At 41.5% G+C, this 122,521-nt stretch overlaps 2 protein-coding genes across 5 annotated transcripts; one reads left to right on the forward strand and one right to left on the reverse strand.

Moving 5' to 3' along the window:
• Window positions 1–57,045: 57,045 nt before the first annotated feature.
• On the reverse strand, window positions 57,046–100,538 carry LOC102236679 (fibulin-1-like). Of its 3 annotated transcripts, none has more exons than XM_023326115.1 (17): window positions 100,150–100,538; window positions 91,161–91,269; window positions 89,179–89,329; window positions 86,655–86,814; window positions 84,819–84,872; window positions 84,641–84,727; window positions 84,391–84,528; window positions 84,140–84,277; window positions 83,066–83,209; window positions 82,857–82,982; window positions 82,647–82,772; window positions 81,912–82,031; window positions 81,667–81,798; window positions 81,436–81,559; window positions 74,020–74,165; window positions 72,101–72,241; window positions 57,046–57,620 (listed from the first exon to the last, which is right to left on the reverse strand). In XM_023326115.1, exons 1-17 carry the CDS (start codon window positions 100,202–100,204, stop codon window positions 57,481–57,483), a joined length of 2,091 nt encoding a protein of 696 aa, XP_023181883.1. In that variant the 5' UTR covers window positions 100,205–100,538; the 3' UTR covers window positions 57,046–57,480. The 3 variants fall into 3 exon arrangements, with proteins under 3 accessions (XP_023181883.1, XP_005810276.1, XP_023181903.1); XM_005810219.3 differs by having other exon boundaries at window positions 89,179–89,308; window positions 100,150–100,534; XM_023326135.1 differs by lacking the exons at window positions 57,046–57,620; window positions 72,101–72,241; window positions 74,020–74,165 and adding an exon at window positions 79,853–80,657 and having other exon boundaries at window positions 100,150–100,530.
• Window positions 93,653–119,470, forward strand: LOC102235761 (3-oxo-5-beta-steroid 4-dehydrogenase-like). 2 transcript variants are annotated; one of them, XM_023326147.1, is made up of 11 exons: window positions 93,653–93,759; window positions 108,871–108,951; window positions 115,708–115,847; window positions 115,952–116,119; window positions 116,275–116,391; window positions 116,585–116,662; window positions 117,697–117,819; window positions 118,073–118,182; window positions 118,276–118,441; window positions 119,177–119,259; window positions 119,352–119,470. In XM_023326147.1, exons 3-11 carry the CDS (start codon window positions 115,755–115,757, stop codon window positions 119,392–119,394), a joined length of 981 nt encoding a protein of 326 aa, XP_023181915.1. In that variant the 5' UTR covers window positions 93,653–93,759; window positions 108,871–108,951; window positions 115,708–115,754; the 3' UTR covers window positions 119,395–119,470. The 2 variants fall into 2 exon arrangements, with proteins under 2 accessions (XP_023181915.1, XP_005810272.1); XM_005810215.2 differs by lacking the exon at window positions 108,871–108,951 and having other exon boundaries at window positions 93,657–93,759.
• The last annotated feature ends 3,051 nt before the right edge of the window (window positions 119,471–122,521 follow it).

Consider the following 122,521-nt stretch of genomic DNA (forward strand, 5'->3'; position numbering starts at 1 on the left):
TAGCAATGAAGATTACAGGGTTCGCACATGAGCGCCAAACCGAAGCCGGTTTACTACGCTTTGTTGGTTCACTTTTTGTTTTGTGAAACGTCACAGTATTGAAGGGACAGCATGTGTTTTTCAGGCAAAAAGTGAATTCTTTTTGCATAATTAAGTAACTATGTTAACTTCAGTTTTTGTAAAAAGGCTACACATTTGAAATCTGACCTAAAAATAAATTTTGCTTCACAACTTAACGCCTTGAAATTGGGTCTCTGTCTCTTTAAAATCTCTTGGCTCTTTCTGAAACTCCTTCAGGAAGTCATCACATCATCACTCCTCTACGTTACAGCAAATCATTGGGCTTAATGATTGCCATTTACTGTTCTGAGTTTACTTTTAAAAGGAACAATCTAACTTTATTCCAAGTGTTAGAGAAAAACTAAACAATCAGACCACATGAATCCGTGTTTACAGTTGAAAAAAAAAAGACAAATAAGCAGAAGAAAGTGCTGCCTGTTCTTCTGCTTTCAAAAATGAATATTTCTGACTTCTTGGTAGAACTAAACTTCCAAGTTAGAGGTAGTTATTTTATTTCACATTTCTGGATTTCTAAAGAAAGAAAGTGACGTAGCATGCTTGAACAAGCAGTTCTAAAGTTAGGTTGCTTCAAATGCATTTTCCGAAAATATTCAATACCTTGCAAATGTATTCATTCCCCTTGAAATTTTTGGCATTTTTTCCCCCAGTTGTAACCATTTTTTAAATGTTTCTGCTTAGATTTGACTTGACAGATCGATACAAACTAACGCAGACGTTCTTTCGGTCTAGACTTGTATTATCATCATTACACATTAACATTACCTCTCAGCAACTTCCCCCCCCCCCAACGGTTTTCCTGTGTTTTACTCCATCCATCTTCCTCTCAACTCTGACCACAAAAAGAATCATCACTGTCACCTTCATGTTTCGCAGAGTGAATGGTGTGTTTAAAGTGTTCGTTCTTTCCTGACATGCAGCGTTTGAGTGCTGCAAAAAAGTTCAGTTTCACCTCCAGCTGACCTCGGCCCGTTCACGTACGTCTGCTGGTTGCCCATCATTCCTTCTGGCAAACTGGAAAGGTTTACATCTGATTCACTTTCAACAATCTTGTCACTCTGTCACGAAGGTCGGATATGTAGCGTGCGCGACTAATAACTGTTCTTAGCCGTTCTTGTAGCTTTGCTCCTTTCATTTTCAGAGGATGGGTTATACAGTTTTGCATCCCGGTCTACTCCAGGACATTATTTCTGTGTTCCCTCATCTGTCTACAATCAACCTCTGAGGCCTTCTTAGAACAGGCTTTGTTATACTAATATTAATTTACAAAAGGTGCCAGAGCAAAAGGGCTGAATACATTAGCATACCACAGTTTCCCCAATTCCTATTTAGAAAGAAAATCAAAAATAAAACCACTTTACAAGTTTCCACTTCTTTGTGTCAATCCTTCACAAAAATGGTAACATATGTTGGATGGATGTTCACATTAAAGCAGAGGGTTTGAACTGTGACTGAAAAGTAACTTTTTTGGCAGATTACATCTACGCCTGACCACTGGGTGCAGATCGACATTTTCAACGTTGCGCACAGAGAACATCGTGGAGTTCGCCGAATCAATCAATACAAGAAACATTTCAGCTAAGAGTATGATCACAAAATGTGGATTATCTGTTCAGCTTGTTGAATATTACACAGAATAAAAATAAAATGCAATTAAGCGTCATTATTATCATTTTTAAAAAACTGATGGGTAAAAATAAGATTTTTTTTTGACACCATTTGTCGAGATGAGGGAACGCCAAAAAAACAAAAAAAGAAAGAAGATCTTGTGCGTTCTCCGAATTTCAAGATGCATGAATTGTTTTGCAAGTCACCCAAATCATTTTTTGTAAATAAAAATAGAATAATGTGTTTCCAGCAGGTAAAAAGAAAGAATATTAAACCAACCGCATTTCCTATATACTCCTCTTTGCTCACTGATTTAAACAATAAAACTTAAAGGATAACAGTTGATAATTCAATTTTAAACATGTATAATATTTAATACATTTAATTTGAATTACGCACATATTTTTTCCCCGCCCCCAACTTTCTTTCAGTTTAAACAACAACCAAAAAAAAAAAAAAACTCTTTATAAAAGAGGCTAAGAAACGTGAAAGCTGTGCACAAACACAAACCCTAGTGGTTTAGAGCGGCCGGGTAATGAGAACGGGTTCGGAGCCAGACGAGGGTTGGGGTTGGTGTATTCCTGCACAATGGGCCATGAGAGGTTCCTTGTTCCTCTCCTCCAGCCCTGAAAAGGACCACATGAGTCCTCCCTGCCCCAGCAGAACACTTTTCTTTCCCATCGCTTCCACACAGCTGTTTCTTGGTCGTGTTGTGTCATTATTTGGCCTCATTTGCAGCCCCCCTGCCTGAGAGGAGCTTGGTTTTCACTAAGTTGCTGTGGTAGCTTGCTCTCATTTGGTTTTAAAATATGTTGCATGTTAGTTATTTGATGGTTTGGCTGGTAGCAAGTGTTGGTTAAACTTATTTGGGCTCTCAGAGAGGGGGAGGAAGACCTACAATGAGACTGAGCACAAGGACATTACTCAAAAAAGGTCTTTTTTTCCCCCCTTCTTCCCTCTGTTAAGCCCTGCTGTCTCAACATTGCATGAATGGTTTTTCTTTAACCATAATAATATTATATTTCTGGCACAAAATATCCTAAAGAAATATTTCCTAATTCTGAAAAGGGGGAACATAATCTGTGATCGGATATCAAATGAAACCAACGTGGCATGTTTTTGTGTGCAGGGGGAAAACTCAGCTCTGCAATTTTGGGAAAGCAACGAGATGCCTCAGACTCTCTGATTTGAGAAGAGCGAGTCTCCTCTTCACCACAGCAAATCTGACGTTTTTCTGGGGATGGCGGGGGTTGCTTTCAGTAAACAGGTGCGCCACCACAAGCCTTGCTGAGAAAGTCTAACCGGCTATCAGTCCGAATCCGCTTGGAGACGCCGTGGACTCAGCAAGATGCGGTGTATCATGAAAAGCAGCGGCCGGGGGGGCAAACTCTGTCCTTTTTTGTTTTGTTTTTCCCCAGATGAGCTAAAGGAGAGAGAGCTGTTTGTGGTGAATGTGGTGAGCAGGGAGGCCTGCCGCTTTTGGCAGCCAGGCGCGTTGTAGGCAGTCAGGTGTTATTCCAACTGCAGCTGCAGATTTAGGTGTCTAACTGAATGCCTGCCGAACATTTTGTGACGAGCATTTACTCCACTGTAAAACTCTGTCCAGTGAGTTATTCGTGATGGTATTATACTTTATATAAAATAACAAGTGTAAATCAGTTCAATTTTTTTATATGATAAAAAATTGTCACGTGCTGCTTAAGTTTTTATTTGGACCCTGCTTTGCTGGCGTGATATATTACCTCATGAGTGGTTTTAAAATTAACTAATTACTAAGCTTTTCAATTATATTGACGTATTCAAACTCATTACGTAATATGTCATTTCTAAAAAAGTCTATAATCAGTTTTGAAGTGTATTTTTAATTTTTCCTCAGGCCTTATCTGCATACCTCATGAACTGGAACCGGGACTTAAATGATTATATTGTATCTGTAATCAATAATTCACCTATAAATCATAACACTTAACAAGTGATCAAATGACAAAAAGCCTAACATGAACACACAAATGCAAGTCTACTTAAACAGGGAAATACTCTGTGATTGGTGGTACAGATTTTCAGTATCTGGCCAAATATTTTTACTTCATCAAGTGTATCTAGGGTCGTCTTTCTCACATCGGTAAATCGAAGGTTTTTTGTGTATATTTTGGATTCTAAATGCCTGACTGAAGTCTGAGGGACTCAAACAGTCGCCTGATATCTGATGGGATCTGTTGGCAGAAAACGACAGAACATGAGTACTATGAATGATTTCATAGCACCTTCTTTTAAAAATCTGGATATTTTATGATCCCCAAAGAGTTTGACACAATCCATTAGACTGAACCATGACACAACGCTACAAGTCAATTATATTAAATCTAAAGGCCTGCCTAAACTTTTGTTGCGTCGCTGAAAATCTGATGCTGAAGTTGGAAATGGGTTTGTTGGCCCAATAGGTCACGAGATCTGGGTCCCCAGGGACCCCTCCGGTACACGGTCAGTTGTTAACCACGGCGTTGCTTGTGCTGACACTGAGTGCAGCGACGGGTCAAACGGCCACTCGGAGGAATTCGGCGTCGGGCATTCCAGCGCCTCCCCGCAGCTTTGCATCGTGAAAGGGCTCGAGAGAAAAAGGTCGAACAATGTGATGAGGAATCCGGGAGGGAGTTTGCCTCCTCTCACTCCCACCTCCGGAGATATGAGTTAAACATGCGGAATGTTAATCTGTCAATGTGTGGTCACGGTGCCTTCTTTCTAAGCAGTTGTGATTTGAATCACGAGGCCCCCCGCCGTTGTGCCGGGGACCCTCGCTGTCCGTCAGGGGCGATTAAAGGTAACCGACCCTGACACCGTGATGACCATGAGAGACATCCCTCGCCCGCCAAACAAAGCCACATGTCACACGCGGCCATCTTGTTCTCTCCCAGCCGGACTCTGGAATGTAGTTCATCCCCTCGACCTCCACAGGAAGGCCATTCGACAAATTCAGGTTGAGAGGCTATTGAATTTTAACCCTTCGGGGCCGACGGATGCAAAGCAGCTCTCAGCATGTGAAGCTGTGTAGAACGAATGCATGTTAGCGCCCTTTATACGCCCTTCAATGGTCTGCATTCGGTTAAACAGGAACTCTAAAGGCTGTCTCGGTAAACTTGTCTCCAAAGTGAGATGGCGAAACAGCGGGGAAGACATATGTGATCATCAACTCAGGGCCTTTTTTTGGCAATCCGAACAATGCCCTGTCAAACGCAACCCGGGGTTTTAAAACTGACAAGAGACGGTAAAATATTTCAAAACAGCTCGAAAGGGGCGTAGGCGGACTCCCCATATCGGACGTGTACAATAACCTTTGCATGTTTCTCGGCTGAAGGAAGAGAAGAATGCGTTTTTAAGCCTCACTGCGCCGCTATACATCTATGCCATGTTGGAAAAACATTTGCACCATAGTTCTGGTTTGTGGCTGGCTATTGTACAGGGAGTGGTTTTCTACTTATGAAGTGATTCTGTTACAGCTGTCCCCTCAAACTATCCCCTTCCCCACCTCTGCACACACTTACTTACTTCAATTTAACCACATCGGCTTAACTATCTGAAACACAGTTCTCCGTAAACATATCCAAATCAGTTCCCACAGTAGACCATTAAAGCTAAAGCGTGCGGCCAGAATAAGTTGCTTTAAAATGTCCAAGGTGAACATCTGCACTGTGAGTCTGTTATGTCTCAATGCAGGCCCGAGAAGTTGCCGCTGTAAAGGAATGGCCATGGTTTGAAAAAATCAAATCAAATCAATTTTTTTGTCTTGCAGTCCTCAGTTTGAAGTATTTCTCATTTGATGCCAGAGTTGCTTCAGCTGTAATGTGCTGCTCACTGCCGGTCGACAGGCTGCAACCAGGGCGCCAACATTTTGCTTACAAGAAAGACAAATTTGGACTCATTTTTATCAGAAAACACATGAACGGTCCGTGTGCAGGAACTTACTGAATGTCAACTATTGCTCTTCACCGCAACTAATAGGTGTACTTGTGTGAAGCAACTATTTTGTAAGCTGTAGTTAACAGGTATTGTGCCACTGTGCGCTAAGTTAGACCCTAACTCCTCAGACCAGTGGGAGGTTATCACCTACACAGACAACTGAATATGTTCATATGTTTATACAACACTATAGTTCCCCACTAAGGTAGTTTTCCCCTTGCAGACTTCCCTTTTCCTGTTTTTCTTTTACTTTGCCACATCTAAATCAAAATCAAACAAATTTTAACATCAAAGATTACATCACAAGGTTTCAAATTATTATTTCATTTTTTTGAGGTAAGAAAGTCCAAGCCAACCTGGTCCACTGTGACGAGTGATTTTTGCATTCGGTTTCACCTGCCCCATCTGTAGCATCAAGAAGTCTCAGACATCAGGAAGTAGGCTTGAAGACTCTGAAGAAGGAACATGAGAAATAAAGTCTAATCTGCAAAGGTTTGCAGAGGAACTTCTAACTTCCCCTCCAACATTATTCCAGGAGTACATCAACGACTCACTCAGGAGGTCACAAAAAATGTAGCTAAGGTCTTCAATCGCCTCAGGTAAGGCCAAGGTTGATGACTCAACAAAGTCACCAAACCACTGCTGAGCCAAATGAACATAAAAAAAGAATAATATATGAACAATAACAGTCATGGGGTAACCATGATGACGGATGAATGACTTACTCTGTCAAACCAGAGGAGAAGGCCTTCACAGCTCTATGTGAAGACTGGAGTGTCCCATAATGCTCGGCCTGGGGGTGTTTGTGTTTGTTACATCAGGTTTAAGAAGTGAACAAAAGTAGGTGCTTGCAACCAGATGATTTGTCTCATGTTTGTTTCAATCTACAGTACAGACCAAAAGTTTGGACACACAGTTTGGTCTGTACTGTATTTCGATATTGGTAAATATTATACATACCATGGATTATTTGAAATTTGCAACTGAGAATGAAAACTAATCAACGATGGTCTCTTCTATAGGGGGAGCTTCCTGTATAAAGCGAGGATGGTGCAGGGTGTGTCTGGGCAGGAACAGAACACTGTTCTCCATATTTTGCTATAAGTTTAGTTTTATTGCTTTCTAGACATTGGGAGGTTGATATTTTTTTTTGTCCTTTGCAGATTTTCTTCGACTGCTGCAATTTCCCCCCCCCCTTTTACAACCATTTGCACAAAGTACTTTTGCTATAGCTGGGAAGAGAAAAAAGTCCAGGAGGACTTGACAGAACTTGCCATGTGTGTTGCTCTCTAGCAGAAAATCCTAAAGGAGAAAGTTTGTGCATCAGTTCATCAGTGGCTCACGTGGACTTTGGTTATGATGCAGGATTACGACTGGAAGAACTTAACTCTAGGTCTGTCTAACTGTGCAAAAACAAGTGAAAGGTTCTGGAGCGTCACAGTCCTGGTTTGGTGTGACTTCAGTAGCAGTTGGACAAGAAACATTCATGTTTTGGGTGAAAAGTATTGTATTAAGTTTGTCCTACTTTACAAATCTCTCACTAGCCTACGCCTGCTGCTGTGTGAAGCATAAACCAATACTGGTCTCCATGTTTCCATCTTTCTACCCTTCTCTCTGGGAAAAAAAAAAACTAAACAACTTTACTTTCTTCTAACACTTAGCTGTCTGTCTAGTTTGGGGCGAAACAAATCTTGAACAGATTATTGTATTTACTCTCTTTGGCGAGGCTCTGAATTGACTTGGGAGGTAGTTGCGGCTCTTGTGGCCATGTGTTTATTGTTTATGATTTGTATTCATGCCTAATTAATGCCGTGCTGAAGAGAGCAGTCACTGACTCTGGCAAACGACCGTCTGGTCTCACGCAACGAGGGGATGATTTCCTCCCCACATTCATGGCCTCGGAGAGGAGCGAAGAGCTTCCACTGGCTAAAGTCTTTGGGCACGAGTACAGAGACTAATAATGCTCTAAAAAAAAAAACAGTGTCAGTCTTTGTCCCAGCTCATTTCTTTTGGAAACCTTTGTTTTGTTTTCTCTGTGAGCTGAACAGCAAATATTGTCCCCCCCCCTAATCATAATCAGTAAGGAAATTTCTCTCGGATAAAGACTTGTAATCCATGTGCAGATGAGTCACGCGGGTCGCTCCGGGGTCTTCATGATCCCCCAAAGTACAACTACGCCGTCCAACAAATCTCAGTCGCAGGGTTATTGTTTATAAAAGACCTGCTTCCTGACAAATGGTGTGTGACCAAATTGATAATAATGCAAGTTGCCTTCCTTGAGAACTGGCAATCTTTGTACAGTTGGAAGGTGAAAATGTATAGCGACTGACGCTTTGGATCGATGCCCCACGCTCTCATTTGCATCTCACCAAAGTGTCCATGTTAAAAACGTTTGCTTTGGAATCGCACGCTTGGAAAAATAAATGTTGGCGGTGAAAGGATGGAAATTCTATTGTATTTACCAAATTAAACTTGCTTTGTTTCCCTCTGAAGAGAAAGCCAGCTTTGAATGGAGTTGATCCTTTGTGTTCTTGCTGTGGATGAGATCCGGTTGATCTGGAACGCTGCTGCTGACGTTCTGACTAAAACCAGGAATGTAGAGCGCATCGACCCAGTTGTAAAATCCCTACACTGGCTCCCTGTATTTCTTACATGAGCAGAATATTGACGAAGTTTAGCAGGTAGCAAAGGATTCAAAAAGTGAGATTCAGACATCAAAGGACACTCCTGCCCAGAATCAAAATAGTAAAATTATTTACTTGTCCTGATCAGGATAGGCAGGGTGGGAAGGACTTGAGTTTTTAGGGACATGGAGAGACTTTGGAGTCATTAAAAATTTTTTAAAAAAACGACAAACCCTCATGTACACAAACTCAAATCTAGAAAACCATTTTGTACTTCCCAATGTCTCTAATATGTATGTGTCATTCTCATGAGGGTAGAAGGCTGAACTTAAAGGGGCAGGTAAATGTAAAATCGACTTTTTTGAGGTTTACATCACGCTATGTTACTCCCTCATCAAAGATTCTTTCATGAGAATTCCTTTAATCTCCCTCGGCAACCGTTCAGCTGTGCAAAACACCTGGGTGGACCTAGCCCCGCCTTCGAGGATGAATCTCCTCTGCAGAGCTCCATTTTTCAAGCTTCTGCGTTACAGAGCAGCCCTCCCACTCTCCTTCTCCACTCAGCTCCTTCAGACTAGCCACCAGCAATTAGCACATGCCTGGTGTAACTGCTGAGCTCATTACAGGAACTACTTTCTCAGTGTCACGCTGGTAATATTGTTGAAGGGTTAATGTGATGATTTGCAGGAGGCCGAGTTTCAGAGAGAACAGGAATTTTTAAAGAGACAGAGGTCCAATTTTACGGTGTTAAATTAGTCACGTTTGATACATACAGCGTATTTTGCAACAACCAACAACTGTAGGTAACATAATTACTTGATTATGCTATAAAATTTCACCATATGTGCCTGGAAAACACATAATACCGCCCCTTTAGGAGACTGGAATAGATCATGTGGCTCCACACAGACAAGGCTCCAGAGTAAGATTTAACTAGGACATCTTCTAGCTGCGAGGCAACAGTGCTAACTACTGTTCTGTCATTTCCATTCAACTTGAAATGTATTCTCACTGACTTGATGTACCTGCCAAAAAATGTACCCCAGCACAGTGGTTGGGTCTCTCCTCTCAGCCCTAATCTCCGAGCCAGCCTCTTCACCCTCTTTTCCGCCACCTTCCCTTCTCACCCTCCCCCACCCTCCACCCCCAGGCAGCTGAAAAGGTGTCATTGATGAGAACGCTGTGAGTGGGTGAGAGGTGCTCGGGCCTCATGGGCTCTTGTAGCAGCTCGGCTGAAAAGCTCCCATTTAAACAGACACACCTGTTAACAAACACCAACAATGGACTGCATGGCTGCCAGTTCGGTGCACTCCACAGGCTGACCCCACTCCCACCCTTCGCCCCCCTCCATACCCTCCCACCCTGTCGGAAATTAAAGGCTCGCTGTTTACTCATCCTGGCTCACAAGGCACAGACTACACAGAGCAGCTCAGTTTGCTCCGTCTACTTTTGTGCAGTGATGCTGCAGCGAAAGGGAGCGACGGGTGGCTGCACCTGCAAATCTACGTCATCTGTTAAAAGTTGAACGTCAAAAAGGGAACTGGTTATCTCAGATACTAACCTTAAAACATTCACAGACAAACTGTGTACATGTATTCATGTTAGCCATCGCAATACAGAAAAAAACCACTAGGTTTCCCCGCAAGCAATTCCCTGCGACTGTCCGACCAAGATAGGCCCAATGTCTGTTTTGTTTGTACCTGCAGGAATTTGACGGCAATGTTATGAGTAAGACAGGAAGTGAAAGTTAAATACATCCACATTGGGGGGGACATATTTCCCTTACAAAAATAGTAGTGTCCTTACCCAATGCTATTGGGTAAATACTCAGAAGCACAGAAAAAAAATGAAAGAGTGAAACGGTGGCTTCAGCTGTGCATTATTCTTTTTGCCACTGGCAACCAGTTATTACGTCGTAATATTGATCGACCTTTCTTACAAAACAACAAACACTGATGTTGCTTATTTTTAAAAAAAAAACAAAACAAAACAAAACAGGAAACGTTCAACATTGCTTACACAACGGGTTTGTTTCTCCCCCTATAGCTAGTCAGAAATAAAGCCAACCGTGAACCGTAATGATTAGCACGTAGCCAAATCTTACTGACGAGAACCGTTTGTGGGGTGAACATCTTCAGACATTAAGCCACCAGCTGCTAATCGCGACCGTTCGCAGTGGGGCTGCACTTCCCAACGGGTCTGACCATCGCTTTTGTGCTCACTCTGGGAGGGTGCAACCATTCATCTCCACGGGACAGATAATAGCCTCACTGGCCTGCTCGCCCTCCATCCTCTGCCACGGCTCCATCCTCCCATAAAATCCCTCACAATAATTGTGTTCCCTGGAAGCCAGTGGGAGAAGAGGAGCTAAAAAGCAAAGGGAGGAGGGAAAAGAAAGACCCCTATAGTGGGGAGTCTACATTCATCCTACGTGTATGCACTGCAAACAACAACAGTCGAGGAAGAAAGAGCCGTGATGGTCAAAAGCGGTGAAGGACTGGCCCGCAAGTCCCCAATTCAGCCGGACCTGGCTTCTTTAATAACTGACTGAATTCACAATTAAACCCTGCTTGCTGGCGATATGAGTCTTCTTGGAGACTCAGTTGGCGTCAGCGGGAGAAAGGGCCACTGTTGAGTCCCATAGATTAAAGCGGGGAAAGGGAATCGAAAGCAACTTTTACAATGCAGCAATCAGCGTGTTTTCTCTCTGAAAGGCCCTCCACTCCAATTTAGAAAACACGGGTCGTTGTCTCCTCTTTGCTCCTTACAAAACCGCTCAGTGAGCCACTTTGTTATATGGATTAATCCTATGCGTCCTGGTTCTGAGTGTGGATGTGAAGAATTCAGGGCAACACTTGGGAGAGTAGCTACGTACATGAAGTTTTCTATTGCCTTTTTTTAAATATTGGAAATTGTTGTGTTGTACAGTTGATGAAATTGTTTGAGATGGACAGAAATGATGTTTTTGACAACTGTTTCCATGAGAACCGAAACTGAACTTTTAATAGTTTATGATTCAAAAGCTTCTAGAGAACTACATGAAGTTAGGGAGAAACAATCAATAGGGTCTCAACGGGGGTGTCATGGTTAAGGCCCCAGAAATTCAATGACTCAATTCCCGGGCCACGACATGTTACCTTGGTTAAAGTGAAGCATTTACAGGTTGATCATTTGGTGCAGAAGCATCTCAGGATGCTGGCATGTAACTTTTGTTCTCCAAGCGGACTATTTTCTAAACGTCTCAAATTTGTTTTACATTTTTTCTCACTAGTCTCCCTTATAGGTTCTGGGTGACTGAAGTAGTAAAGTTTGTTCAAAACAAGATTTATGCCCGTTTCGAAAATTTTGGCCAATACCGCTAGACTGTGGTTTAAATATTTAGCAAGTTGCTTCTACTTTCCTTTTGCTGCCTCCCACTTAACACACGCATGTTTGGGTAATAAGCTGCTCTGATTTATCCCATGTGTCTGTCTCTGCCCTGCAATGGATCAGCGATCTGTCTAGCGTGTGTGTGTGTGTGTGTGTGTGTGTGTGTGTGTGTGTGTGTGTGTGTGTGGGCAGGACTCTTAATTAAATAGCAACATACCAAGAAGCATGGAAGATGGGTAGATGGATGAAAATAAGGATTGAGTAGTAATTTCTTTTTACAAGCAAAAAAGAAAACCAATCACAAAGCATGCTGTACTCCAGGATAAATAATAGATCTTGTGGGAATTTGTCTGGAATTTTATCACAAGATGAAACAGTGCTAAGTTTAAGAAATTATTCATGTTCGAGTTCTCGTGTTAAAGTTGTTATATATATATATATACAGTATATATATATATACACACACAACAACAATATATATATATATATATATATATATATATATATATATATATATATATATATATATATATATATATATATATATATACAGGCACAAAGTCATGCATTATTGTCAACATTATCTTGATGGTGTTGTTGAAGCTTTAAATTATATTTAATGAATTTTACGTTTTTAATTATTTCAAGTCCTGCATAGTGTTTCCATGGTTACATGTGGCCAAAATCCTAAGTAGAAACATCAGACATCAGGGTATTAGTGTTTAAGTGCATTGTTTTTCTTTCATACTTAAATACTTAAAGTAAATTTAATTCAGCCGAGTGATGATTTAGGACACCAAGTATTAAAGACAAAGATGTAGATGCTAAGGCTGGTTAGCATGGCAACCAATGATAACGATAAACAGTTTTCTGTAACGGTGAGGTTGATTGACAGCGCTAAGTCCCTCCTCCTGGCTCTGATTGGTTGTTTTTGGTTGGGACGAGTCAGGAGCGGTGCATTTCTTCAGACGGCAACAGTCAATAAATTCTGACTCATAAGATGCTGTAATGACTAATATGTAAAAAACATACTTGAAAAAAAAGAAGTTACATACTGAGCCTTTAGATTTCACTATTTATTCTATTTGAGTGACAATCTTATCTTGACCAATATAGCTCCAAAATCTGAGAGCGGAGAGGAGTGAGTGATCCGCCTGCAGTCTTTACCTCCATCCCGTTCAATGTGGGGTCAAACTGGGCATGCTGGTTACAGAGTGGCCGACGCAACCTCGTTACAGTGCCTATAAAAAGTCCTCAAATAATGACTGACTTGTAAAAGCAACAAAAGGATGAAACAGCAAGCAGGGGTTGAACACTTTTAGGCACCGCAGCTGACATGCAACATGCTGTTTGATGATGTGTGACCAGGCAGGTGAGCAGCATGAGGAAGAGGCTTCAGGCTTCGTCCACGGACTTTGTTTCTTTTTCCTTCACGCACACACTACTACGTTACTCCTGTTTTGGCAAATTTTGTGCAGTTTTACCCCACAAAACAACTCAAAAATAAAATTTTCTTAAGTTTCCAAAGGGAAATGAGCAAGCTGTCGATCAACCAAAACACTACCTTACTTTTTACGCTAAGTTTAATAAAACATATCTCTTTTTCAAAAGTACATTCACTCATTAGGTGGCATGAAATCAAACAGATATTTTGATGCTAGCAACGCTTTTACACCAGTCTGCATGCCATTACGTCAGCTGCACCTGCAGCACTGATCATGTTTGACTGTAAAAGACTACAAATAAAAAAATTAAAAATGACTGTTGTTCACGCCTAAAGTCAAGAATAGATATAAGGACACAAACATGGGGTGTTGGCGGAATTGTGGATCAATGAACGCAGATCATTCTCACATATTCTGGTACTGTCCTAAAATTGTTCAATTTTGGAAAAATGTACATGAAACTGTGAAGAAGATTCTGGGATATGATTTTCCTATGAATAGTGTGGTACTACTGTATATCTTTGCAATTTCAACAATATCAAAGCAAGTGTAAAAGACAGGTATCTGGTTAAGACATTGTTAATAGCTAGCAAGAAAGCTATTACGAGGAAATGGGGAAAGGCAGACCCTCCTTGTCAAGAACAATGGACTGGAATAATAGAAGAAATCTACATAATGGAAAAACTGACACATCGTTCGAGACTTCAACAAACACAAATGGAAGAAAAGTGGATGAAATGGACAGCATTCAAGACCAAAGACAGCGACAAAAATAAGGAACAGGCAAACTAGACGGGTCAAAGGTCAAATAGAGGAATAGCTCCCAAGCTAAAGTTTTATGTTATGTTGAATGTGAAGTGTTCATGTACATTGTGTATGTAAACAAAAGTGAAAAGTACTAATAAAAAGTTAAATGATAAAAAAAAATAGAAAAATGGCTGTTGTACCATAACCCTCGCCTGTCACCAAAAAAAAACATCCAGCAAATTCTACTGGCTTTGTCGTTTGCAGCCAGCACACTGTCTTAGTGTCCAACTCCTGCGGGAAAATTAAAGTTCGGCATACTTCTTCTCCATGTTTGCTTCAGTTTATATAAACTAAACTAAACCAAAGAGAACTGGCTAAGTCAGACAAATATGAACACGCGAACGGAGTCGGCCTTTTTCGGGGGCGCGTCACGCTGCTTCAGCGGGAACGTCTCCCATCGCCCTTTCCTTAAAACTATTTCAGATGAAATTCTGGCTGGTAAGGAACGAAAAATGTTGGGGGGGAAAAGCAACGTTTCTGGGGCAGCTTATTCCAATCTTATTTAGGGACGCTTATGATTGTAGCTGAAGGTGAAGCCGGTGCATTGCTGTTGTTGTGGGAACATGTGGTGAATGCTGATGCACTCCTCAGACTAAGCACTGGCAAAGCTGAGGCCTCTGATTGATATTCTGTGGCAGCACTTGTTAGCATGCACCATCTAGTCTCTAATCTCCTAAAAATGGCAATAAAAAGGGGAACATACACACACGCAAACACACACCGGCCTTCCACTCTTGTCCTTGGCCTAAAGTGCTGAAGGGAGATTAGATTCCCCATTACTCCCTGTCTTGGTGGGCTATGGGCAAGATGAAAAATAGCCTTGTGGTCCTAATCCCGAAGACACTCCACACGCTCATATTGTTCTCCAAGGGTGCACTTCTTCTGGCTTCCCATGCTACCATGGCGACACGCTGCCATGGCGACAGGTAGTTGTAAAGCCATTAGCGGACCTGTCGTGAGATTTCCAGCCCGGATGCGCAAATCAGGAATCCGGCGTGTGCACTTTAAAAAGCCCCACGCTTTGACAAACACCCGGCCCCTCCCTCGCGCTCGCTATGTTTTATGATGATTGTGGCGATTGCTCCTCTCTTAGCACGAGACGAAAACACGCGCGCTTTGGTGCAAGAGACAACGCAGCAAGGTGAGGCAAAAAGAAAGAAAGAAAGAAAGAAAGAAAGAAAGAAAGAAAGAAAGAAAGAAAGAAAGAAAGAAAGAAAGAAAGAAAAAATCCCCCTCTATACGGGATTTCAATGATGAGTGGTGCTAGAAGCCCGGCTTACAGCCAGGAGACCATTACTAATTCCCCCGCGGCTCTTGGAGTGAAGGTTGTGTGTGCCAGAGGAACGCAAGTACCACTGATCATTCATGTGTGTGTGCCTATCGGGGTGTGCGTCCCAGCTCTTGAATTTGTGCCTTCCCATGACCCCTATTCCAGCTTAAAAAAAAAAAGGGGGGGGGGTTAGCCACAACAGCTAGTTAAACAGTAACAAAGCAGGAGTGGAGGCTCCAAACCCCTGGTTGTTGAATAAAATGTAAGATTTTAATTCAAAATCTTTAAAAAGCTCAAATCGTAAGGTAAGGTAAGTTTATTTATGTAGCACAAGGCAACAAGGCAATTCAAAGTGCTTTACACGAGCTAGAGGAAATACAAAATTTAAAAAAACAGCAAGAGGAAATTAAAGGTATAGAACTACATATTGGTTCCCCATGTTTTTTATGGCTTTTATTTGAGAGTGCTATGACAGGAAAGTGGGTAATGACAGAGAGGGAAGACATGCGGCAAGGGTCACCAGGCCGGGAATCGAACCTGCGACGGCCGCGTCAAGGACTAAGCCCGCCTTAAGTAGTTCTGTTCTTAACCCCTGCACCGCCACAGAAAACCTCCATGCTCCCCATGTTTACTAGTATGGGATTTCTCTGGATTCATGACTTGATCATGTCCTGAATGTCGATCTAAGGTAATGAGTAGTTTCTCCAGACGAGTTTCTCTGGGTTTTAAGTTTGTTCTAATTCCTAAAGTATATAAACTAAATGTTCCTGTAGTCGCATGACAAAACAAATCTGAAAGTTTTATATCAAGTTAATTCAACTAACAACCTTCCTTTACTACGTCTGTTCTGTTAACAGCGAGCATAAACTATATAGCTGTGGCATTTATTGTCCAAATTACGGGCTTCTTTTGATTAGTTGTTTTTCTTTTTGTGTTTTTTTTTCTCACTGTTGAAGAAACCAATCCTAAAAATAAAGGTTCTGATAATGGTTTTGTTTACCAATCACAGGCTGGCTGCGGGCCTCCGGATCCCTGCGACTTAACAAAACCCAGAGTGGAAAAACGCGCCTCCGCTGTGTTTCCACGAATAAACGCCCTCCAAGCCGCCACACTGCAAGCCGCCCCATCGTGGATATCCGCACGACAGCCTTCGGTGTCTTCGGAGAAACCACAAGAAGACGAATGAACGCCCACGCTCGTAGGCGAGGGGGAAGCGTGGAGGAAAGTGCATCGGCCTCGGCTCGGTCGAGTTCAGAGTTCAGCGACGGGCAGCTCTGTGGTTCCGTTTGGCATTTTGGCTCTAATTCACAGCATGCTGTGTCGTAACAGTTGAAAGGCTTCGCTGCTCCTTTTTTAAAAAAAATGTTTTTTTATTTTAAGCTCAAGTTTTTCTTTAACCAAACACAGCCTGCCCATTCAAATCATCTGTCCCTGATTAGCGTGCCTTGTTTTAATCACGTTCTTATAAAATTAAGATCATGCGGTCAGGATTTCTTTTGTGCCGCTTTATTTTTCTGAAATTTGCCATCTTCTTCTGGCGAAGCAAATCTCCCTTCTCAGAAGGGATAATGTTGTTTTCCGCTCGCCAAGAGAATAACATTTACTTATTTACTAATCATACATTCAAAACAAAACGCAGGGTGCGTGTTGAGCTCGGCCACAGGAATGACAAAAAAGAGATTAATTTGCCCAACATCATAAAACAGCGCCCTGTGTGAAGCCAAAGCAGAGGCAAACTCAAGTAAAATAGCATCCAAGTCTCTCCTTATTTACGATTTTTGTTTTTCCATCACTTGTTTTCAGAAACATAACCCGCTCCTCTGTGCATGGATCATCTCTGTACTGTATGCTGAAAGAAAATACCGGCTGCATTTCCATTGACCGTAAAATGACGCAGATTATTACGAAAATAAATTCACTTAATGGAAACGCACCTATTTGGAAAAATATGAAAGTTTTTCGACAAAAGGTTTTTGAGCTAGGATGAGGTGTTTTTTTAAAATTATTATTATTATTATTATTTTGGCCGTATCAAAATGAGTGTGTTTCGCAAAAATGCACTGGAAACACTTTTTTCGCATCACACAAGTCGTGCGATCAACAACTGGATGTTACTGCTGGCGGAGACGACGAAGAAGACGATGAGTTGGGAGGACGAAGGCGCGGCGTGTTTTCTGGTGACTTTTCTGCGTGAACAAACCTATTTTAACTGTGTTTCTTATTTAATGGAAACACAGCAAATTGACAAATTGAAATTTATTTCGACATTTTTACGCACATTTTGTAACGGAGACGCAGCTAGACACCGTGCGCGTTATTTACGTCTGACTCACGCTGCCAAAGCAATCCGACACATTTCACCTCTGGGCTAGGCTGCAATCTATTGCCGCTGGTTTGCTCTGCAAAGTTAAACATTTTCGACAAGTTACTCGCTCGTGCCGCGATCCTGGGGCGCTTTACTTCGCGGGCCGCCGACTTTCGGTGAGGGCGCGGCTGCTCCTGCCGCACCACCACTCGCCTGTGTCTAATTGCCTCACTGCTTGTGAGGACCAGAAGGACTCTCCGTCAAAGCCTGAATGCCAACACTGGCTGCAGTAATCAAACTTTCTTTGTGTGACGTCTTCTGTGACTCCTCATTATTTACCTTGTGCTGCTTTGTGACCTAGAATCGTCTACCTGGGGCTTACAGGCAAATGTATTACCTACTTGGATAAATTGCAGTATTCTATAACTCAAATTCAAACAGAATATACATAAATATAAAAACTTTAATTCAGATGTATACAACTCAGGTACATCGGAACCGATCAGTATACTGGGGCAAAGGTCCATATTTTCTGTCACTCTTTTCAGAAAGTGAAACTTGTATATAATATGGATTCATTAGACATAGAGTGAAGAATTTCTTGTCATTATGATGATCACCAATGCCTGATAAACTGTTAATATTGGGAAAGATGCATGTATTGGAAACTCATGGAGTCACACCCACTATGTACAGACAAATCATACACACAGGCGACAAATATGTTTAAAAAAACAACAACAAAAAACACAGAACTGGACTGTTGCTCACTGGTCCACCTCTGACCAGTGGACCAAACTATAATCCTTTCAGATGATAGTTAAATTTACAGTTCGCTTGCAAACGGAGGTCGCAGCCTGTGTACCTGCACGTGTTGCAGACAAACGTACAATCACATCCAGCGTCACAGTCCCACGAGAAGAGAGCATGCCAATACTCCTTAGCGGACGTGTTGAGGGAGAAGTATGCCGTGACTGCAGGCGAGCCTCCTCCTCGTCCACAGCGAGCGGACGCGCCTGGCTGCCGTCGCCGTTGTCCTGGAGGCTGGCTGAAAGCTGGGAGAGTTACATTCAGCGCTGGAGAAAAGCCAGAAGAGAATATGCAAACAAAATACTGTTCATCTCGCCCTGCGTTAGTGGGTTACAGTCTTGGGTCTGTTTAGTTGGACAATTATCAAAATCTTGATTGAAATGAATATTCCAACAGGGAGTCTTAAGTCATGTAGAGTCTGTTAGTCATGCAGACTCTGGGAATTGTTTCAGCTACGTCCAGATGCAATCCAGTCAGGCAGCCGGTTGGGGTCCCTATTCATGGATTTTTTTTTAAAAAGCTGATCAGTATTGGAGTCTCTGAAAATCTGTTCTTGATGGTCTGTTGTTGGTCTATATCTCGACATATAGAACAGCAGACTATGATTGGATCTATCACGCCAGCAGCTATAGTTCTCTCGAACCCCCAACCCTTAAATTTCCTCAACACAAACTGCGAAGCACTAAACCCTTTACTGTCGGCCGTGATCCACCAGGCCACTACTCTTCTCAGATCAGATCTCAGACGTTCTCTCATGTGCTTAATACTAACAAGGCCATCGTTCTTACCATTCGTGTCGACGCTGAAAGCGACAGCCTAAATGTTAGACTTAATTAGCTTTCCTCAGAGAATCCACAGACCTACACGCTCCTGTCGTCACCCTTCGGCTCTTGTGTTGTGTCAACACAATGGCGTGAACTCAAAGTGAACGCTTGTGCTACTTTTAATGGAGCACTGATCTGTATCAGACAATTATGTAACAACTTTTAAAGAATCTGTTGCATTTCTTTTTTTTAAATTTCATTAGTGTCGCTGAAAAACACAGAGGGCAGAAATGTAATCGACAGCTCCGTCACAAATTGACGGTCCTGGTCTTAGTGTCACTTCCATGTGACACTATGACTTTAGACAAAATAGCACCCTTAAAAAGAAGGTAATTAGGAGGTTGGCTCCTACTTTATAGCACAACACTAGGAGATCGGAGAGAAAATGTCACTTCACACATCAAGAGGAGCTCTGCGTAATCTGGAAACAAAAAGCCCACTTGTATAAAAAGATTTTGTCACACTAGAATAGCATATTTTTTTCATTAATAGAGGAGAAAAAGAATAATCCCAGGTTTCTTTTGAGTACAGTCGCCAAACTTTCTAAGACTCATAGCTCATTTCCCCCAGCGCTTGCCAGTAGTGACTTGATGGGATTCTTTATGAAACAAAAATGAACTTGAACGGATTTAGCTACATTAGTCCAAGCTAGGTCTCTGGCAGAAACCACACAGTCTTCAGCTTCTAGATACAAAGATGCCTAGCAGCTCACAATTATACGAACACACGCGACACACACAGCACACAGGAAGGCAGCGATTTTTAGGAATACTGCCTTCCTAAAAAAAAAATGGCCTAAATAATCTTTTGCCAAAAGTGATTTTTTTTATTATTTATTTGAAGATTTTCAGACAAGTTGGGGTTTCGTTTTATCATTTGCGTCCTTCTAATTTCTGTGTTGTGATATTTTATTTTTTAAATAATTTTTTTAGGTTTTCACTACAAACACATAATCTTTAGAGTCAAACCATTACCAGGTCTTTAGCAGGAATCCTTTCAAAATGGAACGCGCATCGGTTTTTCTTCTTACATTATCTAGACTATTCTTTTTCCTTTTTCCTTTTTTTTGTTACCTCAGGGCTTTCACCTTTTACTTGGGGATTTCCTGATTGCAACAACCCAAGACTCACACACGCACGCATCTCCCAGCCAACCAAAGTAGGAGTCAGGAACATCAAAGCTTCGGTCGGGACAAGATGATCAGAGCTGCTGTGAGCCGCCATGAGCCGCAGTTTACTTCAAGGCTGCTGTTGTGCTTTGCTCTGACCTCAGGGGTCATTTGTCACCAACCTTAATGCATCCGCTCCGCGTGAGTGTTGACGGTTAAAAAAGGCCTTGGGGGCTGGAAGTTAACCAGCGGCGGGGCCAGCCACGGCAGCACCTGCACAGAGCTCACGAAGAGCCGATGGCAGGTGCGGCAGGTGTTTACCCCCCTTTTATCAGGCCTTAATGACTCAAAGACTATAATGGGACGCTTAATATCACCTTCTTTTTTTTTTTTGGGTGCTTAAATAATTCTACAGAAACATTCGTGTTGAGACGGGCGGCGAGAGAAACAGTGACGAAAGCAGAACACATAAAAAGCCAAGAAAAACAAGAGGGTTTATTAAACACGCCAGTCGCCTTGTGAGATCAAAAGCGGCATGTCTTTAAAAAAAAAACAAGTTTTATTGTCCCAGACTACATGTGCGCTGTCTTATTTATTTCGCTCTATGTCATATTCGCAGCTTCAATCTATGCAGATGATGCCTTTGATTTTTCATTGCGTAAGCAGACGGCTGCTGAGAAATGTTGTTCCCTTCATTTTTTTGGTTTTATTTATCTTTTTTATTATTATTGAAGGGAAAATAAAACCCCTCATTTCACTTTGTGACAAAGTCATGTCTGAGCCACTGCTTCCCTCTCTGCTGAGGTGAAAGTCATTGTCCAGAGACCGTATGGCAGAATATTGCTTTTTCTCGTACTGGTAACAAGCTGGAGAGTGTTTCTTGGATGTCTGGGTCTCCCCCTGGAATTCCTTACCCCAGTAAAGGTTAAGGGTTATGTGGACGGATGAATCCTTTTGCTATCAAACGCAGGCGTCGCCCAAAGTCGAGGTCTAAACTCCACCATCACGTCCATCTAAATATGCAAAAAAAAAAAAAAACCCGACCTTTTTAGAGAGTTGCGAAAGTATGCAAAACAATGCCATCCCAGTAATGCTCGCGCACATCACAAAGCAACCACAGATTATAGACCACTTCTTCTGTAATTGCTACTGGCCAGACCTAGGGCATAATCTTGCAATTTCCTCTAGAACACGCACAGCATGCAAATACACATAGGCACCCAATTCCACGCCGATCCCCACGTTCTTTGATAACTCGGCACGCAGGGTGCTGCAAAAGGGTTTGGAAGGTCAGCTGTGGTAATTAATTGCTCTTAAAAGCTTTCTTGGAACTCGTTCTTCAGTCGACGGTGGCTTTTTACAGATTGTCAAGCTTGTACTTGACAGTGACGGAGCAGGCAGCGCGTGGGAGCAGTGGAAGAGATCCAAGGCAGGATATATCTATTCCCACCAGACGAACAATATTTGAAACGTCCTGTTTGTCTTTAGGAAACAGGAAATGATCCAGTCAATCTGACCTGTCACAGTCGTCATCCTTGATTTCATTTATAAAGACCCTTCAAGTAACGTCTCTTTAGGCGTCTTACTGGTTCTAACATGCTGCTTCACATGTCAAATAGTTGCTCATTTTTTAAATAAAAATAACTCAACTTAATAAATGGGAGTAAAACAAAACTTGTTCCGTACCAAACCTGATTTATTATTTGAGTTTAGGAGTTTTTTTGTGCCTGGATAAAACAAAGGTCTAGGTCTCTAGGAAGTAAGTGGCTGAGCAATTTAAATAAAAATAAAAAAATCGGCTACACTTTAATTGAAGTGGTGTGACTGACATGACACTGTAATAAACATGACATAGCACCTGTCACGAACATGAAAGGAGTCTTTACGAATGCTTTTCGACTGTTGTCATGAAGTGTCATTCGGTAAATAATGACACTTTTAATGCAAAGTTGCACTAAAAGTCACATTAGAATTCCATTAAAAGTGTCAAATTTGCATCATTTGGTCAATAATGACCCTTTTAATGCAAAGTTTTATTAAAATTTGCATAAATAGTGCCAACCTTGCCTTAAAAGTGTCATTTTTTACTGAATGACGCTTTGTGACAACAGTCGTAAGCATTCGTAAAGACTCCCTTCATGTTCATGACAGGTGCTATGTCGTGTTTATTACAGTGTCGTGTCAGTCTTATGCACACGCCGTCAAAGAAAGTTGTTACCAAAAAAATCCACACAGAAAAGCTTGGCCTGCTGATTAGGGTCACTTTAACAGATTGTAGAAAAGTCTTCAAACATACAAACCTTCTTCTGAAAATGAATGCAAAGTGATTGCAGCTCAAAATAACTAATAAGTTTCGATTTTTTTTACCCCCAACTGTGAGTTTGAATTTCACAAATAACTAAGATTTTCTACCGTACAACTCCTTTTTTGTTTGTAAGTTTTTTTTTTCCAAAAGTGCTTGACAAAGTTTTGGATAGAGCGGCGGCGGTTTCTCTGGCTGTGAAGCTTCACCGTGTCCAAGCCAATAGCCAGGCTAAGTTCAGAGTTAGTTTCTAAAGGACATTTCTTCCTAGTAGGCAGGTTGAGTAAAACCTTTCCTGCGCCGTTTTGCATAATGAGGATGTGACCGACCGGAGGAGAGCAGCAGAGCTCTGCTTATCGGATTAAGTAAGTGATCGCTGACATCCGAAGATATTGTAAGATGTTACAAAAGATCCTCCAAAACTGAAAACGCTTTTTTTTTTTGCCTATGAAACTTTGTGCTCTCAAACGAGAGCTGCAGTTGTCTCGGTGGTCTCAGAGGCATCTGTTGCCACTGTGGCTTAAGCATCGTTGTATCATTGAGCTGTTCCTTTTTAATTCGTGTGCTCAATGGGAGAAAAGGTGTTTGGAGGCTTCCTGGGCTTGTTTACTTTTACAATCTCACCCACTTTCATTGCCATGACGATCCGTTTGGAAAGTAAAAGTTCCCTCTCCGTCCTTTTTTTTTTTTTTTTTTTTTGTGGCGCCAAATGCGTGGAAAAGTAACAAAAGGAAAAATAACAAAGACCGGATGAGGCTTATTTAGGCCATCTTAAATTTTGCCAAAATAGAAACATTTTACGGCTCGAAAAAAAAAAGATATTTACTCTTTAGACATGAAGAAACCGAGGGGCGACTCAACACTTTTCCACAGTGCTTAAGGTTCGACAGATAAAGGATTAGCTATTACCGTGAGTGTTCCTGCTCCAAAAACAAACACATTTTATGTGGGTTCATTTCCTTGTGGCCATGGCAACTGAACATATGCCTTCGTCCTCTTTGGCGTCACACACCTTTCTGCACCACTGTGGAACGCCTGCACACAAATAGACTCGCAGTGTAACACAAGTCAACCAGGCATTGTTTTGTCTCCCACAAGCTTGTACAAGAAACAAGTCTGAGCTAAAATATCAGATTTTTCAGAAGTTCAGCCTATGCCCTGTATTTAGCAAACGGGCAAGCGGTGAAGTCGGTGTGAAGTTTTGGTGCGTTTGTGCGACGCTTTCTCGCTCTACGTCAGTACACAACACTACGTGTCATTGTGTTTCAACAACTGAGAAAAAGCAAACGCTCCATATCGAGAAGAAGAGCAAACACGGCCTATCAGAGTTGCAGTCAGGCGCACTTTCTGTTTTCCATGATCCTCAAGGTCGATTCCAAACGGTCAGGCATTGCAAACCTCCCGCGTGACAGCATGAACAGCACACATTGGGAAAGGTATCCCTCTACACCAGGAACCTCAGACTGAAATAATATGCGAGATACACCATTGACAAATATGATCTCTGTAAAAGAGTAACTAGCAAAGGACGGGATAAGATCTCATGGCACGTTTTTTTTAAATTGCCCGTGTATCTTTTCTTCTAGGTGAAGTCGGGCTCGCAAAGAACTGTTTAGTTGCTGTCAGCGTGTGACTTTCCCTGTTATAGTACGTGTAACGAATCTTTCCCTCGACGCTATGCGGTTGTAATTGTTTCTATGTAATTGCCATGTGATTCCAGACCTTTGTTTAAAAACCTTTTGGGTTCAAAGCATGTGCTGCTTGACTGTCGGTCACCGATTGGCTAGAGCAGGGGTCTCAAACTCCAGTCCTCGAGGGCCGCAGTCCTGCAACCTTTAGATGAGCCTCTGCTGCATCACCTGAACAGAATAATTAGGTCATTAAGGCTCTGGAGAACTGATCTACACAAGGAGGAGGTCATTAAGTCATTTCATTCCAGTGTTTTGTACCTGTGGCACATCTAAAAACTGTAGGTCTGCGGCCCTCGAGGACTGGAGTTTGAGACCCCTGGGCTAGAGAGTGCAGTCACTGGTCGCGTCCCACCGTCTCCTGTAATCCAGAATATTTTTGTGTTTATCATTCACAACCGTTTCTCGCGCTCTCTCTCTCTCTCTTTTTGTGAGTCCGATAATGTTGTGTCTTTGTGTTACGTACAGATCACTTTACGCCAGGGTTTCTTAATTCCGGTCCTCAGGCCCCCCTGCCCTGCATGTCTTAGGTGTTTCCCTTCTGCCACACACCTGGATTGAATCTTTGGGTGATTAACAGGATTCTGCAGCACTTGGTGGCTGCAGAAGATGTCATGCAATCATTTGAATCAGCTGTTCTGGTATAGAGGCACATCTAAAACATGCAGAGCAGGGGGGCCTGAGGACTGGAATTGAGAAGCGCTGCTTTACGCTAACTTCCGTACTCCTGGGTCTCCCTGTTGTATGACGCCTGCATCCACCAGAGACGTTACGCAGCTGCATTAGAAATCCACTTGAGCTGTGTTGAGTAGAGATGAGCCAAATCGACAGGCACTAGTGGAACGTTATTGGTTTCAGGTGTGAAACAGATTTAAGCTTGAAACCAAAGTGTATCTACTAAGACTCTTGTTTTCAGGTTTAAGGTAAGGTAAGGTCATTCTATTTATGAAGCACAGTTTCAGCAACAAAGCAATTCAAAGTGCTTTGCTATGCATCCAGTTAACTGGTCAGCTGTTAGCTGATTCCTTTGTCAGGATGTAGCGACCCAGTCTCCTTCACTCCTCACCAAAGTGGGGAATAAGCCCCCCGGTGTCTTAAAAGTTTTAAATTATTTACTTGACAGCATTCTGGGTACTGGTTTGAAAAACTAGTCAGGGTGTGACGGACAAGAGACAACACTCTGTAAGAGTACCACAACAAGCTAATCGTTAGCTGTTAATGATTGATCGCTACTCCAGAGTGTTAAAGGGCTATTTCACAGTTTATGCTGCGATATGACTGCAGTCTAACTTCTCTAGTTTAAACTCTAATTAGTTGCACTGATCAAACCCTGAACTGGCTTGTTTGAAACGGAACAAAGATTCCTAAAATCAAAATCTTCACTTCACTTTCTAAAATGAAAACAGATCATTTGAATTATTTTCTGGCGTCAGGATGGACGGCTTGAGATCTAGACCAGTAAAAGAACTTCAGTACCTGGATTAAAACCGAACTGAATTATTGCACAAATTCTTTAAAGCACAGATTGAGGCGCATGCGCACAAATCGGAGGGGATTCTTAGCAAACATTGCTCTGCTTCCAACGAACTCTGTATTGTTCATCGTCTCATGTATCGTCCCGGTGTTACTAGCTTTTAATCTGCCTTGTACTCCTTCTTTGGGTTCCTGTCACGTCACTCCCTTCTCATCTGGCTTGATTCCCAGTATTGCCGAGGGCCTTTTGAGGAGGGGGTTTGCCAACTTACATAACTAGTCAACAGCATACAAAGTCAGACGCCGCTGTCTTATGAAAAGAGTTGTTTACATATGTTTATATTGTGCACATTTTTCATTGGGTCCTGGCCCGAGTGGAGGGAGTTTGAGTAGCAAAGGATAGGAGGAGAAAATGCGGTGAGAGATTAATAGATGGATTGGTGAGGCGTCTGTAGGGAAGTGAGTGCTATGCCGGTCTATGGTGGGAAAAAAATGGGTTCATTTTACATAAAGTGTACTAATTGTTGTGATGTCACTGCTATAAAAGCATCACAGAGACAGGAGAAGTTGCTTCCCCCCCCCCCCATCACTTGTTCGCCTTTTGCGAGAGTTTCATTCACATGTGCAAATCTTGGGTTTGCTGGACAAATAGAAATATTTCAACATTTGAAGAAGAAGAAGAAGAAGAAGAAGCTTAGAAGGAGATAACGGCAGACATTGTTGTGTGCAATCCCAGCACAAAAAGAATCGCGGAAAAGAATCTCACTCAGCGGGTCAGGCACTTCTCTGCTTAACAATTTTCTTTTAATACCAGCACAGTGACAAATAGGCCATAATATATGGCTCAGTTTTATGAGCTTTGAAAGCCTGACAAACCAGTCGTATTATCTATAAATGAGCTTTATTAGAAGGGTTTTTTGTGGGTTTTTAAAAAAATTTTTTTTTTGCTTTAACATGTGTTCTAGGGTTTTTATTGGGTGTTTCATAAAACTTCAGACAAACAAAAATGTCTGCTTGATAGATGAATTAATCGGCAAGCTTCAAACGCTTTATTTGCGAGAGTTTACATAATGCTGTCTTGCACGCTCTTTGTTGTATGGTGTGGGTTTTTTTTTTTTTGTTTGTTGTTGTCTTTTTTTGGGGGGGGGGGGGCATAAATAAATAGTCAGAGGAATGACAAGTCATCTGCAAAAGTAACATTTGACATTTTGGCGTCTTGGACTGTCATTTCTTTATCCCCCTCTCTCCAGACCCCTTTCTTCTAAAGATTATACTTAATGTGAGATATTCGAGGATTGTCAGAACGTAACAAACGCCTCTGAGAGAAGCGCACAACACTGACCCCTAGTGTTCGACCGAAACAACTCTCAAACTCACGCCTCGGAGGCGACACACGGACACTTCCTTGCAAGACGGTGCCTGCAAGTGATGCTTTGCGGAGCGAGAAGATTCATGTAGGTATGCAAAACACTAACAAAAGAAAGAAAGAAAAAAAAGAAGCAACACTTCACTGTATGTTTGTTTTTCCCACGCTGAATTGTGAAAACAGAAGGGAGGCTTCAACCAAAATATAAATTAGGCAAAGAGGTGTGCGATGCTGATTCAATTAAATTTGACATTGTACCCAAAACCACACAAAGACAAATAAACATTCCAGCGTATGTCTTCTTACACACACACACACACACACATGGAAAGGCAGATAAACAGCAGACTGAGCCTCTTAAAGCTGGAGGGCTGAGAGTGATAATTATGCGTGTAAATTCCAGGGCCCCTCAGAGCCGCTCTGCTGACTGCTGTTGAGAGCTGCGTCCTCCTGGTCCTGCTGGTAACGCTCACCCACATCCAACCAGCTGCCTGTCACTGCTGCTCCCGGTCCGTGTCAGACGCCTTCACTGCATCACTGGAATTTTTGGCAAAAGCTTCAATGTCTTGTTACGCTCCAAAAACAAACAGAGCTACAACAACAAAAAAATTTCTTATTTCTATGATCTAAAGACGAGGAGAAGCAATAAATGAATTGGGGTGCAACAAAAATATTCAGCAAAATGACACGAGGCGAAACTTTACCACTGTTTATGGGAACGTTAAGAATAACCAAATGTTTTTTTTCTAAACCTTTTTTTTTGTTTCATTGAATTTGACATTTTTTTTTTTTTTTTTTAAATCTGTTCTGTGTGGAAAACCCAAGTTCAGATTTAAAGGGGCAGTATTTTGTAAAATCAACTCTTTTGAGCTTTACGTCATGCTATGCTATTCCTTCATGCTTCATCAAAAAACATACCTGGAGTGTTGCTTTGATTCTCCCGCGCATGTCTGAGAAATCCTTGAATCTCCCGGGGCAACCATTCAGCTCCTTCAGACTAGCCAGCAGCAATTAGAAAACACCCGGTGGATCTGCACCTCTGCTGAGCTCATTAAGGAAACGCTGGTAAAAACATTGTTAAAAGGTTAACAGAGGAGCCATGTTCAGGACTTCCTGAAGGCGGAGTTTCAGAAACAGCAGAAGTTTCTTAAAGAAACAGACGCCCAATTTTAAGGGGTTAAATAACAAAGTCAAATTTCTTTTAGACATACAGTATGTCATATATGTATAATTAACAAGTGAAAGTCTCATAGTTACTTGATTATGGTATAAAATGGCACATGTGGCTGGAAAATACATAATTTTGGCCCTTGAAGGAAAAACCAAGCTCAGATATATTTGGTCAAATAATTTTCGATTTTGTAGGAGAGGTGATCTAAGGAAGTCCAGACTCATTAAAAAAAATGTGCAGCAGACATTTACATTTGCATCAACAGGAAGGCCTAAAATATATATGAACTTGGCTGATCCTAATGGCTTAGTGTTAGACAGATAGTGTATTGCCTCAGGACTTTCAAACAACTTTGTACTGTAAATTGTCTGTCAATGTTTATTTTGTTTTCCTATTGAGAGCCCAACGTTCAAAATTCACAGAAGCCAAGAAAAACCATGTTTTCCAAGCCTGAAGGTTACTTCTTTTTTTTATTTTTTAAATTGCATACATTTATTGAGGTTCTCTGAGCAAATACATTCACATTTTGCTAGTCGTATATATAGCACATACAGAGAAGTCCCGTATTTTCTCTTTCTTTTTTGCCTCATAACATGAACAGTTTGAACAGAACAGCCAAACACACAGCAAGTCACGCTATAACCAACATGCTTAAGAAAAAATCAACAAACATACAAAAAGACCCCAACCCGAGTCAAGAACAACATCCTTTGTTCTTTCAAAATAAGAGTCTTTATATTAAACATAGATCCAGGCTCTCAAGTTTTTTTTCTTTACCAGATTATCCTGAAAACAATGTGTTCTAAACAGAAACAACGAAGGCGGCATGGAGACAAAACCGATAGCTACACAAATGTGGGACCACACTGAGAAAACGCAAACAGGCAGATATACAATATGAAAACTCCAAAGAAAAGAACCAAGCTGATATTTAATCTACTTTGACCTACTTTTTTTTTTTTTTTTAACCAAATCATGAGAAAGTACAAACATTTCCTCCTGCTGACTCCTCAGATTAAGTCCAAGAGCTGAAATCGTCTTCCATTTTAAAATCTGCAGCGCTCTGATAGGCTGCAGAGCCATGTGGTCATTTCAGCTGGAGGACTTCCTGGGAGGGAGGCTGTGAGGTCGGGCACAGAGCATCCCCTGCGCAGTCACATACGTCAGTGTACACCTACAGAGATGAGGTGACTTGGAATGACCAAACTGACCTCTTCCTTTCGTGATCAACACACGAAACTTTCCATGAGGTCAACGCGACCACAGACACCACAGAGAGAGGTTTCTCTTCCTTCACTTTCTCCCATGGTAATTACGGCGGCGTGTTTTCCCCCCTCTCCTGAATGTTTTTCGCTGGTAGGCATGGTGGTGGTTTGATGTCTGGGGTGCAATGAGCCACGACTGCTGTGAACACATTCCTTTCCGTACCTGATAGATGAATGTTTGGCATGTAGATAGAGTGAGTGCAAACGAACCTTACCCAGGCCACGCTGCCGCCGCCGCCGCTTTGTGCCCCACTTAGCCGGAGGGAAAATGGTCCGTGACAAATATAAGCCTGAGTCCACATCTGCATCTTAAAGCCGGATGTCTGGGATGCTAAAGAGAGAGGAGCACGATTTATTGAATACAGCTCATGTCTGGCTTGGCAGATGGCAATCACATAATGCAGCGTTTTTAGCATCGCAGTCGCAAGCAGGAATCAGCTGGTTCAGACCGAGATGTGACTATGTGGCACAGAGGAGAGAAAATGCAGAGCTCCGCGGGGAAACGGCCTGTGGCCGACTTGGTCTCCGTGAGGCTGTCGGCGAAACAGGCATTCGACAAAAGGCAGCAAAGTAAAGGAGGGCGGGTGGCAGCGAGGGTAACGGGGGTCCGATTTCTGTTGCATCACCTGGGGCTGACAGGCGGTGTGGCAGACGTATCTGTCTGTGGCCTCTGGAGGCATTTGTCTGGACATGCAGCGAGTCAGACTTTCTGTTTGCCTCAATGTGAGCCCTTTCCCTTTCATCCGCCGCATGATGGCCGCATGAAGGCCGCTTGCAGGGGAGCTTCCACCTGTCATGTCAGGCTGGCAATGTGCTGCCCCTACATCTTGAGGTGGAACCAGGACAGTGAATTTAGCATTTACACTCTAGCTAATCTCTTTGGGAGAAACCTAGGTGCAATGGCTGTAAAATTACGAATTTCTACGAGTTGTTGCTCACACCTTGTTTGTCTCTTGCATGACATAATACGTCAGCATAGGCGGGCGCAGAAAGGTGTTTAAAATAGTTAGTTACCGGTACACTGTATAGTACAGAGGTATTCCTTCAACCATGACTCCTCACATATGACTGCTTTGTTTAGAGTCAAAGACATGAACAGTGATTTGTCTTCATTTTTAGAAATGCATGTATTTTTATGTCAAGGCTGGCACTGCCCAATATTTTTGAGATTCTGAGATGACTTAATAGAATGAGCAAAAGTGTGAATATTTTTAATCAATGCTTTTCCTTACATGTGTATTTTTATATTGATTTTCAACCTACAATGTAACACAGATATAGTCATTCTTATTAGGTTATTAAATAATCAATCTGAACACAGTTTTCATCGAAATATTTGTATTTTTATTGTGGATCTTGTGAATCTGGGTTTTCCTTAGCTCTTAATTATGGAGGGTGGATCCTGCCAAAATTGCCGATGAATATATAATTAAATAAATGGCTTTATAAAGTAGTTGTTGTTGTGCAAAAGCTGCATCCAGAAAAAAATAACGTTCCCAACATCTTTTAATTATACAGTGTGACATACATTAATATGTGCTTAGTACGTTCTAGACGTCCAGTTGGAGAGAAGCTAATGTTGAAACCCCGCCCACCAAGTCATCCTCCCCTCTTCTTCTACTTTTCCAGTTTAACTCTTACAAAATGTCAAAACAAAAACGAATAAAACATGAGGAAAAGAAAAAAAGGAAATCGGTAAATAAATGGATGGAGGAGAAAAAAGGTGGGGAGAAAATGCAACAAAGAAATATTAGAGAAGAGAGTAATTCAACATTTAAGAAAAAAACTACTGAAAAAAAACTAGTAAATGAGGAAAAAATGAAGCAAATTAATAAAAAAGATTAACAAATATAAATCTATCACCTTGTGTAAACAAATAAGACAAAAAGTTCTTTTTTTTATTACTTTTTGGATGCAATATTTGACACTAATTACGCTATCAAGCCATTAATTTATTTCCGTATTCATTACGGATTTTTGGCAGGCTCTGTCCTCCACAGTTTCTGTGTTCCACCTTGTACAACAACATTCTGTCTGTTTGTACCAAATGAGTCACGTTTGGAAACAAAAAGCTGCCTCGCCGAACATTTTGTTCAGAGAAATTATTGTCGCTGTCAAGAGAGACGGATGCAGCAGTGACTGGAAAACATTTGGCGAGCGGCTTTAGGGAGATGAAATCTAGTGTGGTATGTTGCTGTTGTTGTTCTTACTTTTTATTTTTCTAGAAGCTCTCTGTGTTAATCATGCCGTTTCGGTCGTGCTCTGTTAAGAAAGCTCGACTAATCATTTCGAACATTTTGAAACCACAGAATTTCCAATTATATACGGAATTGATTTTAATGAAGTACAGAACATGATACGGGTGTTGCCATCCGTTCTCAGACGCAGGTCAGTATGTTGGCAGAGGGAAACAGGAGAAGGCTTGCGAATATAACGTCACTGTCGGACAACATCCCCCACAGGACTGTTACAGCACTGGAGAAGTCTTTCAGCGACAGGCTTTTGTATCCTCAGTGCACAAAAGGAGCAATTTCTTTGGTAGTTCCTCCTGGCAGCTGTTAGACTGTATAACCACCACCGGCTCCCACAAAATGCAACAGATTCTTGTAAATAGGCTTTTTTTTTTTGCACAAATTTTAAAGTTAAGCTGAAATTTCCCTACCCAGTGAGGAAAAAAAGTATTATTCCAGTCTAATATAAACTCCTCAGTAGGACACAGCTAGTGTTGGCTCATGTTTAGTAACGTTGCCAAACCTAAAAAAATGACTTTTTAGTTATTACACGTTATACAGTTAATGTGACCCTTGCAAAATCTCCAAGATTTTAGAAACGAAGCATCATAGCCTGTTTGTATGTTTTGGGTTTTCTTGACTAATCCCTGATAAATATCATGTTAGGAAGTGCCGTGTTTAATGTCCCTCGCATATTTACTATAACATCATATAATTAGGAGAGCCGGTTCACCTCTTCCCTGTTATCGTGTTTCTCTGTTTGGTGTTACTACAGAAGAATCACAAAAACAAGGGAGAAACTGTAATTACCTAAACCCAAATAAAACAGAACTATCTTAAAAATGTCAAAGTAGCAAAATAATGTGGGACTAAATAAAAATAAAAAAAATAGAAAGAAGAATTGTGATTTAGTGTAGGATGAAAAATGTATACCTGAAGCAAGTCAACAGTCTCTCTTCTCCAATTGCCTTCTGTGACTGCTTGGCAGAGGCCTCTGTGACCCAAACAAGAGTAAGTTCAACATTAACCAATAAAGACAACATCCTCAACCAGTTAGGAAGCCCCATCAGTGGGACACAAACTCAGATTAGATGCTCATCCCCTCTGAAGAGGGCCCCCTGGCACATCGCCCTGGCCTCCAAATCTAAACCAGCAGTGCTCTCGCGACAGAATCCATAGGGATGACAAGCTACAAAGCAGAGGCAGTGGTTGTTTCCTTCATCCAAAATCGTCTCTTCTTCATAGACACAAAACATGTCATAAAACGTAACGGTCGCCAACAGTTTCAATTTGCCAGATCTTCAGCCAATTAAGATTAATGTAGGCATGTCCTGTAAGAATACTGACGATAGCACTGGATTTATGCTGGAGGAATGCGATCAGAAGAGCTAAACTGATTACAAATGCTAATCGGCACAACGAGACCAATGACGGTAAGAGAGAGTTGCTGCGTTGCTCTTTAGTAAATGTCTGGGAAACGGCACTTGGCTCGTCTCGGCGGTTCTACTTATCGGTCAAAGGGAGAATGAAGCCTACAAGCTGCTGGGGCGGCGGTGTGTTCCTGCCAGCGAGACATGGAGTGAGCGAGTGAATTAAGGCATGGGAGTAAGAGATTTACAGATAAAGCTCACAGAAAGGCAGTGTAATCACTGCTGTTCGCTGAGGTCCGGGGGCAGCCACATACACTCATTATCTGAGAAAGAATAACCCGGGCAAACAGAGCGTGCAACACAGCTAAATAAATCCCAAGGAAAGATGTCATCGAACTTTGACATGACGCTTTGGGAAGACGAAGGGGAGGGGGGGCTGCAAGAGCGGAAATCTTAACGCTCAATCTGACAGATTTATTGGGATTAATCTTGTTTGAGTTGTGGGGTGAAACCTCCAGAGTGGGATCACTAACTCGAGTTCTGCAGCACTTTTGCTATTGCTTCCTCTCATGCTAAACCTTTCTCACTCTGCCTGGATATGTGAAGGATTTTCAAATGTAAACAGCAGGATACATCCTCTGCTAATTGCACAGACACAACAAATACCAGAGACAGTAAATAATAGAGTGCTGAAAGGAATGTTCTGGATCAGAAGGGACAGTCAATCAAACATAAAACCACCCTCTGACAGATAGGAACGTCTTGGGAGACAATGCCGGTAGTCAGTAGTAGGACTAATCTGATGCTTTGCTGCATCACTTAGAAATTTGTCGATGACTAAAGTGGTTCATGTATAAATCAATGGCTTAAAACGTAGGGAAGTACACAATAGCCCCCTGGCAGGGAACGGGAGCCATTCACAAAAGAGCTCATGCGGAATGCTGGAGCTTGGGCAAGTTCACACAAATACTCAAAGAATGAGTCAGCGTCCAGGAAAGGCCAGGGCCCAGTGGAGATAGCTGCTAACCTGAGCGTGAAGCGGAAACCCAAACCAAAGGTGACCACTGGGCAGGCCACCAGAGCGCAGCAGCCAAATGCATCAGATACTAACCCGCAAAACGCATGAGAAGCCAGGAGAGAAAGCAAAGACAGAGCAGCTGTAACCTACTGTTGAAATGCCTTACCACACAAAGAATTTCAGAGGGGATTTGGTGAAAGTGAGACTACATAAAGGGCATATGAAAAGATTTATCGGAAGAGGTGATTTTTCTTGTCGAAAAACTTGTATCTGATAGCTACACATGAATGAAAATTGTGCATATTTACCATATCTTTTTTACTTCTTTTGATCAGAAAAACAATGTTGAATCTTGTATTAATACATGGTGCTTTGGTTACTGCAACAAATGAATCTGCAGACTAGTTTGTTAGGTACACATATGTCTTTGCCTGTTGAAACAACCAGGGACTTGACCAATCACATGATATCGATTTAATGTCTTTAGGCATCTAGATTAAGTGAAGATGCCTTGATGGAGTTTCAAACTGAGCACCAGACAGGGGAAGAAAGGGATCTAAATGACTTTGAATGTGGTTGTTGGCACCAGACGGGCTAGTCTGAAAACTACAGAAACGTTTGATCTGCTGGAGTTTTTAGCAAACTCTAAGGTTTATAGAGGTCAAGCCAAAATAGAAAAGAATGGACTTGATAGGTTGTTAATGACACCTGGTGAAAAATGTATGTGCCCTCTTGTCATTAAGACAGGCACACAACCAAACACCAGGGCTGGTTTTTGAGAGGGACAGGCACATGGCCCTCCTTCATTCCTGCCGATTGCCCATGCTGATTGAGAGGGCCTGGAGGTGTTGCCATGACTGAGACACTCTGGTGGTGTCACAGGGATGGGTGTGGTGTTGCTGTGTAGGGACTCGGACCACTTAATGGTAAGACCCCAAAGCCTCACACTACATTCACCCATTCTCATGCTACTGGATTCTACAGCTGCGCTGGGGGAGTCAAATGGAGACGCCACCGGGTCCAACAGCAGGCAAGGCAGTTGAAGTGTCTTACACAACACCAGAAGTGGACGGAGCAGAGATTTGAACTGGGAACCTAGCAATTACGGGACGAACTCCTACCACTGTCGTCACCGTCGTTGATAGTGTGGTGGGTTACAGACTTTGTGCTGGCAGATTTTTTTCCTGCAGATGCGTCAAGCCTTGCAGTGGGCTGGAGGAACATGGTCTGGTGGAAATCCCTTCCTCTTGCCATCCCTCAGGCTAGCTCACCAGGTGAGATGGTCATGTGCCCTCCCTTGGAGAGTTACGTCCACCAGGTGATGGGCGGTCTTGCTACCTGGGGATTTGTACTACATTATGGTGGAATGCAGGTCTGGCATTACTAAGGGCATGCTGGGTCAAGTGGCTCTGTGCTCTCTGTGGCTCTTTGGCCTGTCTTTCCTCTTTGTCGGGTATGAAGCTATGCTGAGAGAGTTCCTGGTGTCTGCAGGCAACAGCTGCATGGGGCTGCTATTGCCTTCACAACGATGCTACCTGCACTTTGGTTTCTGTGGGCAACTGTATCTTGAAGTCTTATGCACCTCTCACCATTCTATCAACTCCAACTAGGTAGCAAAGTTATGCAAACACACATGCACCACACAAACAAACTTAGTTGTGTTCACATGTTCGTCCACACATCAATACAAATAATCCTAATGGCTTAAGGTCAAACAAGCACTGGTTCCTTTCCCATCAGTGTGGTCAGTCTAATTTGATACAGCCTTGATTTATTAGAGTGAATGACACAATAAGGAAATTATTTCGAGATATTCATAGAATCTGGCAAGACAAAAGTAGGTAACTACCTTTTTCACACAGTGTGCCGAGACAGGACATGCAAAATATGGGGGAGGACTGCATTTCATGCCAATTGTACCTTTAGAAACAAATTTACAATTCAGGCACCGGATGTAACATCATATTTTTAGGCAAATTCCCACAAGCAGACAAAGGCAGAGTGTCTACTTAAACCACGGTAATTCATTTTGGCAGCAAAACAATATCAGTGTGGTTACTTCACAAACAAGTGGAAAATACAGTTGTGGGATTCCCCCATATTTTTGTTTGTGGAATTGCCTGTTTGTCCTCTATATGGCACATCCGCTGCCATCAGTGGAACAACACACCACAGGGTCTTGACCTCATGTTGCGGGTTTCCTCAATGAATAAGTCACGCATATTTGAAGACAAAAAAAGAGAGAAAAATACACATTTCACACAAACACGGATGCCTCTGATATGCATCTTCCACCAGTGGGTTTTGTGAAACGCTTCCAAAAGTTGTTAGAAGTTGAATGTTAGACTTGGGAATGATCCCTAAACACAATCGAAGATGCAAAAAGCCCTGTCACGTACGGAAGAGACCCGTCAGAATATAATGCAGTAAACAGGAAATATGGGCGTAAGAAAATGCACTCTGCCGTTTCAGCTCCGCTCCGTCCTCAGCGCAGCAGCTATTTTTGGAAAGACTGTGAAAACAGTCAGACTGTGAAAACAGTTATTGCTCCTGGTTTTGGGGGGAAAATGTTATTTTATTATACAGTCAAATAAATGACAAGTCCAATGAGTGACAAAAGACACGAATCTGGATATTAGGGAGTTCAGCAAAGACCAACGCGGAAGAAGGGAGCCAGTTTTCCACTTTATTGTCTCTGGCTGCCTAGTGGAGACGCTGGCATTGTCAAAGGCCATGGTGGGCAGAGGGTTTTCTTTTTTTTTTGTGCAAGACCTGGCAGTCTGCCAGCCTTTAGGATTTCTCTCATTTTCTCCGCTTGTGTCTCATTGATGGCCGCATGCAGATAATGAATAGGCGACTCTTTTCTATTAAAATAATACCCTCATTAAGTGGGGCTAACGTCAGCATTGTTGAGCCAGAAAGTGTTTCATCCATCCAGACAGCTCACGGAGTTCGGGGCTGAAGGCTGGAATTTCAATTGTGTCATGGGAATCAGGTAATTAACCCCATCAAGCAGGCCGCTGCATTATAGACGACGAGCGAGTCGAAAGAAAAGGGCTTCGAAAATGTTGCCATAAATTAATCCCGGACTAACCGTGGCTTTTGATAATTTTCCTTTGTCGTCATGAACAACAAAGGGTGGACGACAAAGAGGAGGGGACTTGAAAGAGGAGGCTAACGGAGAGAATCAAAAAGGGGGTTAGCGGCCGCGCTGTGAAGTTTCCTAAAGAAGAGATGCATCCTTTTCAGTCTCAGGGGGATTAGGCATATTCTCCGAGTGACAAAACACCTTATTAACCTCGGCCTGACCTCTGAGGATTGACCTTTGGCTTGTGACCCCAACACAGCAATGCTTTTTACTCCTGTTGGGATTCATCCGCCTGAACCTTTTCAAGGCGGCCAATGACTGTCTGAATGTCAGTGATGGGTTCATGAATGAGCTGCGTCTGAAAGGTGAGTCTTAGTAGGGGATGAACAGGAATAACCGACTCCTATGGCGGAGAGCCGGGTCTTTATTTTGATGGTCATATCACGCAAAGGCAGACTTGGATTATACCATTATGCTAAGGAAAAGGAGAAGATGCTTTGAAGACGACGAGTGCAGTGTGAAAGGACAACTGAAAAACTGATTTTTTAAAAATGAAGTTAATTTAATGACATTTTAAGACCATATGAAAATTAGAGATTGCTTTTGCTGGTGTGACTATGCGAATAAAAATTACTTAACTACAGTATATAAAATATGAAAAGTAACCTAATAAGGACTTACTTTAACCACCTGCATTTAGCTTTCAATAACGTGAAAAGCATGTACATACACAGAATAAAGACAATAAATATGTATACATACATATGTGTGTGTGTACTTGTTTAGCTGCCCTGTTTTGGATCATTTTGGCCAATGGACCAATGGGTTTTATCCAACAAGGCTAAACTTTGACCTACATCAAACTGACTGACTGAGATGACATAGGAAGATAAAGGAAAGGTGATAAATTTGTTCCTCAAATATGTATCACCCAACCATAAGGTGAGATTCCTGAATTGGATCCCACCGTATTAGGAAACCTAATATGGTGGAGCCCTTGTTTAGGATTGGGTTGGTAAGGTGTAAATTAGATTTTGATTAAGGAATAAGCCAGTAATGGTGTGTGTTAGTATAGAGTACCTGGAAAGGACTTATTAAAGCCTAAGCTTCAGTTTCATCATTTTAAACCATTCCAAAAGTTTTCTGAAACCTTGGATATGTTTCAGTGATGTTGGAGATGTAATCTGTTAGGAAGTTTGATTCCATAGTTAATAACACCTGAGCATTTGCTATAACAAATATAGAAAAAATAAGGAACTTTGATTGTGAAACCACTTTATTAGCACACAACTATTCATAATTGCTGAACCAGATTAAGTACAATACACATTTTGTAATAATATGAAGATCCATTTGGAAACTTTTGGAAGTGGTCCAAAAGCGACAGATCTTTGAAAAGATTCGATCGTCCAGTCACTGCTTGGTGCATATGGACGTGACGATGGGACAGACAAAAGTTGAGAGTTTAGTTAGGGATACAGCACCTTTGGTAATCCATTCCCGTCTTTTATACATTTACATGTACAAAAACAAGTAGAGTGGGAGGCAATGGCAGGCCTACATGAAGTTTTTAAGGAGAGGTCAGAGAAACAAAGACTCTTATCAAATCCACTGGTAATTCCACTGAAGGATCTTTCCAAGAGCTCCAAGAAAGTAAGCTGGACGGTAGAAGAGTGCATGTGTCTGTGCAAGTGCGTCTGCGTCTGACCGTGCGCACAGAGGGGGTGACACGGGGAGGCAGGGCCTGTCAGGACGCTTCGAGCTCAAACACCTAAACTCTGACCAAAGGAATTCCAGTGATCTCCTCGGACTCTGGCCACCAAAAAGGGGCCGGCCACTTTTCCCACCAGTGACCTCTCCATCCATAATATGTTTTTTGGAAGCCGTCATCGCCCATGGTTTTTATTAAAAACCTTCCTGATATTTACATGGCCTGCTGAGGCGCTCTCGACACAAAGTCGGCTTGGTTCAAAAATGAAATTCTCCTCTCCTTGAATAAACACGTCTTCCTCCCCTGAAAAGTTGCTTCACCACAAAGGCATTCGGCGCAGGAGCTCGCTCGAAACACTTGTGGCCAAAAATAAAAGTCAGCAGAGTGTAAATTATTTCAGTTTCATTTCTACATTCTGACAGACGTCTTTATTCGTCCCCCTCCTTCCACCCTCCACTCTTTTTCTCTCCACCTTTTTTTTACCTGCTACTTCTCCCGGTGCGCCTTCAACGCTTTGGTTCCTGCGGTATTCAACCTGAGGGAAATGGGGCATCGGAGTGATGACAAGGAGCAAGAATCACGGAGAATGCGAAGACGGCGCTGAATCTGTCCTAGCACAACCTGCGCCCATTTGAAGCGGGCCTCTTTCAACTCTCGAAACCAGGATCACGGAGAGAAAACACATTAGGAAAGTAGGCAGAAGGCTGAGAGACAAAAGGCAAATGATTTATTATAGCTTTCAGCAGAAATACCAGCAGAGGAGCGCGGACCCTCAGGTGCTTTTCTGGCAGGGGTATAGAAGAGGGTAAGAGCCTCGGTGCTGAGAGACGCGCAGGAATGAGGAGCCTGGGAGTCTTTGGCAGCAGGTAAGAGAGGATCATGTAGGTAGCTCTCTCTCTCTCTCCCCTGCAGCTGGAGATTTCACACCAGGCAGTGAACGGTGAAGGGCGGTAGGAAAACATTTTTCGCCGCAGGAAAATTGTTTTCTTAAACGGCACGCATTCGTGACCTCCAGGCTTGTCGTTGTTGGTCTTGCCGGCTGTCACTGATTACCATCTTGGAAGATATAGGAAGACCTCAGCACCTGTGGGGACGAGCCGAGGAATGTTTCGCAAATGAAGTGTTTCCACGATTAAAGGAAGCGCGTCAGCGACTAAAACCGTGTTTTGGATTATGTTTTGGAAATGACCAATTCAAGAAAAAAAAACTAACAAAAAGGCAAAATATTAAAGAAAAATGTATTCTAGGTTTGAATAAGATGCTGAGTGTGGTCTGATCAATTCATAAAGCATGAGGGTTGTACAGATCCAATCCCAAGTATTGAACTGAGCCAGAATCAGGGAATTAAATACTACTGCAGTAGATGATTTTAAAAAATGTACTTATGATAACCTGGTGTTGTCTTGCTTTCAATTAGTTTGTTGATATGTGGCCAATTTTAAACTGTCAGAGCCATTACATTCCAGAAACGTATGGGAGCAAAAATAATAAAGAAAAAAAAAATTTTAAAAAACTTACAAAACGAGTTAATGATGAGCTCTACATAAAACTAAAAAAACTAAGCATTTCTCTACCTGCTTCTTGGAGAAATTTTTTTTCATGAAGCCTTTTTTTGATATACTGCACTTGTTTTCATGTCTTGCTTCTTCTGGGTAAAAACAAAAAAAACAAAACCACGGCTACAGCAAGATTTTCTACATCAACCGCGTGTTGATTCATACCCATCATGGGGACAATTAGCCACTCCTTCACTCCTTTTTTTCTGACATCTTTACTCGCAAGTAGTTTTTCAAACACAACCGCACAGCACACATGGGGTTCGGCCTTCGCGAGGGTCGGAAAGAGTCGGGAGAAGTTGCAAAATATTAGCATATTTCCAAAGGAAAAAATGACGAAACTATAAATGACGAAACTATACCATGAAGAATAAAAAAAAATGTTAAGAAATCTTGCTGAAGTAAAAAAAATAAAAATAAAACTGAATGAAAAATGTGACTAATTGTACTACAGCTAGTACTACAAAACTTTGTTTTATTTGTTAGAAAAAAAACTGGATAAGTCTCATTTGGTCTACCCTTTCTGCTACGATTAGCATTTTTTGACGTTTTGTTGCGCTGATTTGCATCAAATCTTTTCTCCACATTTTTCATGTTTGTTGCAGCTAGAACAATGCCTCTGCCAGTTTGGAAAATGACATCAGCTCTTGTACTGCGGCTAATCGCTGCCAAGTATAGTTGCCCACAGTCCTCGGTATCGGTCAGGTCGGCTAAACAAAGTGGGGTTTTTGTTTGGGTTTTGCTGTAGTGCCACAGATGCCAAGTTACTCATTTGTGATGTCTGTAGCTGTCTCTGTGTATTTTCTCAATGTAAATCCTGGAGGGGGAGAGGCTCCAAAGGCTACTGTGATGAAAATAAACAAGATTATGATTGCTCGCAGTGCGCTGTGCTGCGGCGAGCCAGCCAGGAGATCCCCCCGCTCATTCACGAGACGGTGAAGCGGCAGCATCCATTCCATTCATTTTTACAAACACCTCGCCAAGCACCGAGTCCCGTCGTAGTGCTAAAAGCTCATTGCTGGCAACTGGAAGGAAAAGCAAATATTTTAACTTGAATTTAAAAATACTTTTCCACCTCACAAAGAGGACCACACACATTTACACGCAGACACGCTCACGCCAACACATATGCATGCATGCATGATGAACCCGCCTCCATCCCTCCCTCATGCACTCTCCCTTTTGCTCCGTCTTTCTCACACTTTCTCTCCGTTTTGTCTCCCTCTCTCAAACACACTCACGCATGTTTCTGTTTTTCTTCAAAGCCACATCCTGGATATCCTCCTTCAGGGGAGAGGATTTACACTGCGGTTGTCCTTCAGGTAAACCGTAAGAGCCTTGCCATGAAGCCCTTACGCCACACAACGCCCCGACTTTCAGCTTAGCTACACAGTCAACCTGGTCAGACTGGGGAAGAATGGAGAAGTGGCTTGTCTTCTTTTGGGTCCTACAGGTGTTGAAGAAATTCCAGAGCTGAATCTATAGTCCGGAGAGTGATTCCTCTCTGATTTGAAAAACATGCCGTCAGAGAGAACCGGAAAAAGCGAGAGGAAGCACAACAGCTGTCTCGCCTTCATTGGTATTTTTGTTCTGGATGTTTCCTGGTATTGCTTCACCACAGATCCACAGAGGAGGCTTCAAGGGGGCTTGAAGAGAGCACCCAAGGCCAACCCGCTGGAGGAGACTTGACAGAAGTGCTGCACATGTTCCTGACTACCAACACTCAGCTACCATCGGTAGTGGCCTTTTTATTGCACAAGTTGAAATTATGAAAATCAACTTGCTTCATGGAAACATGGCAATTTTGACAAAACGCCTTTTTTTAAATTAAAAAAAAAAAATCACCAATTAGTGCAGCAAACATGCTAACAGAGTGACAAAACAGCAAAGAGGGGTATTGATCTACAAAATAATTAAACAGATAATGGAACAAATGACAGCAATAAAAATAAAATAACCAAACTGACAAAAGAAACAAGGACACATTCGAAACAAAAATGAAGTGAAAAACATAATCAGTGTCACAACAAAACCATCCACACATTTATCTGTTCTAAGCATCTATTCAGTGATTGGATGGGGTCAAAGGTCACCTGGTGACATCGTAATGTAGAGCTGTGTGTCATCTGCATAGTTATGGTAGCTAATATTATTTCCTGTTATAACCTGAGCTAGTGGGAGCATATAAATATTGAATAAGAGGGGTCCTAGGATTGAACCTGGGCGTACCCCACATGTGACCTTTGACCTCTTTGATGAGACCAATTACACAGTAGGGGAGCTGTGTGACATGTTGCATTTAAGGCGAGTGCAAATAGGTATTCTGCAGACGGGTACACACAGCAATCTAAGATTAGGTGTTGATTGAGTTAGAAAAAAAAGCTTGGCTAATTGTAGGGGCTCTAAAAGTTCACTCATACTGTGCAAAATCATTTACATTTTTTTGTGTGTGTGGTTTATCCACAATGGAAATTTCAAATTCAATTTTTTTTTTTGTTAGTGAGCAAACTTGGGAAGAGAGCAGGGCTCAAATAATAAACTCAAAACTACATTCTTCTAAGATTTTACACTTGTATAAATGTCAAAATCAGCCGGAGCTTCTTTCCTCACTACAATGTTATGGCAAGTGTTATAAAATCCTCCTTCTTTGGTATTAAGGGATACTGTGGGTTGCCAGAACCAGCAACGGAGTAGAATTACAGCAAAGATGCTCGGTTGTGATGTTTTTATTGCCGTGAAGTGCTCGTGTAAATGTCACTTCCCTCTTTTTGTGTGTCGTTCCCTTTCTGTCATTATTCAAAATCTCACCACAAGGCGACGGGGTGTTTATACAATGGACGATGCTGAGCCAAGCCATATATCACCTTATCTACAAAATACCAACCCTTGCCAGGGTAAACCAATTGCTGTTGTCCGTCAACTTCCCATGAAGCGTGGAATCATCGGCCAAATTTTGCGAGATTTGTGGCCTGGGCCACATTTCATTTTGGCCTTTGCGTGTGTCACAGATCTGCCCAGTGTCCTGATGACTGAGCAGTGGGCCAAGAACTGGACCCAAACGCAAAGCTTCCTGAGGTCAGAGGAGTGAAGTCTACTGTACTGGCTCTCTCAAATAAAACTGGTTTGTTTTTCTTTAAAAAAAAAAAAAAGAAAAGAAGAAAAAACAGTTGAGGTTTTTGGGTTTCAATCGATCACCCTCGTACCACACCACCTCAAAGACTCTCCGTTTGCACAATGGAAGCTTTATGGCTCACAGGTTTTGACCTTTTAGAGATTTTACAATAACCTGTTTTACTGAGAATGGAGCTCTGGCTTGGGTTAGTTGAACGTGAATAAAATGGTGTTAATCTTAGCCGTATTCCTACATCTTAAAATAAATAAAGTTTGAGTAGCTTTTAAAGCTGTGCAAACAACTTTGTGACCAAATGAATTAAAATCTTTCTCTTTGTTAAATGCAGACCAAACGTTTGAACGAACTTCAAGTTTCTGAACACATACAATGTTGATTCTGTGGATTTGGGGATTTTATTTACTGCATGGTCAGACTTTGACTTCACCGTTATGCACACTTTTCTTCTACTTACCTTTATGTTGATGTCGCCAGAAAGTTACGAAATAAATACCAGCTAAAGAAAAGTAGAGTTAATCTCAGTTTCAATGAAAAAAACAAAAAAGCAATAGATTAGCTCTGTTTCCTGGTTTGAATACCGGCGAGTGAGCCTTCTGCAAGGAGTTTGCATGATCTCTATAGGTTTTCTCTAAGTACTCCAACTTCCTCTCACAGACCAAAAACATGACTGTTTGGTTAATTGATTACTTGTGTGCGCAAATTGTAGATTTGGTAAAAAATGAGAGGGAAGTCACTGGCAACATAGAGGAAAAATCCTGTTATCCCTGAGGGAGTTTAAAGGGAAATAGAACTGAACGTATCTGCAGTTCATTCAGGCTCAAAGATGGCAAAAAGACAAGAGTTTGAGGAGATAACAGGATGGAGTGGTTCTGTTTTTTTTTAATTTCATCTAGAGTTTCTGTTTTATTAAAACTGGGCCACTCACCATCTGTTTTAAGATTCCAAAATGTGGGATGTCACATGACACAGTGGTAGAGCAGGCATTCGCGTAAATGTAAAGATTTACACAGAAACATAAAGCTGGAAGCCTAAATAGTCCATCTAGACTGGTTTATCAGCAAAAAAAAGAGTTGATTTGGGGGTGAGGTTTGCTTCAAGCAGCAGAGGTCAGAAAATAAAAATGGGCTGTGTGTTAGAAAATAGATGCTCTGATGTCATATGTAGACAAAATACTGAGGTGTAAATGTGTTCCGTTAACCTGGGGAAAGCCTGAATCCGAAAATAGTGAAAGCTCTTTGGGTGTAATGGTCAGCAGTGGTCAGTAATGGCCAGTGGTTTGGAGAGATCTGCGCCTTGTTACGCAGCTCTTCCTGTCCACACACATGGTGTATAATAAAAACTTCCTCAACAGATTGGAAAACCACTCCACTCTCAACAAGTCTTGGGTTGCTCCGTATCCCGTCTCTCATCTAATTCTTTCTTTTGCTCCTTTCTCCTCTCTCTCCCTTTTCCCTCTTCATACTGACCTTCCCTGGTCTTTATATTTCAGGGTTTGAGGCTACAACTGAAACAAAAGCAAAATTATGGGTCTGGTTTGGCTTGAGGAGCGCGCAGTGACCCCGGCATGTGGTTTTCGTAGGCCAGACCAGAGAGAGGTGAGGTGGGGAGAAGAATTTGTTTGAATCTAGCTGTGTATTTGGAGGAAAAAAACCTAACCACTGCTAATTTGAATTTGTCACTAGGAGGAGGGGTTGATCTAAACTTACAGCTATGGAGTGAAGTCCACAGTCTGCCCGACGCGCCACCGCGTTTCCTTTGTTTTTGTATGAAGACGTACTGTATGTCTAAAGAGAACCAAACATCAAAGGTTATTTCATAAATACATGTTAGATCCGCTTTATTCCATAACTCGTGATGTGTTCAATCAACCAATCAAGTTTATTTGTGAAGCACATTTCAGTGTAAACACGTCATCTCTTGACCTGTCTCATCCATCTACGGGTGAAACCGTGAAGAACACAACAGATATTGCAGTTTCAGAAGATGTTTGTGTCTAAATTAGCATTTGAACAGACAATATTGAGTTAAACTGCAAACATTACTTTAAAAATATACCATGCAAGGTACAATTAGCGAACAAATTAACCATTTGTCTGTGGCCTCTGCTAGTAGCACCTAGTAAGTTCTCTGGAGAAAATAAATGCACTTGATTTATATTATGACAACCACGAAGAAGGCGGTTTTGCCTCAGATATCAGTGATTCCTTGGTTAGAAAGTCCTCTAGGCATTCAAAGCCTTCATGGATAGACAAATATAAACCCAGATAAAATGGAAAATTAATTAACCTGTTTATTTTTATTAATGAGGTCCATCTGAAAATATGTTATGAGTTTATGGGGTAGAAGTTCATAAGTTTCTTACTTCTTCCTACTCTTTTTCAAGCAAGTCAAGATTACCGTGGTACCAAAATATGTCTTTGCATTCCTTGTTCTTGTGCATGACTTTATATTCTACTGCCAAAGTGAAGAGTTGTGAATTTGTGTAAGGTTCTGTTGGAAAGATGAAGAAACTATTAATCGAAGGTTATATGTATCCAAAACTATATATTCGGAACATTTTATGTTAAAAAAAAGTACACCTTTAATGCATTTCTTAAAAAAACAAAACAAAAACAATGAATAGAACCATTTTTGCTCTATTCATCCATACCTTTCAGCGAACGCCGGTGCATTCAGTTGATAGCTTGTTCAGTACAGATTTAAAAACCAAGCAGAGTGATGTATTTTTGAGATGTTATGCAGATGGATTCACCTACAGTAAGACAGCAGCTCACAGTTTTAGCCTGTGTGAGATTTTCCTCCTGTGGGCCTTCATCGTACTGTGTGGTCCTAAACCCTATTTAGATCTAGTGGGTGACCACTGTACAATTAGGTGCACCATGTTTCACAGTAGCAGCAGAAAGTGGAATTTCTGTCAATGGCGCAGCAGAGCTTCTGGTGTTTATGGCTCACGTCCTCATTGTACCGTCCATGTAGAAATATGATTTGCTGCACAAGAAAGTCTAATGGTGCACGGGCAATGGATGATGTTTGCGTAGTATGCAAAAAAATTTTTTTACATTGTCTTGAATTAAATGATAAATAAAGTAGAGAAACGACATACAATTCTTTTTAAGGGAAACAACTAGTTTAAGGTCTGACCTCTTGCTGAAATGGCTGTTTATGTTTCGCCAGCAGAAAAACAAAGTTGGACTGTCCAGGGAGGATTTCATCAAACCTCAGGGTCCGTGTCAGCACAATGTAACAGTCTCTGAATATTCCGATTGTGGAGAGAAGAACTGCCAACTACTCTGAATGCTCCAGTCATTCAGTGATTGCTGATCGATGACAGCTTTGGACATTCCCAAAGACAGACCAGGCTGTTTTGAATTCTAGGGGTATGTGCAAAATGAGGCCGGATGGTCCGGCAAGAATGGAGCGAAATCACATTATGGTTTTATTTCCTCACTCCAAATGGTGCCATGCGTCATTCGAATGGTGGAAAGGAGACTCGAACCGTCCATGTGTAAAGGAAGACCTTACAACCATGACGCTCGTGAGAGAACCCAGCGAAAAGCCACAGGTTTTAAAGCATTGCTAAAGATGAAGAAATCCCCTAAAGAGCGATCTGTCCAGCCATGCTACCACTTGATGACTGGTATTGGTGAAAGGTTTAGTGACAAATCCTTGTGTGAAATGTTGTTACTTCATCACCTTGCAGCCCAATTGTACACATGAGATTTAGCCGTAGTAGCTGCCATTGCTGCTCAGCCACAACACAACTTTTCACAATCCACACTGCATTTAAACTAAAGCTTATTTTCTTTGTAAAAAGTCAAATGTCGCCACACAGATAGTCAGTTAAAAATTAAATGCTGCGTCTGGAAATATTTTATTTAGCAAAACACAATTTATTTATTTTTCACAAAATATCATAACACACAATGCTGACTTAGCAAAGAACCAGGCAGAGCTGAAATATATATATAAAAAATATATTAATATTGGATACAACAACACAGAAATAAATGTTTTCATTTAGTCTCATTCCCATATGCCTGCAAATACGTACAGAATCAGCCCATCTCAGCTCGGTTGTTACTTGTTTACATTTCTTGCATTTCAGGGTCCTTTATAGATATCAGTCAGTTTTGTCCATTTAATCCGTCCTCCGTCAATCCCAAAATCAATACTACTTTCAAAAAATTGTCTAACACTTTCATTATTGTCTCTTAATTTCACACTTAATCTCACATCATTTCATATCTTTTGGGAAAACCCTGAAGATATACTTGTGCCACTGAGTTGTGTTTGGAGTTTTGGTATTACATCTTAAAGGAGATTTTAATTTATAAAGAAATACAACAATCATTCGTAATGCTTTTCAAATATTGTCAATCACTGAAAACTACAGATACAAAAATGTCATCTATAATATTTATTCAGTGTTATTTTAGATGGCTCTGACCAAAACAACTGAAATAGTATGATTTAAAATTTCATTGCAGTTCTGAAATGTTTACTTTAAAAGCCTTGGTATATTTTGACCAGTTTAATTAGACAGACTGGAGTTGCATATCTTCTGGATATCTATAGACCTTTTGATCTTCAGTTCAAAAAACTAAACTAGGCCGAAGCTAAAACCGAAACTAAGCTAAGTTTACAATGCATGACTAAGGTTGTAACAGCAACAGTAAGATGTACACCTGTCAACCATTGGTCAGGGAGGCAAACAGCACATTGCATGTGTTGGTGGATCAGTTATTGCTGGACAGGTCTGTAACTTATGGGCTATAAATGTGACACAATTATTGTTGCTGACTCTACGTACTTCCTGGTAGTGGAGTGGACTGAAATCTTTTTCCAGGAGGTAAGAGAGAGAGAGAAGCGTGTGTGTATGCGTGGGTGTGTGTGTGAAAGGTTATACATGATGTGACAGGTCAATCTCCACCAGTTGATGGTCGATGGAGAGTGAGCACAACATTCCCTCCTGAAATCACATCTTTTATCAACACTTGGAGATAAATAGCTGGTTCTACACCAGACCTGCTGCACCTCCATTCTGTATGCAGCAAATAGTGACGTGGTTGAAGCTGGGGACCAACGGCTACGGTTGTAGTTTAAGGCTTTGCATTAAACAGGTGTCATTAAAGTTTAAACGTTTGTAAAAATCAGCGCCCACAGTGGGAGTGATTATCTATTACAACCTATACAACATGGACACCAAGCAGATAATAGCTAAGGCCCCTTGCTGTGTGGTCCGTAAGCCTCATTTAAAGGCAAATAACACTTTTAAGACACTTTTTAAAATATTCTTCCTGTGGAAAAAAAAATTAAAAAAGCAAACCCTCTGTGAATTGAAACTCTTTAGCTTGCTGTGTATGTGCTGGAGCATTCCTTGCTCTAGTTCTCCAACTTATCTGAAATAAGCAGTCAATATTTTGGATATCATTTGAGGGTTTGGACCAAAGAGTCCTATTCAAATAAAACAGACAAAGAAATTGCTTTCGCATTGTTCCCATTATTGAATAAGTTGCTTTAACCATAGAACAATAGAGCCTGGTATTACCGTGACATTTTCTGGGCTGATATACTTTGTTCCCATTGTCGTGTCTCAAAGGAGATGGCAAAAATTGCTCCCTCATCTTGTGTATTTCCCCCGGCACTGAATGGGTCTGCTCTTAATTGTGGTAAAGGCCGAACATCGGCAAGAATCATTTCATCACACAGACGCACCAGAAAACAGCTGCAGCAGTTTCTGCAAGCTGCCTCTTCTCCGGGAAATGGCCACAAGCTGCAAACTCCCCCTTCACAAAAAAAAAAAAAAAACAAGAAACTATGTCATCACCCTGGATTTCGCGAAATACCAGAAAGTCTGAGTTTTATTATAAAAATCATCTATGAGCGCAAACAAATGTGAAGCACAAACAGGGCTATTAATTGAAAAGGCAGATGGTCCTTCTGCGGGCTGGACAGCAACGAGCCAGCACTGTGGAAAACAAAGCATCCGCGGTGACCACGACCCTCCATTTCTGTCGCTCCGACTGGGAGACTGGTTCTGGGCTTGGAAGCCACAAAACTCAAACAGAAATCACCATTGTTGCCTCAGCAAGACACACAGACAGGCTAATTCATAGGAATGAGTTGTATTAGGTTTCTGCAGGGGGAATGTTGTTTATCCACGTCACCATCACTGTTGTGTTTGTCTGTGATAGATGTGGAAATAAAACCACATCCAGCCTGGCCCACAATCTGCAACGCAAAAATATATTGAACCTATCCACATCGCATATTAAAGACAAATCGTTCGCCCGTCTGTAGCTTGAGTGGGTACACCTGGTGAATAAAATGTTCGATTACGTTTTTTTTGTTGTTGTTTTTTTTCAGTGGGGGGTTACTCAGAAGAATCTTTTGCTTTAAAGACGACTTCCCTCCAAGACTAAGAAACTGGATCCTGTGTTTAATCGTTTGCCTGTTGCAGGGCTCTGAATGAGTGGTTTTCATTCCGTCGGGCTGTAACCGATTGTCCCAGTGACCACAACAAAGGACCAAAAAACAGAAGGAGGGTGAGGGGAGAGAGAACAAACCCAGGCTCAGAAATGAACCGGAGGGTCTTGAGACCAATGACTCAGTGGCTTCCAGAGTCTTCTCCCTTCTGGCTTAACTGCAGTTTTTGCTCTAAGCTCGTCTGTACCCTGAAACATCTGCTTTAGCCTCACCGCACAACAAGTCGTGGCCGGGTGATAGATGTAAAGCATCATCATACTAATAGGATATGCTGTCTCTGAACCGATTTGGCTTTCTAAGTGCTCTACCAATATATGTAGGAATAGAGACAAGTTTATCTGTTTAGTTCTTGTCGGAATAAGAGTAAAAAGAAAAAAACATGAAGAAACGTGACGTGGCTGACTATGGAAATAACATCCAGAGGATATCAACACTGAGCACAATTATTAGACAAGAGAGTATTTTGACCATAATATAATTTTTAGGCATGTTTTCTAACTCCAAACTGGACAAACTTGAACTCTGAAAAGTCAAAAATAACAAAGTCTGTCAGATGGATGCAGCACTCTTGAAATTAAGTTATCAGGGCGTGATCACAGAATCGTCAAACATTTTGTTGCAAATAGTCAGAGTCATATGAAACATCTGTGGGGGAAAAAAACACACACATTGATTGTCAAGGATTTGAGGAGAATCAAGCGTGAAGCCACCAGTTCTATCATAAGTGCGACACACCTAAAGGTACAAGATGTTCAGAACTCTAGAGACTTGGTCAAGGTAGGAAGGATGATAACTGATGCGTCTACAATGGGCCAAGAACAATTGAAAGACAGATTTTTCAAAGGTTTTATGGATGAAACTAGAATGAACACCAGGTGGATGGGCCCATGGGTGGGTCAGGAACAGGCGCAGAGATCCACTTTGAGTCAGATGCTAGCAGGTGCGCTATCGGTATGGGCTGGCATTGTTAAAGATGGGCTCAAACTTACTGCCAGTTTTTAGAAGACACTTTCTTCAATCAGTAGTCCAGAAAAAAACGCATCTGTTTGAAAGATGCAAATTCCCCACTTCACGACGATCCCACTTCACGTGCATTCAAGCATTCCTCTGGCACCTGACTAGCCAGTAAAGAGCTAAAGGTCAAAAACTTATGACATGCCTCCCTTTCTCACCTGTTTATTGAAAAGTAGTATGCTATAGTTGTCTTTTTTTGAAGATTTTTTTCAGCACAAGAGGCCTTTATTTAAAAATTGTCTGACAGGAACGGGGCAGAGTAGGAGAAGATTTAAGGGAAAGGAACGGACGATGGGATTTGAACTTCCCAAGTCTGTAGCCTCGCCACATGACTGCCCCGAGTTCTACTTGATAATTCTCACTTAAACAGATGAAAATAAAAAAGTGAGATGGGGAAAAATTTGGTTTTTTTTTTTACTTTGCTGTGTGATAATTTTGCATTACCATACTTGCTCAGTAATAATGCTCACATATATAGAGATTAACTGTCATGATGTTGGTTGCTGAAGGCCCCAAATGCAGAAAAGCAGAGGCAGCAGCTGAGTTCTTTGATGATTTAATGTAGAATGGTAGAAATGACGATGGGCACTTACAAAAAATACAAAATCCAAGGTAGCAACAAAAATAAATCCAAAATAACATCAAACCAGGAGACAAATGGAGACAACAGGGAAGCACAGAGGACTGAGGTAAATGAACATGAGGATCTGAAAATACTGGGAGGTAGAGAGCTAGACAAATCCAGGGCTGTTTCTATTGAGTTTTGTGAAATGCACACATTTTTTATTGAAAAGCGAAAGTTTTTTCAAAATCGCAGTGTTTCCTTTAACATGACATATTTATTTTCATAATTCCATTTAGTGCAGTTACAAGATCAATGGAAACACAGCTATTGTTAGTCCTAGAACTTTCTTTAACAGTAAATACGGTGTTATTTCTTTTCTTTCTCGTCAATTCATAGCTGAAGGAGGATGAGGTTCTCTTCTAGCTACTCTTTAGAGCAGAAATCCCACCAGAGCAGCCTTATTTTGATGACTGGATGCATGTGGTAATGCAATTATACCGGATTACTTGTCGTCTTGTACTTGATTTGACGTGATCGTCTGAAAAACACAACCTTACAGATGAACCACTTACCAAGAGGTCACAACGTTGTCATCGGTTCTACGAGGAAAGATGTCCGTGAGGTTGAGACTATTTTAGGCGGCCATCGCACTGTGGTTAGACGTGGTCAGACTTCTTTCCTTTCCATGGCCGTGATAGTCATCCACGTAAGCGGCGCGAACGTCACAGCGTGTTTCAGGACTGCTTGGAACAACAGAGAGAGACTCCACAATGAATTTTCATGAGAGGAGCCTTAGTCTATATTCCCTGATGTGATTGATCCTCTATATACCTTGGCCGCTGTTTGAGTTCAGCAGCGGTTGTTAAATCGTTGCGTTCCGTAAGTTATGGAAGGACACACTTGTACTCGTTGTGTTTTCCTCTAGGTCACGGTTGAAGTGCTTTTCTAATTGGTGGGCTGTCCATCTCACTAAACTTCAGCAGACCTAATTGATTTAAGTAGCCAATAATATCAGTTTTATATTACAAGGAGGACAATGAAATACACAGTAGCGGAGCCACTCATTCAGGAAGCTATTTCGGGCGAAGGTCTCAGCTGACTGGTCTGCGGCGCTCACATCAGCTTCTTGCTTTGTCTGAGTGCAATCCAACGCTTAACAAGGCTGAAGTCAGGAATCAGCTCCATGGAGAATTTACGTAAAAATGACTTGCATTTGTTTCAGGAAGCTTAGATGTTACTGCAAAACATAACTGCTGCAGCAGTAAAGGGATGATTTTCCCCTCTGAGGTAAAAATATTGACTTGTGACTGCCTTTGTAACACAGGCTGGGCATGATTCAGAGACTATTGTTGAAGCTCCTCTAGCCCTGTGGTTTTGTGCTGTATGTGTCTGCCATCTATTGGACTTTTTAAAACATCACTGGACATTTCTATGTGTCACAACATATCAATAAGGAACGTTTATGCCTTTTGGTCCATTTGCGATTCGTAAACAATTTGTAATTCAGCTCTAAGGTTAAAATAATCCCTTTTGTCCTAATGAGCATGAAATGCTCTTAATCACGACGAGAGAAGAGCAAAACCAGAGTGAGCTGCCGGTGCCCATTGGACAGAAACTGCATATGGCAATGAGGAGCAGCGGTTTGTGAAATGGAGGAAAAAAAATAAATATTCCCAAACGTATTATAAGAACTCACTTATATCCTATAACATGTGTTGCGGTGGGAGCCAGCGATGAACGCCAGGAAAAAAGGAGGAGTGGGTGAGTGTAGGAGTCGGCCGAGCACGTGCCTCCCCGAGGTCCTCCGGGCTCTGTCTGGGCTCAGCCGCTCCAAAAGCTCCGGGGCCAGCCTGCCGTCAGCCCCCCAGGACTCCGTCCGCCGTGACCCAGACACCGCCGCGACCGCTCGTACCGAGAGGCCTGACCGCCGTTACGCCGCAGCCGAGAGAGCAAACAAACAAAGTGAGACTCACGGGTCAGCTTCCCTCGCCGTCACGTCGACGCAGGAAGCCCACTCGGTTTAGTCATAGCCGAGGCCTGCAGCGCGCGCGCGCGGCTCCGTCTTGGCTTATTGGATGGAGAATCTGGCAGAAGACATTTGCTCATTTGTCCCCACACATGTACATGGTTTGCTAACGCTGCTCGGGGACCGCTGCCCCAGTCTTTCTGACTCTGGAGCCAGAAGGACCTTTTTTTTTTTTTTTTTAAACTGGGTAATGTCCTCCCACACAGTCTGACTGTGTGACTTTTTATTGTTCATATTTAGCTCTCTACGTTTCTCCTCTGGGTTCCTGCGGATTTGCTTTAACTGTACATTCAAGCAAATAAAAAAAGATCCAGCGTAAGCCTTATTTTAAACCTCAAACTGAAAGAATTTCTTTAAATGTGACTGACGTAGTGGTTAAAAATGAACTACTAATAGTGTTTCATTATTTTTCTTTATGTTTGTGTACAGATGTAACAAGCCTGTCATGATTATACAACTATGTGCTTAATTTACTCCTTTGTGGTATTAAGCTCACCATAATTATCGTTTTCTTTCTTCTTGCTCTTATGATGCATGGCTAAATTGATTATTTTTTGCTCTCTTAAAAAGAATGCGACCATCTAAGGCATCCAGTATTTATTGATATTTAGGTTTTTGGGTGCAGGAGTTAAGACAAACATGCAAACACCGAAGAACACAACTTTTTTTCTTCTTCTCTCTTTTCATGCCAACCACTGGTTTGAACTGCTGCCCTGTGTTTTTTCTGAAAATAGGTTATCCCCCTTACTGTGAGGGTTTATAATCCATCACAGTGCGTGTATTGAGATGATGATGTATTAGTTCTCTCCTTATTTGTCTTTGAAGCATCTGGAGCTTTGACCATGCCCGTCCACAGCGATGATTGCAGTAGTCAGGCCATTACTAACATGTTCCCAGCTCATTTACCGTCTCATCTCCCCCCCCCCATGGCTTATGGAAAGAAACGATCTGGTTCACCAGCCATGCCTGAGGTCTCATTTTTACTGCCACTCCTTTAAATACTTATCGAAACCTGGCCTTCTTTTCTTTTTGAAAATCTTAACAGAAATGTCCCCGCTCACCAAATCGCCCGAGGGCATTCAGAGGACCAACATAATATCTTATCCGTCTCTTGACAGATATCGTCGGGCGCAAACACAAACGCAGCGTTTTCTAGATGTCACCATGGAAACCAAAATTCCACTGAGCACCACGGACAAAAGTCAAACGGTCAAGTTAGCTTGATTCATATATCTCTGTTTGTTCGCTAATATTGACATGTCTGAACTTTCAAAATTAGGTTGGCTGTCATGAGTGTGGTCAGGGCCCTTTCCAAAAAGGAATTATGGTTTTGTGATTGTGGTCCGCCACATGCAGTTTTTAGGCCTGTTGCCATTCCAGCAAGAAGGTCTTCAAATCCAAAGGCCACGACCTTTCTGGAGTTTGCATGGTCTCCATGTGCATGCACGTGTTTTTTCTGGGTATTCCTCCTATTGTTCTACACGACAGGATTCTGGTGCCATATTAAACTTTGTAAAAATACCATAATTTAACGGTAAAACACAAAAGATCTAAACAGTGGATACCTTGATCGTATTGCTGCTAACGACAGAAAAACTGGTTATTCCTACTCTTGCTCTACTATCGCATACCAATAATGTTGCCTGGAACATTTTCACACAGCACATTTGATTGCATATTCCTTAACCTTTACTTAAAAATGGATTTGTGTGCATGCATTCATTAAACTTGATAAAATATATGATTCTGAAGAAAGATTGAAACATATCTGGTTCTTCTTGCTCAAACTAGACAAAACATAAAAAACAGAAAGCATTCAGGCTTTTCCCCAGTGTATTATAAGACTGGCGGGCCACCAGGCTTTACTTGGGCCCCCACCAGGCTACGAATTGTTTATTTTAGTTTGTTATTTTTAATGTGTGCCTTTTTTAAGACTATATAGTTGGTGTTTATAGGTATTGTTAATAATGTCTTCCAATAACACATAATTATCTAGTGATACATTCAACATTTCCTGTCAACTTAAAAAAAAAAAAAAACATTTTAACTCAAAAACATGGCGGGCCACTGGATAAATGACTGCTCTAGCACTACTAACACCAGGCTTAGCCAGTTTTCTGGGGGAAACCCTGACATTCAACCCAAAAACTTAAGCAAAATCTTGTTAGTGATTTACAATCTTTTTTCCTTTGGGTGAAAATACTTTATTTTAATAACATTTGCATGCTTAGTTTATTGTTGAACATTTGTAATAAAAAAAAAATCAATTGTGGCCTGTGAGTACTTTCAACTTACCAATTTTGGCTCTCATGGCAATGCACCTGGTGTAGACAACGCACTATCCCACCAAATGTTGACTCAAATTCAAGACAACATGGTTGACAACATGCTCTTTAAAAATGTGTATACTGAGAGAAAACATTTTTGTGGCTAGTAGCTAAATAAAACCACAACCTCTGAGAAAAGCAACTTTAAATTAGCTTGCGTTTTTATGAATCTATAAAATTACATTGGCAGTATGAAAGATTAACAAGGATAACAATAATTAAGAGGGCTTTGCCCATGGAATGGAATTAGACATGAACATAAGTTAGCAGTACTAAGTCGTCAACAAACAAAATTAGCAGCCAGCTCTCTAGATGAATCCGTTTGGTCAAACTTATTAAATCCAGTTCAGAAAACTAACAAAACTGAGAAACAAGATGGCAGCCATATTTGAAGACCATCTGGCATTTGTAGTAGCCACGTTTATTTGTAAAACTGTACCATCTTTTCAACTAACTTCGTAGCATGGCTTTGAATGCTAACGTCTCTAGCTTGGTTGAAACACTTAATAAATAGGACACTCTCGTGTTCTTTCAGCTATTGAAATATTTTCAGAAGGATCTACTATCCTCTTTATCTGGAACACTTTATGCTAACAACACTGTAGCTTATAAAGCGGTGGATTTTGAGAAGAAAGAATGATAGCGCCACAGTTTAGGCGTCTTTATGCCTTCTACGACAACATCCATTATGGGGAGTTACGGATTTCTGTCTTGAAAGAGATAATTTTGCACCTTTATATAATAATTATTTGCAGAATACTGCTCAAAATGTTGAAAATTCTTTGTTTAAATTTTAAAGAAAGTAGCTGCCTAAGATCTATAAACATTATCAAACGAGATAATGAAGCAGAACTGAACTTAAGTTGAAGTGGGAAAATATAACCTGTGAAAAACTATGATTAAAAAGATCTTTATGGTCTTAAAGTTCATTCTCTGTTTGGAGACAGGCCAGCAGTGTTTTATTAAAAACCAGAAAAACGGAAACACTCAAATTTGTCAGAAAGAAAAAAATATAACAAATCTTCCTTAAGTGATAATGGAATAAAATTCAAAAAGTACTGTAAATAAAATAGTGTTTATTCTGTAGAAAATGCTTAAATACAAAAATACATTTAGCAAGACGAAGAAAAAAAAAAAGAAAAAGTGTTGAAGTGTAAGAAAATGATTATTATTATTAGATCAGTTCTTCACATGCATGCACTTCAAACAAACGGCATATCCGTATCTCTGACATGTGTTTATACCGACAACATAGTGTAAGATTTTTCAGCGATGCTGCACTTTATTTTGAATTTGTCATCCACAAAATAACAGAGCTTTCATCAGAAGCAAGCAGTGGCCTTTAATCTCAACGACAGTCAGAAGTATTGACATTGTCAAAACATACAATTAAACCCCTTTGACACCGAGTTATGCCTTCAGCGTACAACAACATGTACAGTGTTAAGAGTGGATGTTGTTATATGCGTTGTAAAATCTTCTATGTTCTTCTCAGAACCAGAACTCTGACACAAAGACGTGAACATTGATGATGCTCTGGCCAGATTCACCCTGGGTTGTCAGGTTGCGCATGGACAGTTTCAGTACCGTTTCCCTTGGACCAATCAGAGGCTTTACAAGGCGAACAACACCTATGGGAACAAAAACATTTATCATGCCAATGGCAACAGTGTGTTTTTTTTTAACACAGTCATGCAATCTTAGGCCGTTATGCCTCAAGTATTTGGTCATTAATTGAAGTTAAAAGTGACTGAATCTCACTCGGTGCAACTTTTAAGTGTTTGGGTTTTTTTAAGTGTTTGTTTTTTAGAGAATGCCGTAAACTTCAAAGTTGGACGATTAAGTACTTTTACACAGTGTGTCCCTTTTTCTATGTTGTATTTGAGCCACTTTCTAACTAATTAGGTCAAATCAAAAATTAAATCTTACTCCAAGACGTGTTAAGGACTTTATAAAGGTTCTTTTTGGAGGGAAGACAAATATTTAACCACTTTCTGAAAATGATGTAGAAACAGTTGACTTATTGAACATTCCTAGAAACCACATGATGCATTGCAAGGTTGTTGTGTGTATCACCAGTCAGAATATACCCTCAATGTATATTCAAGTGTCAATACCTGTCATCCATACCAATAGATTCTTCAGTTTTATGGTAGGTTGAACTCTATCAGTGCAAGATATATTAACCAGCAAACTACCACGACATCAGATGTCCAAATCCAACTGCACATAATTTAGAGTTATTTGCAGTTTTGATAGGCATTTTTTCTTGTGGCACAGGCGTTATGTCAAACAGAGACCGGTGCCTTTAGGCAACACGGTTTTGACAAATAGTTTGGGGTCCTTCACCAACTAGTGAGCAAGGTTGGTTCCAGGTCAGCACTGTCAACTAAAATGTGGATTACACGGCCCAGCCTCCTGAGAAATAGGTCTCCGTTTTACGTTTCTGGGAACCAGAAATATGTGCAACACGTATGTTCTACTCGTGAGCATCACACTGGTTTCTGAACGCGTGCCGACATGCCTTATTTCCTGGCTACTAGGATGGTATTTAATACAGAGTCGTGCATTTTTCCCTAACCCAAATAGGTATTTTAATGTCCTGACCATTAACCAGGTAATTTATTTTATTTTGTTGCATATGTGAAACCGCGTATGCTTCGGTTCATGTGTGGGACCAAATCATTTGTATAAAAGAGGGAGGGAAAAGGCCAACGTATGGATTTATTGCTGTGTTAAACCGTGATAAGGGAAGGTAAAACAAGAGGTCAGGAAAAGGTTCCAGGAGAACAGTCAATTCAAAAAGCCTTTGTGTTGTTGGAACAATCTGCCCCAACAATCGGTTCAGCTGGTTGACTTAAAATAAAAAATAAAAATACATAAAGCCTGTTGATTGTGTACAAAAACAAACAAACAATAAACAAAGTACCAAAATACTAAAAGCGGATATTCTCTTTGCAGTGTCTTGAAACACTTGTTTTGAAACTGCATTGAGTCAATGTGTTCTCTGTTTGCCAAAATTATCTCAGTTATTGCATTAGCTTAGAGAAACTGTCAATTTAATCTAGTTGTTAGAAATAAATCAGCCTGAAATGATCTAATGTTTGTAGGAACATCCTCCAGTTGCTGCTGTTTGTATCATATTGGCACACAGATGTTTCCTACCGATACGGATAATCGTTCTGTAATCATTGAAAGTTTCTGTACCTCAACCATCAGTTTCAGCCTTTCTGTAGAAAAGATAATATCAAAACTTTATTCACATTATTAGAAGGGCGAGAAGTTAAAGGTGAGAGGTTTATCTGTACGGAGCACAGCGAACTTCTGAACATACGATTGTGTGTGCGAATCTCATACAGAAGAATCAGAAGAAATTGTGGAATAAAAACACTTTTGTTAACTACTACTTTGAGTTGATTACACCAAAGCACTGAAGGTTTGAGGTTTTTATTTCTTTTCATGTGTCATGACTTGACTAATGCAAGATCATATTGTATGAGCCTCTGTATAGGATGCCAGGACTTCTCTTTGGCAGAATCATAGATACATTTTGTATTTGAACAACACAATATATAGGATACAATCAATTTCAATCTACCAGGATTATGTCTGTATGCTCAATTTGGAGGTGAGTGCTCTTCACTCCAGCCAACAGCATTATTCCAACAGAGAGACCAGCACATACATAGGAAGCCAGAACATGGGAGTGTGTTTCTTGTTTTTCCTGGCCTAGTAGGACTTTCTTGTTGTATAAGTCATACAAAAAATTGCTTAACCCACCCCTTATTATTAGCACAACACTCAGGAAGTGTACAGCAGATGTCACGGTCGGACAATGGGGAAGTGGGTGTTTGTCTTGTCAGATTGTCATAAAAAAAATACCTCATAATAGCGCACACGGGGTCAGTACGACCCCGCCGGACCGCACATGGTAAAAAGCTCGTGGGGTCCAAATGACAGGCCGCATTTACACGCTGAAAAATAAAACCAGTATTTTTGAAATGTTTCCACTCTAGGATCTGTTTTCTAAAGGATCTGTATATTTGATTTGTGTATATCACAATAAAAAAAGTGCAGCATAGTTTAAAAACCAAAAAAAATAAAGTTCTCGTTTCTGGTTTCCCAAAATGCTGGATCTGTGTGGACACATGGCCTAAATGACCAAAAGAATTTGCGGATGTATTACATTTTGAGATGGGGTCTAAGAGGCGCTTTTGAATAATACCCCTTGTAAAACTAAGTAGATGTAGGACTGTAAATTGTTAGCCAGTTCACTTGGAACCTAGTGATTTATAAGATTTAAAAGCCAAAAAAAAAAAAAATCAATGTTTTACTTATCACATTAATTTCAAGTCTATTGTGTATTCTGCTTCTTTTAGATGAGCTAAGAAATAAAGTGAGTCCCTAATGATCTTTAAGAAATGGTTATGACAAAACCTCACAAATCAGAGATGAATTAAAGTCAAAAGTAAAATAGATGACAGAATAAACACAGTGTTACAGAGCATTACTGAATTTCCTGGGAATTCACTGGGTGCTGTTTTTAAGTGAACATGCGATTACGGGACAGGGGGGCTGGTGTCAGTATTTATGCAGGCTGTCAGCAGGCCTTTCCCTTCACGGGGTTGGTGACATTTCAGCTTTGGTCTGTTTGAACACAACCACTCACATGTTCTTGTACTGCACCTTACAACACCCTATTTCTTTCTCCTCCTGTCATTTCTGTTTCATTTATTCAGAGTCGGTAAATCACTCAGACTGTTAGATGAATGATTCCATAGCTTAACTCGGCGTGGATAAAAAATGACGAGCGATCGCTTGCCTCCATTCATCAGAATTACGAGGCTCTTCTCTGTGACACTTTGAAACTAGAAGCGAAACACATTTGGTTGTCATCCACAACAAGGGGAACGATGATCCGTAACGTGCCAGCCACGACGTCCTTTGGGAACTGGCATTGTAAATCGATGGATCCCCCACCCACTCATTCTGCCTTTTTCCCCTCGCCTTCTCTCTCTTCCCTTCCTGCGGGGGCCTGGTGTTTGTGGCACCATCCCTGTGGCCCACAAGGGTAAATGAATCCCATGTGTTTGATGGAAAGGAGCAGTCACGCAATCCAGCCATGAAGGCATTCCTCCAGGAATCCTTCTTAAACTCAAGGAAGGATAAACTTGCGGCACTGGATCTGTTTTCTTCTCTCTCTCTCCCTCTCCTTCATTTTATTTCACTTTCTCATCCTTCTCCGAGTTTGATCTGAGGGCAAGCAAGAAAATTCAGCTGATTGTGGCGATAGGCGTAAGGAAGAGCGGGAGCTGGGGCCCCCTCGTACCGGCGTTACCTCCCTTGTTTTGGTGTTTTGGAACGCCGTTGCATGGCGACAATTGACAGGATAGGCACGTGCCCGAGGTTTTATTGTTTCCAAATCCTTGACGTGATCCAAAAGGTCTCAGGTCTGTGTAAGCACCAGCTGAAAACGACCGTCAGGGGAAGGTAGCATTTTAAGTCTGGAGGTCGTTTTCCGACTGAAGCCAGTGGAAATGCCGCACAACCGTGCGTTGACAGAAGCAAAATATTAGCGAAGTTCCAAAGTTCAGTATTTATTTGTTGAATCGATTCAAATGTTTTAAATGATGCGGAGGGTAAATTTGGCTGATGCTTAATGAGGGCAGAGCACTTGTTAATCAGGGTCAACAAGGTTTTCCTCCAAAACTCCTGCCGAGTGTTTCTATGAAAACATCCTAAACAATCTAACCACATAAGAAAACACTTAGCAAAATACAGGGAAACATTATATCCACACTAATGTTTCTTAAGGATTTCTAAACACAGCAATATGTGGAATGTGTCTGAGGCCTATTAGTGTATTGTAAATTTGTTTTGTGGTCTAATTAGCGTAATAAGTGTTCGCCTATGAACAAAAAGTCTGTTATAATGCCCCTTAACGGCTCCAGATTTCTTCTGAGGCTGTGGTGGGAAATTAAAAGACTTTTAAACCCCAAAACTGTTTGAATTTTGTTTGCTGTAGGGCGTAGCACAACGCATAAACGGCGATCACAGTTATTGCAATGTCAAGTGGCATTGGAACAATACAGAGGTTTGTGCATTGAGCATTTTTGCTTTGATTGTGAAAAGTGTTTGGTCGTTTGCAACGTTCAGCGTGAAAGATTTTGATGCTTAAGTCATTGTGCGTGACCTTTTGGAAGCCTTTCGTCGAATCCTGACTTGATGATTCGGTGTTTCCGTAAGCGTTCCCCATCAAAAGCAGAGCGCCGCCTTCAATGAGGGGAAAGCATCAGCTAACAGCTGGGCCTCATTGCGCTCAAAGCGAACCTGAGGCGAAACCACAACCGCACTCCCGTCCTGAACATTTCATCCAGATGAAAAGTCAAAAGGCCACGCACAACAGGTTCACTTTGATTAGCTAGCACACAACAGGGGCCTTATAAATAATAAACCCGTGGAGACCATGAAAACTTAAAAATTTAAATTAAAAATCAATCTCGGGCCTGGTCCGTCTGAGGAGACGTTTACAGTTAAAGTCCTGAAGAAGTTTGCGGTCCACTTCCCGTTCAAGGAGATATCAACCACCAGGTTCAAAGGTGACTCCACTGGTCCTAACAGCCACCACCAAACAGCTGTACAATCCATCTGCTCGCTTTGCAGAAAAAAGAAAATCAAATAAATGCCTATGAGTAGCTGAGACAACCTCACAAATGCCAGTAGGCATTTGTCATCCTTTATAGCCACAAGGTCTGCAGTATTGAAGGCTTACATGTAAACAGTACAATTTCAGGGTTTCTTGGTTTCTACAACTCGGCGAGAAATTGGATGGGAAAATCTAAAATGAATGGGTTTCACACCAGAAACAAATGAAAAGCATGTACTGACTTCGCCGCAGTATTGTTTAATGACACATTGGCTACGGCGCGACGGCGCGTCCACGGGAGCCAAGTGGAGAAGTGCTTGAATGGTTTACTTTAACGTCACTGCAGTGAAATGCGTTCAGCGTCTTTCACTGACGGCTGCTACTTTATTAGGTACCACAGTTCAATTCATCATTCACACAAACGGTAGGTGAGCCAATCACACGACAGCAACTCAGTTAATTTATTTGTAGAGTTGGCGAAGATGACTTGCTGAATGTTTAGCTTAGCACCTTTAATAAAGGCAGTTCTGAAGGCAAAAGAGGTTCAACCAGTACTGGAAAGGAACATCCACAATAAAGTGTGGTCTACCAGGGCTGAGCGATAATATAAGCGTGTCATATCGGTCGATATCAATCATTTTTGATTTTTGACTTAAATATCTGAAATTCTGCCAAACTACTGATGTGACCTTGACTTTTTGTTGTTGCTAGGTAACCAATGAGTGAGTTAGTTTATGGCACCGACCTTGCTTAGCTGGCCGTGAAAGGTTGAGCTGCTAAAGCCTTTGCTCTGCCTACATCCCCCAGAATGCTGTGCGGTTCTGGGTCAGAGTTCAGTGAAATTATTGAACATACCAGTGGACGTATTTTCAATTGATAGTGGTTATGTATCCATTACAATATGTATTGTTGTTGATTTATTGCCTCGCCCTACATGTTAACAAGTGTTTTACTCTCATTAATTTTCTCCTAAAATACACAGTGAAATAAAATTAGCTTTTATCAAAACGTTATTGATATAGTAGTCGTCCTTCAGATTTTCGAGATCAAACAGTCACACAAGTCAGATGGTCAGAAGGCCTGTCACAATAAATCAATTAATCGCATGATAAATTAAAACAAATTCAATCATTTTTATTTGCATAATTTATCGTTTTCCTCTTTCTACCAAAAACTGAATGATAAGAGTCTTCAATCTGGTGTTAACTAATCCTTTTATTTGAAGGACATGAAAAAATGTGACTCATAATTCATTTATTTGTTTTCCTCTGTTGTTTATTTTGGATATTTAAAATGTCTTCCAGTTGCAGTGTTAAATATTCAAAGTAAAGTTTATTCATCTTGGGGGAGAATGTGTTCTTGCATTACTCTGCCTTTACCATTGTATTGCTTGAAAATGGTCTCAAAGCAACGATATTATCGTTTATCGCAATAACTTCTGGGACAATTTATCATTCAGTAAAATTTGTTATCGTGACAGGCCTAATGGTCAGTAATAATTTTCATCACTTTGTGTTCTGACAACCAACTAGTCCTTGCCTCTACCGCCTCCATTACATTTTATTCTTAGTCTTAAATCACTTTCCCCGTTAGGAAACCGACACATTTCAGTTCTGATAATCGTTCACTGAGGCTGACTTAACAATCCTTTTAAACTTCCAGGCAAAGCAACCGGACCAGCTACGTTCAAGCGGAGCGCTCATGCCTCTCTGGGGTAAGATCTTGCGTTTACAACCTTTTCGCTGCTACGCAGACGGACGGTTAGGTCAGGCTATCCAAACACAGCGCTGACCACTGTGGAGAGCAAGTGGGATGCGTGTGCAGTCCAGCTCAGTAAGGCCAACACATGTGGCTTGATATTTTAAGGTCAATTAACAGAGAGTCATTGTCACTGATCTCTTCAGTGGCTCGTGGGTTGTTGCTGGACAGTGACTGGTGACATCACTGGTGAACAGTAGCCTAAAGGCCACGGATATGTTCTTTTCTTGGGTATTCAGTTTTTAGCAGCTGTGGGCCAGAGCAGCTGAGATGACATAACACGCACCATTATCTTTACCACAACCTTTCCGCAGCAACACAAGCAACCTTTCAAAGCCATAGCTTGGAGGCATAAAATAGCCTGAATGAAAAATGGCAGTGGAAGAAAAACTTGCTTTGTCTGCACTTTGAATCGAGCGTCTTTAATAAAGTCTTCTAAAATGTTGTAAATGGAGCAAAGCATGGACTTGCTGATGAGCTGCTGAGGTCTTTTTGGGTTTTGGTGTGTCACACATGAGGCATGCAAGTAAGCTCCAGTAATTTTGTAGCTTTAATGGCTATCTAAACAAAACTTGAGAACACGCTGTTTGAAAGCATTTGACTAACGTTTTCATTTGATTCATTAAAGTTCATATTCGAGAGATAAATGTGTCACTGTGAATTATGTGCACAATTTTGTTGCAGATAATAATAAGAAAATCATCCCCTGCTTTGCTGAGGACAGGGAAAATGATAAGAAATATATGACAGCGAGTTATGTGAATAGTTTTATTGTTAATAAGAAGAGAACATCTTCACTGCATAACACTGTCATTCCCAGTGATGGAAAAAGTTCTTGACTCTAGTATTTGAGTGAAAATATTGATAGTCGTGGCCAAATCTTTCTCAATTACAAGTAAAAGTTGCTCACTCAAAAGTTTACTCCAGTTTAAGTGCTTAAGTACGTACCCGTTGGAAATACTTCAGTATTCAGAAGTACAAATTATGTTTGTGCTGTTTTGTGAGTGCAGAACCACTCACCATTTACTGAAACCACCTAATGATGCACTGACATGTAGAATCACTCTGACACAAGATGTCTACACCACCTGTTTAAACTTGACACCATTTTCTTTATGTTATTGTTACTTAAAACGTCCCACCCCTCAAAAAAACAAAAAAGAACCAGATTTTTTTCTCCTCACAACTATAAGTAATGGTAACTACAATACCGTATTTAACACAGAAACTTAAAAACATCAAACATTGAACTAAGATGTGGCCGCTGGTTTCTCCGCTTGAGTTTCTCTAACCGGCCCCATTGCCGAGTTTTGTGTGAATGGAAGCGGGAGCTTTGCTCGCCACACTTAACGAGGATGATGTAATTACAAATCCCAGGTGTGAGCGGCGACTGTGTTTAAGCTCCCAGTCTGGTGAGGAGCATAGCGTGTGGCCAATTGCATTTGAGTAAAGAAAACCATCAACGGCGGACTACAAAGCCACGATGAGCCAAAAGGTACGAGTAATGACAAGCTTCCAAGAAATATAGTGGAGTTGAAAGTCACGGTCCACCGCCAGACCGCCATGTTTCACTATGGGTATGGTGTGTTGAGAGTGAGTGCAGTGTAAGTGCATGCAGGTCACAAATTGGGAGTATAAATAGCCTGAATGAAGAGATTAGACTGAAAACTGATTCTCCACATTTTGAATCAGGATCCTTCAGTAATTTCACTGAACTCTCAACTAAATGGACTAAAGCAACAAGTTGATGAGCCGTCAAGGCACTTTCCTTTTGAGTTTGGCACGTCGCATGAGAAATATGAAGAAAAGCACCGGGGGTAAAAAAATGTATATTTAATAGTTAGCCAAACAAGACGGGATTTTTCTAAGAACTCGTTGTTTGAAAGCACAAACTTAACAATGAATTTAAATTAAACAGATCCCACAAACCCCAGGCAGGCGAATGGATCAGGACGACTTACGGAGACAGTTTTATTGCAAGTAACATGTACTTTGTGTTCACACTGCGTACGTGGTTTGTCCCTATGACGACGTCTCTGCATGGTTATCTGTTCATCGGTAAGTCTGACTGTGGCGGACCACCCTGAGGGCCGCGGGAAGTTAGGGGGAGCGCAGCGTGTGTCTGACTGGAATCGCTGGGTGGAGAAGACCCTGGTTCTGATTAGCCCCATAAATCTGCTCAACAAGTATTCCTCATGGGCTTGGCGCTCTCTGGTGGGCCCCTAGCAGCTTTGTTGGGATTCATCCGCCGTCCAGGCCGGAGGAGCTGACCGTCTCGGAGCCAAAAGCTCCAGCAGGTCAGAAAGTAGTCATGTCTCACACTGAGAGCTCACATTCCACCCGCTGCTGTCGGCCGCGCCGCTGGACGATGACTACCTGGACCGAGCTCCTTCTTCTCTTTGTTTATCGAGCTCGCGTTCATCAGCGCTCCGTCAAACCAGCCGCAGAGGCGCATCTACACCGGCGTATGAAAAATGACCAGAATTTAGCGTTGCCGTCTTAAACGCTCAGTTCCTCCACATGATGTATGTGTTGCATGAAAAAAAAAAAAAACGGGGGCTTTGTATTATGTGCAGTTTCCAGTAAGATACAAAAAAAATTACAGCATAATAAAAACAGTTATTTTCCCACACAGCAAAGATTAACGGCACAGTAAAGTCCTCCCGTGACAATCGCTCATGAAGAGGAGTTACTCAGAGAAATCCAGTGGATGACTAAGCGTGCTGTCTTTGTGATTCCACAGTTGTCTCTTGATTGTCTATAAAGTGGATTTACACACACTGAAACGAGTCATGGAGCTGTGTTCATATGTATGTTTTGTACAGTTAAAAGATATTAACACAATTTCCCATCAAAACAGAAAAAGAAAAAATCGAATAAAGGCCCAGTGATGCGTGACGTATTCATCGAGCCGACCTTAACATGTAAAGACAGGGAAGATGTGTGTAATTCAATGGAAGGCAGTAAAAACAGAGCGATAGGAGGATTTATTCTATTAGGCTATCAGGGAGCCGGTGTATTAATCCAACAACTGACCGCTACACTTAATCATCCCCAATATCAGCTCCGATCAGACAACCTTCCCCCAATTAAAAGTGCTTCAGCATGAGCTATGCATTTCATCATTTATTGAGTTTCCATGGGTTAACCTCAACACATATTTTTAGAGTTGGGTAGTAGTAACTAGTTAAATTTTACTTGAGTAACTTTTCAGAGAAAGCGTACTTTTTACTATTCTGAGCTTTGTACTTCTACTTCAGTAAACTGTCTGGATCCTCTACACATTGTGAGTAACTTCACTGAGCGAAGAACAAACTTGTCTCAACCAAAACTGCCCCAGAGACAGACATGCACAGCAGTTTTATACTGAAAGAGACTGATTTTGAAAAAGGTTTCTTTTTGCCTGATTTTGTTGTTTTGTAATTATTTATATTAATTATTTCCATTTTGGTCATTAAAATAGCAAAATTTAAACATAACTTTATATTTTGGTCTGTCCGATGATGTAATTTTGACATATTAAATGAGTGTGTTTTTTGACCAGTTACCCGAGTCACCTTTTTTACCAAATACACTTTTTACTCTTACTTACGTAACAATAGCACTACTACAACATATTTTTACTCAAGTTAAACTGAAGAGTAGAAATCCAAGAAATGACTTGAATTAAATTTTTGGATGCTCAACCCACCTCTATTTATTCTCTTGTAAAGTCTAACTGTGGCAGACCTTGTGTGTCGTTTGCTGTCTACCTGAAGGAATCCTGTGGCATTGCTACCACACCACCGCGGTTCTTCAATAGGGGTACTACTATAGGGTTACTACTCCAAGTCCTACTATTGGGGTAAATAGTAGGTGTTTGATCAGATTATGATCGTGTCTGCCAAGTCCTGAGAGACTGTCCTGTTTGCTCAGATGCGCGAGGCCCTGGGGCTCGTCATCCAGATGAACCAGAGACAGATGGCTCTGGACTGAGAAATAACAGTGTGGCTCTCCCGCTGGGTTGTGCGTTTAGCCAGAGTTGCACTTGTGTGTGCTGGTTTGAGTACAGTGCCTTGCTAAAGTGTGCTTATTCCTTGAATTTTTCTTTTGTTTGTTTTTACTTCACAACCACAAACTTCAGCATATGTAATCAGGAAGTAACCGACTTGAGGTAGCTTATAATTGTGAAGTGGAATGAAAAAATTCGTGGCTTTCAGCAATATATTGTAAGTAAACATCTGAAAAGGTGGCACGCATTTGTATTCAGCCCCCTTTACTCTGGTGCCTCTAGAAAAATCAGAGCAACCAGTTGGCTTTAGAAATCACTTAATAAATAAGAAAATATACTCCATTTGTGTGAGACATTTTGTCAAATGAATATACTTTTAAACTATTTTACAGTAGATCTGACTGTACGCTTAAGCTGCTAAAAGTTTTCCAGCAGGATTGTATTTCATTTAACGTAATTGCTAAAACTGTCACTGTGCCGTGACAGTATGAGACAAATGATCTCTGAATAAAATCGACCTCTTCTGCCGTCTCCACATGCTAACTACAGAAATACACAGCTCCATCAAAAAGAACCAATCAGTGGCAGGAGGAGGGTGTTAGTGCTGTCAATTCCCCTAATGTAGGGGCTGTCATGAATGCTCAAGCTAGTTAGCATGGCCACCGATGACAGCAGATAAACAGTTTTACAATATGGGTAAGTTGTTTCTTCGCCATTAGCACATTTAATGCCGCGTACAGGAGCATGACTCCTCATGACTCTGATTGGTTGTCTTTTTACCGGGAGTGCAGAATTTCTTCAGACGGCAATAATAGCTTGGAGGATGTAGAGAAGCTTTAGTTTTTTTTCACAGGTTATCTACCTCATATCATACTGTCACAATATAGTTACAATTTTAACAAATATGTTCAAAAAATATCATAAACTCCATCTTTATAGCAAACTAAACGGGACTGGAGTGAATGCATCCTCCTTTTCTTTCTACTTCACACTCACGCACTACTTTGTGCTCATCTGTCACACCGAATCCTAATAAAATGATCAGATAATTTGCAATGTAACAAAGATATGAAAAAGTTGTATCTTCCAATCAAATTATCTAACGAGAACTTTTCTTAAAAGCCAAAAGCACATATTTAGGATTCCTAATTGGCTCGTTTGACACTTTTAATATCTCAAAAGTGGGACAAAATGAATGGGAGCGACGGTAGTTTGAGCCGACACACGTTCATCACTGGAGCCTGAATGTCTGCTGCTGTTCATGTCCCACCAAACCGTTATACAACCGATGGAGTCACTGTAGACGCTGGAAACTAAGCTTCCTTGTGTGACACATCAGCGAGCCTCATACAATGGTTACGCAACACTAGCGTCTGCAGGCCAAAGTACCAGCGGCGCAAATTTAAAAAAAAAGAAAAAAGAAAGAGAGACAGAAAGAGGCGCCATCATCACACCATGACCACTACACATTTCAGTAAGTAAGTTAGTGACCTCAGGTTCCAGTGAGCCGGGGTGCCTTTGGGTTCTAGAGGTGTGATGAGCGAACTGCTGCTAACACGGACCAAGCTGCATCCAATAAGCAAAACGATGGGTTCGGGAGAAAAACGGCTCCTAAAAAACAGGCCTTTCATGTGGTTGTCAGTTTAAGTGCTCTAATGCTCGGCGAGACAGTGAGGCCTATCGTGAAGAAATGGAACAATGCATTCAACCACATGAAGCAAAGAGTCACAGGATTACTTCTGCACAGATTTTTTTCTCCTTATTTTCTCATTGTCTTACTGTCTCACTTTGTGTCTCTTTCTCTCCCTGCTGTTTTATTTGCATTCCTTCCACTGTACACACACACACACACACACGCACACACACGCACACATACACACAGACATTGTCTATGAAATTGAGCACTAATATAAACAGGGAATTAAGCAAGCTCTTCTCTGTACACACACACCCAAATGGATAGACCGATTACTGACGCTGAATTACACCATTGTGAATTCCAACAAAGCATGCCATTTGAAATAAGTGCGTACAATTATAAAATCTGCAGAGATCTGTATGAATTATTACCCCCAACTGCTATTTTTCTCCCACCTCTTTCTATAAATTTGGGCGTGTTTGATCAGCGCACATCTGTTTCTCTAAGTTCACAAGTGTGAAAGAATTGCGTGCGCTCCTAATCCAGCATTCACCCGTTGACAGCCACATTTTTTCTCCTCGTATAACCCCGCTCCTCCTCGTCTCCTCTCCCGCTCCGCAAAGGCAGATGTGCATACTGACAGCCAATCTCTTCATCCGTTACAGAGACAAGAACTTTCTTTGTACAACCAGCTCCTCCCTGCATCTCAACAGAGAAACAATAGACTGTAAAAAAGAAAACTAAATCCATCCATCCGTTGTCTTCCGATTATCCGGGGTCGGGTCACGGGGGCAGAAGCCTAAACAGGGAGACCCAGACGTTCCTCTCTCCAGCCACTTGGGCCAATGCCTTTGGATGGATCCCAAGGCGTTCCCAGGCCGGCTGATATACATAGTACCTCCATCGTGTCCTGGGTCATCATGTGGGTTGCCTTTTGGTGAGACGGGCCTGGAAAACCTCTGCACGGGAGACCTCAACTGGCTCAACTGAGGAGAATGCTGAGTGCTTCCCGGATAACCGAGCTTCTCACCCTATCGCTATGAAAGAGCCTTACACCTTGTGGAGGAAACTCATTTTGGCCATTTCTGGTCACTACCCAAAGCTCGTGACCATAGATGAACGTTGGAACATAGGTTGACCAGTAAATGAAGAGCTTTCCCTTTTGACTCAACTGTTTCTTCACCACAAAAGACCGGTACAGCGCCTCTGCATCACTGCAGATGCAGAACCAATCCACCTATCGATGTCCCACTACATTTTCCCTCATTCATGAACAAGACTCCAAGATACTTAAACTTCTCCACTTGAGGCAGGATCTCTTCCCCAATCCGGAGAAGGCACTGTGCCATTGTTTGGCTCAAGACTCTTGGCTTTGGAGACACTGATCCTCATCCAGGCCACTTCACTCTCTGCTGTGTACCACGCTAGCGAAAGTTGTAGATCCCAGCCTAATAAAGTCAGTAGCACCACATCATCTGCAAAGAGCAGAGATGCGATCCACCTTGGCTGCAACTGGACTCTGTCCATTAAAGTTAGGAACAGAATTGGTGACAAAAGGAAACCCTAGCAAAGGCTAACTATCACCGGAAACGAGTTGGACATCCTGCTGGCAGTGCAGACGAGATGCCTGAGCCTCCTCAGCTGACTCCTTTCAGTGTGGATAAGCAGTGGCTCTACAAGTCCCTCCGGGTTGATCTGGTTCAGTGTTCCACAACCAGAATGAAAGCCACTCTGTTTCTCCTGAACCCGATGTTTGACTGTCCAGCAGACCCTCTACTCCAGACCTCCCTAACAAACCTTACCAGGGAGCTTTCATTGTGTGATCCTTCTCTAGTTTGAACACAGCCTTTTTAAATAAGGGGACCAAATATAAATTTACAAGATGCTTGAAGTCTGTCATGACAGTATGCTGAAAAGTTCAAGTATTCATTGTGAATACTTGCGCAAGGCACTATAACTTTACTTTTAATAAGAAAAACTACTTCCTTTGAGAAAACCAGAATGCTGTGTCTGATCACAGATGCCAGAGGGTGGTAAATGTTACATAACAAAACTGCTTTTGTGTGAATCTACTCACCCACATACACTCCATTCTCCACTCGCTTGATGATGTCAAAGGCGTTCTCTATGTTGCCCTCTAGGATTTCAAACTTGACGTCATAAGTACCTAAGTGGTACGATCCGTAAGCCGGAACTGTCGTTCTCAGGAAAACGATTTCTGTTGGAAGATAATCAAGGACAAAAAAAAAAACACTTTTAGGACCTAAATCCTCATAAGGGTTCTTCTGCCAGACTTGTACCACATGATATACTGAAAGATGCTGCGGTCTGTGTTTTGTTGTATACTGAGAGGGTCACAGAGAGTTTGAAGCTTTTCAGTACCGCTGCTCAACTAAAGTGCTTTCAGTCCTTTACACCCCAACGTGGAGCTTATGAAAGATGACAAGGGCTTAACTCTCTGAGACACTCAGCATGTCTTAAGACAGGCACTGCATGCCGGCCAATAGATGCTTGTCAGCTGTCACCGTCTGCAAATGATTACAGTGGTTACTTCTATTCAGGCAGCATGACAATAACGTTCAGCTAGAGGGCTGCCAGTGTTGTTTTTTTTATTGGAGAAGATGGAGTCATGAACTGAAAAAGACCAGGGACCTAAATTGAACATGTTTTTTGTTTAGTGTAGTGCCTCAATAGTATTTAGAACAGTAGAACAATTTTTGTTGTTTATTTTATGGTTCTAGCCACGTCTTGTTCCAGCTCTGTGCTGGAAATGTACACTTGTATTTTTTTACAAAAGCATGATACTAAAAGTACCAATAACATTTCAATTTTTCTGATCATTATGTAAGGAAGAATATGTTGGGGGAGTTTTTTTTACATAATTTTCCACATCAACATCTAATAGAAGAATGCATCCAGTATTTTTTGCAAAGGTTACATGTTTTTTTTCTTTTATTTTTTAAACCTAAAAATAAAAATAAAATAGTGGGGGGGGGTGGGGGGGGTTAAATCACAAAAGATATTTATTGCAACTTACAAGCTGTAATTCAAAAGTTCATGGAACATCTGTGGTTCCAAATTAGTTTTATTCAGCTGGACTCAGGGCAAAAATGGGTCTTTAGATTGTAAAGGCTGCAGACCACTACCTTCTCTCTGGCCAACATCAATCTGTCCTTCAAGGGTTTTCTCTTGCAAATTTCAATTGATGGTTAAACAAGTGCAGTGTCTTTGTGATTGAAGGGCCATGAATGTTCAAATCAGGAGAAATAAAAACCTGCTGCAGGATGTGTGATGGCATTTTATTGATATTGGAGACTTTTTTAGCATCCTGCAGTCTGCTTACATGGTGAAATTAGTTGGAGTCAGTTCTTGACATATTAGCAGTTGAAAAGTCTTCCACTTGTAGACTATTTATGTACTGTGGATTGGCAGATTTCACATTTTTTTGAGTCCACTTACCACAGTGTCTCTTATTGTAGGTAATTTTTGCTCAAAAAATTAGCTAAAAAGCTAAAGCTAGCTTAAATGCTATCCTCAAGTTGCCTTATCTTATCTTGTGACGTTTAAAGGTGACAAAAGCAAAAGTATGAAAATCTGCATGTGTGCAAATGCTTTTGAAGAGCACCGTACAATTACATTGAGCTGGACAATCTTTAATTGTAGTGAGTTGTGTTAATCTGGACTGTCTATGGTGTTGTAATCTAACTGGACTAAAATAGATTATATTAGAATGAATAGGACAGAACAGATGTGTGTTGAATTGGGCCTTTTGATTTTTCTTTACAGGGACCTGAGATGAATTTTATCAAGGATTGGTCACATAAAAAAAGATGACATTGGACGCATGTCGCACAGGGATCCATGCTAACTGCTAATCTGAGTTTAACATACAGAACCTTTTCTCAAGTTTTTGCACTTCTCTGCTGTTTGTTTTACTTGTCGGATCCTGCAAAAAAAAAGAGAAAGGAGGAAAGATAGAGGTGAACGTGAACCTACCCTCTGACCTTGTGAACTCTCTGAGGGTGGGCAAGGAGAAGAAGGTGTGGGCCATGGAGAGCGTGGGGTCCAGAACGCAGGCGATGTCATTGGGCAGACAGGATTTTATACAGCGGACCGTGTCAGATCGTTCGAGCGTCGGAGTTCTAAAGGAGAGAATAAATCACACACTCCGACAAAATTCACAAACACCGAAGGCCCTCTCACTCTTAGGTGCTTTCTATTTCTAGTTTTCAGAGTCAAATGTCTTTGCTCTCTAAAGCTCACAATTACAAGCTGCTCGAAGAGTTCTGCCCACTACATAATCAAGAACTCAGTGGGATTCCCTCCATGGCTGCTACACAAACACTGTCTGTTCAAGACGGCAAGGGTGCTGGATTTAGCCCTCAGCATTAGGAATAATCAAAATCCGTGCGGTTAGGAAGAATAATAAACCAGGAATGGCCAACAGCTCGTGCTACAGCCAGACTTTATAACTTATGGAGACTCGCTCCGCCGTCGACGCTCTTCTGATGCCCCCTTGTCACGCTGTGTGGGAAATGAATTACTGCGCTCACAAAGAATGATTCACAACCTGCTCAGGGAAAATATTTGGATTTGCAAAGCATCCCCAGCTTCACATCAGATAATCTCCTGAGGAGGATTTATGTAGCAAGGGAATGTTCTAAAAGACTCCTAAATTGTGAGCAACATGACTCGACAACTCCCCGTCCTCTCCCCCTGGGGCCGCTCTCATCCTATTATTTAGGACTTTGTTTATTCCACAGACTAATCAGTGACAGGTCGGAGACACTGGAGGCTTCTAAAGCCAACGCCACCTGGAACATCGCTTTTCACTTCCTGTCTGCCGCAAAAGGAGTTCATGAGATGCTCTGAACGCATTAACGCCCTCATAAATCAACACCTTGTCTATGAAACAGCGAGGAAGTTTTAAAAGAAAAAAACGATGCCTTGATGTTAAATTAGGCCGCTCACGGTTGGCCTTCACAGAGGAAAGATGTCAGTCTGTGGTTATATTGGGTTACAAAAACATGAGAGTTGCCATGTACGGGTCAATTTAATGCGCACGGGCGGTCACACAGCCACATGTGAGTCACGGGGCTGTGGATCTCTGGTGCTCCTCGGGGGACCCATCCCGCCGCAGCTCCAGCGGCCGAGCCCAGTTGGACCTGTGGCACGGAGAGGAGCCCCTCCGACAGAAAGTCAAGCCGGCACTATAGGGGCTTGTAATTAGCAATTAGCGGGCGGGTCCAAGTTTTGCTTTGGTTCAGGCCAAACCCACAAAATGTTCTACTAGTTTATAATACCGCCGCCTGAGCGGGGCTCTGGAGGACGAGGTGAAAGCTGCTGAGGTAGGGAGTGGATTTATGAGAAGACGGCAAAGCATGAACGGACCCCCGCTGTGCGCGGCACTCTTTACAGCGCCACGCAAAAATATTTGGAAAGGATTTTTTTTTTTATTCTTTTTTTTTTTTTTTTTTTTATCCTTCACACCAAAATTTATGTGTATTTTGTATGGTAGTGCAAATTTTTTCTGCGCAAATTCAAACTGTCTGACAGGATGGAAATTGTCTGTGAAGAGCCATTTTTCAGGTTTAGCCAAAGATTCGGTCCAGACTTTGACTGGACCATTCTGCCACACAAATATGCTTGGATCTAAAATGTTTGCTGCTCTAAGGCTGTCCTGTTGAGAAGCTGTGTGTCTCTGCAGCTCCTTACCGTTCAGCATGACGCATATTTGTATGGCTAACTTAATTTCCATTCATTGGATCGACCTGTCTAAGTAGCGTAATTGTACCACTGTTAAACAAGTTAAACTAAATTTGTGTTCATCCTAATCAACTAAAGTAAATTCATTGGATTGGCTCAATTATATTAAATTGGGCTACAGTGAATAGTAAAACTTAAATTAAGTTGAACCGACACAAGTGCTTTAAATCGGAACAACAGAACTACATAATTCTGAAATCAACAAATGGAAATCCTTTCTATGATTTTTTTTGTGTGTTAATCATAAGAGGGGTTTTTTTTTAGTGGAGCTAACTTCAACCCTCTTGTCTGCTTCTCTCATCGATGCTCTGCCTTGGTTTCCAGCTGTGCCATATGGTTTCTATTTTCAGATGTTGGAGTGAACCACGCTTGGATTACCGTTTTATCGCCTTAATCTGCCTGAAACTTCACCACAACCTCAATCCAGACCTGTCGGCTGTGTTCCTTGCTCTTCACAATGCCATTTGTCCACCAAGTCTCCAACAAGCCTCAAACTCTTTCACAGAACAGCTGGATCTATACAGAGATTCACATACAAAGTGGCTGGGTTGTGAAGGCAATTGGTTGCACTTGATTTTATTGGAGGGAAGATGGCCAACGCAGTTTTGTTATTTTTTATCTTTAAAGAGGCAGGCACATAGAATCATTTTATAATACAAGCAAGTAATCAGTTGTTATTAAAAAAAATGCTGCGTATATCAAATATGACTTAAGAAATTTGACTTAGTAATTTAACGCCTTGAAATTGGGCTTCTGTCCCTTTAACAAACTCCTGCTCTTTCTGAAACTCTGCCTCCAGGATGTCACCACATCACTAACCCTTGAACAATGCTTTCACCAGCTTTGCAATGACAAGTGGCTCATATCATGTGCACAGGAAATTTGCAGTTCCAGCAGGAGTTTGCTAATTGCTGCTGGCTAGTCTGAAGGAGCGGAGTTGAGCAGCCAGAGGAGAGAGCTGCTGTGTGAGGCAGAAGCTTGGAAACTTGGAGACTGCAACTCCAAGGAGGAGCTGTGCCTTAAGGGCGGGGCTAGGTCCAACCAGGCATTTTTGGTTGCCACGGGAGATTAAAGTATTTCTCAAACATTCATGAAAGAATCCAATCATCACTTCAGGCATGTTTTTTGATGGAATAACATTGTAACATGATGTAAAGCAAAAAAAAAAATAAAAAAAATTTAAATAATACTGCCCTTTTAAAACAACAAATATCATCTATCATTTTACTTCTGCATGACCCATATCGTAAATTTCCAATAAAATACATTGAAATATGTGGCTACAAGGTGACAAAATGCAGAAAAGTTCAAAGTTCTGATGCTTTTGCAATGCACTGAACATGCAGGTGGACACTTTACAAACAGGGGGAAGCGATTCAAGGTAAACAGAAAAAAAATGTCTGCATTGGCCGATCAATGTTACACTCATCCATACAAACATGCTTTCAGCCACATGAACACATGCGCGTCTTCGTCGGCACTCCCCCGCCTCACGCGGCTCAGCCGAGGGGAGAAAAAAAAAACAAAAACAAAAAACCAATACCTACAGACCAGAAAGAAAAACAGACGTTTTGGATAAAAGTGCTCTGGTCAAACTTAGGGCCCTGTGTTTTTTTGGTAATTATTATTTATAGTCGGCACATTGATAACGCCCCAACACAAACACTGCAGGGCATCATTCATTTTGTGTGCGGTGATGTTGCCGTACCACAAATTGTTCAGACCACCGGCCAGAGCCCAGAGCCCCATAACTCAATGTCAAAGGGGAGGCTGGGCGGGTGGGGAGGAGGTGAAAAGGGGGGGACCTGTGCACCGCCGGGCACTCGTTTAAAGGATATCCCTGCTAGGAACCAAAGTGCATCCTCGCGGGCCCGACGGCTCTGGACAGAAGGAACCCAGGGACATCTGAATTTACAGTTAATAAAAGCCGCAGGCTGTGGGCCGCAGCCTCGCACCATGTCAGAGTATTTATACTCATGACTCCCCCTTCCACCAGGCTCCTTCTTTTGCCGCTGCATCCCATCGCATGTCACTTACTTTGCCTGCTTCTGGATTATCTGTCTGCTTTGGGGTCTGCAGCCGCAGTGGAAACCTTTGCATTTCACATTAAATGCGATGGAAGCCAAAAACATGTGCATGAAAACAACCGCTGCAGAGAGACGTACATGTGGTGCCTGACAGTAAGGGGTGTGGGAGTAGCAATACATTAGGCCCGATCTGGTTTACGAATGTAATCTGGTCACTTTGGTCTTATACGTGGTAAATATGAAGGTGTTTGCATTGATAAAGCTGCACATAGCAACAGTGTTAAACCTATTAAAGGTAATTCAGACTGGTTTTTTTTGTTTATGTTGTTATTTCTAAAGCAATATAATATGCACACTTTATGGGATTTCCGTTTGCAAATTACACAGATGCTGGTCACTTTAAAAATAATCTTAAAAACAAAAAAAACCAACTAATATACCAGAGTGGAATACTGGAGAATTTGCATGCACAGCTGCATTTCCTCTTTGCTGAAACCACTGGAATACAAGAAATGTGAAACTATACGAAGGAGCTCTCCATGTCTACAACTGCGACTTGGCCTCCCACCCTAACGGCTCCCATCGCTGCATTTGATTAAGAGCCCCACAATGCCCCATTATCAGGAACAGGACTTGACTTGACTTGAACATGTGTTATTTCTATCTCAGTTTTAATAGAAACGTGTTCATCCAGCACCGCAACCATAAAACGCTGCAGAATGTCAGACTTTATCATGCAACCATCGTCAAGTTACACTCACTCACTCACAGGGCCTGCTGAGGGTTGTTACCGTTTAACCATTTACCCGGACCGAGGACGCCACCTACAGTTGTGGCTGTGACAATGCAGTGACTAAAACGGGAACGCAACAACACATCAACTCAGATGTCACTCAGAATCCAGAAAGATGAAGTTTCAGCTTAACCAATTTCTTTACCTCAAGTTTTAAGATAGGATTCTTCCCAGACACATAATTTCTCCATAAACTCCAATAATGTCAAGTCACAGTCACTGGTCAGTCAGTGATTTTTTTTTTTTTAAACTTGGATTTAAAGTGTTTAATATGTAATATGTCATCCATGTTTTATTGGTTAACCTCATAAAAATGTCTAAAACGTCTTATTACTGCAATAGCACAACAGCTTAATGTTGCATCAAAAATGTTAAAACTTTGCCTTGAGTACATTTAGTCATTAAAACAATAATTCTTTTGATAAGTAATAAAAACACTGCAATTATTGGCACCACTAACAACTCCACTAAAGTCATCATTTGACGGCACTAACAGGAAAAGCTCTGATTTTCAGCGGCTTACAGAAAGTTAGCAAGTGTAGCAACCACCTAATATCCATTTAAGATTTAACCCTACGTTGTATGTTCCAAAACATTCTCTAGGATTTCGTCTTTACACTGGGAAATCCCAGAGAAAAGACTTTACATTGTCGAGAGTCCGTACAGTGACTGACGTTTACGTTCAGCAATGCTAACTGTGCTACTCATGCTTGAAGCTAACATTTGATGCTAAAGACCATTTAAAACGTCAAATTTGTGCTTCTTTCACGATTCTAATCAATTTCTTACATCAGTGACACACACACACACACACGGTCGGACGTCACTTCTGCTCCAGGTAGGCCTCATTCCTGCGAAGCTTTGGATTTGAAAATGCGGAAAATGTTCCGCCGTCGGAGCGGCGTGGGACGGGCTTAGACTACATATGATATGAAATGGGACATTTACGAGAAAATACTATTAAGGGAACACGACGGGAAAGAGAGGTAAAATATTTTAGTTTCTCGGCCAAAACTGGAGACTTGACAGGTAGGCAGGTCTGTCACAATAAGCAATAAATCAATTAATCACATGATAAATTAAAGCGAGCTCAATAATTTCCATTTGCGCAATTTATCCTCCTTCTCTCTTTTAAAAAAAAAAATCTTTCTTTCTGTCAACTGGATGACAAAAGCGACAATTTTGTTTACAGAGGCTTCATAAATTCATTTTATGTTTTGTTTCTGGTGTTCTGTTCATTTATTTTGGACATTTAAGGTGTCTTCCAGTTCCAGTGTTAAATGTTCATTATAGTTTATTGATCTTTGAGAATGTGTTCTTGGGTTTCTCTGCCATTACTGTCATAACACTTGAAAATGGCCCCAAAACGACAATTATTATTGTTTATCACGATACAGCTCCTGGGAAAATTTATCGTTCCTGGAAAACGTGTTATTGTGACAGCCCTAGCTGCAAGTATGAACAAGTAATAACAAAATATTCTGTGCGATACAGTCTAATATGAATTTATTTAAGACCTTTCACACCTTGTTCCTAGGAGTGCCAATAATTGTAGAGTTTTCCTGTATCTTGAAGAATATACATCTACATCGTATCATCAATATTGTGTGAAACATTCATTTTCTAATAGTAAACTAATGTGTTTAATCCTCAACAAGTCTTGTGTTTACTCCTGCAAGGGGTTGTATGGTACTTTGAGCTCCTCCTGGGTGACAAACACCAGAATCTTAGCCAGGTAAATGGAGACCGTGCCGTAGCGGCGCAGCCTGAGCTCCAAGTCCAGCTGGAAGTCCTGCGGCTTGTCGATGAGCCTTGCCACCGACATCACGCCGCCGGTGGGCGTGCGCTCAGCCTTGAAGAACCCCCCCTGGTTGCCGGCGGTGACCGCCACCTGGACGTCATCGCCAGGCATCGTGTGGGAGGCGCCCATGCGGAAGATATTGGTGAAGGCGGGAACGTTGGTGGGGAACGTGAGGTAGTAGTAGGTTATTCTCAGGGGCAAGATCGGGCAATCGACAGAGTCGTTGCAAAGCAAGCGTTCGCATCGACTGCAAGAGGAGAGGAGAGGGAGGGGAGAAGGGGTTTCATTTTTAATAACCATGCGTTGCATGCAGTAGAAGAAAACATGAATTTTAACAGGGTAATGTCCGTTATGGTGTCGTCTGAGAGAACATGCTAGAGGTTCTTCAAACTGCTGTTTTAACACAATGCTACTTAGTTAGAAAAGTGACAAAAATAGAAGGTAGAAGAACATGAATGTGCATTTCATCATCTATCTCAACAAGAGAGAACATGCTGCAGTCAAATGTATTCTACAATCATTCCAACATGAAGCAGACTGAGCATGCAGGACAATGATTTACACTTATGAATATGGACTCAATTTAAAACGCAAACAAAAGGACATCTTTAGGCCTAATTTGAGGCCTGTGTGATTCACATAGGACCTTCTAATATTAACTTTGTGATAAGTTGATCAAATTGCAAACTGCAGGGCTGAAACAATTAATAGGTTAATCATGGTTAATCAATTAATTCAAATAAACGTCAACTAAATAAGTAATCGATTAACCGCTAACTGGAGGATAGACTCAAAAAAGGATATTTGACCAACATATTAAGAGCAGCAACTAACCCAAAACTGTACAAAAATATAAACTTTTTTCATTTAAGGTACACAAAAAAAAGGCTAATGTGCTGAAATGAAAATCGGCAGAAAATGTCAATTTCTTAAAATCCGATTAATTGTCAGAGATCATTAGCAGAATAAACAATTACAAAAGTAACCATTAGCTGCAGTTCTAGACTCAATGTTGAGATACTCACGTCTGTCCAACACGTCTGTAGTTTTTGGGACAGTCAAAGGACAGGCACCTGTACCCGCCCAGGATGTTGAAGCAGCTCTCATTTTCCGCACATGTGTGTCTTCCCGTTACACATTCGTCAACGTCTGGGTTGGGGAAAGGTGGGAAAAGGGTTTTAAAACAAAAAACATTCGCAAATATAATCTGCAATGCACAAAATTGAGCAACGACCAGAAACGACGGCGCTGCTTACCCTGGCAGCTGCGCCCGTTCACTGCCAACGTATAGCCATTGGCAGGGCAGGAGCAGTGGAAGCTTCCCGGTGTGTTGTGGCAGCGATAGGAGCAAATATGGCCGCCAGTGGGAAGGGCGCACTCATCAATATCTGCGTGGATGAACAAACACCCATCGAAACAAGTCAAAACAGGGTAAACATTTATGTAAATATTAATATTTATTCATTTATTCAGAAGGCAAGAGCAAGGTCTTTCATTTTACCTTCACAAGTCATGGCGTCTATGTCATTGAGCTGGTAGCCACGGCGACAGTAGCACTGGTAGGAGCCATACACGTTGGCACATTCCTGGCTGCACGGGTTGCTCTCACACTCGTTCACATCTACAATGGAGGAAACATGGTTCTAAACGAAACCCTTCATTCCTATAAAATAAATGTAACTGCTTCATTCTTAAGTAGATCGGAGCAACGCGTGGTTACTTCCTGTTTTCCTAAGGTTACAAATTTGACATGATAAACAGTCCCATCTCCCCAAACCACTCCATAATAGCTGTCTCCGTTATTATGGAGATGGTCACCCCGTCCCCATAGTAACCATTAGATGCAACCTACAGTTTGTGCCAACTTTTTGTTTGAGAGCAAAATTCCAGGGGAAAGTATTTTCCCCTGGTGGACTTGGCTAAACTCCACCTGTACTTTACCTCTAAAAGCACCAATGTGGGACAGTGTGCTCTGGTTGGCTGAGTCTGAGATTGAGTTTTTCCATCAATAACACAGCGAAGGATGAATATGTGGAAAAGCACCTGGTGCCCTTTCGACAACATGGCGTCAGGGAGTTGACACCGTGTTTATTGCCCACCATATTGTCAGGGATCCTTATTTTGGCATTTGAAGTGTCACAATGTTGTGACTTAAGGCGTAAATTGTATCAAGACACTTTTAGAATTAACAATGGACAATCAAAACAAAACTTTAATACAATAAATATTTTCTCACCATCGCAGTTCCGGCCATCCCTAGCCAGTTGGAAGCCAGTGGTGCAGCTACACTCGTAGGACCCAGGAGTGTTATCACATTTGTGACCGCATAGTCGTCCAGGGTAGTGCCTGCACTCATTAATATCTAAAATAAAACAAACAGATTATAACAGAAAGCATAAGAAAGGAGACAAATGAAGTATTCTTTACAGATCTGGTAAGAGCTTACCTTCACAGAGCCGGTTGATGCTGTTAAAGTTGTACCCGGTTTCACACTCGCAGCGGTACGACCCCAGCAGGTTGATGCAAGAGTGGCCTGAGCAGACCTGCTCGGCTCCTTTGCACTCGTCGATATCTGCAGGGACGCGCACACAAACTCAGCGGAGCAAAAGGCACTCTCGGTCGGTGCCTAAGCAAGGTGCGGTTTCGCTGTCATACCGACGCAGCGCGTGCCCTCTTCATTCAGGTGGTATCCCCGACCGCAGTTCACAGAGTTCCTCTGGCAGGCGTAGGAGCCCACCGTGTTCACGCAGATCTGCCCTCGGTGGCACGGATTTGACTGGGAGACACATTCGTTGATATCTGGCAACACAGACCATGCTAAATCAAGGCTGCCGTTTACTTTTCCTCAACAAATATCGTGGAAGTCTTAAATGGCGGCCGGAAACATTAACGAGGTTAACAGGTTTTTGTACGTAAATCCTCCCTCAACTAGATCACTTCCGACACTTCTGAAATCCAGTGCTTTACTGCTGGCGTTGTAGTACTATTCAAAAATCTAATCTTTTACCAAACATTGAATGTAAGCTGTACCAGGTCACACAGGAAAACAACACCCTTCAGTATAGATTATGTTACTGAATGAAGAAGATTACAGATGAGCCCGTTTCAGTGTCTGTGTGACTGATCTCACACACAGTGGCATGACGTCGCCTCTGCTCTCAATGAAAAATAACGAAAACTTAGGCAGAGAAGAATAGAAATCATTTACTACTCAGTTATAAGAAAGAAAATCAACTTCAATTAATATCGGCTGGCCAAAGTTTAACCAGAAAAACAGAGAGCAGAAATCGACACCAAAATTCTGATCGGTGCATTTTTAGCATCGTCCCTAAACAGCTGAAACACCTGAAGCAGGTCAATTATCTATTCTCATGAAAAACTTCTTTCTGCACAACTATAATTGCTAACATGCTTTTTTTTAATGGTTTCCTTGCAGCATTTGGCCTCTATCTCTAACGGCGTATCAGAGCCATTGTAAATATAAAAAAAGGGAGTAAATTTCCACCGAAGAAATAAAAAAAAGTTGGACATTTCAACTATTGAGATTAATCTCAAAATTTCTCTGATTTTCTCGCAAATTTTAGAATTTTGGTGCTCATTAGTTTCCTTGTTTTGTCTAGAACATTTCTGAGCTTGAGCTCACAGTTTCTCTGTTTTCTGGCCCCGATACGCCATCGTATCTAAAAGTTCTGCAGAAAAAAAAAGTCCTTCACAAAACGACGATCTCACCGATGCAGCTTCCGAGCGCGTCCTGGATGAAGCCCGAGCCGCAGGTGTTCTTCGGGGCGCAGCGGAACGACCCCTGGGTGTTTTGACACGTGAACTGCTCGCCGCAGTTGTGGATGCCAGTCTCGCACTCATCTATGTCTGGACGCAGTCAAAACAGAAACGCTAACTTACACATCATATATGAGCACCAGCTAAAAAAAAAGGAAAGTAAAGAAGAAAAAAAAACCCAAAGAGGACGCAGGCAGCCGAACCTTTGCAGTCGTTGTTTTCGGTGAGCTCGTAGCCGGTCCCGCAGCTGACCTCTCTCATGCAGCGGAACGAACCCTCGGTGTTGATGCAACGCTCTCCCCCCCGACAGTTGCTGGATCCCAGCAGGCACTCGTTGATGTCTGAGAAAACCAGGAGGACACGCGCCTCTTTACGCCGCCGCTTCCTGACAGGAGCGCGCTCGCCGATCGCCTCCCGTTTTCATTTTCAACGTTAATTGACGGGGTCATTTACCCTCACAGCTCCTCCCGTCCGGTTTGAGTTTATAGCCCTTCATGCAGGCGCAGGAGTCATTCCCGACACAGACGTGGTCACACTTCCCTGAGAAACGATACAGACCAGGAAGGATTGGTTCGAAGCCTGATCGCGTCTCGACAGGCAATCACATCCGTTTGGTTTTGACACCTCTTACCTTTGCATGGATCGACTCCCACTGCTACGCCAGCGCGGCCGTCCTGGTTGGGTACTGCATGACACATAGAGAGTATATAAACCCTGTTCATATTCATGAAATACAAATGGCACCTCTAACCTGCGCTATGAGACGGTAGATCCATATTGACTATAAATGTTGTCCCAAAACCTGTCAAACTCGAGGTGTGAGGGCCAAATACGGCCCAGAACAGCTTCTTATGTGGCCCTCTTGACTTCAGTACAGTTTTTCCGGGATCATGGCAATTCACTCAAAATCAAGAAATGTCCACACTTTTCGGCACTAATGCTTAACTGTTCATATGAGTTTCTGGGTTTACTGCAGAAATGGTCAAAAACAGTGGGTCTAAGTGATGCTACCTCCCACCTGCAGGCAGTGGTATCCCCCACTTCTACCACCCAGCTGCCAAGGCCTCACTTGATGTCAAGTTATAGTCTGTGAACAATGCGGCGAGTGACAGATTGTCACATTTACCTCCCGTACATAAGTGCAAATATCACAATGTGAATTGTGAATAGTTCTTAATTAGTGCCACACAACGTGCTATTCTGATTGCAAAAAAAAAAAAGAATTGCAAAAATAAATAAACGCGAAATCCTGGAGGGACTGATCAATGTGAAAAGATGTTCGATATTGTTAAATTTTAAGCAGCACTTATCAAATGTGATTTGTGATTTGTTTTGACAGTTTTTCATGAGTTCTATCAATACATTCTGACACATTCATAATGAAAAGAAACTTAACAGCTCTTGCCTAAAAAACAAAACTGTTTACTCATTTATGGAAACTAAAAAGAAACGGGATTTTATGTGACAGACCAACAGGAAGTCGTGCATTACGTTTTGGGTTGTGGGAAGATGAACCTCCACAGCAGTCTTTGAGTCTTTTCCAGCCTCACAGTCTTTTTTTCACGATTTTCTGTCTTCCCATAGACTATAATTCGCAGCTAATCAATTACAGGTAATGGATGTTACGGTGAGGCTGGTGTGTTCGTGGTGTCATGCAGTATTAGTTTGCCACCATGTATAATATATTGAATGAGAGCCTGAAAATTCGGTTCCGGTCTCGTCTAGCCACATTTTGACGCATTTCTCTACACGTTACTTTCGTTACGTAAGTGACGCTGTAAATGCATGTCTTTAAATTCTGCAGTGGGTTCAAGAAAATCTATTTATCTGCATCTATGCAACAATTTAATATGTTGTTATGCTGATATCAGCAGCACTGTTTTCTAAATCCGCTGTAAGGAATATATATGTTTAGGAAACAAAACAAATCAGTGAAATAAGTTTTCCTCACTTCCATTTTTATTTATTTCCTAGCATTCCACCAAGCAGGATAAGAATTTCAATCTGTGCTTTTATAATCCTTTTAATTTACCAGTGAGACGAGCATGAAATTATTCTTTCAGAAAGCAAGTGCTCTCATCACCTAAGGTTTGCCAGTCATTGCTTTTTTGTGACTATTTACGTCGTTGTTACAATCCCAAAAAAGCTCAATTTCTCATCTTACAGTGTTCACTTTGTATAGAAAAGCCGTTTTTTATGCATTTCTGCCCTTAAAATTGTTGTCTTCTAATATTAATAAGGGTTAACTTCAAGGAAAAGCAACTTAAAATCACTATTGAATAGCTCCTGTCTATATACGTTGAAATCACAAAAAGCACAAACATTGCACATATTTGTCCACCAGGTGGCACAATGTCACCACTCAGACCATTTTGAATAGATTATTTTTTTCTTTTGTTTTCCTTCTCCTAGTTTGTTTTCACCCTTCACGCAAAACATTTCCGCATGATTCGAGAGTTTTACCTACATTCAGACTGTCCCAGCGCTGCTGTCTGGTTGTCTGAGGCTCCGTCCACGCAGCAGGCCCGGGACACCAGGCTGCACTGGTAGCCCACTGACAGGTTGTGGTCGCAGGGTATGTTCAGGTCCTGAGCTTCCTTCCCCAGAAGACAACAGTCGCAGCACATCTGTGCAAAACGGAACACAAAAATAAACATTGTAAAGAGACAGAGAATTATTCACAAGTCAATCCTGTAATTCTACAAAAAAAAAAAAAAAAACAGATTATCAGGAATCCATGTTCCAGCAGAAGAAAGCTGAGGAATGAAAACAAGAAAGGGATAGACTGGAGGTTGTTGAAGTGTGACCCGGGGACAGTCTGTTTAGACTTTGGTTAAATTTGTTTAAACTCTTTCGGATGGCCAGATAGACAGAAGAGCTCAAAACGGACAGATACACCAGCTGACATGCTTCAGAAAGACAAACATCCTGGACAGGAAGTCGGTAAGAAAAACAAGAAGACAATGATGAGATGACATCATCCCCCTCTGGCTGATGCGTTCTCAGTCTATCACTGTGACAGTCTGTCATGAAGAGCGATCGCTCCAATCGGTTCAGACCGGAGATTCTGAAAAGAGTGCAACCAGAAAAAACCCCCAGAAGTTAACAGCTTACTTTAAGTTTGCCTCAGTCGTGAGTATTCCCTTAGGTAAGGCCTTGTGACGGACTGGCAACCTGTCCTGATGTCTCACCCAATGACCTCTAGAGATAAGCACCAGTGACCCCAGAACAACAACTGGCTGTAGACAATGAATATTCCCTTAAGTTATCAAACGCATTTTTTCACAAACTTGTTTCAAGTCAAGAAGAATAAAAAGGGCTTTCTAGTCGTGCAAAATTTATAGCCATGTGGCATTGTTACAACACAGATGTAATCAACCAAATCTTTATTACTTTGTACTGTTGGCCAATTGTCTGTTGGTGAAATACAGATTCATCAGGCAATGTTATGTGTGCGTGTCATCGATGCAACGTAGGTGGAAACCGTCAAAGTCTCACTTCAAAAAGGAGCAAGTTCGGATTACCTTAATTCTTGACGTCGCACTAAAATGTCCGTATCTGGTCTCGGCGTGAAGCAGGTGACAAACTGTGCGTAAAACCACGACTTTGAGATATTTCATCACATCGGTGCAGGGAGGAAGCGTTACCTATTACCCAGATCGCCCTCTGTTATCCACAACACCTGTGGAGCACTTTAGGTGCAAGCCTGAACTACGCGGGCGATCAAGCAAAGACAAGTCGTTCCGCTGACAATCATCTAAGGAGTAAACGTACAAACCTGCTTGCCCCCACTTTAGAGGAATTTTTCTTTTTTTTTTTCTCTCCAGATGTGTTGATGGTGAAATGTTGTGAAAACAGAATGGGTAAGTTGGGGTTGGAGTGTAGCGGTGGCGAATGCAGAAGAGCTAAACAGTGGTTGGCTGCGAGCCTGCAAACAGATCTGGAGTCAGATCTGGATTTATAATCCATCTGACAGCAGCAAACTCAGATCCTCCCTGGAGCGGCATGCCTCGTCTTGCACACGCAGACGATACAAAAAAAGAAACACCATTCAATGCAAAGTCTATTTTTTGCCATCTGTTTATAACAAAAATAAGCTAAATACATGTTCAGAGAATGAAAAGAAAACTAATTCCAGCCTTAGAGGGGCATGTATTTTGTTGGCACATTTTATATCACAATCAAGTAAGTTGTTATAATAAAAATGCTGTGAATATCAAACACGTCTTAAAAGAAATTTGACTTTGGAATTTAACGCCTTGAAATCTGGCTTCTGTCTCTTTAAGAAAGTCCCACTCACTCCCACACTCCACCTTCAGGAAGTCATCACAACATGGCTCCTCTGCTAACCCGTTTACAGCGTTTTTACCAGCGGTGCCCTGAGAAGGAGCTCCTATAGTGAGCTCAGTTCCACCAGATGTTTGCTAATTGGTGCTGGCTAGTCCGAAGGAGCTGAGTGGGGAAACTGTCAGAGAGGGCCGCTCTGTGAGGTGAGTAAACACAAGCTAAAAGCGTATTCAGAGACTTGGAAAAACTAAGCGCACCCTAAGTAGTTTCTCAAGAATATGACTGGGAAGTAAACAGGTGCAGTTTTGCTTCTCTGGAGCATCAAGAGATAACACAACAAACTCCAGTGTTCACTTGAACCTTTGCACACTTTGTCACATTCTACTTGAAAACCTCAATGTATTTTTATTTGGATTTTCATGTAGCAGGCCAAAACCTAGTCCCAACTAATATCGAAGATGAAAAATCAGAACGCACGGCCTTTTTTGGGTATTTCTCTACCTGCTTTTTACGTCTACAGAAACACTCTTTGTCCATCCTTCTTTGGAAAACAAAAACACTTGAGATCAATCGGAACTGACTGTGAACATCAGTTTTCAAGTCTTGCCACAGATTCTCGTTCTTGTTTCATTTATATTCCCTGGATTATGAGGTATAATTTGTAAATCTTAAGGCATTTAGTTCCACATGCAATACGAACACACCTTTGCTGTCTTGGTCTCGCAGGTGCTGGCAAGCAGAGAATCGCAGTTTCCATGTTCTTTTGCTGCGTTGATGCCGGTGGAGCACATGTTGTCCTCCAGCACTGACACGCAGCACTGCTCCTGCGCTATCCTGCCAGAAGGAACCCCCCCCCCAAAAGAAGCACACACAGAAACCCCGAGGTTTGCTTCCACAGTCAATTCTGTCAACTTTATAGAGCATACAGCTTTTATGCAGTTGTTTCAAAGGTTTCAAAACATATTTTCCCCCAATAAAGTTGAAGCTTAGTTAAGTTAGATTCAGAAAGTAGTTCTCAAGTCTTGCCTTACTTTGTTGAATTTAAGACTGCACTTTGACTAGGCCATTCAAACACATGACTATGCCTTTATCTGAACTTTCATTACATTGTAGGACTGGCTGTGTGTATGAGGCCGTCGACCTGGTCAAAGGGTGAAGTCCCACTGTTATCTTTAGGGTTGATGTCCTGTCTCCAGTGTTTTTCTCCCTCTTTTTGTAAAGAATCGCCCCGTATTTAGACGTTGCCGGCTTCCCGTGAACGCCAACAAACTTCCCGCGCACTATTATGTGGTTCGTCTAACACATAAAATCTCGATAAAACGCTTTGACGCAGACAAAATGCGGGAAAAGCTCAAGACGTATGACTAACTTCTGCACTCCGAATAAGAATCCTATCATTAGAGAAAGTCACTCGTATATAATAAACCTGCCAATTCCTGTCAGAAAAGGGAGGGCTGGCCACCGCTTGGGTGACTAACGGTTGCCGAGAAATGCAGTTCTATTGCATCAACAGCATGAATCGGCAACTATTAAGACATGAGCGACATCATCCTAGGAAACTGCAAAAACTCAGTCAGTTCATACAGATGTTGTAATTACCATCAAAAGCAATATTTTGAAGAGTTTCTACAAACAATGAAAAACAGTTTGAAGTCAGATTAGATTTCATCATGCTGACCTGAGTTGCCTCACAGAAGAATTAACAGAGACAAACCCTGCCGGCTCTTTCTCGTCGCTGTTTCATAAGAAGGAAAGTATAAACTCTAAAAAAGATGGGCGCACAAACACCAGATAGAAGTTTGATATTACATTTTCTGCACGTGAAGTCGGTGGGGACTTGGTGACCCAGTGTGATCTGACATGCTTTTCGGATGCATGTAAGATCATATCTGAGAGTTCCCTCAGATATGAAAGTTTCTGAGATATCAGGATATCTGAGTTTCCTGAATTTTAAGCGGCTGCAGTGGAGGAACAGAACCGGTAGCTCGCCACTACTTTCCCCCCCAATAAGAAACCGTATCGTTTCTAATTTACGTCAAGACGCACTACGCTTCTACAAAAATTGTCGAGACCGGCAGCTATTCTCCTAATGTCCCTGCGCTCCTTTTCTCCAATACTATTTCTCCTTTGCTTTCCTTCTTTAATATCATGTTTCACCTCCGAGGTATTCATTTGGTTTGAAACAAGCCCTCGTCTTAACCTTCTGTGACCACAAGCCCGATCATCTCCACCTCCAGGCACACCCTCCTGCGCCGCTAATGCCTCCCCGTTTCCGACCTTCCACTCGCCCTATAATTTTGAGGAATGTAAGATAAGTCGTGCTGGCTATGCGAAACGCATTTGCCATTCGTGCGCGCGGGCAGAGCTCTCTGGCCCTTGGGGGGCCTTCGACCTGCGGCAGAACACCTTCTAGGATTACAGGGAGACCTGCTATTATCCCATCACTATTAGTGTTTCCTGCTCTCATATGAAGTGAATAATGTGTTCGGAGATTTATGGGAGTAAGGTAAAGTTGCTTTGAATTAGGAGCGAGAGAAATTTCCCGGCACAGGCCGAGATCCAAAAGGGGGAACTGATGGGAGTGCTGGCGGAAAGTGAAACTTTGTGGCAAAAATGGTGAAGGTTTTCATGACCCCACTGGATTAACATGAATTGAGTCACTGGGATCAAATGAGCCCCTCCTTACCTGCAAGTCACTGAAGAGGAAATGAGGCGGAGGGATGCACAGTCATTGTTATCGTTCGCGTGCTTCTGGCCGTTTTTGCAGCAGTCGTCTACTGCGGTGTGCTTTTCTCCTGTGAAAACAACAAAATAATTTGCTTACCAAACAAAATATGATTACCAAAGTGTGGAAAACTGTGAAATCCACCTTTTTGGTAGTAGTTTGGCTGGAACGGGTTCAGCTAAAGCTTTCCGAAGAAGTGAAGTGTGAATGACTAACACACTGTGCGGCACCTTACAAATTATGAAAGACGCTTTGTGAGGACCTTGTGGTAGGTAGCTTGAAACTATGTAGCACTTTAATAATCAAATTTTAGGAAAGACGTGACATAATTAATGCAGAAGAGTTGTCAAATTTTCCACACAAAGGCAGGAACTTTATGTCTACCAGGTGGGGACACTGGGTTCGGGATGCTCAACATACTTTAATATAACATTGGCTTTTTCTTTGTGGAAATTTCTGGTCATTCTTTCAGAAGGGCATTCACAAGATCAGACGCTGATGTTGGATGGGATGGACTGAGGTTAGAACTCAGAAATAAGATCCGATATTTTGAGTTCAGACTGGAGATGATGTAGGAGCCATAACGCTGAATATTTGTTGCCCTTTTTCTGTCAGAGCGCTCGGAGCAAACTAAAGAAAAATGTAGTTGAAGCGAAGAGAACAGCTGGTATTAATTTTGCAGGACAGAATTTGAGTAAGACGGAACCAGGCCAAGCAGAAAGTTAAAGTCTCGTTCCAAAACAGTTCCTACAGAGTTGGGAGCATGTCATTGTCCAAAATGTATTGGCATACTGAGGCTTTAAGAGTTTATTTTGCTTTTGGAACTAAACAAATGCAGGTTCGAATGGTGAGTACGTGAGTGAATGTAAGTGTGTACATGTAATGTACATGTTTACAATGTTAAGTTTGTTGTTTGTAGGTTTGTTGTGTCCTAAAATAGAAAATTCAATAAAATATATTGGGGAAAATAAAAGAGTTTATGTTGCTACACCTAAAATCCCATTCCTGAAAAAACAGACCCACACAATGCCGTCGGGTAAAAGCGCTGTTTGGTTGGCAATCGCCAAACTAAGACTTGTCCATCGGCTTTCCAGACAGTGAAGCATGATTTGCCACTCCAAGAACACATTTCCATTAGTTCGGAGTCTAGTACTAGCATACTTTACACCACTGATACGTTGAAATTAAGTGTTGATGTAAAGGGTTTGGGTGAACCTAACCCCTGCAAGCCTACTGTAGTCCCTTAAGCTCCTCTCAATATCATGTTAAAATCTAAAGGACATATAGACTCACTGACTCAAGAAAGTTAGCAACCTCTTGTTTTTGTGCTTCAGCAATCATCCTATCATGGTATACAACATTGGAATCCATTGAGCACCAGAGAGTGACCCGTTCTTAACATTTGTAGAAGATTTTACACCAGTGGTGTCCAAAGTGGGTCCTCAAGGGCCGGCATCCTGCATGTTTCAGTTCTCTCCCTGGTTCAACACACCTGGATCAAATAATGGCTCATTAGAAGGTCTAAGAAGAAAACTGACCTGCTGAAAAGGTTGTTACCACCAGGGAGAGAATAAAACATGCATGATGCCGGCCCTCGACTTTGAGCACCACTGGTTTAAACAGACTGGAAGCGCTTATCAATGTCACACAAATTTTGCTGCACATACAGGAAGACCTTTTGCAACTTTGATCTTGTTTCAATGGGGAGGGTCTTCACTCTAACCATTAATATGGTGCAAGAGAGAAAACAGTGTGAAATGTATAATGTAAACAATGCATTCACTTGACCTGCAATATATATTTTGAGGTTTAAGTTGCTTGTTGTGGAACTGCACCCTCCTGTGGAGCAGATAGTTTGACTCCCCTGTGCCAATTTCTTCTGCCGTTCTTCTAATTGAAATTGCCCTGGCTGTGATCTACCAGTGGTAGACTATTAAAACTATACCAGGAAAACTGAAACTCTGACTCTGGCAACATACAACATGGGGACGTCTACCACCATCAGAACGTAGTCACGATTTATACTTTTTCTGAACAGTCAGGTTCCCTCCTAAACTCTCTGTGACACAGTTATTCCTAATTGAGTCTCGATCATATTTGTCTGTCTACTCCAAATAAACAAAGACTTCACCCTTCTACTTTAATATCCTTTGTAAGATTGATGAACTGCACCATCTTTTACAATCATTAGGGATTTTTTTTTTTTTTTTGTCTGAGGCAGAGGATGATAAATATGTTGTTGGAGACACAAAAGAGGCTTTCGATTGGAGCGCGACCAGTTTTGTGGTGATCTGGCTGCTGATTCATGTGGATTAGAGAATGTGGAATGCCTCAGCTCTGTAAACAATCAACCGTCGCAATCACGTCAAGTACATTCACTTGCCTGTGGTTTGTGTGAACTGCCAAACGTAAAAAAAAAAATAAAAAGGCTTTGGCAGATAGACTTCTTCTTGAGAAGAATTTTGCCTACGGCTGGAATCAGGATTAGTATGCCACGCTGTTTTTTTAAAAAACGACTCCCAAGACGGCAAAAAAGGGGACAAAACCAACTAAGTCTGAGGTGAGTTTTTATTGAGTCTTGGTAACAGACCTTGGCTGTGGTTTTTTTGAGGAGTGATTGGGAAATGTGCTGTACGGCTGCTTTCGTCTGGGGGTTGCCTTGGCTGCTGAGAGCGGTCTGGCAGGAGTGAGCAAGTTTAGATAGTGAGAGATTGAGCTGGGAGGACAAGTGTCTGGACCAGCACTGCCTGGTTTTTACAACGCTGCTTGTCTTCTTCCACAACAGCAGAAGGAAGTGTACAACAACCACAAACAGTTTTACGGAGGCACCTGTAATGGCAGTCATTACGACAAATAGACTGAAGATTGACAAACGTAGTCCAAAGATAGTAAGATTGGACTATCTTACATAGTCCAATGACCGTATGTAAGATGTTTACATACGGTCATGGATTTTAGGATTTTGAAATTTTTTTCAAGAGAAGATTATTTTTTTTAAAAAAACCTGATTTTTAAAAACTAAATTAAATTTTTATGACATGCTTACTGGAGCCAAGCCAGGCTTAACTTGGAGCCACTTTCTATGTTTTTGTGGAATAAGTGATCTTTATAAATAATCATTATTCTCTCTTTTTTACTCAAAATGGTAGAGCTCATTTTATTTATTTTCTTGGTCCTGACTATCAACATAATCCCCTAATTTTAGGAATAGTTAAGGTCAGTGCTTCCCAAAAGCCTACTTTTAGCCTACGGTGTCTGTTATAAAACTCATTTTGATGTGTGTCTGCTTTGTCCTTTTATTTTATTATTTTAAAATACCAAATTATGTTCAAGTTTCAACTGTCTGGGCCATTACACTAATCTTCAGATAAAAGAAATTTGGCTAGAATGTAAGTTTTACACTGCCAATGGCTGAGAGGCCAACAAGAAGATCATGCTCCGAAACCGACACGTTGATGCTGAATTAAAATTTGTAGCTGCCCTCATGAAGTCGTGACAGAGCAGCCATGCAGGTTGGTGATGGGGCTATTTTCATGCAATAGAAGGATCTTTTTAAATAATCATTATCCCAGTTTTGACAAAAGTAATCGTGTTTGTCATTTTTGCCATAATCTTACAACCCTTGGCAGAGACTGAAGCTATTTAAGTACACTGCTCAAAAAAATAAAGGGAACACTTAAACAACACAATATAACTCCAAGTAAATCAAACTTCTGTGAAATCAAACTGTCCACTTAGGAAGTAACACTGATTGACAATCAGTTTCACCTGCTATTGTGCAAATGGAATAGACAACAGGCGGAAATTATTGGTAATAAGCAAGACACACTCAATAAAGGAGTGGTTCTGCAGTTGGGACCACAGACCACTTCTCAGTACCTATGCTGTCTGGCTGATGTTTTGAATGTTGGTGGTGCTTTCACACTCGTGGTAGCATGAGACAGACTCCACAACCCACACAAGTGGCTCAGGTAGTGCAGCTCATCCAGGATGGCACATCAATGCGAGCTGTGGCAAGAAGGTTTGCTGTGTCTGTCAGCGTAGTGTCCAGAGGCTGGAGGCGCTACCAGGAGACAGGCCAGTACACCAGGAGACGTGGAGGAGGCCGTAGGAGGGCAACAACCCAGCAGCAGGACCGCTACCTCTGCCTTTGTGCAAGAAGGAACAGGAGGAGCACTGCCAGAGCCCTGCAAAATGACCTCCAGCAGGCCACAAATGTGCATGTATCTGCACAAACGGTTAGAAACCGACTCCATGAGGATGGTATGAGGGCCCGACGTCCACAGATGGGGGTTGTGCTCACAGCCCAACACCGTGCAGGACGCTTGGCATTTGCCAGAGAACACCAGGATTGGCAAATTCGCCACTGGCGCCTTGTGCTCTTCACAGATGAAAGCAGGTTCACACTGAGCACATGTGACAGACGTGACAGAGTCTGGAGACGCCGTGGAGAGCGGTCTGCTGCCTGCAACATCCTTCAGCATGACCGGTTTGGCAGTGGGTCAGTAATGGTGTGGGGTGGCATTTCTTTGGAGGGCCGCACAGCCCTCCATGTGCTCACCAGAGGTAGCCTGACTGCCATTAGGTACCGAGATGAGATCCTCAGACCCCTTGTGAGACCATATGCTGGTGCGGTTGGCCCTGGGTTCCTCCTAATGCAGGACAATGCTAGACCTCATGTTGCTGGAGTGTGTCAGCAGTTCCTGCAAGATGAAGGCATTGAAGCTATGGACTGGCCAGCCCGTTCCCCAGACCTGAATCCGATTGAGCACATCTGGGACATCATGTCTCGCTCCATGTCTCGTTGCACCACAGACTGTCCAGGAGTTGGCGGATGCTTTAGTCCAGGTCTGGGAGGAGATCCCTCAGGAGACCATCCGCCACCTCATCAGGAGCATGCCCAGGCATTGTAGGGAGGTCATACAGGCACGTGGAGGCCACACACAATACTGAGCCTCATTTTGACTTGTTTTAAGGACATTACATTAAAGTTGGATCAGTGTGTAGTGTTATTTCACTTTAATTTTGTGTGTGGCTCCAAATCCAGGCCTCCATTGGTTAATAATAAATTTGATTTCCATTGATGATTTTTGTGTGATTTTGTTGTCTGCACATTCAACTTTGTACAGAACAAAGTATTCAATGAGAATATTTCTTTCATTCAGATCTAGGATGTGTTATTTGAGTGTTCCCTTTATTTTTTTGAGCAGTGTATATTTGTGGGAGTGTACGCATGCATTTGAGCCTATTTGCTGTAATATTTACACTAATTAGAAAGAAAATTGATACAGAATGTGTGTTATTTCTTATTTTCTGACTGATTCAAGGAATAACATATGTATGATAATATTGCAAAAGCCCCAAAATATCAGCGGGTTTGTGTGTTTTAGGTGGCCAGAGAAACATGCAGCAAAACCTCGGATTACAAGTGATTACTGCTGTTCCTTGAATAATAATAATTATTATAACAGACTCGATTTCATCCAAGCGAACCGTTCCACAAAAACACTGGTTTCGCTTCTCCATACAGGAGGTTCAATGTTTACATTTTCGGTGATCTTTGAACTTAAAGAGGCAAAGGAGGCTAATTAAGAAGCTACTAGAAGCGAGGACGTCTATTTGAAAGTGACAGAAACAGAACCACAGTGTTCTGAATTTATGCAAGTGAGAGTTGATAAATAAACTCTGGATACATTGGTGAAACGTCAACTTAATCTCAAAAAGCCTAGCAGTGCTTTTTGAGATTTGCAGTCACATTTCAGATGAGTAAGCTTAAGCTAGCAGCGTAATACTTAAAGTAAAGCAGGTTACTAGAAATGTTGGCCTTTTAAAATGCTATTGAAGATAATGCAGTGGATCTGAATTGTAGTGAAATTAAAGACCAGAGTATATTTACATATTAAAGAAATATTTTACGAGCTTTCTTCCTTTAACAGATTTTTGCTAAGCTATTCCATCTCACCGGTTTTAAAAGCTAAATTGAAACATCACACATTTAGATCCACAAATACTGCCGTCTGGTATCATAGGTAACCCACTCCGGCTGGCTCAGTTATCCTGCGACCGGTTTCTCTGTTTCTGTGACTCATGGTCTGTCAGAATAGGGGCTCGTTTCCATTTTGGATGAAGTTGCTGGTAGCGAGGGCTATTCTGTCCATGCGGAGCAGCACGTGGCTTGCCCGAGTCTAGACCAATCATGTAAACACAGCCTAGCGAGCCCACTGGTGGAGCTCCGCCCAGGCAGAGCAGCTTGTCTGGAACCAGATCGCAGCAGAGGACTGGACCGCTTTCCAAGCCGCACTCAAAGGGCTTTTAATGGGAGCGTTCTGTTTTGCCTGGATCGTCATGAAAGCCTTGCACACAGAGACGATTGATGGTCAGCACTCACTCGCTCAATAGCTCACTTCCAAAATAATAGCATAATAGTAGCTTTCCAAGGTAATGCCAAGCTATTGACATCTTTTGAATAAAAGCTTAGAAATCAACCCATGTGCATTAGCATCCTACACTTCGGTGCTCCTGTTGTGTGAGTCAGGGGATAATCACGCCCGTCACCAGACTGCGGTTGTGATTTGAACCTTTTAAGTTTCCTCTCCACAAAACAACTAACAATTACTTGTTAAACTATCACTGGTTAAGTTAACTGAGACATAGAAAAGCAGCATAAACAACCCCAAAGACCCAATTACAATACTTTCATGCAACTGTATGTTATTTGTGTTAACAATTAGGCTTCTCATAATAAACTTTTAAGCACAATTTCATTTCTTGAGATCGTCCTTAGTGGGATTCTGACCCCAACTTATAGCATCACTGGTCCAGTCATAAAGGAGCTGAATCTTCCTTAAGATGTTTAGAATCACCCCCAAAATAACTGTAACAGTACAATAAGTATTATATTTAGATTTTGTCCAAACTTGCTCATTATCAATTTATTTAAATCAGATATGTTCAAGTAGGGCTGAGCAATAAATCAATAACAATATGTATCGCGATATATATGTGATCGATATCAATAGATAACATGTCTGATAGAACATCCAGTAACTTCACTGAACTCCGATCCAGAGCAACAAAGTATTCTGGGAGATGTAGGCAGAGGAAAGGCTTTAGCCGCTCAACCTGTCACAGCCGGATAAGAAAAGTTGGTGGCATCAACTGACTCGCTCGCTCTTTGGTTGCCTAGCAACAGCCTGTTGAGTATCTTGTGCAGCAGCAGTTTAAGATTTCACCGCTGTGTCTCTTAACTGCTTAAAAAAAAAAAACAACAGTAAAAACAAAACAACAGTGTAAAGTGAAAAATGTGGATAAAACATGAAAGGCCCTGCCACCCGTGTGTCAGTGTTTCAAATATTTCCAATGAATAAAAAACAAATCAATAATCATTCATTTCAACTGGTATCCATTATTTGTTTTTCAGCCATATCGTTCAAGCATGGAAACATCTACAGCAAGCAGAGCAGAGGTCAGAAGTGAGAGCCACTGTGTTAAATAACACATCCTGATAAACAATGCTCCGCAAATAATAAAACTAATCAGAAACTAGAAAATCCAACAGAGACAACACTCTACAGTATGGAAGACGGCTCAAAGATTGTTATGGTCAATGTCGGTGTAGTGAAGTCAGAGGACGTTCAGAGATGCAGGAAGATATTTTAAAACTAAACTGTACTTTCTACATGAGGAGACATGTCGGTGGTTCGCTTAGGCTGCCAGAAAGTGAGAGAGATCAGGACTTGAAGCAGATAACAGGAAGGCTGAACATATTACAGAGTGGTTGTCTTGGTTTGTCATTTTCAGCTTTCGCCCTCTGTTCATTCTCAAAGAGGCCAAAACAGATTTACAATAACTGGAAATCAAAAACGGGCCACACATTTCTGATCGATGAATCTTTACGATGAAGTCTCTTAAAGGGTTAGTTCAGAACATATAATATATATTAAGTCATTACTGATAGCTGCAGTGGAAAGATGTCACATCACCATGAGCGAGCGAGGCTGAAGCCAGCAGGTAGTTAGACATACGTTTTAATTTTTCCTTAAAGAGTCTGAGCCTTCTTTTCAGGAAGGCCCAATGCAGAGTCTACCTGCACCATCAGATGTGGTGTAGTTTGTTGGAGCATCAGCTTATCTACTGCTGAGAGGAAGCAGCTAGATAAGCTGATCAGGAAGGCAAACTTGGTCACAGTGTAGGTGGAGGGGCATCACTGAGAAAAGTGATGTTTTCTTAGCATTTAGCAACTTACCCATTGTGGGACAGTAAAAGATATGTCCATTCCATTTTGAAATGTAATTTCAATGTAAAAGAACTCGGGGAAAATGTCACTCTGTATCAGCAGTCTTATACAAGACAAATGTGATAAACAGATTTTTAACAAATCCAAGCTGCTATTTTAAGGGTTTGATTAACTTTTTTGAGGGGGTGGAGGTGAGGCTCCACCCCTAGTGTTTAAATCCTAACACTCCTGTCCTAGTCAGATACTAACTTAGCAATTCACATGTAACATCAAAACACACTTTGCCTTTGACTTCCATGACAGAAGGAACTGCACTTCACACCTTTTATAAATCAGTTAGGCAATGATTTAAACCAAAGGTGCTAACACTGATTTAGCTGCCAGGAGAGTTTTCTGCACCATGGTTGCATCAAGTTAGTAAAACAGGTTGGGGGGGGGGGGCGGGGGAGGGGGTTCCTGCAGCACTCTGAAGCGCCCCGCTTTCAATCACAAGCCCCAACTAGTCCCTAGACACAATCATCACTTCCTCAAGTCCCCACTCTGTTTCATCTGCTCCCGTCTCTTAAGTATCTTCAAACTCTTCACGTGCAGCGCTCTAAATACATGTTTGTTTGTTTTTCTGCACATCAGCGCCAATAATCTCGTGCAGTTTTGTCCCAGACCTAATTAAAAGTCCTCGCACTCGCGCAGCCTCGTCCGCAAAGGTGACTTTACCTTGTCCGAGGAGAAGCCCGAGCAGAGAGCAGAGCAGCGCCACACGCAGAGCCATTGGGGGGACTCGAGTATCAGCCGCGGGAGGGTTAGAGAGGAGTGTTACAAAAAAATAAATAAATAAATTTAAAAAAAAAAAAAAGAAAGAAAGGTGCCCGATAGTGACCGATCTTGCGAGAGTGTTCGTTCCTTCGGGGATGTGCGGATGAACCGCAGCGCTTCTTTTAAAAGGACAGGACTGAGTGTGTGGAGGAAAGGAGAGAAAAAAAAAAGTGGATGTGATGGAGCTGGGAAGTCGCAGCTCGCAGCGTGACTGCAGCGTCTAATGGCACCGTGAGGGGCGGGCTGGGTCCACCGACACCCACTTGTTGCTCATCAATTACAGGGTGATCTTTGCTCCCTGCTTTCGTTTCGACGTTATTCGAACACGTTCGTTCGTCGTCCCTTTAGGATTTTATTGCTACGTTAAATGTAACATTTATCCGATTGCTTGTTGCCACTCCTGTTGTTGTTGTTGTTGTAGCTTTTCCTCTTTATTATTGTACTGCGCATATGTGTCAAAGAGCCAAATTCTGCCCACCATAGCAAACACAAGGGCCATGGACTTTAAAGGGCCAAAGTCCATGGCCCTTTAAAGTTAAAGAAATAGAACCTCCTGTCGCCAGTTGTGTGCTTAAATATCATTTCATTACTCAAATCAAATTAGTTTTTTAATATGATGCCGTATTATTTCAATGCTAAATATTCTTAAAAAAAATGTAGAAGTAGGCTACTCATCGAATGCAGATGAAGCCATAATAATCTAACAATTTGTAGTTGATGAAAAATGAAAATGAGGTCTACAAGTGTCCTGAAAGCGCTTTGGAAAAAAAAAGCAGATTACTGTTACTATAACTCCTCTTTTCTGTAAATCAGAAATCTTTTCTGTCAGAATGTCTCTTTCGTCTCTCTTCGCCGTGTCCCGGAGCAGCTTTGCACACATGGAAATTGTCTCCTGGTCGGCGGCAGGGCAGGGACCTTCTGCGTCCGTGACTAACGATTCCAGAGATCAGTAAACATCTGGAGATGGTTTGGAGAGCTTTGTAAAAAAAAAAAAAAAAAAAAAAAAAGTGTTGCGGTTGTGTCCAGACGTTGGCCCTTTCAAAGCCGGTGGAAGTTTTTGGGCATCAGTTATACGGACGACGGGACGTAAAACGTCAACGGTATGGGATGTCGGTTCTGTCGCTGCCCTGCCTTGCAAAAGCATCCGGGCCACTGGAGGCTTCCACACATTTTATCGTGTTAAAGCCACAAACTTTCATCTGTTTGATTAGTATTTTACTTCGGTTCAAAAATATTTTACTTATCCCAAAAAGGGAAATTAAATGTTGTCACGACTCATATCATCCAAGTAAGGAATTTTCCTGACTATAGAGCGCACCTCACTATAAGCCGCGCCCACAATCCATCCATCCATCCATCTTCTTCCGCTTATCCGAGGTCGGGTCGCGGGGGTAGCAGCTTCAGAAGGGAGGCCCAGACTTCCCTCTCCCCGGCCACTTCTTCTAGCTCTTCCGGGGGAATCCCGAGGCGTTCCCAGGCCAGCCGAGAGACATAGTCCCTCCAGCGTGTCCTGGGTCTTCCCCGGGGCCTCCTCCCGGTGGGACGTGCCCGGAACACCTCACCAGGGAGGCGTCCAGGAGGCATCCTGACCAGATGCCCGAGCCACCTCAACTGGCTCCTCTCAATGTGAAGGAGCAGCGGCTCTACTCTGAGTTCCTCCCGGATGACTGAGCTTCTCACCCTATCTCTAAGGGAGAGCCCAGCCACCCTACAGCCGCGCCCACAAAGTTTAAAAAAAAATAAATAAATAAAAAAAACCTGGAAACGTACAAAGCCTATATATATATAACTTAACTAACTCAACTTATGAACTTCATATGAACTTCTGCGTGTTGTTTACATGATGAGGGGGTATGAGTTTGAAGACATTTCTCCGTCCTGCCTGCTGCTAGCATGAGCTTGTTCTAAATGAAAATCAGCGTTTTCTTCTTTGATTTCCAATTTTGACTTCCACTGATTCGCTTCCTGCTAAAGCGCCCCCTGGCGGCTGAAGAAAAATCCACAGAAAAGCCGCACCGGGCTGTAAGCCGCTCGGTTCAAAGCGTGGGGGAAAAATACGATAACTTCGAAGAGTCATTGTGATGCTGCGGGAATAACGGATCTCCAGTAGCAGTCAGTCTTGCAACGAATCTGAAGAGGCCTCTGACTGAAGGCTGTTGAGCTATCAGTCTCATGATATCTGGACTGCAGACATGAAATACCACATTAATGTTCCAGATGACATCATCAGCTGTTGCCAAACACTGCTAATCCGCCTCATTTGCTTTTGCCGCTCCCCTATAAATCTCTGTCTATCTGTAAGGTTAGAAAGATTTTGGAGTTGAGGATGAGATTCCTGCTCGTTATGACGAATCTTTGACCATCTTTCACTCTCTGTTCTCTGCATTTGGTTTGTGGTTCAGGTATTATTGGAGCCTTTGAGATGCTAACCGTGCTCTCAGTTGAAAACAATAAAAAAAAAACCACAACAAAACAAACAATTCCTTACTGCCACAGCTACGCGTTGTAACAACTGGCTGAAAGTCAAAAAGTAAAAGCGTCTAGCTGACGGAATAATTGCCCAAACACGAAATACTTGAAGCATAAAGATAATAATTTGGGGAAAAAAAGTCTACAAAAAGAGCAAATCAGAGCAAACTAACTGAGTTACTCCAACATGCTGCCAACAAAAGTGCCGCAATTTTAGAATCTATGGGATATAGACCGACACAACATCACTGCGATAACCATATGAAATGGTTCGAAACTTGGTCTTACTAATAACATTTGAAAAGAGCTACGATGAATGGTTTAGATCAAAGGCATATTCATGTGCCAGATTGGCCTAGTTAAAGTCCAGAGTGGAATCAAAACAGAGAATCTGAGGGAAGGGTTCGAAATCACGACTCACAGATGCCCTGTGTTCAACCTGACTGCGCTCACAAAGAACGGGCAAAACTGTGAACTGGTATATAGAGACAAAAAAAAAAATAAAAAAAAAACCCAAAACACTTGCAGCTGCAGCGACAGACAAATGTAGCTCTGCAACGTTTCGACTCGAGGGGTCTTGAGCACAAACACCTTTCGCACCTTCAGGCTTTCATTTGCAAAACCCTTCAAAAGCGATGCGCATCGATTTCTTTCGACTTCACAATCGGACGCTGCTTTCGCTCGTCAAAAGCCCCATCGTAACCCGCCGAGAGGCGCGAATGCTTTTGCGAGTCACGTTGTCGTACGAGAGATTATTGTGCACAGGCTGAGCGCCTTTTCCTGCGTCCCCCCGCATCTCTGCGGTAGTTTCACGGTTCCCTTCAGGCCCACAGCTAAGCCTGTTTTTCTCCATTAAAGTTAATAAGTTAAGGCTTTTTGTAACGGTGCCACCAGCTGGAGGGAAAAGGTATCTGTCAGCCAAAGTGATTATGGACTCTGAGAAGGGTCTGGATATAAACAAGCTGCTCACACACACACGCACACACGCACACACACGCACACCCCCGTCTACTCAGGTACACACTCTCCTGCCAGACTTGGCAAGAGGCGCAGAAATAATTGCTAGACTGCATTCAAAATATTTTGTACCAGCTAAGGCCCTCTGCAAATTCAATCAGTCTACTGATTCTGGGCATGCTGACAGGAGGAGGTTAAACGATCCTCTAACCAGAGCCAGATGTCTCCTCCTCCACCAGCAGTCTAGTCAGTCAAGAAACATCAGCGTGGACTCGGTGTCATCAGGGAGGTGGGGGAAACCGCAGCGACATGACAGCGAGAAATAGATAGCTGCAGTGTGAAAGAGGAAAAAGGCTCTGCTGTGATTTCTGCCACTGTCTGGGTTCAGTTGATAATTAAAGTCAGTTAATAGTCGTTTTAGCATGACCACACTTTATAAAGGGCTGTCCAAAAATATTTATATCTCTTTGAATGTTTGGGGGGGGATTTTTATTTATGTATTTTTTTTTATTTATTTTAACAATATAGCTACTTGTATATTTATTTTACTGGGATTTTACCTGAATAACCAAAACAATGCACCGAACAAATGTGACGTAGAAGAAACGATGCAAATGGTGTTCAAGGTTTTTACAAATAAAACTGTGAAACGTTTGACACATGCCTTTTTGCCTTTTGAAGGATATCTCTAGAGGCTTTGCTTATTCTTCTTTTCAAATCTTACCATACATTTTATTTATTTAGATCTGGACTTTGACTGTGCCATTCTAAAGCGCGATCTAAACTGCTCTTCTCTACTCTGGCTAGAGAACGGAGCTCCAACTTAAAAAAAAAAACAGTTGAGTTAATTTTTTAATGTGATCAAATTTGACAAACTTAAATTTATTTACGTTCAACATGACAACTTGAGAAACTTAATATATTGACTTGGATGAACTTGATTTGATTACTTGCAACGAGAAATGCCCTTTATCGTCCCACAGTGGGGAAAATTGCAGTGCAGCAGTGGCAGGCGATGGCAAGTAAACTTGCACAAAGACAGAATATGTAAATAAAAGCAGAATAAAGAATAAAATACAGGCAAGATTTTAAAAAGTGTAGCTATTAAAACATTTTTTAAAAAGTCCAGAGAAATATGCAGCTGAGTTGGTTAAATTAAAATAGTACAAAATGTGCCCGTCTCACTGAGCATTAAAATACAGACTATTTACAATTAGCGGCGCTACAAAAAATTGTACGGCAATAAAATTGTACAGATATCAGCAGGGATGCAAACACTTACTAAGTTTGGTGGGAGCAGTGACTGTTATTGAGTGGAAGGATCTGACAAAGACATAACAAATCTAGAAGCTGTCTTTTGAGTCTATGGGAGGTGATCAGTGACATGGGAAACACATGAGATCAATCAGTAGAATGACTGTCAGCGCAACAAAATCTAAAGACAAACACTAAACTTAAAAGAACTACAAAACAAAAATAAAAAAAGAGAGTGAACCGGGAATACAATAAACTGAAATGCCCAAAATGCATCAAAGTAACTGAGCAAAACTTAAAGAATCACAGTTCTTGACAAAAGCACAAGTCACTTTTAACCGTGTGTCCTCTTTTTGAAATGCATCACATTTCTCAGCTAGTTTTAGAGAGTCGTGCTGTTAGAGCCGCAAAGGACAAACAGCAAAATCATTACATGAATTAACACATCTGTCAATCAGTTTTTTTTTGTTTTTTTTTTTTAAATCCACTTTAATGGCCACGCTTTAATCCTTTCTCAAAATAAAAACCTGTACACGCTGTAGAAACTAGAAGCTCGTATTTTAGACCGAACGCCTCGGCAAACCGAAAGAAAAATCAGGAAAATGTTGCTTTTTACTGCAATGGACGACAAAATCACTAACAAATTAGTACAAATTCACCTATAAGACTATGTCACTGGCAAAAAACCCCTCCTTACCTTCACTCACTCATTAATATTTGTCAGTGTTTTCTGAACAGGCCGTCGTTGAAAATGAGAATCTGCTCTCAATCAACTTACCTGGTTTAATAAAGATTGAATTAAAAAAAAAAACATAAATAAATAAAATAAATCAAGGAACAGACTTTAATGTGCCTGAAAAGAAAGAATCTATCTGAATAGAAACTCTTAGAATGACTGTAAATGTGTCGGTGTTAGTTATGTGACACCAGTTTTTATAATACTTTGGGGGGTTTTATTGTAGTTTTTCTTTATTTTGTTGTGACTTTTTACTTGTCTAGTTCAGTTATTTAGTTTTTAGAGTGTGTTTGCTAGTTTTTATCAGTTATTATTTGTGAGTTTTACTTTAGTTTGTAGGAGTTTTAGTGTTATATCCTTTGAGAAAGTTTTGGGTGCAGAATTAAAAAAGGTCAAAGGGTCGTATTGTGATTATGTACGCATCGATTGGATAATGAATACTCAACAAAAGATACCATAAAAAAACACACAAAAAAAAACAATTCAACTATTGTTCACTCTCTCATAAACTTTTGCAGTCGCGATTTTGCGGACTAGCGTGAGCGCCGCCAGGGGAATATGGAGTATCGTGATTAGCCGACAGCTGATGTAAACTGCTTGTCTGGGGGAAACAAAATATAAATTTTATAGTTTTATAAACGCATGACATAGCTCCAGTCAGTTAGCGAAAATGCTCTCTCAGTTACAGCTTTCGTTATTTTGTAACTAAATCCTCCTAGGATGCTGCACAGTGGCGCAGTTGGTAGCAAGGTTGCCTTGCAGCAAGAAGGTCCTGGGTTCGATTCCCAGCCTGGGGTCTTTCTGCACGGAGGTTGCATGTTCTCCCTGTGCATGCGTGGGTCCTCCCACTGTTAGGTTAATTGGTCTCTCTAAATTCTCCCTAGGTATGGATGTGTGTGTCCCGTCTGTCTCTGTGTTGCCCTGCGACAGACTGGCGACCTGTCCAGGGTGAACCCCGCCTCTCGCCTGGAACATTAGCTGGACCCTCTAAGGTAGTGGTCCCCGGGCCGCGCAAGAAATAATTAAATACTTCCGTTTTATGTATTGAGTCTGGAGGTTCTTTTATTTTGAAAATGCTTTAACCGGATTCCCTCGGTTACGCCTTGAGCGCCAACATTGAGCCCACAAGCAGCAGAATGATTTAGAAAGAGCAGCAACAGCATCTGTGTCGGTGCGCCCCGTCCCCCGGTCCGCAGCAAATTTGCGAAGTCTTGACCGGTCCGTGGTACTAAAAAGGTTGGGAACCACTGCTCTAAAGGACAAGGGTGTAAAGAAAATGGATGGATCCTCCTAGGAGTCATCACACCTCATTACTTCCGACCAACACCTACGCTTATCTTTGCATAGAGTAGATTAGAGATGAAAGTCTGAATGAGGAAGGAGCAACATTCAGAATACCAGAGGGTCTAAACCTCCCATGCTCCCAGCCAGAACGTAATCACATACTCCTCCTCTCCACCACCACAGGGTCTTAACAAGAAACAGCAGGGGGGACTGACCTCCGAGCCAATGCGTGGAGGAAATTGGAGTTCCTGAAAGGTCGTCCTCCAGCGGTGTTAATCTTGTTGTAGAGGGGGGGCTGCGCAGGTCAGGTCCTTTGAAGCTCAATAAAGCTCGCCTTGCCACGTATGTGTCACCTCTAACACGGCCGGGCAGACAGAAGAATGCCCTCAGGGAGGGCTCTAAGGACCCCCGTTTACGCCTCGACACTGCTGCAGCGCAACGAGACCGATAATAAAGTACTGGACCGTCACTGGCAACCAAAACAGTTTTTAAGAAATTTTGCTTAAGTGTTGTTGTATGAGCTATCTTTTCCTCTATCTCTTTTAGCCTTTTTAACCGCTTACATGCACAGGTTGCAGCTTACATAACCATGTCTAAGTGTGACTGCCAGCAGTCATACGTAGACAGACTGAAACCAATTAGACTGAAATATTCTTGATCTCAGAATATTTCTGAGATATATTCTCAAAACAACCTTTGAGCTCTTATGGCAGCACAACAACTCTCCACAACTCTCCACCAGAGTGAAACATTGCCTTGTCGAACAGAGCTTACTTCATGTAATCAATGTCTTTGGCACAAAAGGGCAGGTTCTGGAGTTTTGGTTTCATTCTGATCCAGCAGACAGCTCTGAGGATGTGAAGGCCCATGAGGTTTTATGTCTGCTCTTTAAATTGGGCCGGGACCATCGTTCTCTTTTTGTTTTGTTTTTTTTTAACTGATTTTAGGATTTGCACGGTTTTGCTCCAGGTTTGGCCAGGACTAGGGACTAGGGACATACTCAAGGTCCTGGGTAGGGAGATTTGACACTGTGCATCTTTTGCGTTGCCTCTTTGGCCCGGACAGTTTGCTTGGCGCCTGTTTCTGTGTCCTACATGTGGTTTGTCTGTGGGGTGCCTGGTGTCTGTCCCCCTGAGGCTACTGAGGACTCCATGGGACAAGAAAGGCTCCCAGGTGCTGCTCTACGGTACTGAGTGTTGTAAAGTTTCAACCTCCAGGTGACAAATTCTCGCATTCAGCCACTTCACACACCATCCAACTGGATGAGAGTGACAGAAATAGAAGTACATATTTCCTTGATGTGATCAGTATATTTTGATACCAGATACACTCTTGATTTAATAAAGTCAGACACACAACTTGGATCTCCCTTTTACACAAGAAGCAAAGACGTCTTCCAGACATCGGCACTCTCCAAGGTGTTTTTTTTTTTTTTTTGGAAATGGTAAGTTGGAGTCCCATAAAAAATAACTACATATCAGAATTTAGCATGGTCAGAACCGGCTTGAGGAATAAAGATTGCTATGGAACACTCACTAGACTAAATTTACTGTCTTTCTGTGCAACTACTCCCATCATTTGGCTCATTGTTGACGGCAATGACGTAGGAAGAGGTTTATCTCATCTTGACACACTGAACCCACTTCTCCACAAGGCTGATGTGTTTCTGAAGACTTCCAGGAAACTGTCTCTGGCAATAAAGCAAAGGTCAATTATAATGATTATGATATATATTACTAGAAAAAGAGGAAATTCCGATGTGTACGCAGAGCTGTTCCCCTGCTGGTGAATTGTACTGTACTTAAATGCAGTGTCACAGTATAAAAACAAAGTGGAGCGCCATAAAACAACACTCCTCATTTTTGATATCCAAATTTTAATCATGGTCAGTGGCTTAACTAATTTTTTTCCCCTGTTCATAGATGCCCAGTCTAAGCAGAGGATCACATATGTAGCAGCAGATATTATGGAGTGATGACAGCTTTCGGGTGCAATATATTAAGGTATGCTGTTGATGTGGTTGAGACAAACTGACACAGCCACTAACAGACATTAGTGTTTAATGCATGTCCAATTTAGAAAACGCATTCACAATATTGTTTTTGTTTCAGAAATTGATTCCTGTTCCCCTCAGAAAATCTAAGAATAAGTTTAAGAACGGCAGGACAGTTAAAGACTTGTTGAATGCTCGTCGAATTTTAAGTTTGGGAACGGGTTATCGTTGCCAACCATCTGGACCAAGATCTGCACATGAGGGTTTGGAAATTAATAACTGTGAAAAAAATGTCCTCAAGTGGACAGGTTTCTGCTGCAAAGTGGAGTCGTTCTAGAGGTTGATAGAGGCGGCCAAAAGATTAGATACGAAGAGAGGCAGTATTACGTAAAATTAAAATTTTTTGAGCTTCATATCATGTTATAATGTTATTCCCTCATCAAAAGCATACCTGGAGTGTTTCTTTGATTCTTTCATGCATGTTTGAGACATCCTTTAATCTCCCATGGCAACCATTCATCTGTGCAAAACACTTGGGTGGACCAAGCCCCGCCTTCAAGACGAAGCACCTCCTCGGAGTTGCATTTCCCAAGCTTCTGCCTCCCCAGCGACTCGTCCGCTCGGCTCCTTCAGACTAGCCAGCATCAATTAGCAAACACTTATTGGAACTGCACATTTGCCGAGCTCATTATAGGAGTCAGCTCTCTGTGAAAAGCTGGTAAAAACGACGTTAACGGGCTAATGGAGGAGCCAGGTTGTGAAGACTTCCTGAAGGCGGAGTTTCAGAAATAGCAGGAGTTTTTAAAGACACAGAGGCCCAATTTCAATGCACTAAATTACAAAGTAAAATTCATTTTAAGTCATATATGATATACATAGCATTTTTATCACAACTGAAGATAACATACTTACTTGATTGTGCTATAAAATGGTACTAGGTACCAAAAAAACACATACTATTGCCCCTTTAAAGACAGCAAGTTGTTACTTATTTCCTTTTCAGAAATACCACAAAGTATTCAATTTTGTCTTGTTAGGTAGATATACTGTATATTGTCAGCTGTACTAAAGGCAGCCTGTGGCAATTGTCCTTTAACCTGCGCACACAATCATGAGATTCTGCAACGTAGCAAAACAAGTGGGGACATCAGCACTAATGAACATTTGGCTTGCACTGCCATCCTGCCATCTGAAGCAGAAACCTCATCCTATCATTAACGGTTATGGTGAGTTTCCACACACTGGCTTGTCTGGAGGTCCTCCACACATGAGCAGAAGAGAACCAGAAGCTTTAAAGAGTATAATCTTTACTGGAACAGAGTGCCACACCATCTTTAAATCTTGGCACATTTACTTGTTGCACAGCATTGTCTTTAAATGTCCATGTCATCAGACTGGTCATCAAATATATGATGTCGTAAGTATTTAACCACAGTATAAAGTTTAAGAGCTGTACCAGACAGAGAGAAGTCAGGAAGTACTAAATTCCAGTCTTCCACTATTTCTGGCAATCAAAATGTTTCTCCTGTTTATTTTTTTTTTCTTTTGCATTATAAAGAAAGTCAAACTCTAAACTATATTGAAAGCAGACCCTCAAAAGCTGTTGAAGGCTACCACTATATGGACAGGGGGTCATTAAATTAGCCGAGAAGAATAGAGGAATACTTTACTGCTGTAGTTGACCACAACAAAATGATTTCCGCCTGCTTGCTCACAAAATGCAGCATGTTACATAGATAAAATCAACAATTAAATCAACAGCTTAAACGGGCAGTATTCTGTGTTTTCCAAACTCTTAGTGCCATTTTGTAGCACAATCAAGGAACTATGTTACCTTCAAGTGTTATAGAAATCCTGTACATATCAAATGCGGCTTAAAAGAAATTAGACTTCATAATTTAATGCCTTGAAATGGGGCCTCTGTCTCTTTAAGAAAGATCCGCTCTTTCCAACACTCCGCCTTCCAAAAGGCATCACCATATCACGCCGATGTTAACCCTTTAAGAGCATTTTATCAGCGTTGCACTGAGAAGTACCTTGTATAATGAGCTCAGCAGATGTGCACTTCCACTAGGCGTTTGCTAACAGCTGCTGGCTAGTCTGAAGGAGCTGAATGGAGGAGTCGTGGAGGAGGTGCAGCTCCAAGGAGGAGCTTGGTCTCAATGGCTGCACTGGGTCCCCACACCCAGGCGTTTCACACGGCTGAATGGTTGCCAGGGGAGATTGAAAGATTTCTCAAATACGCATGAAAGAATCCAGGCAACACTCCACGCATGTTTTTCAACAAGGGAATAACTTTATAACATCGTGTTAAGCTCAAAGAAGTCGACTACTCCCCCAATTCCTACAACAAACATAAACTTACAGCTAAATATAAAAGATAATGCTTTCAATCAAAGCATGTCGATGTTTTGGTAAAGTCCAGTAAAGCCCTGATCTGAGAATCTGTGGCAAGAATAAAAATAAATAAATAAAAGAAAACTGTTTCCAGACATTCCCCATCTAATCTGACCTTTGGTCATTAGATGCGGTAGAGACGTAACTCAAAAGATCTTCAGGCGTAACGCAGTGGGGCTAAATCCAGACACATGCCACACTTTTGAGATTTTGAATTAATTAGCAGACTGAGCAGGCCTACAGAAATGTGTAGACCATTCGCTAAAATGAATGCTCAAGTAAAAAAGGCAGAGGTAAGACTCTGAGACAAGGAGGGGAACAAAGAAGCTGGTCCATCTGGAGAGAAACCTCAAGGACAAACTGAATTTCTGCAGAAGGACACCAGACGAACTGGCGAAACGTTATTTTCTCTGGAGAATATTTCTTCCATTTTGAGAAGCGGTGAGAGAGAAATCACGAGTCTTGCGTTGCTCCAACGGTGACGCATTCTAATGCAATTTACGAGCGGCCGTCTCTCGTGGAGGGGAGTGGGCTTTCTAACAATTCTGCCCGCCACGAATAAATAAAGTGGGATCAAAACGTCCCCCGGAAAAACGTCTGCCAGCGCCGTTTGGTGATGATTCGCGGAGATCCCAGTAAATCATGAGGGAGCAGCAGGATTTTCAAAAAAATCAAAACAAAGACAAAATAAAATTTTAGACCTGTGGGCAGAAAACGTTCCAGATCTTAACCCCACTAAGTGCCTGTGGTTAGTTCTCAAGAAGCTAACATGTAGCATCTCAGAGTGTTCTGCTGAAGTTAAGGGAATCGTTCAGAACATTGGAGTCCTCTGACTTGATAACAACAAGCTTTTTAACAGAAGTCATATTTATTGTTTGTGTATGTATCCTCTCACCCTGGTTGCACATTGCAAGGTCATAAAAGTTCAATAACACCTGGAATTATGGCACATGTTTATCAGGGAGTCATTTTTCCCCAGTTTCTGCAACTTCAAAACCTTCTAACTGATCATAGAAATATTAATATTTGATCAAATAATGTCAGCAAGCTACATGTTTTGTCATGATTATTATTGTTTTGTTTCTAATCGGATCTATTGATATTTTTGCTGTCTCACACAAAGTCATATCAATGTTTTGGGTCTTGTCAAAACGACACTGTTTCACTTGGGTCTTGGCTTTAGAATACATGAATGAAATAGGTTTCACATAATTCGGTCAAGGCCTTAACAGCAGCTTGAGGCAGGTGCTTTGTGGAAATATGGCGGGTGTAGTTGTCGAAAAAGTAGAAAGTTTATCACTCTAAAACTCCAAAACAGAAACACAACTCTGATTATTTGATTTAGCCCTAAAACAAATACATTTTACATCACAGTTATATTGTAAGCTTGATGTTTTCCAAAGGGCTTTAAGGAAATGTACTTACTAGAAGTGAGGGCAAAATGGCTCTTTGCATTAAAATGGTTGCCAACCACTAGCAAGTGTTATATTTATTTAATGATTCATAATTCCTGGTATACCACACAAGTCAGACACTATGATATGAGACAAATCCACCATGCTCTCTGCAGCCTATACACCCAAAAAATGATAACCTTTCCTCAAAAACAATGTAGCGCCGTTGTGAAAAGCACCTGAGACACAAAGGTAGATATACATTAACATTGTATGACTTAACAACAATTAAAATTGGCGGGGGGGAAAAAAACAGAACATTTACTCGAAAACACATGAAAGTTGTCATATTTCTTGACTGAGTTTCGTTTCGCAGTTGCAACAGCTTGTCCGTGTCAGCGTTACGCAACTTCTGAATGAACTTCAGAGACCAGCGTTGTTTAAAGAGAGATCCCCGACTTCAATGTGGGAACCAAAACACAGCTTGAGCTAGACTAAACAGTCTGAATCACTAGTAAAACATCACATGTCCGTGTCCTGCTGCAACACAACTTCGACTCATTTTTATGTGTGTGTTTTATTATTTTGTGAAAGAGTGGGTTTTGTAGATGTTTCTATAGGCAATGACACTGCAGATGTCGAGTGGAGGGGATAAAGCTCAGCATTAAAAAAAAAAAAAAAGCCAAAACTGAGAGTATCATAGTGGCTGCTTTGATATTTAAAGTAACCCGTGTTAAATATAACAGAAATGTGTAAACCAAAACCACCATCAGGGATAATATCTGCAATATTTACAAGTAATTCCAAAAATTCTCAGGAAAAGCCAAAGCATGTTAGAATAGAATAGAATATACTTTATTGATCCCCAAGGGGAAATTGCTCTACTACTCCATCTTAGGTAATAAATACAAAGTTTTGTAAAATATATAACTAAGAGTGATAAGTTCAAAAGTACTAGATATAAACAATCTAGTCAAAAACAAGCAATCACGTGCAATATATTAATCAATAATTAACCTATAGATGAGTGCAGAAAAAATGTGAATCATTGTCCTGTTTCTGCATTTCTGCTCTAAGGTTCTCACAGAAAGTCACATTAATGTTGGGGCTTGTAATAATTTACCTGAACTGTTATTTTTACACAGCTGAAATAGCATTAGATACATAACCTCAACTATTTTCATGAACAGGAGTCAGGTGCGAGTTTGTATTTGTAGCGAAGTTTCTCTAATCAACACAAGATTGAAATTATGTGCAGCACAAACCAGATATTAATAACTTCCACTGCATAAAACAAAAGATTACCCTTTTTGTTTTTTTTCTCCTGATCTGTCATTGAAGCGCAAAGCCCCTCCCCAAGTAACTCCCTACTCTGAGTTGTTAACTCTTAACCAGCTCTACTCTTCTCTGGCTGCAAGTGGCAAAGACGAGCATCAAAAACTCTGCTCACGTTTGGCTAAATGCATTTTAAAAATAAACTCTAAGAGTTTGCTGAGCCTCACAGTTAGCTGTGGAGCTTTTAACAAAGATAAATAAGCCCTATTATATCTTAACAGTGACAGATGTTGGCATTCCTAAGGAGCAGCTTGCTATAATGTGGATTACCCCACGGACGAATAGGTTTTGCCAATATAAATCCTTCAGCCTTAAAAGTAGAAGCAAGGGCGCCCCCTGGCGGTTAGGGTTTACCATTACTGTATTACAAAGGAGGCACCTCCAGGATGCTGCTGGAGTCGTTTAGCACATAAACAAGCTGCACACATTTCTGTCTGACACAAATGTTAAGTGCAATCCACAATATACTATAATAAAATGAATTATAAAAACGCTGGACATTCTATATGTGTGTGAAAGGTGAGTGCGGATCTTTGCTCCGACACCTGTCCTCTTTAAGCAAAACCATTCATTTCTTACTGCACATCACTGCCCAGTAACAGTGATGCACAACAAACCCATCAAGGAAAGCCCCCGAGGATATTAAAATACAGGAGGCAGAGACGGCCTCGTTTCGCACGCGCTCATTGGCAACGATGACAATGTCAAAATATAAAAAAGCAAAGAGAAACTAGGTTGAATGAATGATTTAGCTAGCAAAACTGGCTAAATTCTGAATATCTCAGGTTTCCTGAGTCTGTTTTCATAGTTCTGTCAAGATACACAAATTAGTTCTTTCTTTTTTTTTTAAATAATAATAATAATAATAAAATAGTTACAGACGTAAACTTAGACTGCCTAACAAAAATAATCCTTATCTCATATTCAACAAACACTGTGTGGTCAGAAATTGAAGGTGAGCATAGTTATCTGATACTGCAGTAGGAGAGACCAGTGAGGACGTACGTGAAGTTTGAAATGTCCTGGCCAGAAAAAAAAAAACCAACATGTTCTTGCCACCTGAAGCAAAAATAAATGTGTCTGCATGAAAGCCAAAGACTAGAGCTCAAAGTCTTTGAGCTCATCAGGAATAACAGGCGTGCATAAATTTTAACATGCCATTTAACAAAAAAAATTATTTTAGTTGTAGAATGTAAATAAAAAGCCTGATTTTTTTAAATTGTTTCTTTTGAGCTGGTATTGTCATCACAAAAGCAATGTATCCCATCCTTGCACAGTTGGACGCTGATTTCTTCACCCCTTCTTTTATTTTTACATCCACCATTTAAAACAACAGTTTTAGCAAAATGCATCGCAAGGTAGAGAACAATGTGACGGCGGCCTTTGTGTAAAATTGAATTCCAACTCAACAAAACAGTTTTTACATTTGTTTGGAGACTGACACTGTTAGATGTCCAACGTCAAGACTATAACCAGTGTAATGTTCTGCACCCATTCAAAGATGTAATTTTTCACATCCGACCCCCAACCATCCAAGATAAAACTTTACAGACCCAGTTAGAGGTCACTCACTTCATGCTTGGCTGATAATGTATCAACCAGGTTCAACGTTCACGGCCGCACTGTTATCTTTTATGTAGGATAGCTCTGTCGACAAAAGCTCAGTTGAGTACACACTTCTGCACTGATGAGTCTTTCTGCGGAGAGCCACAGCGTTCCTCTTAGCGATGGCAACCAAATCCCACTTCTGGGATTGGGAACCTACGGAGACCCTCGAAAGGTAAGCAGGAAAAGAAAACCCTTCTGCTCCTTTGAAACGGTGCTTATTAGAAAAAGCACGCATGTCTGGATAACCTGCCATCGTAACTTGTTTGCGTTTCGTAGACGCCCAAAGGCACCACAGTTGAGTGTGTGAAGCTGGCCATAGATGTTGGCTACAGGCACTTTGATGGGGCGCTGGTGTATTTCAATGAGCATGAGGTGGGCCAAGCCATCAGAGAGAAGATCGCTGATGGCACTGTGAGAAGGGAGGACATATTTTACTGCGGCAAGGTAACACCTAGATTTGTCTGCTGTTATCAACTCTACGTAGCTTTTGTTAATGAGTTCTGACTATGACATGAGAATATTTGTCACCATGTATGAAGTTACTGAGCGTCGTGATTCACGTCTATTTTAAGTTTCTCTAACAACGTTACCATCTCCAGCTCTGGAATACCTTCCATCCTCCCGAGCTGGTGAGACCTGCTTTGGAAAGAACGCTGCAAACGCTGAAGATGGACTACGTGGATCTCTACATTGTGGAGCTTCCCATGGCCTTCAAGGTACCAATAGATCACACATCACGCTCTCTTATCTTAGCAGGATGATAATACGTGTGCGAGGCCACAACCTTGTTGAGATGAACTATTGTCCAAGCTTCGGTACAGTGGTCAGATTGTGCCAGCATAGAGTGGATAAGGTTTAGTATCAACTATTTATGCAAAAAAAAAAGATAAACCGTGCTTCGCATTTCAGCCCGGCAAGGAATTTTATCCGAGAGACGAGAACGGGAAATATATCTACCACCACACTGATCTCTGTGCAACATGGGAGGTGAGTTGTCTTGGTTTCACTGTGTTATCTCATGGCACCGCAATCAAGAAACAAATGTGTGTCTTGATAACTGTAAACACTGGTGTAATTAGGTCTGATAAATATATTCAGGTCAGTGGGACACATTTGACACAAGAGCTCGGAACTAACAATCACTCATGTTAAGGAAGATTTATCGAACGTGGCCACACTTCAGAGGTTACTCCAAATCATTTGTACTGATAGGTGACATTTGTCCTAAATATTAAGATAACTCAGCATTTTCTTTCAAAGTGTCACCAATACTCAACTATGTGAGGACTTGGCATGGTGTTGGTTGGAACTGAAAACATTAGTTTCACAGTACTGCTGGAATTTACACGCTGCAGTTTAGATAAAAACAGCATATTACAAGATCAAATTCTTATCTTTAAGGTTTATTTGCTACACTGACGCTGCAAAGAGAAACAAAAATACAGCACAGACATCCTCTAACTTCATCCTCTAACTTAGAAAGTCGGTAACAAGTAAAAGTTTCAACTTATTGAGGGGTTTGAGTATAACGCCCCTCACAAATAGACTTTAGCTTGTTAATTACTATTTTGTTATGTACACGTGGTGCATTTAGTTTATCAATTAGGATTTTTTTTCTGTTAAATTACCTTCAATAGACCATAATTGGCATTCCTTTAGTCCATCCATCCATTTTCTCTACGCCCTTGTCTCTAGCGGGGTCAAACAGGATGCTGGTGTCCATCTCCAGCTAACGTTTCAGGCATAAGGCAGAGTTTGCCCTGGGCAGGTCGCCAGTCTGTCCAGCATTCCCTTAGTCACTTCTTGTTATTGAGGGAAAACTTAAGGAACCTTTCTTTAGGACGGTGTACGCTGCACTTTTCTCCACGATCTCATCTAAAGGATTTTTAAAAATAAGACCTTAAAAAGGTTTACCTGGCTCATGTGCAGTCAGTAACTCCCAGGTCTCGGGAGACCAAGTAAGCCTTTGACTGTGATTGGTATTAGTGTGTGGAACATGGAGAGTTTCATTTTCTCGGCAGGCATTGGAGGCTTGCAAAGACGCCGGGCTGGTGAAGTCTCTGGGAGTCTCCAACTTCAACCGCAGACAGCTGGAGCTGCTGCTGACAAAACCTGGCCTCAAACACAAACCTGTCTCCAACCAGGTCAGCGAGTCTCCGCCACGCTGACGTCACACGGTTTACCATGTTTAGTGACCTCCAGCAACCCGTTGACACGTTTTCCAGAAAAAGCGATAAAATTGCACAAATATCATAGCTCGTGGAATGAAAATTGATTAGCTAGAAATAGTTATCCAGCTGTAAAAACTGAGAGTTTGACCAAAAAAAAAAAAAAAAAAAAACAGGGCTAATTTGCTTGGTTTGGATTCCGATGTGCTTCTTTTCTCTTACCTCTTAGATTGAATGCCATCCATATTTCACCCAGCCGAAACTTCTGGAGTACTGCCGTCAGAATGACATTGTTGTTGTTGGCTACTGTCCTCTTGGTTCCTCCAGAGATGCCTCTTGGTACGTTACGCTGCGTGCACATTTTAACTTGTAACTTATTTTGACAAAGATTAATCGAGCCACTGGCTTTCTTCGTTGCCACGTCTCACCAAGGGTAAATCTGACCTGTCCTCCCCTGCTGGAGGACGAGCTGCTGGTGTCCATTGGGAAGAAGCACAACAAGAGCAGCGCTCAGGTGGCGCTGCGCTTCAACGCTCAGAGAGGAGTGGTGGTGATTCCAAAGAGCTTCAGTCGTGAGCGTATCCAGCATAACTTTCAGGTGAAGAAGAAATATTTCCCTTTGAATGATAAAGAGTGTGTCAGAGTGGAGATGCTCGCAGGGACTGTTTTCCTGGTCCAAGAGGAACATTTTTAGGCCACTGTCGGTTACGTGGCTTTTAAGCTGCCTAAGACGCTGCGTTATTGCAGCTTATGAAATCAAATCATTATCCTTGAGATTAATTTGCAAGAAAGGTGAGCAGCAGAGTACGAGATAAAGAGAGATGCAAAATAGCGAGTGAATTAGTGGAGCAGCAGTAGAACAGTCCCATAGCCATGGTTTAAGAATGACCTTCGTTAATAAATCACTGTCTTTAAGAAGAGAATATACAAACCTCCACTGGGACTCCGGTCCGTGGTTTATGCTGTGCCATGTTGTGGATGTTGACTATTTTTACTAAGAAATATTAAAGACAAGACATTTTTAGTGCGAGTAAGGTTATCATAGCAGTTGACAGACTTGTAATTCAGTCCTTTACTCAGTTGTCTACCCTTATTAACTCGCTTTTAGCCCTGATAACACGAGATAACTCTTCCTGAAACTGGAGTCTCAAAGCTCGAGTCCATGACAAGCCCCGAGTTTTTAGATCAAGAGTCCAAGTCAAGTCTGAAGTGTTATGTAAGATATACGGGCACCTCAAGTTCAAGTCACTTAGTTCTTGAAAGTTCTTAGGCATATTTGATATGTTTCATCTATTATTATTATTATTATTATTATTATTATTACTATTTACAGATATTTGATTTTTCCCTCACGGAGGAAGAGATGAAGGCCATTGAAGCGTTGAACAAGAACATCCGCTTCGTTGAGCTGCTGATGTATGTATGCTTTGTTAAAGAAAACAGATATCGTTGTTATTGTTTTCATAACCATAACTATACGGACCATCTTTCCCTCAATCCTTCTGCAGGTGGAGCGATCATCCAGAGTATCCCTTCCATGAAGAATACTGAGCCTTTCCAGTCTTCCTTTGCTGTGGGGTTTTTTGTCCAATGGAAAAATGCTTACTAATAAAACACTAAATAGAGAGGAACGCCTTGACTCTTGATTCCATCCTATTATTATTATTATTATTATTATTATTATTATTATTATTATTATTATTATTATTATTATTATGAATTCACCAGAACGTTCTCTTGTTGCATTTTCATCCTGACCAGTAGAGGGCTCTGTCTCTCAGTGGATAACAGTCACTGCTTTCTTTTGCTCTTCTTTTCAGTCATTTTTACAAGCTTGTAAAAAAAAAAAAAACAAGGTTGCTCTTTTCAAGCTTGTTGAAATTAAGCAACTATCTCCACCTGCGCGCAGTCCGACTGCACTCGGCGCTGATAAGGAGTTCCTGCAAGGAGAACAAAGGGTGTATTGATGATTTTGATTATGTCAAAATGCGATGCTTGCCACTGGTTTCTCAGTTGTCGACTAGTTGTGGGGTTTTTTTTTTGTTTGTTTTTATGATGTAAAGCACTTTTTTTTGCTTGACTGATTGACAGAAAGGCTTGGCTCCTGCAGCTTCAGTTGGCACGGTCTGTAGAGACATTATCATAAGCAAGTGTTACACTTACAGCAGCAAAGGCATCATCATGCAATGCTCTGTTATCTGTTTTTTGGGGGGGGTCAGATTGTATCAGGAATGCATGAGCTCAATTCTACTGAACTCTGTTTTCCCTAGAAGGCATTTTGCTGCAGAGTCAGCAGCTGCACACATTACGAAAACAAAAAGAAGGAAAAGGAATCATCATAAATAGCAATCTTTATTCCTAGATTGAGGGGTCAAAGAAGTCCTCACATGATGGAATTTATTGCTCTGTCAGCAGCGACGACAGATAAGAGAAAAGGTCAGAATGGACCCAATAAAACACTTTCATACAAAAAGGACTAACATTAATAGAGTGAAGTTTCCGATAAAAAAAATGACTGTCACCTTCCTAATAGAAAACATAATGGCCTACGTCATTTTTTCCCAAAAGTGATTTTTTTGTATTTCTTTTTTTTTTTGCCAAAAGATGAGTTAAGCAAAAAATAATAATAAAAAAATCACTTTTGTCCAAAAATGACTTGGACCATAATTTGAGGAAAGTGACGATATGCTCGAGTGTGGATTTTTTTTTTTCTACCAATGACACTACATGGGGGCTAAAGCTCAATTTTACAATAACTACTACCAGATATTTATATTGCAGCACCAACTCCACTGTTCGATCTAACTACTGGAGTGATCGAGGAGGGGCCCTTTTCTAAAATCAATACACACTTCTTTCATGTAATCTCAATATTTAAAAAAATAAAAAGTTTCAGACCATTTTTAGAGGTCATGAGTGACCAGGCCGCTTTGGGTCTTTTCACTGTTTGAAAGTGAAAACGATGGCAGAATCTTCCTCAAAACTAATGGCGTGTTGCTCGTGGCAACAGCTCTGGTAATCATTTATAAAGAACAATTAAATGAGGGACGAGGACCCCAACCTGGGTGAAACGTTGAATCTGACCCGTCTCCTCGGGTCACAGAATAGAAATGACCTCAAGGCTTTAACTTCATTTATTCGCAGAAAGACTTTTAAAGGCGCTCAGAAGAGCAGCTGACATGCTGATTTATAGTTATACTAGTTTTATATATTAGCTACATGTACACTGTTATCTGTAGAATTGCTTGTCATGTTGGATTGAGGATTTACTCTTTTAAAAACAGCTTTTGTTTTGAAAGGAGCCGCCTGCATTCCGTTAGCTCCCGCTATCTCTATGGGTGCGCAGTCCAAGCCTGCTCAGTGCTGATAAAAGAGATCCTGCACTTTATCCAGAGAGATGTCAGCGCACCCTAAAGACAGTAAGACTCATTTTGCCATAACACGTTCAGCTAACCTTTTTTTTTTTTTTTTTTTTTTTCTTTTTTGTCTGCTTTGCTGAAGTTAAAGTAAATGTGCTTAGCTTGTGGAGAACTGGTTGCTGTTTGTAAAAAAAAATGTAAGAAATTACACAGTCAGTGAGTTTTGTCAGACTCTTGTCAACACAGAGACAAATGCAACTCTTCCTGTGGGTTGGAGGACAAATATTTTAGTAGGCTGGTTTAAAATAACGTTCTGTTATTGTTACCAGAAGGTGGCGATATTGGTTTTGTTGTTTGTGAGTATATTTGGTTTAATTGTTTTGGTGGGGGGGGGGGGGGGGGGGGGGGGGGGGGGGGGGGGGGGGGATTTAGTTTAAAATAACTAAATTGATCTAATTCAAATTTTGATTATTCAGCAAAAAAGCTAATCTTTTTTGGGTATTCTTCTGCCTTACAGGAAACCGTTTTAATTTTTATGTCACCCTTAAACATAGACCAGAAAATGTATTCGTGCCTGGAAAACTCGAATTTTCTGAGATCCTGCTCCTATTTGGCATCAGAAATCTGTCTCTTGTTCAAGATCTGGTGCACTGTTATTGCATCCGAGTGATGAGGATTGCATTTTGTTGAAGGAAGTTACTGATACTCTCCACAGAAAACGGTTGACTGTTGGTGTTTTGCGGCTGCTCTCTCTTGTTCCCAGGTAAATGATGGTTATTAGGAGGATTTTATTGCTACATAGACTCAAAAGGTGTTGCCACATGCTCCAAAGGTGTGGCTAAACGTCAAACTAAATATTATTTGGGCAGTAATTTGGCAAAAACAAATGTTGTTTACTGCCAAAATGCCCGGCCCCACTGTGCTGACTTGTATGTCCACTTATCAGTTTTACGGGCATTGTGTTTCATGTTTCACCAGCATGTCTATGCATGTTATAAAGTCAGCTGCAAACAATTCCGATCACTTCATTTTTAGAGCAACATTTTGAAACTGTAAGCTCCAATAATAAGGCCCACACTAAGTTAGAGTAATTAGGTTTCCAATATTTCATGGCTTTGGTTAAAACAAGAAAAATCTGAGCTTTGTTTTATTTTATTTTGAGTAACGTCAAATGACTAAAGCATTATAAAGTTACGTCTAAATGTGAGTTGAACTTACCGTTGCTAGCTGGTGCCTTTTATATGCAGTAATAGCTTCGCAGGTCTGTGATTGACTTTAATATAAATATGAGCGACATGTTCATTTCAGTTTCCTTTTAT

The sequence above is a fragment of the Xiphophorus maculatus genome, chromosome 2 (genome assembly GCF_002775205.1).
Source record: "Xiphophorus maculatus strain JP 163 A chromosome 2, X_maculatus-5.0-male, whole genome shotgun sequence".
Classification (NCBI taxonomy): Eukaryota; Metazoa; Chordata; class Actinopteri; order Cyprinodontiformes; family Poeciliidae; genus Xiphophorus; species Xiphophorus maculatus.

Bases quoted from the DNA above. Each gene is read 5' to 3' on its own strand.
- LOC102236679 (XM_023326115.1), bottom strand. From the start codon at position 100,204: ATGGCTCTGCGTGTGGCGCTGCTCTGCTCTCTGCTCGGGCTTCTCCTC. The intron at 84,728-84,818 runs GTAAGAGGTGTC...ATCGTTTCTCAG, and splicing joins GGGAGTCGATCCATGCAAAG to GGAAGTGTGACCACGTCTGT. The intron at 84,278-84,390 runs GTTCGGCTGCCT...GACTGCGTCCAG, and splicing joins CGAAAACAACGACTGCAAAG to ACATAGATGAGTGCGAGACT.
- LOC102235761 (XM_023326147.1), top strand. From the start codon at position 115,755: ATGAGTCTTTCTGCGGAGAGCCACAGCGTTCCTCTTAGCGATGGCAAC. The intron at 115,848-115,951 runs GTAAGCAGGAAA...TGCGTTTCGTAG, and splicing joins CCTACGGAGACCCTCGAAAG to ACGCCCAAAGGCACCACAGT. The intron at 116,663-117,696 runs GTGAGTTGTCTT...TTTTCTCGGCAG, and splicing joins ATCTCTGTGCAACATGGGAG to GCATTGGAGGCTTGCAAAGA.